We start from the raw sequence: 119,759 nt of genomic DNA on the forward strand, positions 1-119,759 counted from the left end.
GCATGCCATTTATTTCCACTCACCAGTGTAGGCACTGATCCAGGACGTTTTTTAAACTGCTCACCAACACACCAAATGCCTGGAACAGGCTATGCTACAGGTGGCATGGGAAGAGTGTGGGTGGAAAGTTAGGTGGTGGGAACTGTGAGAAAATTAACCGGGAAATGTTTTGCTTATTAAATTGTGTAAAATTATGCAATAGATAAAGCACGTAGAGAAGGGAATCCCTTGGAGATGGTAAGGAACTGGGAGGAAAAGATCTGGGAAGTGCCAGTACCTGCTGCAGTGAAAATACATGAAAAATGTTGTAAATTTTCATACAAAGTTAAAGTTGCAACAAAACAGCGAGACAAATATTTGCACAAAGAGAGGTCAAGTTTCAGTCGTATTTTCAATAATTTTTCCAAACTTTTAAGTACATGTTTTGCTTGGGAGGTAAAAGTTGTAAAGTTTATCAAACCAAAATGAAGCTTTAGTTTCCGGATTTGTGAATACTGTAAAATTACACTAAATAAGCCCCCCTCCAATCTTTGTTGAAAAGTCCTTTCGAAAAAAACCCTCCCGAAAATAGAAAGCCAAGAAAACCTTAATAAAGAACTAAAAATTATTCGTTATATACAAGTTCTGACCCCAGTTATTAACCTGAAATCATACCCTCCCTCCCTACTACTGCTACCCTCGCTTTCGTACAAAGAAAAAAGAACGCCTGATCGCAGGTTAGTTAGACGTCAAATGCGGTATTTTTATGTGGTATTTCCTGGTTTTAAAATAATTCTGGAAAATCCTGTGGAAAATCATTGCGTAATTTAATTTGCGTGCTGCATACCCACACCTCCACTCCGCCCACCCAAACAACCAATCACAATGCGTTTGGTAATCGACCAAAATCGCTCCAGGAGCTCGCGGAAAATCTGCAAAAAGCAAGATGGCGTCGCGTTTTACGAAATTCGGTTCGATCTGCGTTACCTCTTTCCGTTTTTCTGCTTTTTCAAGCACAACAAGTAAACATCTAAAGCCTCAGCTTTTGGTAAGGTTTCCATATGCATGTTTTCAGCTTTATATCGTAGTTGTAATGCGCTACAATTCGAACATTCGGTAAATCCATTATGGGGCTGCTAATTAAAAATTGTTTCGAATGTAATAATTTCTGGGGATTTAGTTTTTTCCAGTGAAAGTGGCTCAGACTTCTTTTGTAATTGCGAGGGATTAATTGTAGTACTTTTGCCCTGCCTTTATACGTAGATCTAACCTCTAGATTTTTATCAAATTTAAAACCGGCCACCATAAAATCAATATTAATGGCATATAACAGAGCTACCATGGGGTGCTATTTAACATTAATTTGCTCTGTGTGAGTGCTAGTTTTTGGCGAATTTAGATAACACAAAGAAGTACTAAGCTATGAAATAACACGAGTGTTGGTCATAGCAACGGGATGAGTAATTAGAGAAACTTATCTTTTAAAGCCGGCTTCATATGCTAGCCAAGTATTTTTAACTTGTTTGTTTGTGTTAATCTGTAGATTCGTAGTCTGTCGACAGATTCTGATATTAAGGTATGTAATATGACTAAAAAAAGTATTTTAATGCCCCTGATCTCAATTCCTAACTACATGAGAATTTTATTTGGTTTGACAGTGTATAATAATTGGCAAGATTTCATATAACCCATACCGGTACTTGCATGCATTAAGTTTTATGGGGTTACAGGAAATTTTTCCCATACGGCTTTATGGCAATGTTCCTGAATTTACAGTAGAATACTGTAATTAGGAATTTTTTGCTCGTTTCAAGCAAGATGGCAGAAGTGATGCTAGTCGTTAAATAAAGAAGTCATTGAATAAATGTCTTTTCTAACTTGTGACCTTTCTTATTTTCTTTTGATTTTCCTGCCATTCAACCATTGTTAAACATGTTTTATATGTGCACACACACACACACACTGAGGATTAACAAAAAGAAGAAACATGTTTTAAAGTTCTTCTCATGTACTTTTGTGGACACAAACTGTGTTTGATCTTGAAGATTAGGGATAGGGGGGGGGGAGGGAGGGAAGGTAGATCAGTGTCATAATACCAAAAAAATCATATCCCTACTCACTGTACAGAATATTATAAAATATATTAATTTTGTTGTTGTTGTCTTAAGTATGACAGACTTGTTGTTGAACCAATCAAGACGCCAAAGCCCAAACCAGATGTCAATTCGTTAGTCTTTGGTGCAGAATTCACAGATCACATGCTCAGCGTTGAATGGTCTGCTGACAGTGGCTGGGCTGATCCCAAAATTGCACCGTATCAAAATTTGTCACTCGCTCCATCATGCTCAACATTTCATTATGCACTGGAGGTATGTAAGGGGTTCTTAATTAGTAGCAATAAGGAAAATGATCACTGGTCAATTAAGTAGTGCAAGAGATTGTAAATAGCAGTTAGTAATAACAATGATGATGACGACGATGGAGGTGAAGAAGACAATGACGATGATCATGATCATAGTGATGATGATGATGATGATGATGATGATGATGATGATGATGCTGGCTGATCAATGATAACTTATCAGTTCAGCGCGCGGTGCTAGAGATCATTATTAAATAACTGTTAATAATGATGATGATGATGACGATTGCAATGATGAAAACAATGACGATCATGATGATAACAGGTGATGATGATGATGATGATGTTGGCTTTTAAGTTTGAGATTAAGGTTTAAAATATATTTTTATGTTGATAGTGTTTTGAAGGGTTGAAAGCCTACAGAGGAGATGACAACAAAATCAGATTGTTCAGACCCATGGAGAACATGAGAAGAATAAACAGATCAGCTGACAGAGCATGCCTTCCTGTAAGTTAACAAAAATTATGTGACTTTTATTCCAATTTTTTTCAATTTTCAAATTATCAGCAAATCAGATAGGATGAAAGTAACTTCATGTAATATGTAGTGCAGTTTATAGTTTACTACACATATTCCTTTAAAACAGTAAATGTTGTATATTGTTTCTTCTTAATCAATCTTGTTTAAATCCAGAGCCTGTGTTCCAATGACCAGCGGTTGGGAAACTCAACGGCTCTGGGCAAATTCAAAACCGGAACCTGGAAATCCTGGTTCCGGTGCAATTGTGCCCATGCACCGGAGATTGTGGATGAAATGAACAAGTTTTCAACAGCCAATCAGATTTGGCCGTGTTTTTCGGCAGGCTTTCAGACTAGCCCAGGGGTCCTGATCCCTAGCCCAGACCAGAAGGATCGTGGCCTCTGGGGACGAGATTGCTTCTAGCTTTAATTAAGTTGTTGTTAAATGTACTGAAAGTTGTACCTGACTCTCGATCACAGGGTTTTGATGCAGAAGAATTTCTCAAGTGCTTAAAACACCTTATTAGCATTGAAAGAGAGTGGGTTCCGTACTCTAACAAGTGTTCACTGTACATCAGACCAACACTTATTGGAACACAGGTAAGACCAACAGTCATGGCTAGCATTTCTATCGACTATGCTGTTTAGTCTACCAGCTCAACCTAAACCTGCAAATAATTTTATTAAGAGTTTGTAAGTAATATATCAGACACAAGAGTCTGTGTTTCATTTAGGATGTCCAAACACCGAGAGAAGAGGGTTAAAAATATGACTCGCAGCAAAGTATTTTTGACCAAATTTGAGGATAAAAATTGCAGTGTTTATTTAAGTAAAGAAAATCCATGGGAGAGGACATTTGGTTTGAGTTATTGAAATGTTCGTGAAATCAAGGTTCTACCGTATTAAGTGTTTTTATTTATTAATAACAAACTTTGTTTTGTTGCTCTTTTTCCTTCAGCCCACCCTCGGAGTAAACAAGTCTTCTACTGCCCTCCTGTACGTGATTTTGTCTCCTGTCGGACCGTACTTTAAGACTGGTACCTTCAGCCCTGTTGCTCTCCTGGCTGATCCTTCCTTTGTCAGAGCCTGGCCTGGAGGCTGTGGGGACTCAAAGATGGGAGGGTATGTAAAAGCCTGTTTACACAGGCAATTTTTAAAGTGATCTTTGGCGTACTTTCCAATGCAACTTTTGTCACACTCAGTCTGGAGCTTGTGATGTAAATTGCTCAAACTAGCAGTGATTTCAGTGCGATTTGTCGATGTGATATTGCAGAAGTTTCTGAACGTGTTGAAAACCTCTGCGATATCATGGCAACAAAACATGCTCAAATGGCTGCTAGTTTAGCCTGGTGATACATTGATAAGTGTTGGTTAGTGTTGCATGGTGGTTGATCAAGACACTAGCCAGGTTTCTTGAATAGACAATGATGACAACCTAAACAATAGTTACAATTCCTAGCTATCAAACCCTGTGTGGTTGACTCATGGCTTCTGGCATGTTGCAACAAGGCAGATCGTATGAATGCCTATTGTGAAGCTGTCAGTGATAATTTCCAATACAAGTACAGAAGGCCAATTACTAATTGTTTTTCATGTACGAAATTCACAGAAACTATGGTCCTACTATTCTTGCCCAGAGACATGCTGAAATGCAAGGCTTGCAACAAGTTTTGTGGTTATTTGGTGAAGAAAGGCAGGTAGGAGGATATGTAAGAACTATCCAAACTTAAAAGAACTTTGATATGATTGGAAGGCAGAAATTATTTGACACTTGGCTACCAAAGCCCCCAACACTAATCATTTTATAAGTGTTCACAATTTTGTTTGCAATAATGACAAAAAATTCAATTAAATCATTTGGCAATTATTTCATAAAACTTAACATCTTCTCATTTGTTGAAAAAGATGATGGTAATGGCAAGAATTACCGTATTTATTCGATTAAGCGCCCAACCTCTAATAAGCGCCCAGCCTCGAATAAGCGCCCAGCCCCCACCCCACAAAGAGCTGAAGTGCACAAGAGGAGTATTGAATATTGAAATTGACTACCGTAAACACCCGCGTATAAGCCGCACCCGCAGATAAGCCGCACCCTGAGTTTAACAACTCAAATGTTGGAAAAAAAGTTTTTCGAAAGTAAATCAAAGAAAATCCAAAGTCGAGTCAAAAATCCAAAGTTGAGTTCAATAGTGGCCCTGTATTCTGTAGTTATGCCAGGAAGTCTTCTTCATCGAACCTAAACTCAATGAACATTGAAACATAAAATACTTCAGTCTTACCCACAATTTGAGCTCTTTAATATAATGAAAACCAACTTTGACATATTATGGGTGACCTTTTTCTAGCATTTGTTGACAGGTATTTCTTCATTCAACGCAGTTTTTCCATAGATTTTTGTGTGACAACAACAAGAACTTGCGTTTGCAGAACGTTCGTAGCTTAGTAACCAGGCATTTGATCGGACGCGAAATATGGGACTAGGGCGAGAACGTAAAGCAAAACAAGATGGCGATGGAGGCGTTCGGGTTTCGTGGCTATCATATTGACAAATTAAAGAGATTTGGGAGCCATCTATTGGAGATAAACTTGTTGGATAAAGAGAGTTTCGTAATCAATTCGACAAATTTTTCATCAAAGTGCAAAATGAGAAAGAAACAATTGGCCATCTTACTCGTGAATACTCGTGATATTTTTTTCGCTCGTAAAAGTATCAATATTACTGTTAAAGTTATAGGCCATTGTCGACACTGCAAACAGTATAGGAGCTGTCAAACTTGCAAAAGCAATGACCGGTACTCTTTTGTAGTTTTATGTGTTTTTAATTTACATAATTTTCCATAAATTAGCATCAGTTAACGAAAATTTACGGCACCTTTTCCGAATGTTCCCACAGATAAGCCGCACCCCCGCTTTCGAGCGAAAATTTTTGGAAAAAAGGTGCGGCTTATCTGCAGGGTTTTTACGGTAAGTACTACTAAGAGATTTCCCCCATGACCAAGTTTTCTAAGTATTTTACAGTATCTTTCAATGAACAGTTAAAATTCTGTTTTAGTACATCTTCACGTTTTGTTATTATTTATTGTTTTGTTACAAAAATAAACTTACTATTTGCTGAAAATAGTGAAAATTTAATAAGCGCCCAGCCTCGAATAAGCGCCCAACTCGAATAAACGCCCACCCTCAATGTCCAACAATTTAATAAGCGCCCAGGGCGCTTAATTGAATAAATACGGTAACTGTGCTGAGTTCCCTGTAATCAGAATAGATAGGGAATTAAATCGTTATTGGTTCCATCTTTACACTCCAGTCCTATCCCCCACCCTGATACTGGAACTAAGAGTTGTTCCATTGTTTGTTCTTGGTCATAATTTACCATTTTGAATAAAAAAGGTAATCTTTTTGTTTCCCATTTTTGAACTTTTTCGTTGCAGATCACAGAAGTTGGAACCATGAATATATTTATGTTTTGGATTAATAAGAATGGAGGTTGGTGTTAGATTGAAAACACTGAGATTTGATAGGAAGGCTTTATATGAGCTGTGCTGAGTAAACTGGACTATGTCTTCCCAATGACCAACTTACACCTATTTTTAGTGTTATGTGCATAGCGGCTTTCTATCCACGTCCATCTTTCAACATGCTAAACAAACAACACGGATCAAAATCAGCCAATCATAGCCCACTAGTATGACCTTAATTTGTGGGCTCATTTCATGAAATAAACACCGGTATACATCAGTTTGGCTCGTTTCAAACAGCACATCGAAAGACGATGTTGAAAGGTGGAGGTAAAAAGATAGCTATGCACGTAATACTGAAAGCGGTTGTAGCTTTGACCTTCTCTAATCTTTTTATCCAACAAGTGAACACAAATAATCAGGTGTTGAATTCAGTTTTCTTTTTCTAAAGTGTAGGCATTGTCTTTTTTCCTTAGAAAAGGAGCTGGTTACTCCACCCCTCAATGGTTTGATTCTTCCGGGAATTACGCGAAAATCTTTGTTGGAGCTAGCGAAAAGCTGGGTGAGTTATTCTCAGGATTAACGTTACTTTAACTACCAATTTTTAAATATAACATATTTAAATATTAATAATTATTTATTGCTTTCTTCCCTCTAGGGAGAATTCAAAGTGACAGAAAAGGAGTTCACTATGGATGATGTAATTGAAGCCTCACAAGAAAACAGGGTATAAAACTACAACTTCAAACTATCAAGACTTGTTTCCTAAATACCATAAAATTCTGCAAGCCCCCTCCTAATAAGCCCCCTTGGTTATAGGCACATCTACCTGGAAACAAAAAAATACATCTGGTTATAAGCCCCCGACCCACAGATATAAGCCTCCCTCTGCTGGATGACAGTATTGAACAGGGCTATAGGTTGCTTTTTCATGACTTTTTAGCTTAAAAACGTATTTCAATCAACACTGCCGTGGCTTGTTTTTTTATTCTGCTTATGATGACTAAATTATTCCCCCTGCATACTGTAAAATTCCGGTTAAAAGCCCCCCCCCCCCACTTATAACCCCCCCTGGTTATACGCCCAACTAGCTGGAACCAAAAAAGTACATCTGATTATAAGCCCCCCCGGATATAAGTCCCCCTCTACCAGATGACAAGTTGCTTTATTATGCGTTTAACTTAAAAACGTATTTTGATCAACACTCTGGTGGCTCGTTTTGAAACGTTTTTTTTATTCCACTTATAAAACCTTCCCGGATACAAGCCCCTCTGCTTATAAGCCCACCGAAAACCCCTTACAAAGTTGTATAAGCCGAGGGCTTATAACCGGAATTTTATATATTGTATAAGCCCTGAAAAACCCTTATAAATTTGTATAAGCCCGGGGCTTATAACAGAATTTTACAGTATTTTATAATAGTGAGATATACTTTGAAGATGTGGTTGAAACTGGCAATGTAAAAATGTTTCTTTTTTTCACGTTTTTGCTGAGGTAAGTATTAGACACCGATGAAGTTTTATTAAATTATTTTCTGGTTTTAATCTTAACAGATAAAGGAAATGTTTGGAGCGGGTACTGCTTGTGTAGTGTGTCCAGTGAACAGAATTCTTTATGAAGGACAGGTAAGAAAATGTTTCTCTCTGGCAGGGAAAAGCTAAAACCCAAACCCAAACCTACTCATGAATGAAAATTGCATTTTGCGTTTCGACATTCTTTTCGTCTGCAAAGGTGTATTATATTTAGTCTTCTTAGCAGCCGTTATTTGTTACACAACACTTGGATCAAAGAGGTCTAGGTGTATAAAGGTATTTACCACCCTAAAGGGTATGGATTTAAGCTGATTTGATCAAAGAATCTGCCATTTTGGTCTGAAATTTGTTATATGGTTTTGCCTTAAAACCTGGGAGACCAAATTTTGTAGGTGGCCACCAAAAAGTCCAAGGAGACTATCACCCCCCCCCCCCCCGGGGTTTGTTAGTCATATTTCCTTTGGCAGCCTATGTTATGTTTTATTGCGATAGCAGTTTCTTAAGAATCAGTTTTTTTTTTTGTTTAGAACATCATGATTCCTACCATGGAGAACTTGGAGATCACAAAGAGATTTTATGAGGAACTAACTGCAATCCAGGTATGTAGTATATCTAAAATGGAGCTTTGGCTTTAGCGAAGTGCTAGCCTGCGTGGGAGGCATCGAAAAGGGGGGGGGGGGAGGAAAAGTAAGAGGGGACTCCCTTCTTCCTTGTGCGTTTTTTCCTCCCCCTCCCCTTTTTACGACTGCCGCGCAGGCTAGTGAATTGCAAAAAAAATGCGCATTTTCTACAAGAGTTCAATTCTTGTCTAGGTATTTCCTACTGTTTGGAATCATCAATCTGAGTGCCGTGAAAAAGCTATATTGTGAAGAAAAATAGCCATAAAATAATGATGTAATAAAAAAAAATGTTAACAAGGGACAGAAATGATGGAAGAAATGTAAAAAAAGGAAAAAAAAACACTCACGGGGGAGGTGACTCAAGGAAACAGGTGAGGAGAATAAAGAAACTCATCAACCATGTGATGTTGTCTTGATGTGACACCAAATTCTCATAACTAACATTAAAAGAAATATGTGGTAATCAGTAGGAGAATTAGAGCAGTTTTCAACTGAGTGTCGTAAAACCAAAAACAAGTAATTACTCTGGCCAATCACAAAAGACAAAGACAATCCAGTGAACCAATCAGAATTCGAAGCAAATACATGTAGCTGGCAGAAATCGCGGGAAAACGTGCGCGAGCGAGTCACGATTGGTTTTGATTTTACTTCTGATTGGCTGAGAAAGTGGCGCGAGATTTTTAAGCCAATCACTAAGCGTAGTAATGAAAAACCAAAGCAAACGCAATTTACTTTCGACACTCAAGTGAAAACCGCTCTATCAGCCACGTTTATGTGGTATGATCAGTAGGAGAATTAACAAATCGAGCATTAACTAAACTTTCTCTTGAGTTAAACCATTGTCTGTGTTTTCTTTCAGTATGGTCGTACTCCGTCTCCTTGGAGCGAAATAGTTGAATGAACGAGGAAGTTACGCAGGCAACAATACTATTAGGCCTTTTGATACCGAAATGCAATTCAATTGTAACAATAAGTAGTCTTAAAACTCTTTGATTTACAAGTATTTGTAAGTTTAGGTCGCTGCTAAATAAACGATTTTTGATTGCATACTAGCGATGTCCGGACTTTAGCTGCGATAGGTTGAACTGGATTGCGTCCCCTATATGCAAGTAAAATCGTTCTTTCAGCGATAGAAAGGAATATGAAAACAAGTCTTTCGCAGACTTCACGTATAAATTACTCAAGATGTATCTTTTCTAGATTTCTTTTAAACACCACGTTTTATTCATTTTAACTCCAGTCGGCTAGGTATTTAATTTTGCAAAATTTTGTTTGGTTCAAGTTATCTTTTTGCTTAAAGCAGACATAAGAAGTGTTGTTTGTGAACAATGTTGCTTCGTCGAAACAGTGTCAAAATGTTTTAACGGTTTTGCCGTTTTTCACAGCCGGACTATGGAAATGCAGTAACTGTTCTAAGTTATTTTGGAGGTCGTGTTTAGTGTAGGACAACGGCTGGTCCATATTCGTTTAATCTATTCTGTCTCAGTGAAATCTGGGGTACATTTTGAGATGCTGTAGACTTTAGGTAGAAATGAAAAATAGATTTAAGGTTTTAAGCGGAACAAGGAAGTTGTTATTTCTGCTTTCTATTGTAATCGCATTTTCATGCCATATGTGCAACGTTATTTATCTAGAAACTATTGTACTGTAATAAACTGTGGGTAGTTTTATCTGGACGTCCGCTTTGTTATGATTTAACGTTTACGAGCAGATAAGTCGAAGTGAAAAGGCTTTTTGCCCGGGTTGCTCTTGCTGTGGACAATCCACCTTTCTCGCTTGCAAATTAGTATAGTGCGCGGTGGGACATGTCCAACAAAAGAAACACGCTACACTGGTGTAAGTTGCCTTTTTTTGGAAAGCTTCATTTACCATCAAGTTTGACGGATTTCAAAGGGCAAAGTGTTGCCGTCCCCTCACCAGCAAGAATTCTTCATTCCTCAAAGGCAAGAGTGGATTTCAACGGGAATTTCAGCACTTTGTCCCCCTTCCCTTCCCTCCTTTCCTCTTTCCCTCCCCTCCCCCGAGTCATTTAGTAAATAAACCCCTTTCTGGCTTGCTGGTATATTGGAGGATAATGCCCGAGGCTGAAAGATTGTCGAAAAATGAACAGTTGGTCGAGAAGCGAAGCTTCGAGGGCAACTGTGAAATTTTCCGATTAATTTTTACAACGCGCTTTATCGCCATTAAATTAAAGGAAAAACTACGTAATAAACCCCGGCGCAACTGTGGTTGAAACAAATGTAAGTTGATTGGTTTACGTAATTTTTTGTTCTTAATTTCATTAAAAGTTAGAATTGAATAAGGTGACTTCATTCGTTTGTTTTATGCTTGCCTACAAAATCGGGCGTCGGTTATCAAGTCGGACGCGGGATATTCGCTGATAGCCGTTGTCCGATTTTGTACCACGTGATGCGTTTTGTCCAGTGAACGCGCGCAAAAATTAATAGGTGGATTATAATTGGTTATGTCCCATAAGAATTACACGATACGTAACACGCTTAAACGATAATAAAGTGTTACATCACAAGTCAGAGGTAAGCGTTTCATTTCCCGGGCAACACTGATTCACTTTTATTTTCTCCTAAAATATCAGTGTAAAACGGCGTGAAAGTTAATTTTAGAGAATTTATAAACTGATGACCAAGCCAGGAATTGGCTTGATATGAAGCGAATTCTCCTAACTAATACTACAAGGAATATATGGAGATCCGTTACAAGAATTTGTATGTTGACATATGGGTAACAGTGTTCAAAACTGTGTTCCTAAAACCACTGATATTCATACAAAGATTCACTTGCACTGTAAGGAGAAACGTTTGCCGTGGTTAATATTTCCTGGGGAGGCGCGGTGTTCATGGGATTTATCGGCTGTGAAACAAGCGCGCGATTTTCACCGTTACTGTTGGCGTGAACGTTGTTCTGTAGTTGTTGTTGCTGCTGCGTGCTGCTGTTGTTGTTGTTGTTGTTGTAATATTTGCTGAATTCCTTCACCCCGTTGCCTTAGTTCTAATTGTTGAGTAAGCATTTGCTGTTGCTGATCATGATACAGCATCAAATGCTGCTGCGGAAAATATTGCGAGTTTAGCGTTTGCTGCACAAGAAGCGCTTGCTGTTCCAGTTGAGCTTGTTGCGCTTGTGTTTGAAGCCAGTGTTCTTGGTTAAAGAAAATATCTGGTTGTGTTTGCGTGGAGTTGGGTTGTTCCACTTTCATCGGTGAATAACTTTGTTCGTCTACTTCGTTGGTTATCTGTTGATTTTCTTCTGAAATCACGGCGGATGAAGGACTTTGGACACCAATTTCCTGAAGTCGCTTGGAGCAAATGGCTGCACTTTCGGTTGTGGGTTTTAAAGCTTGCGAACCCGAGCAAACCCGACGCATTTCTTCAAACTTTTTAAGCATCTCTCTGGTCGTGTTACATTCGTTCTCGATGTCGTTTGAAGATCTTTCCTTCTCGAGTCGCTCTATCAAGTCACGGATCTCTCCTTGAATCTTAATCTGCTTTTGAATAACGTTGAGTTCTTCAGTCTGTTTGTGAATCGCGTTTATAACTTGAACGTACTTTTCTTGCAGAAACTGATGAAGAGATTGCTGCGCACCCGTTAAGCCCACAGGTAAATTAAGGCTCTTTAGAAACTGAAAACTTTCTTGAAAATCAATTGGCTGACTATCAACCAGATCAGTTGTGTGCGGAATCATTGATGTGGAACTGCTCTGGGTTTCCACAGATCCAGGAGTCCGATCCATCGACGAGTCTGGTGTTAGGCTTCGAATGGTACTTTCAAAAGTCGTCCTTCGGGATTGAATCTTTTCTCCAATTTCCGCTGGCAAATTTGACCTCGAGCTATTAGAAGAATCGGATTTTCCATCTATTCCCTTGTTTGAACCATTTCTAATCTGCGTAAAGCTTTCTTTGTCCCGCGTCAAAATTTCTGCCTGTTTTGCGCAAACTTCAACGAAAGATACAACCCATGATAAACAAGTCACCGCTACAGGCTTTGAGTCCCAATCGCTGTAAGATAGATGATAACGAGACCGAAGCCAAATCCATGACTGCCCTTTTGTAAGATGACGATAATAACAAGTTGTTATTCTTCCGGTTAAAAGCAAAATTTTATGGTACTCCACCAAATTGTCCAGATCTTCGACATGGCAGAATTCGTACAGCGAATTTCCAATTAATTCCGAAGAGAAAAACCCAAGAACACCGGCAACCCGTTTGTCCAGATAATCGTATTTCGCTTCCATATTTAACGTCGCCGTGAATTTCGTTTGTGGACCATCGGCTTTGAGAAGGATCTTCTCAACCGGAACGCTGTTCAAAGGCCTGGCTAGCATAATTATGCATTTGGAATCTTCGAGGTTTTCGTTATTATCCCTCAATAAATTTCTTAATATTGTTCCAAAGCAGCAGATTGTTTCAAAATCGTTGCCCTGACTGTATGGGCCGCGTCGAAATTCGCAACAAAACGGTTGAAAGCGTTGAGCAAGGTTTTTACCAGACGGATCAATTATTGTATCGTCTTTCAAAACCGAGAGCATTCTCTGGAAAATAAAATGGTCCTGCGTGTGGATGAATTCAAACACGTTACGCTGTAAAATGTGACCAGGTAAATGCCCTAGAGTAGAGTGCGCATTGTCCGAAATATAAACAACCCTTCCAGTTTGGTCCAAAGCGAATATTAACATATTCTGAGATTCCAGATAGACGAAGTCCAACTCATCATCGGTGACGAACGCAGGTTTCACATTTCTAAACAATTCATTCTTAACCTTCTCAGCTGCTAACTTTTCCTGTTCAAGAAAATATTCACCGCTGAGTTTCAGAATAGAGCTCTTTTCCTTTTTTTTCTTTGAGTCACATCTCTCCGCCAAAAGGACCGCAAGCTCGTCGATAAGTCCATTAAATCTGTTACGCCGTCTCTTTTCGAATTGATTACGATCGTTCCGCTTGCTTTCAGATTCTTCGTTGTCTTTCATGCGTTGGAAAAGCTGGATTTTTTTCTGCTGTAATCTTGCTTCTTTGGACATCACAGGGCAAACAAACCCAATTACAGAAAAGTAGAAAGCAAATCAAGCTGTTTTAAATTGCATTCGGTATGTTTATGGTGCGGCAGTAACGTGATTGGTTAATGGTTTAACATTTGTTTTCGCAGGTCACGTACGACCATTGTCCAAAGTAAGCACCTGGTTTACTGAAAACTGGTCAAAAAACAATGCTGCACTAACTCACTCTAGCTTGTTAAAATACGAAGTGTTAGAGGTGAACAGTTTACAAGAACAAAAAGTACAATTTTACAAGTTATCTGACAAAAAAATTGTCGCGACAAAATTTGGCAAATTGTGCAATTCACAGCACGTGACGCCCCCCCCCCCCCGAAAGAAGCAGTATAAATAGAAACATGCTTGTCCTGATACTTGTCTGAAGTGTCCGAGTCAGCCGCCTCTTAGACGGCTTTTTTTTAGACGAAAACATACCCCCACCCTAGACTTGCTTACAAGTCGAGCTCACAGAGCGCGAGGGTCTACTACCGCCAAACCGGAAATGAAAAAGCGAACGACTTTTAGAAAGTCTAACCCCCACCCCCGCGCGTACATTTGCGATTGATCCAAACTGTATAAAAAGATAAATTTAGAAAATGGCTTGAACACGAGGACTCTATGGTAAAGACTTGGTCATTTTACATGCTGATATTTGCGGATCTGCAAAGGTTTTTTTTTTTTTTACAAAATCCTTTGAAAATTCCAGGAGGATATTTGGGAGAGGGTGGCAGTAGTGAGAGCCTCGCCTCCCCCTTGCGGTTTTTGTTTTTTTTTTCTCCTTATATGCCTTGTGTCCTTGTTTCTTGATAACTGTCACTTCACGAAAGAGTAAAACCAGAACCAGGAGGAAAAAAAGTAAAAAATATTTGAAATGTCATAGAAGATTAGGAGATACAGTTATCTACTTGTTAGACTCTGAGGTCTGTGCGGCATTCCGTACTCGAGTTATCTATCAAACCGTTCTGAAACGCCCCACAAAAAATTTATAGAACTCAATGCAGTATGAGGGGGGGGGGGGGGGGGGGGGGAGAAAAGGGGAGCAAAGTGGGAAAAGCAAGTGACAATAGAAAGCAAGGGACCGCGGACGAAAATGCTGCTAGTGTACGTAGGAGCTGGCGACAGCTCCCGGGGGGGGGGGAGGCACTCAAAAAAGTTTTATACGGGGAGGCTCCGCCCCAAGCTCTTACCCCTTACCCTTTTATATACCATTTTCACAGAAATTGTACCCCTTTCGTATACCTTTTACTGAAAAAGGTACCCCTTTCGTATACCTAAAAGACTTGGCATAAACTTAGAACAGGACGTTTTCTTGTCATTTTCATGTTGCGCTTTATAAATTAAAATAATACAGTCATAAAGTGCGTCTGTTCGAAATATTTTAATTCAAGGCCCTTTTAAAAACCTAAATGACGGATTTACATACCCTTTCATATACCTAAACTTCTGAAATCCCTACCCTTTTATATACTTGAAGCCTGAAAAAGGTATCCCTTTCGGGCGGAGCCTCCCGTATAGGCCATTATATGGAGTAGCCCCCCCCGGGCGACAGCTCTAATCAGCCAAAAATAAAAATACAGAGACAAGATAAGCAAGGCTGACACTACGTTTTTTCATTTATTCGTAGTGTCAGCCTTGCTTATATATCTTGTCTCTGGAAAAAGAAGGGCGGGAAGCGGGATTCCTAAGGTGGCGGAAACCGGGAGAAAAAGAGTAAAATTTGCGCAACATTTCGTTCTCTTTCGCAATGGATATGGGATAAAGAAGAGAGAACCGCAACGGAAAGGGGAGGGAGGTTAGAGTGAAAGGACGGGGAGGTTCAGATACAAACCCCCCTGTCTCCTTCCACCAATTTTTTGCGCCGCGCGCAAAGGGGTACCAACATGGCGGTCGGAAATCGATGAAAACATCTTGTGTGATCATGTGAAGTGTCAAGCGTCTTCTCAGGATCACTGATACTTCGACTAGGAAAACATATAATTCACACCCCATCCCTTTCGTACCCACTTCCTCCCCTCCTGCCTCCCGACCCTCCCTGCCCCTCTTCGCGGACGCCAGGGCAAGCGTTTTTACGCACGCGCAAACTCGCCAATTTCCAAAATGGCGGACAGAGTGCGCTTGATAGCTCTTGGGTCGAGAATGATTTCAGCTCAGACATGAATGCATGTTTGCGGAGATTTGCGGATCTGCAAAGTTTACTTTTAGCCGTAGAAAACTTCTTTCTGCGAGAGTATGCGCGGGATTACTCGTAACACGAATTTTTGCAAACTTGTGTATTTGAAATGTCGCACTTTTTGCCATTGGACAGGTGAGGTCAGTCGTGTGTTTATTTCATTCATCTTTCTTTTTTGATTAATTCTAAGGTTGGAGTAAATAATGAATTTGTAGTCCATTGCTACCTTACTCTCAAGAAACATTTTGCTGCAACTCTTAGCATCATACAACAAAATTAAAATATACACCCTGAACGGATATGGCCAATGGGGTTGGGTTGGGTGATCTTTTTGCAATTGCCTAAAGTCCTAGTAAATGGGGAGGTCAGTCATTTGATTAGAATTTTTTAAATTCCAAATGGATATGGATTAGTTATCTGAAGAAGTAGAAACTGGGGTATTTACATCTGAACAATGAATGGGATCTCCCCCTACCCCCCCCCCCCGAAACCTGACACTATTTCCAGGGTGCATCCGCATGCATGCCATACTGAATATACGCCAAGTTTTTTTTATAGGTCTAGGCCCTTTATCATTCATACCTAAAATAAGTCATCTGTACGCTAGTTAAAAGGTGCCGACTACAATCGCATGCCAGTACGCCGCGCAAGTTCCAAATCCACACCAAAGATCTTCAGCGTAACGTATGCAGAATGCAGCCTGGCACTATTCAGACACAGCATACCCCAGTTTCTCCTTCTTTAGATTACTAACCCATATCCATTTGGAAAATTAAAAAAAGGTGATGTATTTTACAACCAAGGAGCTCTCAAGTAATGTATCAGTCATATCCAAGGCACTCTTTGACTGATGCATAATCATATTTGATGCAATTTATTTTGGTTTTTGTTAGGTTTCAGTGTATAGGTCATTATCACACAATCCTTTTGAAAACTTAGCGTTTGAAGACTGGTTAGTATGTTTTATATTGTGTTGGTTTAATTATAACTAACTGCATGTGGTTACAGGACAACTAAAATATAATGTATCAGTCAATTTCAAAAGTGCCCATCCCCACATTACCCCCCTGACATATCCCAGGTGGTTGATTTGAGTTTTGCTCTGTATAGCAGGGAATTTGATGTAAAACTTTACCTACCAGGTCGGGCAATTGAGTATCGAAGAAACAAGAGACATCAGTCTCAATCTAATGATTTTATAATACATTCATATTTTACTACAAATGTTCATGGTACTCGCCTCATTCCACAGTTCCACCTTCCCCTCCATTCAACAAACCCTATTCTGGATTCATTGCCAGGAGAGAATTTTCATATTATTTTTTTTTGTAAAAAAAGTCAAATGCCTGGGGTTTGCCTCCAATGGGTAGTTTTGGAATTGACTGATCCATAACTTACGGCGGTACCTTATTTCAAGATTTTGGAAGAGTGATATTTGGGTGTAATGCTAGAGATTTTTTAACACTTATTTTATAAGCCACTATTTTATTGAAATTGTCATTGTCAATTCTTAGCATTTTTCCCATAATATTTTTTCCTGTTGCAGGATATATCTTAATGCTGACTTAACAAACAAAAGAATTCTTTTCTTGTGGAGAAATGAACCCACAGTAAGTTTTTTTCCTTTAAAAAACCATGTCATCATGGTCATGTCTAATTTATATACTGATTTCTATTTTTTAAATTCTGGTATCTGCAAGTGTTTTTGCAGTCAAACTGTTAGGCCATGCTACCTTTATAATACTAACCCATGTAGCAAGCAAATATGCCACAACATGAATGAAGAGTTTTCTACATTTTTGTTGTGTGAAAATTGGGACAAGGGTACTCTATCCCCTCATTTGCCCTCCCCCCAATTTTTGCAGGCCCAAAATGCGGAAATGCTTGCTACGCAGACTTATATGATACATTATTTAATACAACATCTAAGTTAAAAAAACTCTTTTAATTATTATAATCTTTTGTTTTTCAGATTGTTATAGGAAGACATCAGGTTTGATGCTAACTCTCTGCCGATTTGTAATTGTTTTCTGCCAATTTGTAAAGGTGATTATAGTAATAATCTTGATAGACGTAACCTCTTGCTTTCAGAATCCATGGGCTGAATGCAGTTTAAAGAAACTTCAGCAATACAATGTGCATTTGGCAAGAAGAAAAAGTGGAGGTGGAACAGTTTATCATGTAAGAAATTTTAATTAGTTGATTTTTGGCTTCAGTTTTCCTTTAATACTTTGCAGGCTCTAAAATGTGCCGACAGCTGGTGAATTTGCCTCATATAGCATATTTGCTACTTAGCTCACCATGAATTTTCTCTAGGACCTCCAAGCAGGCAATTTAAAGCCATTCTTATCTTCTTCTATAATGCTGCCTACAAACATTTGAAAACTTAGCAGCCTGTACAAGTTTACATGTTAGTTTTGGAGTACTTGAGACATGATCTTTTGAATTGTTGGCTTCAGCTGTAATCTTTTGCTAATGAATGAACTAGAAATATTTTATAGTATCAAAACATTATCAGACCAGTAACTTTAAAAAAAAATGTTATTTTTTTCTTTCCTATCTTCAGGATTTAGGCAATGTCAATTTATCATTCTTTACTCCTCGTAAATTGTACAATCGGAAAGAAAACTTAGCCCTTATCGTGAAAGTGTTGCGAGAAAGATGGAAACTGAATGTTGAAGCTTCTCCTAGAGATGACATACTTGTTGATGGAAAATTCAAAATATCCTTTTTACTTTAAAGTTACTAGTAAGTTACATTCAGGAAAATTTCCCATTTTTGACCACAGCCTTTGGCTTAAGGGAATAATTTAAAATTTTAGGTTAATTAAAAATAGTCTAATAACACTTGTACGTTGTTTATGTTTGAGTTACATAATTCCTTGACCAAGTAGTTACATCTCGGGTACTTCTTCTAAGCTTGGTCAACTTATAGCATTTCACCACTGTACGTTACTCTTGGATGCTGACAAAGATTTACTCAAATTTCTTCTTCATCCTTCTTATGTAAGTTATATTATTATACACAGCCAAACCTACTTTTTATTTGCCTTCATTGAATGTTGTAAAAATAAAATGTTAGTGTGGGAGATGTGGTGGTCTAATGATTAGCGAGCTGGCCCAAGACTCCAGATTGAGCAGTCCGGGCTCGAGCTCTGGCTGTTCACTTTGTTGTGTTCTGGGCAAGTCTCTTGACTCACATGATGATTCCTCTATGCACCCAGGTGTATAAATGGGTACCGGCAAATTTAATGCTTGGGCTAACCCTGCGATGGACTAGCATCCCATCCAGGGAAAAGTCGAAAACTCATAGTCACTTAATGCTATGGAAGCTTGGATAAGCTCCTGCCTGTTGAGCACACTTTGCGTGAATGCAGACTTTACCTCCAATGCACCGTACCTTCCCTCCAATTGTTAAGCCCCTAATAAAGTGACACTTTCTGTTCTGTAACATATTCTTTGGTTGTTATTTCTTTTTATAGACTGACATTTCCAGTAGAGCAACACAAAGTGTGAAATCAGATGTTATGAACTTGTGCAGTAAAGATCCGTCACTAAACTTTGATGTTATCAAAGAAGCTATAGCTGAGATGTTTTGTCAAATTTATGCTCCTGGAAAGGACATTAAGGTGAGGGACATTGATCCATCAAGAGAGGACCATTTCCCTGGAATAACAGCTACGAAGGAGGAACTTCAGGTATGTTTCCAAGTCACCATATTTTGTTGGATGGATTAAATGAGCCCCACCAGTCCTCAAACCTAAACAGAAAGTGTGTTGTCTAGTAGGCTAGCCTAAAGGCCAAGCCAGGGTTCGTACGCGTCTTGAAAACCCCTGAATTTCAGGAGTTCGATTTCAAGGCCTTGAAAGTACTTGGAATTGGTTTTTGGTCCTGGAAAGTCGTTGGTTTTTTTATTGAGCATCAAAAGGCTTCAAGACAATGAGAACATTGCGAAAATAAGCAATTTTTTTATTTTTTCAGCAAGCACATCAATGGCATAACAGACCGGAAATTGTTGATTTGGGGAAAATTTCACGAAAAAAAGTCCTTGAAATTTCCAAGAAGGGTCCTAAAAAGTCCTTGAATTTTTGGCCTGAAAAAGTTACGAACCCTGCCAACCCTTTTCCAAATAATCTGTTGGGAGTGGCAGTACACATTTAGTCAAATAAACTGGAGTGTATTGTTAAAACTACTGATTGCATGGTCGCTGAAGATTAACATGTTTTTCTTGCTTTACTGCTGTAACCTGATACCGGTATATAAAATAAATGTGTTTTCATGTTCTTTGTTCTAGGAATGGAAGTGGATTTATGGAAAAACACCAAGATTTACTGTCACCTTTTCAACAACCTTTTCATCCAAAAATATTGTAAGTCAAATGAGCAACCTTCACTTTCTGTCAAGATTTCTGAAGTGTTATTATGATTACTTAAATAAAAAACTCATTAATAATTCATAAAGAAAATACAAAAGAAATTAATGTTTAAGGAGTGTCTTTATATCTGATAAAGACACGGCTAAACTTTACGTCCAATTTTCTAGGCCAAAATAACCCCAAATCTAAATATATAAGTGCAAGAATGAATTGATCTTCATCAGAAGATTTTTAAGCCGTTCAATAAATTCGCACTTCGTGTTTTATCAAGTTTAAAACACTCGGCTGCACCTCGTGTTTTAAACTTGATAAAACACTGCTGCTCATTTATTAAACATTACTTAAAAATTTGGCCCCAGTTGTTCAAAGGGTGGATAACGCTATCCACCGGATAAATCACTATCCAGTGGAAAGCGTAATATGTTTGTCAACACTTACCCACTGGATAGTGATTTATCCGGTGGATAGCGTTATCCACCCTTTGAACAACCGGCCCCTGTTTCACTGTGATTTATAACATTTAGCTATTATATATATTTTTTATATAATAATATTTAGTGTTTTTACTCAGTGAGAGGAGTGCTGGACTCCAGATCAAGCGGTCCGGGCTCGAGCCCTAGCTGGGGCAGTGTTGTGTTCTTAGGCAAGGCTCTTTTTGAGATCTCATTGTACCTCTCTCCACCCAAGTGTATTAATGGTTACTGGCAAATTAACTGCTGAGGGTAACCCTGTGATGGATTAGCCTCTCATCCAAGGGGGAGTAGAAATTACTCCTAGCTGCCTTATCCTACAGAAACTGGGATAAGTTCCAGCCTGATGAGCCACTTGCCTCGACAGCGGCCTTTTCTTTTACCCTTACGCAGTGGATTTTTGACACTCCTCTTAGAAATAAATTATTAAAGTTTGTGAATTTTTTTTTTTTTTCAGTCTGTACGTGTCACTTCTTATCATGGTCTGATAGAAAACGTCGATATCCAGTGTGAAGATGAGTCAATGCGTACCGTCTTAGCAGATCTTGTCAGTGGGTTAACAGGTGAACTAGACTGTTATTCACATGCTTTACAGCAAGGCGCCTAAAAGTGTGACCACCTTTAATTAATTCACATTCTTTCGTGCAACCACCATCCAATCAGAAGTCAACTGGAACCTGTCCTTGGCTTCTGATTGGATGGTGGTTGCATGAAAGAATGTGGTCACACTTTTGGGCGCCTTGCTTTAACAGTCTTTAAAGATTGTACTTAACTGCCCTCAAAAATATGAGTTTCATCTTACCATGACAGTTCCTGTTTGGCTTTGTCCCAGTCCTTAGCTAAGTGTTTGACAGTTTTAGGCAGAATTAACAGACAATGCTTTATGTTTTACTTTTGGTTGCCACAATAACAAAGTGATGACTGTAAAAATTTGATGCCATTGGCGTCTGTTTTACTGTAAAGACATATTGAACTTGAACTTTGAGGCTTAAAAAAATTCAGCAGAATATTTACAAATATATTTTTGGATCTCTTCTGTGTTTCACTATCAGTGATAACTCATCACAAATTGTAGTCGATCAATGTTTTGTTACACAAGATAGTAGTCCTGAAGAAAGTTAATCAAATAAAATTATTTCACATCTGGGTTATGACTTACTGATTGAATTTCAAAATTGGTAAAAATAAACAACCAATTAAACACATCTGCTATTTCTTGTTTATCCAGGTGTGAGATTTGACTCTGGTGATATTGAAGTAGCTTTGGTGGCTCATGTGAACTCCGCATCACTCACAGCTCTAGATAGGCAGCTTTGTTATCAGTTTATACAATGGATTGTGAGTGTTATGTAAATCAGAAATAAAATCAAGTAAGTCTGATTACAATAATTATTACAAAAATACTGTGTACTTCTTTGCACGACAAGTTGATAACTGGCCAGCTGTCTGGGACTCACTGACACAGTTGAATGGCAGGGCTAGTCTAGTTCATAATTCCCTTTTTCAATGCAACTCAGCCACTAGCCTGTTTCTCAGGTAATTTGGGTTGCTCGCGATTACACACTCACCCACTTGCAGGGTTTTCAATAAGATTTGGAGTACTTAGGTTGCTTGTGTGGCACACATCAGAGATAATTATAAGAAGCTGAGAGCATCTCCCCTTGAATTTTAGCTGGCAATTCAAAACAGACTACATGCCGGAACACTGGCAGGTGCAAGGTCTTATTAAAAGCCCTGCACTTGTCCACGCTGCCGGGGGGGGGGGGGGGAAAAGAAAAGCTATGACCAAGTCTGTTGAGGCACTATTTGCCCACTGTCAGGCAGGGAAGGGATTATCATCATTGATCTTTATGCTGCAAGCATTTCAGTTTAACGAGAACCAGTGTATTGTACAGTGGAACCTCGATATAACAAAGGGCCAAGGGACTGGCAAAATTTGTTCGCTATATAATGAGATTTCGTTATATCGAGGTACTTTCTCATACATTTTACTATTACTGGGGCGAAGAATATTGTTCGTTATATCGAGGACTTCGCTATATAGAGGTTCGTTTAAAATCGAAGTTCCACTGTTAGTATTAGGCATTACACGTGCGTACCCTTATTAAGGAAATTGTCAAGGAAACTTTACAAAAATTGGGGTGTTAACTGCAATGGACAAGAAGAAAACTTTTAAACTTGATGACCTTGTGTTTTTTTATTCATTTTTTTACAGTCAAGCTGTTGACTAAAATAGTAACATGACAACTAGTAGTTGACATCACCTGATGTCGACATCTGCCATAAAATCATAGATTTTATTAATAATGTTTTACAAACTAATAATATAAAAATTATTTTAGCAAAGAGATAATTAGTCACAAAACGAACAAAGCTCTCAACCTTGCCTTTATGTAAGATGCAAATTTGGTTTCACCTAGTTTCTTAAAAGCATAAATTGTATTTACACATTAGCAAAAAATATACAACAATTTACTTCATTTGAAAAAATCAAACATTGCTGCTAAACCAACATTTTGTCCAGGAAAAAGTGGGAATTAGCCAAGTAATGTCATGCTATATGAAGAAAAACCTTGTAAAATAACAATATTTGTAATAACAGACTGTAACATGTACCAAAGGGTTAAGTTGCTGGGTGATTTTTCTTTGACAGTGTAAAGAAATAATTATTATTAGTAACTACAATTGAAACTAATTCCTTTTGGGACAAAAATAATTGGTTTTCCTATAATGCAAGTGAAAGGTAATTAAAATAATTATTGATAGGGCCAGAAGATGAACGTCATCTCATCAGTTTGTGGCATATTGTTGTGACCAGAGTTGGCTGTTATTGCCATCTTGGTCTTTCAGTGAATGATCTTGAATGTGCAGCCTTTCCCCTTTTCGGCCTGAAAGATTAACAGAAATAACATTATGTGTTATCGCACCCCATTAAAATGTCTGAGTTGGAAACATGTAGCAATACTAACTGTTACTAAAAGCTCAGCAAAGCGAGGAAACATGTTTCCATAATTAATTCCTCGTTTTGCCATGCTTCCATGCCAGGAGGAAACACGAAATGTTTAGACTTTTCCTTGTCCACACTAACTGCCTCAGAGGATGCAGGGGGGAAAGGTGTCCATTGTGCATAAATGATATAAGAGACAAAAATCTTGTTCACTTACATTTTAATCAAATCTTTGTTTTTGGTAAGTTCTGATAAATGGCTCTATAAGTTGGGTACAAAATTATAGTAAAAATATTTTGGTTAGACAGTTTAATGTGTGCTGTGTTTTTTTGTTCATGAGTTTTGAACATCTAAAGGAAGATAACTTAAATTTGCAGATAGAAATCAAACTTTAAAGACGCGCGAAAACAGCTTGAAGTTTAGCCTCAATTTTTCAAGTTGCGATCCATTTCCATCCTAGCTATCCACAGCTAGAGGCTTGTTAACAGTTTCAGTGCTTCAATAATAGCAATATATTGTTAAAAAAATGGACCATTATTTCTAGGTTTCCTATGACACAAATATGAGTTTTGGCTGTTCAAAAATTAATAAAATCTGACAAAGCCTCTAATCATTCATGAAAACTCTACAAAAGTGACAGTTTTCAAAAGATAGAAAATTTTTTATGTAAATTTGGCACACTTCGGATCATTGTTGTTACTTGTACTTACGATGTGCGTGGAGCAAAGTTTCTACTTGTCCCTATACTGTTGTTACTCATTGCTCTTCTCAATCCATTGACGTGTTTCTTGACTTTCTTTGAATGTAACTTGTCAAGGCCTAAAACACTGGCAGACCTTGATGGCACTTGGAGTGATTGCACATTTTCTTTTGTAGCACTGCAAACTCTAAGTAAGCAAAGAATTTTTCATTACTTTGAAAACTACAGTGGAACATGGTCACAGACATCCCTGTACAGCACATATCTAATGGTCCCAAGGGAGTCCATTTATCGGAGATTCCAGGTTAATGTCATTTTACAGTTGAGAATTTTCAACTTACCTTTTCGGCATCATGTCCTTGCTTTTCTTGTGACTGTTTGATTTATCTGTAGTTTACAATGAAATAGCATATTACAGTACTGTAAGTTTTTGTATGCAATAACGTACTACCAGAATTGTTTCCCTTCTTCAGTGATATATTGCATTTTTTCACTCGATTTCTTAAACTCGTGATTTCTTGAGTTCACCTATTTTTGTTTTCCTTGGAGGTTTGAGAAACCAGGATTCTGCTGTAGTTACTAACCATCATAAGATAGAAACCAGCCACTTTCATTTCCATATTTATATGTTATTAACAAAAACCATCATTGGCAAATAATTGACAGGCCACAGCCATTAACTAAACGCCAAGAGTCACACTCTGCAAAATTATAATGTACTGTGGAAATCCGAATGGAATACACTAAGAATGACTTTTGTGTGTTGAAGTCACAATATGCGAAGTTTTTTTAAACTTTACAAATTCTGGCTTCTGCACAGAAAATCAACTCAGACTTACCTTTATCAAAAAGTTTGCTTTGACTAAGCACCGATGGTAACTGATCTTTCAGCACATTTTGTTTATTAACTGGCAATTCTCTGAGCGGTGTTGACAGAGGATCTCTAGAAGGAGGCGGCCTTAACTGTAAACAACAACAAAACTTGATATAATTGCTATCATTTATATCTCATAGATAAAGTGTGCACTGTGATTGGTCAGTTTTAACAGTCTAAATTTTTTAGGTGTTGCTACAATATACAGTAGAATCCCGATTCTTCAAACCCTTGGTTTCTTCAGTTAATTGGTTTTCCTTAAATAGTAGTTCTGTAATTTAACCCCTGCCCCCCCCCCCCCAATTTTTCAACTGAGGAGAATGTGCTGCCTTTGTAATTGCATCTGCAAATGGTTAGACATTCTAGTCTTCTTGGAAAAAGGATGATAAACCGTAGGTCCCGTGTATCTTCAGTCTTATCACAGGGGATGTTAAAGAACCCACACACTATTCGCAAAGAGTAGGGCACGAAGCTCCCGGTGTTGTGGTCTGGCCTTGTGTAGTAAATTACAGTATGTGTACAGCGCATTTGAACATATATATATGAAAAATGCGCTATATAAATTCATTATCATTATCATTTTCATTTCTCAAGGAAGTTTTTGTATCCCCTGGAGTTTTGAGAAATCAGGATTCTATTGTAGCCTGCTTTTGAAGTGTTTGACTTAATAAGGTTTTCATTTCCCCAGAGTGAATGGTCAGTACTCTACTACTGTTAGATAGGTCCAGGATTTTTTTTATATACTGTCAGTTGATTTACAGCTCGTGCATTTTAGGTATGGACCTTATAATAAAATAGGTATTCACGATGAAAGTACATGCCATGTTATTCAAGGCCAGTCTGCTAACAACAGAACAACTTTTGGCAGCCACTAAAAGAGCATCAAGTTCATTCAACATAATTTTATTCATAAATCACAAAAATAAATACTCTGTTTAATACTTACCTGATCTGATGAGTTTTTATGTTGGTCTTTATCAGTTGGAGATTCTCCAAGAACCTGTATTCCTGATAGATTAAAGTCAATTGATTCTCTCATGGGCGTGGCATTACGCAGTGTGTTCTGAGTCTTCTGTGGAGGGGACAGTTCCCCCTTAACAGGAGTATCAGTCCAGCAAACTTTAGGATGAGGAGTTGACTTTCTTGGAAAACATTTTGATTGCTCATTTAAATTGTTCTGGCAATGAAACATTGCAGGAGATGAAAAATTGTTGTTATCTGGCGCTTTAAATGAAGATGGTACTCGTAAAGGTGTTGCCATGTTTCGGTTTTGTTGAGCACTGGTGGTTTCTCTTGGTATCACGGGTTTTTGTTGTTTGCACTGTTCTTGTAATGAACGTGATACTTTAGCTGGTGATGACATGGCTTCAAATTCTTTAGTCAAAGAAATGCAGGGATTTGCAAAGACTGGATCCTCTGTTGTCGCCGAGTGAGTGAAAGCCCTGTTGACTTGTTTGCTTCTTGTAGTGCTCATACAAGGTATCATATCACTGTTGGCAACAGGTGTGTTAAATTGCCGCTTTCTGATTGGTGTTCGTAGAAGTGGTGTTCCTTTGATAATAAAAACAATTATTGATTTGTGTCTCAAATGATTCTAATTACTAAATAAAATTTTTCAACTGATAACATTTGAATTTTTCTACTAACAGTGGCTTACTAACTCTGAAACTATTCACTGTACTCATTAAAACTTTTTTTTCTTAAAAACAGCATTTCTTTCACAGCAGCTTCTTGAGGGGTTTTTCTGTTTGGAGGAAGGTCAGAGGTTCCCTGTTACCCTGTTCCCGGGCTCCTTTCCAAGCACCTTAGTGGGGGCAGTTCCCGCTCATGGTTGCCATGGATACTGTGCCTGAATTGCTCAGGCCCCTGGCCAACCTGTAAGGCACCAGTTCCCAAGCTCTTATATATTGGTGAAAAAATTAATTAATAATTAATTAATTTTGTGAACTTACCTATGCTTGTGGCCTGGAAGCTTATAAAGGTTGATTTATCGCTACTGCTTTGATCTTTTGTGCTCTGGTCTGCCCAGGTCACTTCACGCCCACTTTCCACTGTTTCAATAACATTGTCATATTCCTCTGTTAACTCTTGAGTAGCAAGGCCGACACCCTTCAGGAGGAAAAACTGTTTCTGCACCATGCCAAGTAACTTTTCCACCAATCTGAAAACAAAGTTGATAGGGAACCATCAAGTTTTATCACCTCCACATATAACAAAAATTATATGATAAATTATTTTATTACAAAGGGAAGCTTGTGGTTTGCATTCTGGACTGCTGCCCAGGCTCGAGCCCTGGCCAGGGTTGTTGCGTTGTGTTCTTGGACAAGACACTTTATAGCTGACAGTGCCTCTCTCCATCCAGGTGTATAAATGGGAAACAGCAAATTTAATGCTTAGGGGTAACCCTGTGATGACTAACATCCCGTCCAGGGGGAGTTAGAAATACTTCTAGTCACTTCATGCTTCTGAAACAGGGATAAGGTCTGGCCTGATGAGCCACCAGAACCGAATGCAAACTTTACCTACTTTACCACACTCTTCACAGATGATTTTTAGTGGGCTATTTTAAGCATAATTAATTGTTCCTCAGTTCCAAACGATCCCAGTTGGTGAGGAGTATTGTTTGAAGTTACTCCATACCATACATAAACATGATTCTGCAGTTTCTCACCTTTCTGTGTTCTGTGCGTCTTTTTCCTGTGCATGGACATGCCTCTTATACAGCTGACAATTTCTTCTCAGCTCCATGTTTTCCAGCTGTAGCTGCACCACTGTTTGACATTGCTCCAGCTGAGCTTTCGCATCCAGGTCAGTTTCAAGAAGTTGCATTTCTGATTGAATTCTCTCCATCCACTTGTTGTTCTTGGCAATTTGTTCCTCAAAGTCTGTCTTTTTTGAAGCTAGATATTTTTGTTTGGTTTTTGTGTTGCTTGTACACAACTGGGTTTTAGATAGTGCCTGCCAATTGACAAAAGGATAATATACAAATGACTGTCAGTTCCCAAAGGTTACCACCCTTTTGAACACACAAGCTCAAGTGATTCCTGTTAAACACAGGACGTAAAACAGTAAAAAAAGAGTTTCATTTAAAATTAATGATACCTGCTCAAGTTTCTCTCCTTCAACACACACAAACTGCACTCTTTTTAGGGAACGCTCCTGGAACAAAATTTAACATTTTTAGTGGCCATGATTAAATCCCATTGATGTTGAATGTAAAAGTTGAAGTCTAAGAACAGTTGTTGTACCTTTCTGTAAAGTTTGACTTGAAGATCTCTCTCAGCAGCTTCTATGTCAATAATGTTTCTTCGCACCACCATCCTCTCTTTCATAACACTTCTCAGACTTGAACTTAATCTGATAAATATTTAATAAATTGATAATAGTTGTGATTAACATATCATGAACTACTGTCAGTAACAGTCGTGGCAGACACGTTTCCAAGGGGATCAGCGGCAACTGAGGTGAAGTAGATTGCATAGCCTTAGAAAAGAAAAGATTTTGCACTTATTTGCACATTGCAGTTACGAATCAAAATTGGTGTACAGTTATATGCCAAAACAATCAGTTACAACCAAGCTCTCACTGGTGTCTGTTACTAGGAGTGTCAGCTACTAGGATACTTGCTGTAACATGGGTTTTACGTGTAGGTAATATCTAAATAAGGTTCTTTGTTGTTCAACAGTATTTGTGTTAATTTAATACTTCTGTCAATATTTATTTGTTACCTTTGTATCTCTTCTGTCTGTGCACTTGAACCAGCAGACTTCTTTGGCATATTAGCTGGTCCTGATTCATATCCAAAAAGTTTCTTTTTAAGCTCTGAGATCTGAAACAAATAATTATCATTTAAAAGATGAGTCTAATTAGGCCCCGATTAGCCACATGTGGGGGAAGAATTGCTTAGTTTATACATAAACTTAAGGTAATAAAATTTCCAAGTTCGTAGCGATCTTCAAAAATTTCATACATACTTCGGAAACTACTTGTGCAAAGTTTTGTGAAACACACTGTAAGCCCTCCCTCCCGACCAAAGTTACCAGCAACAAAGTACCAGATGAGTATCTTATCTTTATCTCATTATATTGATAGGTAATGTGAGACTGATTTGCCAGCAGTGTTGTCTACATGTTGTCAACTGAATTGATAGAGGGATGACATGTTGTACAGATTTATAAGGGCCTTTTCATCATCCTGCATGCTTTAAAATGTGCCAGCCCTTGTCTAAGGAACTTCAAGGTTACAGTCGACTTGCAATTGTTGAAAGTTGACTGAGTAACCTTCCAGTTCCTTAGACATTTTGCAATTCCAGGAATTTATTTCTTTGTCAAGGGGTGCAAACATGAGTCAAATCAAAACTTGAAGAGAGACTAGGAATTTATGGAATCTGGATTGGACTGAAGATAAATGATAGGCCATGATGTGGAATAGGAGTCTGTATTACAAGAAGCCCATAGGATGTACATTGTACTAACTTTGTAGTCAAATTCTTTTTTAAACTTACTTCAAGTGGGCTTTCTTAAGACAAGAATTGTGTTACCTCAATCCGTAGCTCCTCTACGATCTTAGCATAGCGACTGACGTGCATGTCCACAGAGAGTTCATTTTTAACAACCTTGCATGTGATGTTCATTGCACGATCCGCATATTTTAAGGTGTTGTAGGTATCTTCATAACTCAGACCTGATGGGCTAATAAAATAATAGAAGTTTACTGACATTTCGGCAATACGACTAAAATGTCGGTAAACTTCTACCAAAATTTCTAGTGTCAAAAACAATTTTAATTAATATGTTATTTCAGAGTTCAAGATGCTATGCAGTTATTGCCAATGTTAATAAAATAATGCCCCAACATGTGATTATTGATCTCAATAAGTGTAAATAATATAATTTTTGTTTCTGTAGCTTTACACAGGTATTCTTGGTTTTCATGTTACGTCATAAAATTCTGAAATCAAAATTCACTAGCCCTAGTAAATTTTCGTTGTCATTAGGCGAAAGATAAACTAAAAATATATATTTTTGCAAATTTCCAGATCGAAAGCGCCTTTTGTTTTTAAAACAGAGCATTTTGAATATTTGAGTTCTCCGTCGTATGCGACATCAAGCTGAGTGCCGTTACAAGGCTGTTTTGTTTGAAAAAACGCCTTTCCTCTCCATTTTCATCCTCGGAGACCCAGGGGCAGTTAGTTGCGGCGACGGGCAGCTTATCGGGACAACGAGAATTTCGGGCGATAGTTTACAACATAGAGCGTAACAGCCCCTGGGCACTTTGTCTTACCGAACCAGTTCCAGAAGCGTTTGAACTCTTTCCTCCTGATTGGCCACAAAAATATTTTTGTGGCCAATCAGCGACGAGGACCGGCCAGGAGACTCTGATGTCTTCTTACACGAAGTTGTTTTCCTCATAGACTCGTCGTCGTTGTTAAGTCCGTCCGTCTCAGATAAAAAAGCAAAACAAAAACAAAACAACGAGGCCTGGGAATATGTTAAATGTAGCATAGCGCAAGGAAACCAAAAGTTTTTAAAGCTATACGCGAGCACCTCTTGTTTATAAGTTTTGTTTTTGTTATTTAAATATCCAACAAATTAAACAAAAACCCTTTGTTTTAACTGTCAAGCTGGCAACAAAATAACAATAGGTGACGACAGTGATATCTTCGCTAACGCGTGGCCCGTGCAGCGAAGTACCCAGACCGTGGCAAGTTCCAGAAGTCGGGCAATGACCGAGAAAAATAATAAGAATTGTTGTTTACTCGAATAACTATTAAAAAGCGCGCAACTAACAGTGTAGAACTGGCAGTCATCTAAGGCTTATTTTTTCTGAGACTCTCCATGTAATAGCATCCGATTGATGGGCAGAGCATCTACGACGAGTCTATGAGGAAAACAACTTCGTGTAAGAAGACATCAGAGTCTCCTGGCCGGTCCTCGTCGCTGATTGGCCACAAAAATATTTTTGTGGCCAATCAGGAGGAAAGAGTTCAAACGCTTCTGGAACTGGTTCGGTAAGACAAAGTGCCCAGGGGCTGTTACGCTCTATGTTGTAAACTATCGCCCGAAAATCCCGTTGTCCCGATAAGCTGCCCGTCGCCCCAACTAACTGCCCCTGGGTCTCCGAGGATGCTCCATTTTGTGCAGACTGAACATTTCAGATATAATAAGTGGTGTTTATGTGAAGGATAGCCGCTGTTGTAAACAGAATTGAGTTCCAGATGGTTTCTCTGACATGGCGGCGGCCATTACTGTGTCCCTCGGAAGGACACAGTTATGGCGTCTCCATACTAAGCTTTATAAATTTGCGTGGAAAGGTTCGGAAAATAACTCGCGAACGGTACAGCGCACAGACCCGAAACTTGAAGAAATTGAATCTATTTATCATCTTTAATATTTGAAATTCATAGCTTCTGTAGTTGAATGGTTTCAAATTTATTTTTTGATTGCGTGACAGTGAAAACCAGCAATTGTCATAGTGTATGCTTTCCCTGAATGAGATGCTAGTGAATCCATTGCACGTTTACCCCTAGGTTGTCCTGAAAATTTCTCAGTACCCATTTATACTTCTGGGTGAAGTGAGGCACTGTGAGCAAGTCTCTTGTCCAAGAACACAATGCCAGGGTCAATAGAAGGATAATGATAATGATAATCAATTTATATAGCGCATTTTTCATATGTAATGTTCAAATGCGCTGTACACATACTGTAATTTACTACACAAAGGCCAGACCACAACACCGGGAACTTCGTGCCCTACTCTTTGCAAATAGTGTGTGGGTTCTTTAACGTCCCCTGTTATAGGACTGAGGATACAGGAGACGGGACCTACGGTTTATCGTCCTTTTCCGAGAAGACTAGAATGTCTAACCATTTGCAGATGTAATTACAAAGGCAGCACATTCTCCTCAGTTATTTTAAGACCCTGAGTGTTGGTCTGGTCGGCCGATAAAGACAATGCTTCCTTCTTCCTTTGTGTGAAACACTATGATAATCATGGATGTTGATAAATGTAAAGTGAAATGGCAACTTGGATAAAGTGAAAGTAAATGAAGAAGCGTTCTCAAGTTGAATACTCGGAAATATATATATATTTTTTTCCTCCCGTTGGGGGAACTCAAAAAAAAAAAATCTTTTTCCGAGTATTCAACTTGAGAACGCTTCTTCATTTACTTTCACTTTGTCCAAGTTGCCATTTCACTTTACATTTATCCACATTTCTCATTTAGACATATTTGAGCCTGCAGTTGGCAGGACATGTGTCACACATAAGAACCTAGTATATGACCTCGCTCACCACGAGTCTCCCATAGCTCAGTGGTTAGAGCGTCCAACCGGTATTCTGGAAGGTCATGGGTTCGACTCCCGTCGGGGGAACTCAAAAAAAAAATCTTTTTCCGAGTATTCAACTTGAGAACGCTTCTTCATTTACTTTCAATCATGGATGTTGACTATTATAAGCAACAGTAAAAACCTGCAATCCCCTCATTACATATAGCTTTCGGCATTGTTGAATATGCTTTTACGCCTCTGTAGGAAAACCTTTTTTAAAAAAACTCATGTTTTCAATCTTACCTGACTGCAGCAATCATAACAGTTCTGCAGTTTCCTCCGAGAGAATCTTTTAGCAGTCTTGTTAATTTGCTGTCTCTGTAAGGAATGTGCCCCGCTTTGTTCTATAGAATGAAAAATTCTGAATAAGTAGGTTGAATTTTTAATCCATTTAACTTCCTTGTCACAACAAACAGCCCCTTGGCCCCAGTTATCTAAGGATGAAATAATCTTCAACTTTTATATGACAAACATCCAGTATTATTCGAATCCTTGAGATAAACAAGTTGTTGTTCCTCGCCTTGGTTAATTCTTGACATTTTCCATGTTTTTTTTCTTTTCTTTGTTACAGATTTAAAGAAAAGAGGTCATAAGACTTAGAATGATGGAGCTGTTTATCTCAGAAAAATGTTTTAAGAGAAGAAAATTCTTACAATGAGAACAACAGAAAATGTAGGAAAACATTGATTAAATGAGAAATTTGATAGCTAAACGGTGTCTGTCGTTTATTTTAAAATAACGTAGGTAAACCTTTCCCTACATGTACCATAGTTTATCTGGGCCTAATTCCAGACTCAACCCAAATTATCTCTTACAAGAAAATTGTAAGACACAGGATCCAATTATTAAAAGTAGAATTTTCTCATGAGAGATGACTTGTGACAAGTCAGGCCTTATTCACTAATTACCTCCTTATCAGCAAGTGCGTTAATGCAGTTTCCAAGAGCAAGTAAGGATTTGTTAATATTGGCTCCCTCTCTGAATCGTGCGCCTCTGTTTGATGTTACTATGGCTCGCTCTGATCCTGCCAAATCAATCAGGGACATCTTGCCCATTGTGAAGTTTGTTTGTAACCCCGCTGTCCTGTCCTTTTGTCGAACAAACACCTAATAATAAAAGTTCAGTGAGAATTTTTTCAGATGTGAGCATTAGTCCATATTAAATCAGCATCTAGTGGTTTCTCATGCCCAGCTAACTGTAGCTCTATTGGGAGTATTTCCACTCCATATATTCATTCATTCGTTTGTGTGGAATGCTTGTCCTCTGCAGATTATTAACCATCCACCATTTTGTCAAGTTGTTCAACAATTTGTAGCCTGTGAATGCAGACGGATTTCTAGCCGTTTAACACTGCTGAAGAATTTATACCAAAAAATACTGTATAACATATGCTGTATATTATGAACGAAATTTTTCAGTGATGTGAAGCAACAGCCAGAAATCTGTTGGCATTTGAAGGCTAAACAATTTGCTGCGACCACCCATTTATACACCTGGGTGGAGAGAGGCACTGTGAGAATAAAGTGTCTTGCCTAAGAACTAGGCATAAACAGATTGTGCTTGGCAACTTTTGAGCAACAAATTGATATAAAATCGATCCAAACCATAAAAGGTCCTTTCGTTTCGAAGAATTTTTATTACCTTTTTTTAATTTTTAATTTTTATTTTTAATTTTTTTTTTTATCTAATATTGAATTTATGTTGAGTTTAAAGAGTATATTAATTACAAGAAAGTATTTGTATTTCTCATATAACAATGGCTTTTTGGCCTCTTTTAATGACTGTAAGAATATTTAATGAAAATATTTAAATGGAAACAAACAAACAAACACGTTTTGAGTATTTATCTAAAAACAAAACGACTCTAGACTCTAGAGAGCAAGCAACTTTTCTAAAGTTTGGTGGCAACTTTTTGATATTTGAGCAACTTTAGAGCAACTTTTGGGTATATTGTGAGGCAACTTTTCCTGAATTTACTTAGCAAGGCCACTTTACACCCCACTGAGTGGTCAAGAGGGTGTACTTTTCATTCTCGTCCCCAGAGCCGCTTGTCCCTCTTAGCCGGCTGAGCCTGGCACATGAGGAACAAGTGGCTCTGGGGAGAAGAATGGTGAACTTTTCCAATATGTCACACTTGAACCATCTTACAGACTGAATATTCAGTTACCTGAAAAACAGCATGAGATCTTGATGACTGGGCATTTGCATCGGTGGGATGTTGAGTGCGATTGTTGTTTCCAAACTCCAGCATTCCTAGCAGCTCCTCAGCAGAAGTAGGCTGTGACAAAAAAGTACAGAATATTAGTCATGCTACAATGAGTGTCCACAAAAGGGAAAGTGTTCACTTTATGATGTTAAAGGAGTTCCAATTGTAAATTGAAGTTAAGATATTTTGCATAAGGGAAAGTGTTCACTTTATGATGTTAGAGGAGTTCCAATTATAAATTGAAGTTAAGATATTTCCTCAGCTAATTGTGGAACCTTGGTCATTTAAGCTTCATTATGGCCTCTAAGTTTTTTTTGGAAAATGATCAAGGAAATGTTACTCAGCAATCAGCAGTGAGGCCCTGCCAGGGTAAATTCAGACAAGCGACGTGGCCCAAAAAGTAGCGACAGCACATAAAATAAAATTGTGACAAATGACAACCCTTATACAACAGCGACAGGGAACATTTTTAAATTTAGACAATTGACACGAGACCCCCCCCTCCCCCTGGCAGGGCTTCAGCAGTCCTGCCAGATATCGTACCTTGTGCAGGGTAAGGCCACTGACACACACTCCCCTTTGTGGATCTTCACGAACAGCAAGTGGCTGGCCAGGCATCAGTAGGTCTCGGATTGTTTCATTATAAACCTGCGGAAAAATTGGTTAATGTGTCAGATTGCTGGAAGGGTAGTTCCCCTTACACTCAACTCTCTCTTAACAGACACCTCTATAATATGGACACCAGGCCTGGTTGTTCAAAGGGTGGATAATGCTATCCACCGGATAAATCACTATCCAGTGGATAAGTCTTAACAAAACATACTATCCTCCTTTTGAAAATCTAGGCCTGGAGTTACTCGCTAGCAGCATAGGCCTCAGTTTTCTCAATCATATTACCATAAACTCTCTATAAGCGGGACACATCCACAAGACGGACAGTTGGAGACGGTCCCAACAGTGTCTGTTTTAGGGAGAGTTGATTGTAGCAGAAACCACTCCTAAGTGGACACTTATTGTGGTGTCAAGAGTGTCTGCTTATAGCAGCTTATAGGAAGTTCAACTGCAACGACCAGTAAAGTCTAATTTCTCAGACAGTTGACCATGAATAAAAAGGTCTTAGGAGTAAACAATCGATGATAACATTTTGAGCAGCCTAACAAAGCTGGAAGCAGGCTATCTGTTCCAAGCTGCTGTTAGTAAAGATATGTGTAGGATTTGAGTTGTTAATAAGCTTAATTAAATTTGTAGACGCTATTTCCTGCTAGATGTTGGTCAATATAGTACTCGACCGCAAATTATTCAGCTTTAGTTCCTTGCTTTAAGCTTCAGGTTATAGCTTAGAGCTGCATATGTAGAATTCACTAAGTTTTTATGCTGTGTTCTAACCTCAAGGTAAGAGACGGCCACATCAGAGATCTTCTCATCTTTACAAGCGTTGATTCTGCTATACAGTTCCATCATCGTTAAAAACATAACTCCTGGATTAGATTGATCTCCTAACATTGTGAATGTTTTCCCAGCCCCTGTCGCTCCATAGGCGAACACAGTACAGTTATATCCGCCAAGAACTCCGTCCACAATAGTCTTGGTCGTGTGCTCGAAGACATCACGATTGCTTGACTCGTGATCGAACACTCGATCAAACATGAACCTCAAGTCCCTTGCTCTTCGTGTCAGAAATTGTGGTTGTTTCCGACGTCGATTGCCCGACAAATAGTCAAGCGAATCGTCTTTCGGATCAAAAACCAGCATACGTTCGTCCATAACACGAACAGAAGTCGAAGATTGTTTGACAATTTCCATGTCGTTTGCCGGCCTCACTCGCACAACAACTTTCATATTGCTGTTTTTATCTTTCCCGCCATTCGCTTGCGATCGTCTTGCAGACGAAGAACGTCTCCTCGAAAGACCTTTGTCTGAGGTTTCAACCATTTTTCTTGTTTTCTATTGAAAACGCGAATTCCAGACTCTTATGTTGTTTTCCATTGATCGGCTTTCTGCAAAGTGCAAAGCGTCCATGCGACAACGCATTTGAATTTCGAACGTTAACCACAAGCTCTTCGCTGATTGGTCAGAACTATTCCAACGCCCTTTGTTACTAGGGAGGGGAGGGGACAGGCAGTTTGTCAAAAACTTCCGTTCCAGTGAAGGAACTTTTGTTCTTTTCAGAATTCGTTTCCTAATTCACGAAATGAAAATTTTACTGATTTGTTACAAAACCCCCCAACTAGCACTTTGTATTTCTTGCATCTTAAAACAAAGCTCGAGCCAAAAGAACGCCTGCGTCGAAGGCTAGCTATTTCCATGTATTTTGGTTTTTGTTAGCTTTACGAAAGGCCTGACATATAAAAGGGTAAGGGTTTAGACCTCGGCACAGAATCCCGCTTAATATTTTTCGAGCACCCCTCAAAATCTTACATTTGGTTGCGCTTTTCCAAATCAGGTACATGTAATGGTTTATCAAAACGAAACGAAAATAAAAACCTACCAATTGCGCTCACTGTCAATGTTCCTGTCCAGTTCGTCTTTTCAGCCAGGTGCACCCTTGTATCCGTTAGTCCTTCACTTTCCTTTGGGTTACAGAAGTCAACTGACTTAACTGGGCGCCGCCCCTCCGCATACCGAGTGCGCGGTGATTTTCACCACTGGCTAACACTTAGAAAATTAAGGAACTGCTCGTAGTGTACTGGAGACTTTAGGAAGATAGTATTTTAACGAAAAATGATCCGAATTAAAGCTAATTATTTACGATTTCCTACAGAAACGTCAACGAGAGTAAATTCATCAACTCATGTTCTGGGAGAGGAAGGCAGCCCACAGAGACTGCGTATGACACACGGTAGTGAAAGCCAAATGGAAGCTACAGTGCAGAATTTTCTCTCAACCAGGGCAATTACTAACATTGGAACATGGAACATTCGGACCATGTTCGAGAAGGCCTAAAACAACATGGAGAAGGATCAACTGAGGCTGAAGTACAACAGACTGGGATGAGTTGGAACCAACTTGAAAAACGTGGCCAAGGACAGGGGAAGATGGAGATCTCTGGTGGACGACCTATATTCCACAGGAACTTAAGAGTGTATCCATAAGAGGAACAGGCAACAGGTGATACAGCTCATATCACCGATTTCGCCCAAACTTAGCATAAATGTTGGGTATGGTGAGCTATTTACTGTGACAAAACATCAGCTCAAAATATTTTATTCCCTTCAAGTTATGGCACCTTTTGCAAAAATGGCCATTTTTCACTAATTTATGCATATTTAATTAGCTGACTTTGATTGACCAGTTCCACAAGAAAAAAAGACTTCTGAAAATAAAATTCACTGCACTATATTCTGTGGTTATTAGGCTTTAAGTACAATAATTCACTTTAACCGTCTGATTTGATTTCTTCTCCTCAAATGGTCTTTTGGAAGGTACACATTTCGTACTGTTGGAAATAGCCTTTAACTAGTGCCCAATATCTCCCATGAGCAACAACTTATATACATTATTCTTACATGGGTAATGAAGTCCATCATTAAACTTCACAAAAATGCCACAAAATGTCTGGGGACTTCAATATTCTATTAGTATTGAGGAACTAAACACACGTGACTTAACGATTTCTTGCTATTTCATCAAAATTCACCGAAACACAGAAGTCATTTATTTGCCTCAATTTGGCACAAAATCGGTACGAAATAGCTAATCAAGCATAAATTTATAGATAACAACCAAAATATTGGCGAAGATTGGCAGTTAGGGCATTTTTCGGAGCGTTTTCAGAGCCATATAATTCGGCAATGTTGTGATAGTAAATGTAAAAATAGCAGCGAAAGATTTTCTTCAAAAGCTCGCTCAATTCAACATTTAGGCACATCAAAGTTAAGAAACAAGAAAGTAATACTACATACATGCCACTTATCGACACACAGATGCTTTCTTTTAAAGAATTTGTTCTTCCTCGCTGCACTTCGATCCTTCGATCGATCTCAATTGACATGTACTGTTGCTTTGAGGCGCGATGAACTTAGCCAATACATCGTGGTTCATTCTTCGTGAAAGGTGTAAACAGGTTGTCAATAAAGTCATTCAAAGAGCTGTTTAAAGTTCACGGAAGGACACTTGTCTCAGCCAGTTTGAATGAAATAAATTTAACTGGAAAATAAACAGCCGCCATGTTGTATTTGTACCTTTGAGCCTGCCGTTTCAGTCAGCGGTAAAGCCGTACACTTGGGCAAGTACGTAGTGTAGTCATCATATAGTTGTTTGACTAAATCCTATATAGGGATATTCATAGAGGGGATACATAGCCTATCCCTACACAGCTATACACGCCTATACATAGCCCAACACAGCTCTACACAGCTATACACACGCGTGTTCATTTGCTTTTCCTTCGCAAATGTTTGTTTTTGTTGAAATAAGTAGCAGATGGTGTTATCTACCCTCTGAACAACCGGGGCTTGATCTTAGCCTTATAAGTAGTGTGCGTTTGTGAGAATTTTTTTCAACTTCTCCATTGAATTTTCTTGATAAATAGTTGAAGAGAAATACACTGGATGCAGTGTAATGTATGCGATGCAATCAGAGCAAGTTTTTCCATCTTATTTCAGGTTAAAACTAGTATGTTTATTGTTTTTTTTTTTTGTTGTTTCTGTCTTTTTTGGGAGGTGGGGGTGGGGGTGAATATGGACATTCGAAGAAATGGCGGTCAGGTTGTCAGCCTGGCCTGTGTACATCTATTCTTTCTGTTCAAATCGTCTATATTATATTACACTTTGGCAGCTAGGAGACTGAATTTGTACCCACTCTCTTTTTCGGGATCCCACAAAGTTCTCCATCTGTCCATTTACCGATAAACGTCATTACTGCAGTTTTATTAATTTGTTTTAGAAAAGGGCTTTTATGGGGACAAATTTTTCCTCCTGAATGCCCACATTGCAAGTGACGAATTGCGGCTTCAAATGATAATTTTCTTCATCACCGACTCAATTTAAGTGGCTATGTGAGTTACAAAGACGCGAATGCAGACTTTTGTAGAGAGCTAAAACCCCGCATTAAAACTAAACAAATTTATTGCAAGACTAGGACTACGCAAGACGGCAAAACTTATTAGCTAATGTTTCAACCAGCACAGGTAGTCTTCTGTCTTCTTCGAGGTCAACGCGAGGGAAACCCGTTTTATTCTTTGTTGTTTTCTCTCTCTACATTCACACCTTTATATGTACATATATGTATATATTTGCTGCGCCATATAGACTGCGTCGCTAAAGGCATTTCGTACGTGAATACTTTGTTCAGTTCAGCACAGACGCTCCCCCAACTAAAGCACTTGCGCAAGAACCGATTACAAAACCTGCCTCGCTATCCACCGTATAGTGATTTATCCCGTGGTAAACGTTATTCTCCAATTTTGCTGAGTTATTCATTTTTTTCCCATTTATGCCCCGGGGGTAGGGGAATTTGGTCAAAAAATGTAATCGTTATGCGCGGTATTAATCACTATTTCCGCCAGGGGAGGGGAATTTGAACAAGCAATAAAAAAATACAAATGTCTGGAAAGTAACTGGGAGACGTTGTCATTCTGATTTGTTTAACTGTGTAGCGTCTTTTATGCTAAAAATAATTGTTTATGTTCCAAAATGACGCTAAATGGCGGTATAAAACTGCTCCGACGTTTCGGCAATACTGCCTTCTTCAGGGTGCCACCCCCCAAACGCAGTATTGCCGAGACGTCGGAGCAGTTTTATACCGCCATTTAGCGTCATTTTGGAACATAAACAATTATTTTGATTTGGTTGCCGTACATGCCGACCCTTGAACAGAAAAATCAAGAACTCTGTTTCGGTGAAAGTCAAATGGAACAGTATTTTTTCTGGAAAATCTCTTCGGAGATTTACGGAACGTCAGAAATTTTCTTACCATTTGTAAGGTTTCCCAGTTCTAGTCTCCCATCCTTCAGGTCTCCCACCAACGGAAAGAAATAACAGGAAACTGAGCTACAAATGGTAAGCGACATCTATTTCGGTTAGTTTGCTAATTTTGGAAAGAAGCCTTTCCATTTTTCAGTGGTCATTCCAACCGGTTCTCTCCAACAAATGGTAAGCACCCTAGAGTTCGTTCAGCATCACATTGCGGTAAACACGTCAAGCTGTAGCGGAGGAAATTGTTTTCCCTACAACAATTTGAAAATATTCTCATTTTCGTTTCATCACAAACGCATCCAACGAACACCCGCGGAGGAAAAGCAAATGATCGCGCGTGTGGTCACGCGTGATGGACGCGTGATGCCCAGTGAACGGCCGTACCGCTGACTGAAACGGCAGGCTCAAAGGTAGAAATTCAACATGGCGGCTGTTTATTTTCCAGTTAAATTTATTTCATGCAAGCTGGCTGAGACAAGTGTCCTTTCGTGAACTTTGAACAGCTCTTTGAATGACTTTATTGACAACCTGTTTACACCTTTCACGAAGGATGAACCACGATAGATTGACTATTAAAGTTCAGCGCGCCTCAAAGCAACAGTACATGTCAATTGAGATCGATCGAAGAATCGAAGTGCAGCGAGGAAGAACAAATTCTTCAAAAGAAAGCATCTGTGTGTCGATAAGTGGCATGTATGTAGTATTACTTTCTTGTTTCTTTACTTTGATGTGCCTAAATGTTGAATTGAGCGAGCTTGTGAAGAAAATCTTTCGCTGCTATTTTTACATTTACTATCACAACATTGCCGAATTATATGGCTCTGAAAACGCTCCGAAAAATGTCCTAACAGCCTTTTCTTTGCCAATATTTAGATTGTTATCTACAGATTAATGCTTGATTAGCTATTTCGTACCGATTTTATGCCAAATTGAGGCAAATAAATGGCTTCTGTGTTTCGGTGAATTTTGATGAAATAGCAAGAAATCGTTAAGTCACGTGTGTTTAGTTCCTCAATACTAATAGAATATTGAAGTCCCCAGACATTTTGTGGCATTTTTGTGAAGTTTAATGATGGACTTCATTACCCATGTAAGAATACTGTATATAAGTTGTTGCTCATGGGAGATATTGGGCACTAGTTAAAGGCTATTTCCAACAGTACGAAATGTGTACCTTCCAAAAGACCGTTTGAGGAGAAGAAATCAAATCAGACGGTTAAAGTGAATTATTGTACTTAAAGCCTAATAACCACAGAATATAGTGCAGTGAATTTTATTTTCAGAAGTCTTTTTTTCTTGTGGAACTGGTCAATCAAAGTCAGCTAATTAAATATGCATAAATTAGTGAAAAATGGCCATTTTTGCAAAAGGTGCCATAACTTGAAGGGAATAAAATATTTTGAGTTGATGTTTTGCCACAGTAAATAGCTCACCATACCCAACATTTATGCTAAGTTTGGGCGAAATCGGTGATATAAGCTGTATCACCTGTTGCATGGTTCTGCCCTGTTCTCTCACGGGCACACTCTTAAGGGTTTAAGCCAAGTAAGTCATTTACGATTCCTGAAAACTTCTACGAGCTGAACGTCGCCTAGTTCTTTTCCTTTCTGTCATTATTTTTGGGTCTCATATCTTCTTGAACAAGTTTGGGCGGATTGTCAGCTGTTTCCCACCCTAGTCTAGGGGTTATGTCTTTCGGGTTTTTTTTGGGCGGAATTGGCGGGACGGCTTTTAAAAACCAAGGGGGGCCAAAAGGGGGGGCGGAAGAGCCCCCAAAATTGCGAGCCGCGAGGGGCCCCCTAGTCTACTAATATATTATACTTTATTATAATCAGAAAACACTTGTGTAATAACGAAACTCTTTTATTATGCAGACCGCTGTTTCATAGTCCTTTTCACTCAATAATACATTTCTGCAAATATATATTTTTATGTATTAAAAATATGTAAAATATACTTTATTTACAATTTGTGAAAGTACGTGAATTTTTTAGGGAAGATTTTTTTTTACAATAAAACACGCTCTATTATCGACAACAGTTGGTTTTCTTACTTCTCAACCAATCAAAGGGCGGACAACCGCACGTGTAACCGGGGGGGGAGGAGGCCCCCCCCCCCGGTGTAACTTACTGCATGTGACTAAATGGATTTCCCGCGCTTTCAAGCAACTTGGTTTTTAATTGTGGAGGGGATATATCCTCTCTGATGAGCAGTGTAAACCAACATAAAGACACTACAAAGATGTCAATTAATTTTTTTTGGAGAGGGGGCGGGGAGGCAACGATGTAGCAGAGGGCTCTCATCAAGTGACGGGGTTGATACGGCAACTTTCTGGGATTTGTGCCTTGCTATCGCTTGGGTTCGATGTCCAGCCGCTGAGACCAGACCACCGATGACCCCCGACAATTTGCTTGCGGAGTCCCCTCCCCCCGCCAAATACAGAGTTGAGCGGGTGTATACTTTAGGTGTTTCTATTAAAATATATAAAAAAAAAAATTTCATTTGGCGAACACAAAGTCAAAGTGTTTTTGATTTGCGAAACCCTTTTTTCCACTCGCTACATAGTTGGCTTCTTGAAACTTCTCTAGTAATTGTTCAACTCCGTCTTGTTTGGTCTCATCGTCCTCTTCATTAGGCTGTGATTTCAGTGATCCTAGCCGTTGAAGTTGGACAGTTCCTTTCACTCCGCGCCTCTTCGGAGACATTTTTCCTGCGTGTAGCTTTCGCCTTGCAAAGAAATGACTGTCACTAACAAAAGATGGCATTGATGAACCGTAATCCTGAACTCTGACTTCACCAAAGTCAAGCAAGGAGTCTGTTTTCTGAAGTCTTTCCATTAACGATGTATATATAGAGTCTCTCTTGGGGATCTGTTTTCGTGGGGTGATGACTAGCTCTACTGGAGCTGAATCTGTCTGAGCTGAATCAGTTTCCGGCAATTCCTGCAAAATCATGAAAAAATAATTGATTAGTCTTCTACTAAAAGCATGGCAGGGGGGCGGGCCGAAACCAGTACAACATGTCATAACATTTGACATTTGTTATTTCCTTTGCCTTTTATCTTTTTTCCGAGCAGTACAATGTATAAGAAGAAAAAAGGCAAATACCTTAACCTTGTGTTGCCTTGAACCTAAAAGAAAACATCATACGAGTTAATCTTAAAAAAAAACTATTATTACATGATGAATTGAATGAAGCATTTAGGACTCACAGGTTACATGGACTTAGAACGTAAGGGGTTGTGTAACTAGTCTGAATTAGCAGACACCTCTATTTCCGTGCTCATTTCACCCTCCGCTGTAGAAGCGTCTGAGAATCGACCGAAAAAATTCCTTACTGATGACGTAGCCGAGATCCGTAGGCAACTACCAATCAGAAACGCTATCTTGTTCTAGATAGATAATCTTTATTTAAAAACACGGTCAAATTCATCAGCTAACACAACATACAGGACAACTCGGTTTATTTTTATTCGGTTTATTATTATTCTTATTTTTTTTTATATTTATTATTATTTTTTTTTATTTTTATTATTTTTTTTTATTTTTATTATATTTTTATATTTTTTTTTTTTTCTCCTTTTTTTTTTTTTTTTTTTTTTTTTTTTTTTTTTTTTTTTTTTTTTTTTTTTTAATTTCCCCTTTCTTCTTTTTCTTTTTTTTTTTTTTTTTTTTTTTTTTTAAATAAATTTTTATTAAAATTAAAAAAAAAAAAATATAATTTCTTTTTTTTTTTGGGGGGGGAGAAAAATTTTGGGGTTTTTTTCCTTTATATAATTTTTTTTTTTTTTAACATAGCGCTATGTCATCAGTAGGATTTTTTTTTTTTTGGGGGGGGGGGGAGGGGGGTTGGGGGTAGAATCTTCAACGTTTTTCAACTGAACTTGTAGTCTGATAGTCGTAAGCTTTCTCCGGCCCATCTTCCTTTCTTTTTGCATTTTCAACTGCATGCCATGATTTCTTTGTTCGAGATCAGTGCACTTTTCACAAAATTTTACTCACCTTCATTTTCTGGGCTTTCAACAGGGTCTTGAAAATATTTCAGCTTTTTATAATAGGTGGCGTACTTTTCCTTCATGTGTTTGTCAGTTCTTTGTTTCAATCTTTGAGACTGCAAGAGAAATATATGTGACTGGTCTGATAACAAGTGGGGGTCATCATACACTCAATGTTATAAAATGGCATGTAAATTAATAAAATATGAAATAATTTACGACTATTTACCTGTGTCTCAATATCCCATTGTAAATTCTGTGACATCACATGTGAATTGTATAGGTCCTGAAATTAATAAAATCCACAGGAAAATTAAGGAGGCTCACAACGTTTTCCAGCACTTTCCAGCTCTTATACTTTGATGGGTCAGTACTACAAATCTTTATCAGTTGCTGCTTCAATTATGATATCAAGCAAATGTCTAATTATTGCTGAACAAGTTGTGGTTTCACTTGTCAACATAGCAACAGTATAATCTGTCAAAAGCACCCTCAATTTTCACTTAAAGTTGCTTAACTCAAAAACAAGCTCGGTGACCATTTTTTTTATTATTGAAAAATGATTAGCATGTTAAGAATTAAAAGAATTTCTACAGGGCAGTTTCAGGTTTCCTGGGTGGATAAAGGCAATGTTAAAGTAAAGTGCTTGCATGAATACAATACAATGACTTTTTTACACGAAGACTTGAAGAAACCAGAAGCCAAATGCCGCTAGACATTAAGTCACTGCACCTCCCAGGGTAATCATTAAAAACACCTTTGTGTCATTTAAAAATGTTCACTATATCATTATATTACCCGTGGTGTAACAAGAATTCTCTGACGTCCAAGTTTTGAAGTTCTTGATAACTTTGCTGATGTGGTTCCATCAAATTCTCGGTAAAACTTTGAAGATCCTGCTGACGAGGCACTAAACCTTGTTTGTTGAGATTCTGTGTATTGTTCCTCTTGTTGCAAAGACTCTTCATCTGTAAATGATAAGTAATGATAAATTAATAATACACAACTTGGTCAAAGTATAATTTCAAACTTATCAATTTTTTGGTCTGGTCTGAAGTAAAGTCTGCATCAAGCCAGGTGGCCCATACAGCCGGAGCTTATCCCGGTTTCTTTAGCATTAAGTGACTAGGAGTATTGCTACCCTCCCCTGGATGGGATGCTAGTCCATCGCAGGGTTACCCCCCCAGCAGTAAATTTGCCAGTGCCCATTTATACACCTGGGTGGAGAGAGGCACTGTGAGAGTAGTATCTTGCCCAAGAACACCACACAGTGCCACAGCCAGGGCGTGAACCAGGGGCGTTCGACTTGGAGTCACGCTATTTATAACCATTAGGCCACCGCGCCTTCCACCAGGTCTGAAGTAGGGTTGCAAAAATCCCATATTTTGGTCGGTCAGTTCCAAGAATTTGGTTGTATATCATTATTCAATATCCACTATTATAAAATCCTTACTCTCAACTGTTTCCTCCTGTTGTTGAGACTCCTGAAATTGAAAGATAATTTAATTAATATAACTATACACATGTCAGCTTACACATTACTTTGCAGCTATGGTAATGAACAATCAGAACTTGAAAATTCTTGACTAGGCTCTGATTACTTACAAACTGAACAGGTTGTCTTGTCAGTGGCTTTAGTTTTCTACTGATGTCATTCAGGTCAATAAAGGCAGTCCTGTTGGAAGCTCCTGTATAGCCACATCTGGCATGCATCACCTGAAAAAGACAATAATATATTTTGGCATCATAGGCATGCAATGTGTGCAAAGGGCCGTGTAGCTGCCACTTATGAGGGTAGTAAGGGGGGAGGGGGGTCTAGGTTACATTTCACAAAAAAAGTGTCCATTTCACGTTTCACGCAAAGTCAAATAGCAATTTCATGAAAATAACTATCAAGATTTAATATTTTAATAAATAAACATCTTACATGTTCATAATAAATGTACCTTTTTATTTGAATGACCCAAATGATCGCAAAGCTCTAAGGACCTCTCTTGCTGTCTACTGACCTAATAAAGAAAATACAGTGTGTGTTGAAATATTTTTAAATAATTTCACTTCAACCCAGGTTCAAACAAACAAATCAAAAATTACTAAAAATACGGCAGAATCCTAATTTCTTGATTCAGAAATTGGTTAAAAAAAATTGTTTGTCCACTCGAGGGAAGGAAAATCACTTTTGGTTTGAATTTGGGAGGTTGGAGAATTTGAGGGTTCAAGAAAATCAGGATTCCACAGTTGTAAGTGTGGTTCAAAGACTGTGTATGTAACTGTTGCATGTGACAATTAAAATGAAAGCTACTAAGCAGTGATGTGGTACTGTCTGTTTTTCACAAAATAATCCATTCCCCTCCCATGGAAGGCTTTTGGTTTGAATCCCCCATCCCTCTGGAAGTTCCAGTTAAGCCCACACCTTCCTTTAAAACTTTGGCTTTGGGACCCCCCCCCCCCACCCCCTTAAAATTTCCATTGACCTTCCATGGGGTGGGCATGGATATTTTCTGAAACTGCAAATTTGGAAAAATTGGGAGAAAACTGAAGTGCACCAGACTCAGAATTCCTGCCATTAAAGGGACATGGTCAGCATTGTCACGATATTTTAAGTTTATTTTTCTGATTACTTCCAAATTGAAGGAAACCTCAAAATAATAGTTGTGTAATGTAGGAAAACAACAAAGGGGTAAACAAAACGCAAAAATAACCAAGGATGGTTTTATCTGACAAAGATTAAGACGGATTACGAACGACAAACTTGAAAAAACTTGCCAGTTTTTTTCAAAATGAGTTGTCCGTGACTGCGCTCCTTTAATGTCCCAAAAATAATAAATAAAAATCTTACTAATTCTATTCTTGGATTACTATCAACAAAATAATCCTGATGCAGCATCCTCCATGATGGGAGATCCCTCTGATGGCCTGAGCTTGCTCTTGTTGATCCTTGCTAAAATCCAATCAAATAATACAAATATTTATAAATAAAAATACTTGACAAGTTGTTCATTTTAAACTCAAGTACACAGTAACCAATCATAATTTGGGGCAAAGCATAACAAAATTTACATGTAATACATTTACAGGACAAGAGGAATTCAATGCCACAGTTATGTAAATAATGTTATCAGGAACTTTTGCTGCTTGGAATTTAAGATTGTATCAGGTAAGTGGTAAAAGAATCAGGAACTTTAGGAATTTGGAGATGGTACTCACATTAATTTTTTGGGGATCATCAAACACGGTACATACACACAAACAGCTAAAACTTATTCTTAAAAACTTAACCTGCAGATATCACTGACATTAATAGACATTATCCACGGCCTCTGTTGTGTCCACAATCACTGTAATGCTATCTCACCTCATACAAGTTGTCCAAATGGCGAATCTTTTTCTCATCCTCAGTACAAAGGACTGCTTGAAAATCACAAAGCTGCAAAAAATAATGTTAACACTGGTAAACAACTGAAAACTCTTCATCCATAGAACTTTGTTGCAAGTTTTATTACAGAGCATTAAAAATCTATTAACTAAACTGACCTTGTAGAGATTATTTCTATCTACACCAGTGACCTGCGGAAGAGGCTGTACATGAACATCTGTGTCCCGCTCACATCTACAATACAGAAATAAGGTTAAAGGAATATGTCTTTCATCCTCGGGATCAAAAACAGTACCGCATCCAAAATGTAAATGACCTCAAATAAGTCAGTGACCAATATCTCAATTTATTCTTCTTCAATGTAAATACAAAGTAAACCATGCATGCAGGTTTGGAGAAGGTGTGGTTCCAGAAAATCTCCATTATCCCCCACCCCCCACCACCAGAAGAGATTGGAAATTCCTGGGGGTGGGAGGTGTCTTAAAGGCCAAAAACTATAAGGAAATGCATGGGGCTTAATTGGATATTTCCAGAGGGGTATATAGAGGGAGGGGGGAGGGTCTTAGGAAAAATCCCTTCTGTGGGGGAGGTATGAAACTGAAAATGTTTGCACGATATTTAACAGGAAAATTTTCAAATTTTTTCCCAACTTGTACTATACATATAAGAACTGGAGATAGCTGATTACAGCTCTTAAAGTAAATAAACAATAACTGAATAAATACATGATACATATACAAGGACTTACAAAAGCAAGAGATCTAAGAATTCATAAAGCATCAGACGATCAGGTACTTGTCTTCTCATGTGTTTTATCTACAAAACAAAATCGTAAAAACAAAGCTATTATTAAAGAAGATAGGCATGCAGTGAATGCAGGAGTAAAGCAGTAAAAAAATTGTTTAGCATTTATTTAGAAATATATCACTGCTCCTGTTATTCATGAAATCATTATGAATGATTAATCTACACTCACATGTTGCTTGAGCTTCACAGGTGAAACAGCTCTTCCACAGATCTGAAATGAAATGGTTAGTGTATGGTCATCCTTTTCTTTCTGTAGTTAGTTCCCAGTCCTATTCGGTTCTATTGATTGGTCAGTTGCATGCAACAGAAGAACAGAACTGGTTGAATGTCTCATGGCATAAAGCAATGCTTAAAAATTTGGAAAATGCTGTGAAGAACCAAAGACCTGCTTACATAAGGCCTGGGGATGGCTTCATCCTCTTTTCAGCACATCTGTTATTTCAATGATGTGCATGCCATGTAGATGAATAAGAAAGATCCATTTTGGCACTGTGGAGCTTTGACTCAAATTATAGAAAATAACAACCCACCTTTAATGTTCTGAGTAAAATGTGTTCATCGATCACAAGACCCAGCATATCCTCATGCTCATACAACTGAAAAGCCACACGAACGTCTCTTAATTCCTGAAAACTGAATAAAAAAGAAAAAACTGATCGATTTATGAACTTTGTATGTCCTTTCACAACACCTTGATACACGTAAGCATCTCTTTATACATGTCATATTTAACAAAAATTCCACGAGCGCGCGTTGGATATGAGATGGTGCGCCTCATTGGCTGTAACGATCTCATATCCAACAAGCGTGAGTGGAATAATTGTTTTATTAAAAACGCCCAAATTGGAATCGCAATATTTGAGCTCCCCAGTTGTTTTCGTTGACGTGTATCGGCTACCATATTTGTGGTCAATGGTATATGAGCTCATATACCATTGGCTGTTAACCAATCAAAATGCAGGAATTGCAATATTCCATTGCTGGTTTTTAATAATAACATGAATAACAATCGATGCAGTTTTAAATTTTCTACCGTCGCTTGCACGAACAAGTGCCACCGAAACATGATCAAATAGGGTATTAAACGGCATGATTGGTCATCAAACGTTTGAAGTTTGGCAGACAGTAACGGCATCTTTTGCGCTGAAAGTTCAACCCATTCTGCTTTCAAAATGGTGGGAAGATTGGAGAAAGAGACTTCTTCAGAAAATATGAACCTGATCTGTGTCAATACGCATTAGCATGTTCACTTGACTCACTGTAAAGTTTTGCACATACACTGTGTTTATTTTGAGCATTTTGAGAGTGAAAGTTCCTATTACGGCCTGCTAAACTTCAAATGTTTGACGACTAATCATGCCAAATTCAATACCCCATTGGATCTTGTTGCAGCGGCAAATGTTCATGCTTACCGGTAGATTCAAGCGACGATAACTTACATTTTGATGAGAAAGGCTCAGTATCACATTTACCTTAAATATCTGTTAGAGAGCATGTCCAAGGCTTTCTCCATGACTCTTGAATTGTAAAGAGCGTCATGCATGTTGTATGTACGATGGGTATCGCCATGTAAACACTTGATGTCCAACATGTGTGCAAGTGACTATTACATGTACAAACAGTGAGTAAATAAACAGTAAAATGGAAACAAACATGAATCAAGGGAGAGTACTGAACTAAAACTTTATTTACCCTCGGTATTATGAGCCGTGTTAGGGCTCTAGCAAGTATATGCTAATGAAACCGAGCATTTCACAGAATACAACACAATGCACAAAGATAGACCACAACACCGGGAACTCCGTGCCCTACTCTTTTCGATAAGTGTCTTTTGAGTTGAAAAGAATACATCATAAATGACCCAGCCTGGGCTGGAACCCCATAATCTCTAGGGTCCATGATGACCCTGACGGACAACTGGCTTCAAGGCATTTTTGTGTTATAATGTCTGGGGTAAATTTGGGTTTCTGGATTGTCAGTCCCTAATTACAAGATTTTTTTCGTTATATTGTCATCATCATCATCTTTCCTTATCACGCCACTGGACGCATAAGATCTCCATAAGGCCTCATTATATTGTGGTTCTGTTCTATTCATTTTACTGTCAATAGGTTTGGCCAAGCTGAAGAATATTATTGGTAATATCCATCAAAGGTGCTTGCTATATCTGGGTTCCCCTGTTTGACCTGTACCCCCTCCCTCCCACCCCCGATAAGGGAGATACTCCCTTATTTGGCCTTAATATGGTATACAATTTCACTGTATTTAACTTATAATCTAGAGTCAAACATGCAGTGTTATCTTGATTTCATACCATATCAGATTATTTTCAAAAATTAAATTCCTTACAGGTTACTAAATCCCTACAAGGAACGTACATGTACATACCTTCGTACTCAGGCCGTTAGATTTTTCCTTCTGAAATTCTTGGGGAACATTCTTTTGAAAAAGATCCTTACGGAACTAATAGAACATTTACAAAAATTAGGCAACCGGCGGAACTTGCTATAGTGTGTATAACACAAATATTTTTTTTTTGTTTTCATTAAACAAAATGGCGGTCGACCACAAAAACAAATGATAAGCAATAAATTTAAAAAGAAAAAGTAACCCTTTTGCTGTTTTATATGTAAAATAAGACATATCTAAGCACTGATCTACACCGAAATTTATCCAAAAAATCCAGAGGGTGGAACTTGAGAAATTCACAAATAACCGGCTTATGAACAAAGGAAACACGAAAAGCACAACTAATTATTTTGTTCAGCTGTCCATGGGGCATGTGTAATTACAGGTTGTCAACTTTGTTTAATATCAGTGAAGAGCACTTACCCCCAAGGCTTTAGCAAGGCAGCTATTTCGTTTCCCAAGACAAAAATACGAAAAAACAATGTTAGTTTTGAGTAATTAACAAGATCGAAGGCAGCTAATTTAGCTCATTAGACAGAACGCGCATTCGAGAATTAGGTGAGCTAAAATAGCAGCAAATTGACAGCGAAACACCGAAGAAAAAACACCAAAACCTACCGTAATTCTTCCCAAGTGTAAAAGTCTCTCTTCCTCGGATACTTTAAATGCATTTTGTTGAGAAAATTTACTTAAACGCGCTGAGAAAAGCACAACACATCACAGTAAGAAGTCATTGCGGCTCGGATCGAATGGCGCCTAAACACCATGACAACAAGGCCTCGCGGGAATTAGCAATCTGCCAATCATGTGTCCCCTGAGAAAATTTAGGATTGGATCGGACAAAGGAGTGCGGACTTGAAATTCAGTTATTTGTAAGCCATTGTTTCTCTTTTTTTATTCTGCCATAGAAAATTGATTTTTTTTTAGGCTGAATAAATTTTCTTTGATCACAGGTAAACTACATCCAAGAATCTACAATCTCTGCTTGACATTGACTTGTGTTAGAAAAAACCGTTCATAAAACTTGAAAGACGTTTCCACCAAACAACTTCGACCTTTATCGGTTTTTAAAAAAGCCAACTAATCGAGCGCTGTATAAACTTTGGGTAAACGTTGTTTCTAACGTTAACACAAATCAGTGTCAAGCAGAGATTGTAGATTCTTAGTACTGATGTCGATCCCTGACTGCAATTTAAGCATTTTTCGTTTACATCGAATTTACACTCCGTTGATAGTAGCCCGCCAGCATAACCCTTTTTTTATCCTCTTTTCCGGACGGTGCAAAGTAAAGAGTAAAGTTGGTCATGAGGAAGTGAAGGAAAACCCCTTGTTAAGTCAGAAATAAAGGCGTAGGACATATTATACTACCTCGGACTTATAGCTCGGGCTAGGATCTCGCTTTTTATGAAAATATCCATCCATTCTTTCGCAAGTTCGTTTGTTTGTTCGTTCGTTCACTTTTTCACTTTTATTCATTTACATCGTTAAATCCTAAATTTCAATTCAATCCGCATTACATCCCTTTTTTCAAGATAGTTGCTGTGAGTCTAAATAAATAATCTTATATCTTTACAAGCTTACTATCTCTATGAAATAGGACAACGCCGTATAGAATAGTTTTAAAGTGCCCCTGTGATCAAATTTTTGATTTTGATTTTTTTACATTTTCGTGAACAATTAGAATTTTTTACTCACCTTGCCAAATTTCAATCTATTACGGGTTGAATTTATAATAACAATCAGGATAGAAAATTGCACGAAAAACAAGTCCAAAGTTTTTGTTGCTTTTCGCGTGATTTTCAACACTTATTGTTATTATAATTTCAACCCGTGAGGTATTTTTGAGCCTTTGACGTCATTTTCTCAAAGCCTTGGAACAAGGCTGATTAATGGCGGCCGTAAATTCTCGGAGATAAATGTTAAAATAAAACGACTTCTGATGTTCGTAATGGATTGAAAATTGGCAGGATGAGTAAGAAAGTCTAATTGCACACGAAAATGTAAAAAAAATGAAAATCAAAAATTTGATCACAGGGGCACTTTAAAGGCCCCTTGGTGCAATGTAAAAAGTCCGAGGGACTTTGTACTCTTTTTTAAAAGTGATACTTAACATTAATTTTACGCGTTCAATTTACAACTTGCATTTTTAACGGAAGTAATGTTTATTTAGAGTCTACAGCTTCTTTCAGCGAAGTAGTCCTTCATCCAAGCAGTCAAAACTGAATCAGATCTGTTTTCTTAGCCTGAAAAGTAAACGAAAGATATATGTTAGCCACTGAAGTTATACTCTTTTGACTAAAATAACAAGCAATTGTAATTTTGAGAGATTTTTAAGAGCAGCTTGCCACCCTCTCCTTTTTCCATCGGTTGTACAACCCGAATGTTAATTTCCTTTAACCACAATTAATGTCAATTAGAGGCCAGGTAATAAATTAAATAAACCCCTTACTGGCTTGAGGGTAAGAGTTCATTTCATGTTCAAGAGTTCAATTTTCGAACAATCTTCAGCTTCGGGCACATGCAGTTATTCCAGTAGAACATTAACTAACATTTGCCTAAAGGGGTTTATTCACTATATTTTTGGTGGGGAAAGTTATCATAACAGAAAGTCCCTCTTTTTCGAGTCAGTCGGGTCTTTGTGAATAAGAGGTACGGTGTTTGTTAGAAATATGAAATATTTACTACTTACAAAAGTTGCATGTAAATCTGCAGAGATTTTCCATGAGTGGTTTATCATTATCACACGCATCTAGCATAATAATATAATAATAACACGCGTACGCATCTCCTTCATCCACGCATGGTGCTTCAATAAACACAAAAGAAAAACAAAATATGGCAGGATTAGTTATCTTAGGGTTACTATTGTTAGCGGCTACTAATTTTAACGATTTTAGCGAATTGAGTAGAAATCTCTAAATTGGGAATTGTTCGCTAAAATTTGTCTCGGTCAAATGTAATATACATCCCACCCGAAAAGCAAACTAAATTAAGCATAGTCGACTTGAAAATTCTTTTAAGCTGGTACTCAGCTTTGTTCTATCTGACAATGCAATGATCGTTGAATTTTAATTAAATGAGTTTGTTCTTTTACTGAACATTTATTTCCATCTTAACTAATGTTTATTAAAAACTGGTTTACACAATATCACTAACTTTTTAAATTTTTCGGAGAATTGCTTAATTATATAGAGACTCAATCTTGCTCAGAAAAAATCGCTAAAAATAATAGCCGCTAAAATAGTAGTATTTAGAACATGAGAAAAAAGCTCAGGGCTAGTTTTTAAAGCGCATCGCAAACAAAAATTTATCGCTAAGTGTTGCGGGAAAAAATTGTTTCCGAGAAGCAAGAAGTGTTTCTGGAAAAAGACTTTGCTTTCACAGACAAATTCTTGTTTTCCTGATCGAGCAACCCAAGAAGAATTTTGGTTAACGGGGACTCAGAATTTTTCTTTGTCCCATGCCCGAGTCATGTTGAACACTTCATCTTCATTATTTATTACCGAGCTTAAAAAATTAACCATCTTTATTATTTACTACAAACTTGATGAATTCGACATTGCTGATCCTAGCAGTATGCAGGACCGTGTCACTTATCAACCTAGTAAAATGGCCCAGCTCACAACGAGTCTCTCGTAGCTCAGTTGGTTAGAGCGCCCAACCGGTATCTGGGAGGCCATGGGTTCGATTCCCGTCGGGGACTCAGAATTTTTCTTTGTCCCATGCTCGAGTCATGTTGAACACTTCATCTTCATGATTTATATTTTCCTTATCATCAATAATATATTTTCCTTGTTTGCGGATCCTAAAGCGGAAGTTTAAAATTACCAAGATCAACTGCTGAGAAAACCGTACTTAGTCTAATACTTTAGTTTTCCAAAACTTTGCAAAATATTTCGCTTCAAGAATTATAAAAGTGAAGAATTAATACCTTCTGAACCTTGACTGGTTTCTTCTTCCGAGTCCCTCTGCGTTTCAATAGGAGATTGTGCCTTTGTCAGCCTCGAAGGAAACCCCATAGAAAATCTTGCACAAGAAACGAAAATTATGGCCAGCAGCACTAAAAACAATATCGGAGTTTTCATCTTTGATGGCTGGACGACTGTTTAGTTCAGCTCGCTCAACCTGTGGGCTGTAATGTGTGCAACTGAATTAGTACGATTTGAAGGGCTTCTTAGCTTAAAGAACTTCTTAAACTTAAAGGGACTGTGTCACGGATTTTAGCCAAATTTAGAGACGGAAAATGGCCATCAAGTTCGGTGAAATATAAAAATAACAGCTTAAAACAGTAAAGGGACATTTCCATAACACAGCATGCGAAAAATGCAAAATATGAAGCTAGGGATGGCCAAAAGTGAAGAAGATTGAAACGGATTGCGATATAAGTTTTTGAAATGCTGTTGGGCTGAACATTTTTCAAAGTTAATCTTGTTTGCTTGTAAGTTTAAATATTGTAACGCCCGGGAGACGCATTTGGATGTAATGAAGCTATGGTTTTGTCATTTGGACCCACAGATGTAATTTCTTTGCAAACGTGAAGTCTCATAGCGAGAATTTAAAAAAACGTAATAAAATAAACTTAACTCGGCCGTGACACAGTCCTTTAAGGCTGGTTTTCACCGGGTAAAGCACAATCACAAGAATTTGCATGATAAGCACATAAAAGGGCCGAACACACTTCTGTCTCCAAGAAAACACAAGAAAAACGCGCTAGAGCGTGTTCGTTCTTACGTGCTTTATGTCATGCTAATTCTTGTGCTTTACTGCTTACTGCATTTACATGTAAATGATGAGCTATACTGTGGCAATATTTTGTAATAACAGAGAGATCAACCTGGATTAGTTTGAGATTATTCAAAGAACCATCTTACCACCGAGCTACAAATTTACTTTAGTCGTTGGAGCGTGCTGAGTTGTCCGTGCTGCCATCAAAACTTTTATGTCACTTTTGTCTGTTTTGTTTGACTTCGTTTGTAAGATCGTTGAAAGAAAACAAAATTTAAATGTGATGAGCTTCGTGGTGCTACAACATGATTGGTCCGTTTACAAAGACTGCAATTCTTTTGTTTCGAAAATGTTCTGCAATTGACTTTGAAACAACTGTTATTTGCTGTAGAACAGGTTTCTTCATTTTATCTGGCCCCTCGTGGGAGCCTTATAAGCCGGCACATACTGACGGAAATAGGACAAATCCGGCCGATCAACAAGCGGCTGATTTTTCCACAGATAAAGATGACTTATAAATTCATACTGGAAAAGGTTTTTTCAACCAGTTTTCAATAATGATAACATCGGTAGTTGACAAGCAAGCATGTGCAGATTTTTTTACCGCTGCACGTTTGTACGCCGTTCACTAAGCAAACCGACAAAATATTGATGTAACTAATTGTTACTTATTTTCGCGGGTCTTTATTTTCGCGATCACGAAATTAAAGACCCGTGAACACATATTTTAAGCGTTTTAACGTATTTTTTGGGGAGGGGGGAGACGAAACTAATTAAATCCGGCCGGCCGGCCGGCCTGCATACACCCCCTGCCCCTGTCGTTACAATTGAAATAAATCTGACAAAACATTAGTTGCCTAACGCTTTCTTTCGCCTCCCACATTTTCTACACTTTACGTTCTCCACAAGCTCTTTGTTTGCCACCGTCAGACTTGACTTGGTTGGATGTGCTGTGAGATTTTCAGTTCCGGTACGTGTTAATCCGGAAACACTTACTTGTATTTTTACTGTGGAACGGGAAGTTGAAACTCGAAATGGATACTGTTAAAATGTTGTGACGTATTTATAAAATTTGTTTCATTTTGCAACAATGCACGAAATTTTCATTCTCACGATATTTTGGCTTAGGGCCTAAGTGTCTAGATCTATGTTGTTAACGGAATACTCCTTGCATATAAACTGGAGTCAAATAAAAAATCCTCTTATAATACTAAATGAAAACACTAAGAGACCATATGGAATACAGATAGTACTGACAGACATTATACTTTAGGCTAAACTTGATTTAGGCAGAATTCAAAGACAGAAAAATGCTGAGTGTGTAATGCAACATATAAATTACTCCTTGTCAGTGTTGAAATTTCGGCAGCAAATAAATGTCATTAATATTTTTAGTTTACAACAGCAGTAATAATAAAAGATGAAAGTCCTTATAAATCATTTAACATGAGAAATTTACTTGCATTCCACTTGGATTTTGGGATAAACAGTCAGAAAACATGGTATTTGCTTCGCGCAAAACTAAAACACTTTTCAAAGTCATAGAAAACATCCAGCATATGTAGATTCAAGATGGGTTGATGGTCCGAGGTATCATTTCTACGATCGGGTCAAAACGTCAAAATACGCATTCTGTTTGATATATAAAGAGCACTTACCTCTTGTTACATGCAATACTTGTTGGAACTTTGTGCGTTCACAGATCGGAGAACTATTGTATGACCTTTCCTGAAGTGAGTTCGATTAACTATAGATAGCTACTGTCCCACTGTGCAGCCGGAAGATAAGACCTTAGGACGCCCTTTGCAAGCCTCCCGGCCCAGTATCGCGCGGCCATTTTCTTGGCCCCGAAAAGCGTTGCTGCGCGAATCAAAATTTTCACCTTTTTGAAGTGGTGCTGAGCTATTCGAGGGTAGCGTTTTGATGGGGTAGGGATTAGTCAAAAAGCACCACTTGAATAAAACAAAACTACTATTTTTTTCTAGTAAAAACAGACAATTTTCAGTTTAATTGTCCACTGTCTCTTTTCCGATCAGCGAATCAAAATCGAGTACTGAGCTGTATCGTGGTTGAATGCCCCGCCTTTCCACGCCTTTCCCCCAATATAAATAATAAAGCAACTGCCTATCTTTCACCGAGCTACTGAGCAAATGCGATCTTTTTTTCATCTTTTGCTGAACAGTGAAGTGACAAACAAGTTTTGAGAGGAAAACTCTTTCTCCTGCCGGTAATGCTAGACACGAAATATATATACAAACCCACCTTTCAGCAAAATGCAGTTTGCTTGCCTTATCCTCGAGATTTTTTTAATGTAGCACGGATCGCCGAGGTGAAAATTACTGAAAACAAAATCGGCTATTTATTCCTTTTGAGTGTTGTGCTGTCGGAAATTGTGGTAGTGGCGAGTACTTTATGCCTGAACTGACTACTTAATTACAGCCAGGATTACAGGAAACAGTCGAGGTTTTTGAAAGGCTGGTATTTCCCGACCGCAAATGTTCGCGATTTTGCATAATTGCTCGAAGCTGCAAATTTTCACAATTTTATGCGCAATACGGATCACAGTTTCCAAGCGAGAAAGGTAAGTTGAAAACAAAACAAAATAGCAAACTGTATTTCAAAATGGTTTTATTATGGTGTTTTAGTTGCTATTAAAATTGTTCATCGGCCGACAAAGATCTAATAAATTAGGTGGTCAGTTCAGGACATTTAGATGAGATGCACCACAGGGGGTGAGGAATTGAACACCGTCAGTGGGATAAAAGAGTACAATAAAATTAAACAACTTTTTTTTAAATATAAATCTTGCTTGACATTTATTGTCATTGTAGAAATAAATTTTATTAGCGCTTCCTTGTTGTCGCAGTCTGTCTTTTTTCTTTTCATCAAGAAACATCAGTTCATGAGAATTTCCTGTAATAAGGTAGTCATTCTCAGTTTTGAGTTCCTTTTAGTGGGAGGAGCAGGCAATTTAATTTTAATTTTAAAAACGACTCTAGACCCGTTTAGCGATCAATAAATCTCTTGAATGAATCATAATGTTGGACATCCATTGAATGAGAAAGTTATAAGTGTCATATTTTTGTGATTACCATTGCAATTCACCTTTTTCCGTTTAAGATCTTGAAAGTAAAGCTTTCCTTTCTTGTGTTGTCTATTAAAACCCATTCGCCTATGCTAACTGAAGGCCGTTTTTTCGGTCGCTTTTCAAGCAATCCAAAAACCCTTCGCACACGACGAAAAACTATGCTTTGGGATGTTTTTGTAAAGTTTTGGGTGAGTTTGGGAAAAGAGAATTTTTCACAAAGGTTTAGTAATATTGAGAGAAATAAGAAATATTGAAGATTTAATGTAGTTTTAAAATTAGAATTAAAATTAGACACCAAATTAGTCCTCTGGGGGTCAACTGTCTGGTGGTGTTCCAAAAATAATTATCCTTCTTCTACGCCTTCTTTTAAAATCTCATTCAAATCAGGTAGAGCCCCACTTTAAATCGAAATCAGCTGTTTTCAAGTTTAATTATAAAATAATAATACCTTTTATCGCGCTTCACTCTAATTCCAAATTGATATCAGTGTGCTGACGTGCTTTTATTTTCCGCGCAGAAAATAAAAGATCAAAAGGTGTTCAACCCACTTGTTCAACTCTAATTTGATCTGCATTAGTCTGAATTTGGACGAGAGGACGGCTGGCATTTCAGACTATGAAAAACACAAATCAAGAAAAAAAAAACTGTGTAGCGCATGTATGACAAAAGTTAAACTAAAATATTTTTAATGCGCTGAAATAAAAGCAAAGTCAATGTTCATTCCGTTTGGATGTTTGGGTGCAGAGTCTATGTTTTTACCCAGTCTTTACTCCACTCAAAAATCAGGGACTATGGGAGAATGGGGCGAGTGACCGAACGTAAACTGAATTTGCATAAATTTGAATGTAAACATAAATTTTCAACAACAGGTAAAAAGTACCAGCTGGAAAGCTGAGTTGTCATCACGTGTGAAACGAAAAAGAACTAGCGACAATCGAGCGTAATTATGTACTTTTCCTTTAGCTGTACTCGACCGGACGTTTGTGAAGAAAAAGATCTATCCACAAAATAATTTCTACAGTTCAAAAGACGGTGCGTGACGATTCTTCTCAAGAAGCAAATCAATCAACAAATTTTATCCTATTGTTTGGTGAGAATTTAACTAATAACATGACCTTAGGTGACCAACAAAATATCGACGAAACATCGCATCTGGTGGTGAACGCTTCTTCGGAAGACATCGATCGAATGGCGGTCAGCAACATTAAAGTTTACAAGCGAAGATGGTATATTTTAATCGTTTTCACGCTCCTAAACACGACAGGGAATATTCTGTGGAATACATGGCCGCCAATCCAAGAGACATGTCAACTGGTTTTCGGCTGGGATAAAACTAACGTGTTGATTATCGGTGCTTTACAAGCGCTCGGATCCATCATTAGTATAGTGCCCTCTGCATGGCTTTTGGACACGAAAGGTGAGCGATTTTAAAAACATATTTATTTTAATTTATTTCGATTGTAAGAGAAATGACAGACAGAAGCGTCTAATATAAAGCGACCGATATTTTTTGATCGATAAAGAACGCGATACTAATGTTCGCTGTTTATAGGGTATCTTATGTTACACCGCTACAAAAGAGTCAAATCCAAAACTTTCTTAGCCGACTTTTAAACCGCTTAAAACTTGTCGAATTGAAAGTCATGCTACGGTTTTTCACTGCCTTATCGTCAAAACAAACAAGAAATCATGCATCGACTCACGAAAGCGCTTGAGCGATCGAGTTTGAAGATCTAGGCGGAAGGAATTGCCGGATATTAAGGGCACAGAGAAGGAGTGGTGTATAGTGGTACTATTGTAGCTTTTGGTTCACTGTTTGTCGCACTTTTCCCGAATTACGCTTGACTTTATTTCAGCGTCGATCGCGACATACGTACTCGCGACTGATTGTGAATCTCAAATGTACGGGACAGTTCAACATTGTTTACACGAAGACCGATATGAATTGCGTGTTGCGAGGTTCTCGGTTTCCGGCTAAATAGCCTTCGTTGCAACCGGTTAGAAGGCGAGACCTTGGAAATGGATTGTTACTTCACAATTGCAAATTATCGGGGAAAAAACTCAAGGGTATTGAGTGTTCCCGAATTCACTTACTTAACGCATATAAACAACTGAACGCTCTAAAGTGTACTTGAAACTTGAAACTGTTGATGTTTATTTTTCAGGTCTAAGATTTGCAGTGTTATGCTCCATATCACTTCAGACGTTCGCTGTCGTCTTGGAGCTCATCCCGTCCCCTCCCCATGTGAGGACTGCACAGATTACGTTTGCCGAGTTCCTGATTTCAGTGGCTGTTCCCGCCGTACAAAACGCGGGAGTGCTTGTGCTCTCTGCAACATGGTTCCCGGCACACGAGCGGATGACCGCCACGGCTATCGCCACACTCGCTTCGTACCTCGGCTCTGCGTTCAGCTATGTCGTTGGACCAAACCTTGTACCAGATGTAGATTATGGCAACTTAACTCATTATCAAGCAGGACATAAAATTGATATTGTTAAACTGAGGAATATCACCACTCCAGAACAAATGAAATTTCTTTTGACAAGAATAAATGACTACTTGTTCATCGAGGCTGTTCTAGTCGGAGTACTGTTCTTCGCGGTATTGATTTATTTTCCCGCCAAACCGCCCAGCCCGCCAAGCTTGTCGTCTGCGGCCGGGCGCTTGGATTTTGTTTCTGGCGCCAAAACTCTGCTGAAAAACCGGTCATTCTGGTTATTGCTGCTAATCTTCAGTCTTAGCAACGGAGTGAACTGGGGCTGGTCTAGTGTCCAGGACCTTATCTTCTCTGGAGTTGGAATTGACCAGAAGACCGCTGGCTGGCTAGGATTTTGGGCTAACGTTGCTTCCCTTCTGGGCATTTCTTTTTCTTGGTAAGTTTTATAGACAGCGAACTTCTATGTATGAGATCGTTACATAACGTAAATTCCGGTTATAAGCCCCCCTGGTTATACAGCCATCTACCTAGAAACAAAAACATACATCCGGTTATAAGCCCCCCCCCCCCCCGGATATAAGCCCCCCTCTGCTGGATGACAATACTGTACAGGGCTAAATGTTGCTTTATTTAACACTGCTGTGGCTCGTTTCGAAACGTTTTTTTTTATTCCACTTATAAGCCCCTCCGTTTATAATCCCACCCAAAGCCCCCTAGAAAGTTGTATAAGCCCAGGGTTTATAATCGGAATTTTACAGTATATTATAATGTAGTCCAATACTCGCTAGGAGAAAGTTAGACATCTGAGAACTAAGGGCCCGGGACAAATATCCTAGGGAAAATTTTCAGGTATATCCCCAGGGAACGACTGGCAAGTGTTTGTTCGCATGAAGAATCGGGCAACTCTTAAATCCGCAATAAGCATAATTTCAACGCTCAAATAAACTAACAAACACTATTTTCTCTTCATAGGTACGCCGATCGCATTCAAAGTTTCACCAAGCCAATCTTAATCTTCCTGTTTGTCACCACAGCCTGCGCGCAAACAGTCCTCTCACTAGCGTGCGAACAAATCATACCTTTAACAAAACCTGTCTTCTTTGCCTCGGGCGTATCTCAAGTTGTACTGTTCTGTGGAACTGTACCCCTCATCATGGAACTCGCTGCGGAGTGCGCATATCCGGTGGCGGAAGGAATCACTTCCGGTGTAATGGTCTTATCGGTTTACGTCATCAATCTTGTGTTCTTCATCGCCTTCATGTTTCCTCAAGCGAGCCCGCGATGGATGAACTGGTTACTAGTCTCCTCGACTGTGGTTTGTACTCCGCTTGTAGCGGTCTACACCGAGAGGTACAAACGACTGGACGTGGACGAATCCAAACAAAGTTGATGTCTGTGATAGTTTTTCTTAGAAATTTTCTTCTAAAGGCCGTGGTGGAATTAAAAATTTCACCTCAATAGAGTGATCTGTGCAGATTAATGGAAGTTGTTAATAAAGGACGGAGCACGCTACATCTGCAAAAGAGTCATAAGACCTCATAATGGCTCCTGGCTACATTGAATTAGTAATTGTCTGCGCAAGGTGTTGGACTTGGAATAGATAAACGCGGACCGTAGTAAACACTCACTTTTTTCGATGCGGCGCGTCCCTAGAGCGTCTTCAAAGGAGAGAGGGTGTGAAAATGACTCAGAGGAACAAGGCCTTTGAAACTTGATTTGGGGGTGGGAAGAATCAGGCTAGATAAATCTTATATACCGGCTAAAGAAAAGAGGGTAATTTTTTAACCTAAACGATTTGCCATCCTTGAATGAAAATAAAATGATGTCATTTCATGTGATCACTTGTGCTGTTCTTTCTTTGGTGGGACCTCGTTTGTTGTTTTACAACCAGGGTTTCTGTTACATCACATTGCTATCTCTTGTCCAGTGACTAGTGAGTGACGCAGTCGATTGGCTCTTGTTTCTAAGTCTTCCTTAGTCTCCCTGTTTTGCAGGAATTCTTACACTCGCGATTAGCTTGTTTTAGGCATTCGGGGAGTTGCGGAGCAGCGTGAAAAACAGGATTAGCGCGAAGAACGGCAAGTGAAAAAATGGCAAAGGGTGTGCAATCACCGTTTTTCGCGCTCCAAATTCTCTAGACTGTCCACAGCCCTCTATTTTTTCGTTTTTTTCGATCGACGAGCGCGCGGTGAGAACGGCAAGAGAACTGGACGCCAGCGCAAAACGGAAGAAGCGCTCGCTTCGTTTGCTTTTTTGCGTTGAAAAATCGAGAGGCTGTGGACAGTCTACTAATTCTCGTTATGCTTGTATTCTTATACTTGATGCTCAAAATACCGTTTCAACGTAATGCTCGAAATGCTCAGAGTTTGTTTGGCCTGTGCAAAATTGGTAGGTCTGTGCTCGTTAGGAGACTCCCGGACTAAAGTTTTTTAGGGTGTTAATGGTTAAAAGTCTAAAGAACAGCAACGTCACACACTTTCATTCCTCCAAGGATACAAGGAACAGTCGAATGGATGTAATAATGTCCCCTGCGGTAAATGCGTCATTACTTTTCCAGTATTGTGTCACTATTACAGCATAATGCTCGGACTCTTTTACCTCACTGTTATGCTCAAAACGTTTCCAACATTTTGTCGCTGGACGGAATGTCCTGGGCACGAGAGCAGGTGTATTTACAATAATACAAATAATCACAAATGCTAATGTTCCATTGGTAAAGCTGTCATCAACTCAAAACACCGTTTCCCGGAGAATCCTGTGATTCTACAAATATCTATTTATCTTTTTATCGCCGGTATATCTTGCAGCTCAATCTTCTTTATGGTAAACCATCACACGAATAGAACATTTAATACTGTTTTTGATGCGGAAAGTTTACCTTAAAAAGTAGAGATAACGGTGCAACTATGGGAACTGTTTAATTTCGATTTTCAAAACACACCAAGCGGTACAGCAGCTTTGGAAAATATATTAGAGCAGAAACAAACGGTGAGTAAATAATTGAGTTATTTTTAAAGAAAAAAAAATGTGTTGAATAGAAAACTGTCGATCGACAAAAACCCGATTGGTATTTAAATGCTAAGAAGATTTTTAATTCTGAGGGGAAAGCATACAAATCCCGATTTATTCAGATGTAATATACTCGGCACTACATATGTTTACATTATTTAATTATGGATGAAAACTTACGAGAAATGCGAATCGCTAAATTTTAAATTTTTAAAGCAGCGCACACAAACCTTACAGATACATTGTTCAAACTGCTTGACAGAGAATTGTTTTAGCTTGATTGAGGATAGACAAGATCGACACATTTATGACAGTTTCAAGAAGCAAAATGCGATTTGTAGCAAAAAAAAAACAGAAAACAAAATAAGATTTTTTCAGTAATCAGATGTGATATAAGGCGCCGATATCTTCATTGATTTGTGTGCCTTTCAGTGCAACGTGATGACTAGATTTTAAGACCTTTGTGCCACTTTCTTAAATCTGTACTGGCTAGCTATGATGAATGCATCAAATTTGGAGAGAGCGCATTTTCCCCTATAGGTGGAGTATACAAAATAAACGCGTACAAGAAAATGCGTCCTTCATTAGATCGACCTTCTCTGAAAAAATGGGTTTTGCAGTCTTGTCTAGTCAGTTAGGAAGGACGAGACTACATTTCAAAAACTCGGCTAACACAGAACTTATTATCTGCGAATTACGGAAATTATACAGTTATCTCGCTTTCTTGTTTTTGCAAGCACTTAGCAACCGCAGATTTTACACTTGTAACACCTTTTTCAACTCGTTTGCACTTTTTGAACAAAAGAAATCTTGGTAACCGGTGTCATACAATATCACTGTCGTACTGACCCTATATGCGCTTTTGAAGAGGCCAACATACTAACTGTATGTTTACAGAACAGGCCTTTCAGTGAAATCTTTATTATCTGAAGCAAGAAGTGCTTAACTTCAACAAAAATTTAGGAAGGCTATACTAGTCAGTATGATTTAATATTGTTTCTCTTTTTAGTATAAAATTTTGTTGTATATATTTACGTTTAAATAGGAACAAAAGGTGTCAAGCACTCATGCCTCGGACTGATCTGAATGACTGCACCAGCAATGAAATTCAATGCAAAGGAAAGGAAGCACAACTCATAAACCGCACTTGGTCGAGATGTAGTGAAAGACGCGTGCCTTCATCACACAAGAACAAAGCTAGTGAAGGTAATCTAATTCAACTTGCTTCAGCAAATATATAAGATGAGATATACCGGGTATAAGGTTCTTCTTCAGTCTAATCACAGCAGTTGAGTTGATGTTTTAGTGATACGCGATCCCCATAAGCCAGTGGCGGATCAAGAGGAGGTTCCCGGGGCTCCCTCCTTCGGCCTGAAAAGGGCCTAACTTCTCCTACATCCCGACGTTTTTCTTAGTTGGTCGGTAAACTATTTTACTTTCTTTTTGGTTTCAATTGACAGTTATTTTTGAAGAAAAGAAACCGCCGGAGCACGAATCACCGAGAGCATCGTGGGGTCTTTGCAGAATATCCAACTCTGGGTATGCCTATAGCTGTACTGATGTGACCTTCCCTCTTGGTTTCACGAGCGACGAATGTCAGATGCTAGCCACTCGTCAGCGGGCTACGAACTATCTTTTTCACATGTATACCGACAGTGGACGCCCTGTACAGTCAGCGCTGAGATCGAAGAGTTCTGGCTCCTCTTCCTGGCGAGTCAAAAACCCCAGTGAAAAAGACCCAATCAAAATGACGGCTCCTTTTTGGAGAAAGGAAGACAGTTTAAAGTTGTTGAATAAGCGTGTCTGCTCTTCTGCTGTGCCTAGAAGAAAGGAAAAGGGAAACAAAATCACTGCACCTCGGAGAGAAAGCCTGGCAAAAGAAACTGAGGCTTCTATCGACGATTCGCCTGCTAAGATAATGATTCGAAGCTTGAATAAAGATTTGTCGCCGTCCGCGCGATTAGAACGCTATTTGATAAACTTGCAACGGGCGGGAGTTTTAACGAGTGCAAGTAAAGAAAAAAGACAAACCTCCCAGGTTGAATTAGACAGAGGAATTACACAAACCGGTCGAGAAGTTAGTTTGAGATCAAAGTTTCTACCTCATCCTCCAGTTTACTTATTTGAAAGAGCAGTAAAAGACTCTCCTTTTAATAATAAACACAAATAAAAAATATTTAGCTGGTGTTGAAATTGGATTGTATGTTGTTACTAGCCCGAAAAGGCGGTGCAGTTTTCAAATGACCTTCTTTATAGAGATTAGTTCCTGAACAAACTCGTGCTGAAAATTCTAACCAATCAGTGTACAGATGTTAGCTTCCCAGCCAATCAGATGCAAATTAAAGCCATAACAAAATCACATGACTTTTCCCGCCCTTGTCAACCCGCCTCCCTTCCCCTTGCATATCGTATTTTAGACTTTTGATTGTAAGAGACCGCGTGCATTTGAATTGAGTCACGACCCTGTGGCTTAGAAAACTCGATGATGAAATGTTGTATGTCTTGGAAAACCTTGGTCAAAAAATGTCAAAATAGTCCTTGACTCCTTGCAATAGGCTTGATTTCCGCCGCTCCCTCTAGTCCACCTCCGGGGGAATGAAAACCTGCGATCAGGCTTTCTTTTTTGGCGGCGAAGGAAAGGAGAAAAAAAAAGGATTGTATCAGGCGTTCATTTTTCCGTTGACCCTTCCGCCGCGAGTAAAATAACGCCTGATCGCAGATTAGGGGATTGAGTGCGGCCTGTACGGGCTCATTTTCCCGAACTGCGGAAATCAAACTGCGGAAATCGAACCCCCCTGTGACCCCTGTGTCCTCCTCTGTGCTGAGAGCAAAATGAGGAGCTTCTCTTGTGGAAAGTGTGGAGAGTGGAATTTTCCTAGTCTCAAAATGAGGCTTTCGAAAAGGGAATTTTATCTGTCCTGATCTGAGGAGATCGTAACTAAACATGACATGACATGAAGTTCGTGACCCTCAAGGTTCGAGCCGCCCAAAATAGTGCGAGCAGAGAATATATTTTAAAAACAGGTTCTGCCGGTTAAAAGGTCGTTATACGTGTTTCAGATGTTCAACGTCAGTTTACACAGAAGTGAACAAAGTCAGATTTTTTTTGGACTTCAGCATTGTGTGCTTTACAATGAACTATCCAGGAGGCTGCATGGCTCCAATCCTACATTTAGACTTTTTTGGGGGTATGTTTCATACCGTTTCATAAAAGTACGGGTTTGGAATCGTTTGCGTGCGGCGGTCTCCTGTATTTGGCTGCACCAGGGAGTCCCACCTTACCCCTCCCCTCACTGGGCCCCTGGGGATAGACACTCGACTAAACCAAGACTGACAAAACCGCGCAATAATACTTTCACGACGAAGAGTTCTTGAAAGATCTCATTCTATTGCACAAATGCAGCTGAGCAACTAAATTAGACAAGCTCTGTGCATATGCCTTGCGAGAACCGGATGATGGTCACGTTCGCATCCACCCCCCACACACCCTCCCACGAGGCGATCACATGACGTTCCAAGAAAATCAGTGGAAAAATTTCCGCGCGATCGAAAGCCGGTTTAGTTGAAGGTTTTCGCACTCTGGCGCTGTTGAATTGTCCTGTTTGACGGTGAATGCTTACTGGAGTTTGAGTTTCAACAAGAGGAAAGGCGAGCAGTGTCTGGCTGAGATCAAAACGCAGCTTAGAAGGGCGTTTAGGACTTTAATTTCGCTGGGCTCTCACTACCCCAAAAATTATCCGTGGCGTTGCTGAAACCTTCCAAACATTAAACCGGTAAAGCTTTGCTTTTTATCAAGAGAACTGTAAAGTCTTTAGAGACAGAGAACTTTCGGAAGTTCCTGAGTACTCAGAGGACGTATTTTTAAAACCACTATGAAGAAAAATCAGTCGTTCCAAGAGAGAGCTGCCTTGCTTCGTTCCGAAGACCGTCGATATAAATCGCTCGGCTCCGTTCACCAAAACAAATGCAAGGTTTACAAGCGACGTTGGTACATTCTGGCTGTTTTCTCGGTCGTTGCTGCGTTAAATAATTTAATTTGGAATACTTGGGGACCGATACAGGGAACTTCACAAGTCGTTTATGGCTGGGACAGTACGACCATTACACTTCTTGCTGACTGGGGCCCGATATCGTTCGTGGTTGCTGTGGTGCCGATGTGTTGGTTGATGGATATGAAAGGTAAATGTTATTGCAAGTATTTTAATTTTTGTATCAGTGGTAGTTAATTTTCCACTTTCGTTTTGTTGCTTGATTTAAAATGTCGTGGCGTGCAAGATATTTCGACAGATAAGCTTGAAAATTAATTAATTAAAATTTAGACAAGATCAGGTTTGGCAAGCTAAAGATTAGAAGGTTCGAATTTCAATTCCTGGAGAAAATTTTTGAACTGCGTGTGAAATGAAGCACGGATCGGGATGGATGATATTCACAGTTATCAAAAATAAGTGCAGTAGATTTTTCAAGTAAAAATTTGATTGAAAGTTTTGTGCTAGGTACTTACACACAGGGGGGTGAGGGTGGGGTTATACAGTGGGTGATGGGGAGTGATTCCCTATTAAATAGAAATCCCCCCTCCGCCCCCCAAAAAGCTAGAAACTTTCTTGCCATGGTACTAGAGATCAGTGGAATGTTATCTGGTACTTGGCGGTGGGTACAGCTATTACGCAGGTAAGCAAAGGGGACAGGGTACGTAATCTTCAATGGCCAAGAATAATTTCTGTCCAGGGGTGGCAATACTCCTAGTGGTTTCATGTAACAGAAACAAGGGTTAGGTGTCAGCATCAATGAGTGCCTTTAACTCCTTGAATTGGGAAAAATGGCAATTATTAAACATGCTGATTGTAGTCTTAGTCCTGGGCTAGCTTTACAAACAGTACATCTATACAGATGAAACCTGATTTCTCAAACTTCCAAGGGAGATGAAAGTTGGTTTGAGAAATGGGGAGGTTTGAAAAAAGCGGGGTAAAATTACAGGAAAGTACTATCCAAAGCAAACAAAAATTGGTTCGGAAAATTGGGAGCTTCAAGAAACTGAGGATTCAAGTTGATTCTACTGTACAAGATTTTTTGCTTTCAATTGTTTTTTATAGGCTTGAGAGTAGCTGTCCTAGTTGCTGTTTTCTGCGAGTTTATTGGATCTGGTCTGCGCTGTATACCAATAAGTGATAAGCACATGAATGTTGAAACTGGGCTCATCCATCTTGGACAGTTTATAACTGGAATTGGAGGGCCGATCGCCATGGCGGCAGCTCCAATGGTTTCCGCAGCGTGGTTTCCACCCGAGCAGCGTACGACAGCCACTGCAATTTCTTCCTTAGCTTGTTACAGTGGGACGGCATTGTCATTTGTGATTGGACCACTTATAGTTCCAGATGTGGAAGAGTATGCTAAACATGCTAAACTTAATATCACCAAGGTTGATGGCGAAATCCCTTATATAAAACTACGAGAACACTTTAATCATACACAGATAGACTTCTTCAAGAATAAAATAATGAATCTTATGTACCTTGAATTGGGCATCACCGCCGTTACAATGCTCTTTGTCATCATTCATTTTCCTGAGAAGCCCAAACTGCCGCCAAGTGTCACTGCTGCTATTGGACGTTTGGAGTTCAAAGTTGGTGCCAAGAGCTTACTGAAGAATGCACAGTTTTGGCTGCTGGTTTTTATTTATGGCATAGGAACTGGAGTATATGGTGGCTGGTGTTCCATTTTGGATCTGAATCTTTCCCAGTTCCATATTGATCAGAAGACTGCTGGTTGGCTTGGGTTTGGTGCTGTTGTTGCTGGATCAGTCTCTGGAATTTCATTGTCAATGTAAGTACTCTTATCAAAATTATTAAATGCTATAGATGTTTTGGTGGTTGGTGGGTTTTTTTTTTCCGTGGTTAAATATAGACACTTTCCATAATCAGACACTTCCCTTAAGGTTCTGACAATCTTATGGTTGGGTCCCTTCTTTTTCTAAATGAAAAAATTTATTTGGCGAGTGTACAGCTTTCAGCTGACATCTTTCTAAAACACATGTTCCAAGTTTCAACTGTTTTGTATACTGATGATTCAGTTCAGCGCACTTCATCAGTTAGCATACCTCTCATCAAATAAGTGTCCCCAATTGCAAGTGTTTTATGCAATAAGCACGCTAATCTAATAATTAGCCCTTATGCAAACTTGTAAATACCCCCATTCCAGTAATTTCACATGCATCTTCCAACATTAGTGTTCAGTGTACTGGGCTTATTTGAAATCCAGTTCAGAATGATTTGTTTAGTTAGTTATACGAAGAGTGATTAGTGATTTTAAAGGCACATATCCCTTGAGCTACCAAATTTTAACAAGCGTCCAGGCATCATTGTTCCTTATCCCGCCTGTGGGAGCAAAGGGTGTCCTGGAAGCACCCAGGCACTAGGCATGTATGTGAAATTACATAACTGCTAACTTTAAGATCATTGTTTGTGTTTTAGATTTGCAGACCACTTCACTCGTTATATGAAGCTGATTGTCATAGCACTCCTGACCGGAGCCACAGCGTCACTGACAATATTCACTCTGATGTGTGCTGGCATTATCTCATACTCAAAAATTGTTCTCTTTATCACAAGTATCTTGGGAGGATTATTTGTGAATGGAACCATCCCACTATTCTTTGAATTAGCGGTGGAATCTACCTACCCTGTTGCTGAGGGAATCACGTCAGGATTCCTCACATTCTCTAATAATTTCCTGCAAATAATTTTCTACATCTTCCCAATGATACCAAACTTTGGTCTGAAGTGGATCAACTGGTGCACATTTGTGACCACAGCTCTGTGTATTCCTCTCTTGATGCTTTGGCAGCAAAGGCGTTACCGCTCTGATGTTGACGCAAAAGACAGCTATGTTCCTGCGCCGCATAACAAAGAATTGAGCACTGAAGTCAATTATGGCAGTGAAAGTGTATCTAATAGTGTAAATGGTTTTCTTCCAAGTAACTCAATACAGACAAATTCGTATGGCACAAATAGTTATCCTTCCATTGCATAATAAGTAGTGTAAGTTTTTCAGGGTTGTATAATTCAAAAGGAGTGTAGCAACAAAATTAATGTCTTAAAGCCAGATCAAATAAGAACAAGGGTTGGTAAGGTATGTTGCAGAAGGGTTGGTGAGACTTGACGGATAAGAGTCATCATCATCATCATTGTCATCATCATCATCATCATCATCATCATCATCATCATAAACTTTATTGAAGTGTCAAAATCCTCTGGTAGGTGCAGTGAGGCCCATTAGCTAATTGGGTACACTGTTACTTCTAAAGTTGAAGACAAGTTTTCTTGAGCTTATATTACTCAAAGAATTTGAGGGTAAGCAAGTGTTGACAACATTTACCAGGCAAACACAAGAAAATTCTTGTCAGCTGCCCTAAAAATCCAAACAGGTTGGTTTAAATCCAACTAAAGTACATCGTTAAGAGTTAGTGGTCAGACAAGAGCATGACTTCCTGCTCTTGTTGACTCTTGTACTTGTTTAATCTGGCTTTCATAGCTACCATAGTAGAGTTGGCTGGATTGAAGTATAAGTATCAAAATCCAGCTAACTTTGAATCTAATTTCTGTAGTTTGAGCATTAGATTTTGTTGGGCAGAACAGTTCTAAGGCAGTAAGGATGGAGAACTATGAAGAAAATTACTGCTCGTCCTTGGTGTAAGAACCTGTGAAACACACCAGTGAGGAAAAAAAAGAACAACCACGACAAACAAGAATTCTGAAACAATACAGAGCAGGAAAACAAGTAGCTCCAAAGCCAATTTTTTTTTTACAGGTTCTTACACCAAGGTAAACCCAAAATTTACAACATGGCCAAACTTTTTGAAGTTTGGCTCTGAATCCTTTGAAATCTGAATTTTGTTGCAAAATCTTAAATTCAAGGAATCTTTTGTGACACTTGGTGCTTAACTATTGAAAATGACAAGATAAGTTGCATGAAATGTTGCACCATGTAATAGATTTTTCAGTTATTATTATCGAGTTCACAAAATAACATAGACCTTTATTGAGAACAGGATTAGTTTTCTAGTATTCATCAACAATCAGTATTTAGGAATCATTTATTTTCAGGTGTATTTATTGCAATTTTTGTGTCGGAATTTTTCTTGAAGAAAATTATTTGAAATGTTGACTGTGAGCAGTTGCTCGTTAGATCATTCTGTAGATCATTGTAATGCTAGGCCTGATCTAAGTGAACAAGGGCACTAAGAGAAAGGAAATCAAACAGCAAGAAGACTTATGTCTCTCCTAATTCCAGCCTTCTCCAAAATGACACCTTTCCCTTTCAATGGCCACCCTTTCTTGCCTTGGTGACATTTCTTGATGTTCTAGGAAAGAGTTGCCCACAGTCAATTACCGGGGGTAAATCTGGTAATTAACAAGAGGATTGTCTCTTCTGACCATGGGGTTAAAGGGTTAATGGTATTAATTTATGTTTTATTATTTGTTTAACACATGCAGTTGCACTTCGTTAATACAGACACTCAAAATAGAGATCCCAATGTCCTCACAAAATTGGGGGGGGGAACGTTTGACAATGAGTTATCCCTATTATGGAGGTGTCAGCAAGGACACATGTATAACACTTAAAATATTTTTATTTTTTTTTTATTATCAGAAAAAATTTAACAAGGCAGTCAATTATATTTCCTAATATATTATTTCATTTTCTTCATATTTGTTAAATTATTGTAGTAATGGGATTTGTAAATTAAACAGAAATCATTCACTTATTTTCTTGTATAAAAAGCGACATGAGTGATAAAATAAATTATGTGTTTCAGAGATTTTCAGATGTTGTTCTTGTTAATAAAAACTAAATAAAAGTCTCAAGGGTAGTGTGCTGTTCTTATCTGTAAGTAACCTGCTCAGGCCCCCGCCACAAAAAAAGAACGCCTGATCACAGGTTATCTGTGTAGTTTCTGCAATTACCCGTACCTGATTTTATTTGTTCAAGTATTGTAACTGGTGGTTAAACAATTTTATTTTATACAATTTCTATGTATGCAGGTGGCCACTTCTGGAAAGTACTTGTTCATCAAATTAGGACTTGCACCTTGCCGCCCCCCATAATGCCCTTGGGTTGTGGGAGGTTTGTTGATTTTCATTAAAAGAATACCAGAAATGAATTGAACGTCAATCAGAAGTAGCTGCCTCACTATCTTCAACACAAAGCCCATAACAATTTTAAGCCCGGACCAAAAGAAGGTGAGAGTTCAAACTCTCGCTCTCGTTTGGCATGGAACTCTCATGTACTCTCATTGACTCTCAAGTCGAACATGCTCAAATTTTTCGTAAGATGGAGTTGATCACTGAGTTTGACAGACTCTATCTTGTTTGGTCGAGTTGATTATAGTCGATGAGAGTTGATGGAAACTCATATGAGATTCAACTGTCATCAACCCTCATCCCCGGCCCTCATCCTCGTTTAGCCTGGGCTTTAGTGGGAGGAAAGCGAGGTCGTGTGACTCGCAGCCTTTTCCCTTCTTTTCTTTTTCACTTTTCCATTCTATTGAATGCAAATATTATTGTGACAAATGTCATTTTTCTACCTTCCAAAGGACGCTTCTAGAAAACTCCCTCTTACACTAAGGAGGGAGCACGGGGCGGACTCTAAAGCCGTTTACAAAAGAGGTTTATGACTTCCCCCTCACCGCAAGCATAGTTAGTAGATGGAAGTCAGAGATTTTGACAGTTTACGATGTGAGACATTTCGTGCGTTTTACAAAGAGCCTTATGAGATCATCATTTCCCAAGCGAGTAGGTGATTGGTGCGCGTTGGTCACGTGCTCCCCTGGAGTCGGCCATTTCAAATGTTCGTTGGAACTTGCAGCGAAAGTAATCGTTGAAAAATTGTATTTTGCAGCACATTTGTAAAAAAGTACGAGCTGCTTTTGTACATAAAATAGGACGTTTGAAAAACATAGGCTAAACCATGGCAGATGATGCCGATATTACGAAGCTGCCGCTAGAAGATCGTCTTTGCCACAAGGTTAGTAATTTCGCGCCGCGGAGTTTCAACAATATTTTGGAAATGACAAGAAATATTCAGCTCATGCAAAAATTATATTTTTACAATCTAGGTGTGGAAAGCGAGGTTAAGCGGTTACGAAGAGTTGGTAAAACTTTATAAAAAGATAGACGATGAGAGTAGCAATGAGTTTAATAAGTACTTGGGATTGCTGAAGAAATTTGTGATCGATAACAACGCTGTTGCACAAGACAAGGGTCTTGAAGCCGTATTAGCCTTCTTAGAGGCTGCTTCGCCTTCGATTTCTGGAAGGTTAGTGATCTTTGTTTTGCCCGTTTATTGTTACTTTCCAGTCTTAAAAATAATTTTTGAGGCGGTGCTGTTTCAAGAACTGTACACGTTATGTAAACGACAAATTATAACGCATTTGAATGGGTTCTGAATTGGGTAAATAAGATGATATCGGACTTGGAAGATATTTCCTTGGCTCAAATTTGAAAGTAAAAGTTCAGCCGTAATTTAGGTCACTCTCTGTAGGATAGATGATTCAAAAATGATTTGCTATCGTTATTCTGGCTAAATAAGATGTATTATTAATAATTATCAATGTGAATTAAAGTTGAAAATAATAATTAATATGAATCTAGACATGACAACCACTCGAACGTTCACAGTTGGGTTCAGGAAGGTGTCTTTTTTTCGTTGAGCAATTTTTATATATGAAAGTATAAGACTCTCAAGCCAATTTTTTCAATTTAAATTTATTTCAATTTTTTTTTTTATTTTTTTATTTTTTTTTTTTTTTTACTCCCCCCTTCCCCCCTTCCCATTTTTTTTAACCTTTCATTCGAGTTAAAGATTAGGTTTATGACATTTCACTTTTAATTTGATGATTATAATATTTGCTATATGATTATCAGTAAGGTAAATGCTTTCATTACAACAAGACAGTGTAGTTCCAGTATACAGTATAGTCAGAATTCCCCATCCAAAAGCTCCTTTCTCCTTCTCTTTTCTTCGGGCACAATCTTATTGAAACCCCAGAAAGAGTTCCTCTGTATGTGATTTAAATAAGAGATATTTGATTGTTTTTGGCTTCAATTGAAAAGGGGGAAAAAGGGGGGGGAGGGAAACATTGAGATTTGAGAGAAACAAAATTAACTGTTTCCCACAGGACCAGTCATTTATTGATTTGTTATATAGCACAATAATTAAGACAAGATGCAATGTGTAAAAAAATCAGCTTGTACTCTTGACCCTCAAAGATTTTACAATGTTACCTGCTCAGAGACTTTTGTGGGAAACAGTGCTATTGTAAGATGTCATGTAAACTCAAAGAGGCCAATGAGAGCACATTCTGTTGGGAAAGAAAATACCAGCTATATAAAAATACACTATATTAACTGCTTTACATTGGTAATACATTTCAGGGTTGCTGGGGATATCATAGCTGGAGTAGTGACCAAGTGTTTAAATGCCAGACCCAAGACCAAAGAAAAGGGAATTGACATTATTTTGATGTATATTGAGGTCGAGAAACAAGATGTCGTCCAGGTAAGTCATAAGAAAAGGACATATCACAGCTCAGTAGGTCTGATATCAAACTAATAAATACAGTCAACTCTCGTTATGGTGGGCACGCTTGGGACGTTGTTTAGTGTTCATTATAGCAAAAGTCCGTAATAGCGGGAGTCATTTCCAGTCAAACCTCTTTTGCCGGGGATCTGCATTCTGTCCATAATAGCGAGTGTCCGCAATAGCGGGTTGTCCGCAAGGCGAGAGTTGACTGTAGGACAGCATGCTACTTTTTGTATAAAAAATTGGAGAATTTCACTACATGTTAAAAAGAAAACAGTTCATTTTTTTGGGATATGCTTGGTTCAGTTATTTAGGTGTGCAGTTGTTTAGGTGTCCAAGTGAAAAAAAACAAACAGCCTGACCATGAAAACTCAAGAAAGATAATTTTAAGTCTGGGGAACAGTACTGTGATAAATATTAATACAATCAAGTCTTCCATATGCAGACACCTTGGAACTGAAAAAATTGTCCACTTAGAAGAGGTGTATGCTTATAGGAAGTAAAAATTTAGTGTTTGTACTATATGTGGCTGGGACCCTGACTACCGTAACTGTCTACCTATATGAGGTTCTGTCTATGGGGATGTCTAACACTGGAGGTGTGATTGTATCTCATAGTGTTTTGTTACTTTTTCCAATTTCAGGAGGAAGTTCTAAAAGGACTTGAGAACAAACAGCCTAAAATTGTTGCTGCTTGTACTAATGTGCTAAATAAAGCCATCAGGCAAGTGTTACTGCCATCAGCAATACTTTTGTGTGTAGTAAAGGTTTCTACAGTATGTGTTTTCAAGTAGAGTTGCTCATATTGCTTCACCAAATATTTGAAAAACTGTAGTTTATAGTGAAGCGTTTTATACTTAATCCTTTGTTTTTTCAACAGTGAATTTGGTGGCAAAGTCTTTAGTTTAAAGCCCATTGTCAAAGTTCTGCCCAAACTGTTTGATCACAGTGATAAAAATGTCAGGGAAGAGGTAAGTTGACAGTCACCTAATATCAACATACAGATTCTCCTTACTGTTCTTTATACATTTCTCTTGTACTGGTATGGAGAATTTGATTACGTATAAACCAAACAATTTCCTCTCAGACTGGCAATCTGTTAATTTTTCTCATTTCTTGTATGCAAGGGGTATCAACACCCATCTTTTGACGTGCTAAACAAATAAGACAGGTCGGAATCCGCCAATCACAGCTCAGTAGCATGACCTTTTGAACTTGTGGGCTTCTTTGCATGAAACCAACACCGTTATGCATCCATTTTGAGTCTCTCATTTTAAACAGCACATCAAAAGAAGATGTCGAAAGATGGATGTAGAAATATTTTTATGCACATAACACTGCAAACTGGTGTTAATTTCCATGTGTTTTCAGTAAATTCAAAAATATTATCAGTATAATCAGTTGATTCAACAGCCACCCACTCTCCTCAAGAAAAACTTTGAGAAGAATGGGTAGCTGTACACAGGCTTAGCTTCATCATCATCATCATCATCATCATCATCATCATCACTTATTGTTTCTCGATTATGATTGGAACAACCATTTATAATAGACACTACACAGATCTCTGTAGAGTTTTGTCATCAGTGCGGAATTTTTTGGCAAGACTTTCAGGAGGATAGCAAAGGGTTTATGCGTGACATGTGAAAAAGGAAAAAATTAGACTACGATGCATGAAAATAGCTTGTAAGAAAGACGCGCAATTCGGGAATGTTACTGTTTCAAGTACAGGTGTCGGGTGACAGTGAATTTGACTAAGATTTGTGCATGAAACAGGATCACGCTCCCCCCTTTTCTACCGTCTTTCAGACGTCTATGTTATGGGCAGGGAAAGTAAACGAGTGAGTGCTGAAAAACGTTTCTCTGTTTTTGTGGACTGTGTACAATATCATTTTCAAATTGATGGTCCCACAAATTGTAATCTTTCATTGGATGTGATTAATGTTTGCAGGCCAAAGCCCTTGCTATTGAAATATACAAGTGGATAAGAGATATCATCAGAACTCAGCTACAAAATATCAAGCCTGTTCAGGTTTGTATTATAATAATATTTTAATTTATTGTTAGTAATGCATTTCAAGAGCACAGTCATTTCCCCCTTCCATAGGCAACATGCAATTGAACATACCAAAAAAAGAAGTTTCAGTAGAAATGTGTCATCTAAAGTTCCCTTTTGCCTTGAAATGGGTAGGACTGAGGTAAATAATTAACAATTATCCTGGTGGTTTTTGGCGGGGCGGGGGATGTTTTTTTTTTTTTTTTTTTTTTCTTTTTTTTTTTTTTTATTGGGGCGGGCCGCGCGGAATAATTTCTATTAACTGTTAGAAATATATTTCACAAATCAAAATCACTGTTTTTATTACTTTTAATGCCAGGATCAACCCATTGATCAATTTATTATAATATTTAAGTAAATTACTTTACATCTTTTAAAATTTAATAATTAAAATTAAACTATTGAGTAATAGACTAATAATTACAACAAAATTAATTAAAAAGACAATAAGTCTTACATTTGATCTACACATGGTCACATTTTTAAATGTACATGTTACCAAATTTTTATTAGTTTTTTCCAGTTTTACTGGGAAATGTTAGTTTGGAGTTGATTGCTGGCTTGACAAATAAACCATGTAATAAATAATTAACTGGCTGTAGGGAAAAATTGTGTTATCTTGGACCAAAGTTGGACATGATCCTATAAACCACAGATTTTGTAATCCAGCTGTTCAACTTTAATTATATGCAATATTTTGTGAATAAGATTTAGTGTTTAATTTAAGGGTGTAGTGGACAAGACTAACAAATTGTTAGAAAATAATTTCTTCAAAATGTCAACAAATTTGAAAATTGTTTGGATTTAGTTAAAAACTTAAGGTTTTTGAACCCTGTCATATGGAGATTATAATTGGCAGTGTGCTTTTCAGGGCTTTTGTGAAAGGAACAAAAAACCCATCGTACAATGCTAAAGTGCAAAAGAATGAGATCTTGGTAAATTTGCGCAATTCTTTATCTTCTGAAAAACGCCACAATTCACCAGGTACCCCAGTAGAGAGGCTTTCTCTCAACACTACGGTAATGTTGATATAGTGATCATTATTTGTTGTTGTTGTTCTTGATATTATTGAAAGCAATATAATGTTGAATTTTTATTATGTCAATTATTACCTTTTGTTTACATGTGTCTCTGCAAGCCCCCTTACAGTCCATACTGCTTTAGTCCACTGTACCAAAAAAAAGATGGTGACTGGTACATTTACCTAAAATATAATTCCTAGCATGTGAAAACACTAAAAACACTCAAGACATAAAAACACACAGAAAAGCTCTAAAAACTTCAAACCCTACATAAGCAAGGTTGTTAGTCTATTGGCTGGGTTAGGTTCGCAAGGTATTGTGGTAAAATGTACAGCCACCATCTTTTTCCTATACAGTGGATTGCTTTGCCTGGTTCCTGGGACCCTAGTGCTTTCTGTTATAAATATCACTGCAGGGTACAGGTTAATTTCCCTCTTCTATTGTTTTATACAATTTTATTTTTTTACAGTTGAAGGAGTTAGATGAAGAATGGGGGAAGCTTCCACCAGCACCGCCTGCACCCATCAGATTCACAAGAAGTCAGCAGCAGAAGATGGCAGAGCAAGGAGCTGCTGCCCCTGCTGCTGCTACTGGTGGAGATGAATCAGCAACCGACGGAGGTTTGGTGTTGTTTTTTGTATATAAATTTAAACTGCAGCTTGGAGTCTTCCACATTTCGATTTGCAAGCAGACTTACATGCATCTATCACCCTTTGTTTATGCCTAAGGGATCATACAATGTATGTCCTTCTCTATATTCCTGGCCCTATCTTGTCCTCTAGGCAAATTAACTCCAAGGCATGCTTAGTGTCTTGGCTCAGTCTTAGTGGGCCTACTTCTCTTTTTGTAGGATTTAGCTTGAGCTGATTGATCATGAACCATCTGAAAATTTTTTAAAGTCACTGGCATTTGTTTTGTAGGTGTTGCTATGCCAGAACAGGAAGCTATTGACCCATATGAACTAATAGAAGCTGTTGAGATTCTTTCTAAACTTCCTAAGGACTTCTATGAAAACCTGGTAAGTAATGATTCAGGGGATTTAAACACAGGATGATTACTCATGGTTGCTAGTTACATATAGCATCCAGGAGTGTTGTTCCCTACTACCCTTGGATGGAATGCTAGTTCAACACAGGCTCCACCTTACAGGGCTGCAAATACTTTTTTCCACTTGATAGGACATATGTCCTACTAAGACACCATCTTGTTCGGACAAAACAAATTATTGTGGTCGGACTGATTTTATTCATCGCTGCCATAAATTGATTTACCATCAAAACATTGTCTGGACATCATGTCGGACCACACTTGGGATTTTGTCGGACATTGGCAAATTTTGGTTGGCCAATGTCCAATGATCTGACCGTTATTTGCAGCCCTGACCTTAGAAGCCTGTTCCAGGCTCTCGGTTTGTGGGGAAAAGGGAAAAAATGTCACCATGCCTCCCAGGGTGGTGATTTGCATAAAACAATGAGTGGAGACAAAATTAACTGCTCAGTTTAATTTTAATATTTCATTTTATAATAAAAATGTTTAGGAAAACAAGAAATGGCAGATAAGGAAGGAAGCATTAGAAGCACTTGAAAAGCTGGTGTCTAATCCTAAACTGGAAGGAGGGCAGTATGGAGAATTACTGGGAGCATTAAAGAAAGTAAGCATTTAAGCCTGGTTCTCATTTGTAATGCAAGATATCAGGGTTTTCATTAAGAATTGTATTAGCAGGAGAATAGTGTAAAGTAACGGGAGAATAATTTTTAAAGGTCCTGCATCTTAATAAGAAAATAAGTTAGGTAGAGGCCTTTAAAATTTCGTAGCCGGAGAATGCTAGTAGTAGAAGGAGAATCTCCCATCTCCGACCTAAAAGGCATATATTGTTTTATCATTTAAGTGCAGGTGCAAGAGTCTATACAAACACTGAGAAGTGCAAGCATTTATAAAGAGAAAATAATTTTTTTCCTTGAGTTTGTGTTGCATTTCTCAGTGTTTTTATTTAACTTTTGTGTCACTGTGTACTAATGCTTATAATGTTATGTACAGGGTGTATGGTTTTTTTTTTTTTTTTTTTTTTTTTTTTTTTTTTTTATTTTTCTTAATGTAGTTAAAACCAAGCCCAAATTATTCACCCTAAAGCTAGGGTTTGCCGACTTATGGAATTACATTTTGTGGTCCTAAAAATCAATGACACTCTCTTTTCATATATTTCAGCACCAAAATAGTGACTGTTAAATATTGTTCTTCATTTAGAGGTGACTCATTCTTGTTATGTCAGCTTGCAAGGAAGGAATATTGCCTAAATTTTATTTGATTAACATAGTTGCCTGATTTGTTTTCAGATCATTTCCAAGGATGCAAATGTAATGGTTGTAGCCCTGGCTGCGAAGTGTGTTGGCTTTTTAGCGACAGGACTGCGCAAGAAGTTTACACAGTATTCCTCCATGATAACATCTCCTCTCTTGGAGAAATTTAAAGAAAAGAAAACAAATGTCGTGGCTGCTTTAAGAGAAGCTATTGATGCTGTTTTCCTCACAGTAAGAAATCGTTTCGAGTACATATTTTTTGGGATTTAATATGTTCATAATGTTGTCAGCATTTTTCTCCCCTCCCCTCCCCTCTGACCTTTTTACATGTAGCACCGATAAGCCTTTTGACAAAAAAAAAAAAACAGGACTGATTTAAAATAATTTTGAGGTAGTCTACGTTGTAATTTATTACAACCTGTGGTTTATTACAACCCTCCTTTCTTTTTTTCAAATCAGACAAACTTTTCTGCAATGCAAGAAGACCTTTTAGCAACTCTAGAACACAAGAATCCTTCTGTGAAAGAGGAAACTATTCGATTTCTGGTTCGTTGCTTTAGCAAGAGCACACCAGCGGCACTTCCCAAGACTTTTCTCAAGCCAGTTTGTAGCAGTCTTCTGAAGGTGAGAGCTTGTATTGCATAAAATATTACATACAGACAGTAGTTGGAATAGGCTACTCAGAGAAAGGGCAGCAGGGCTGCAAATAACAGTCGGTCATCGGACATTGGCTGACCAAAATTTGCTAATGTCCGACGAAATTCCAAGTGTGGTTGGACAGGGAATTTTTTTATCGTAAATCATATTACGGCGACAATAAAAAAAGATTTGTCTTCACCACAATTTCGTTTTGTCCGACCAAGATGATGTCTTAGTAATAGTAGGACATTTGTCCTTTTAAGTAAAAAAAAATTATTTGCAGCCCTGGGGCAGTGACTGCTTATTGTAAACTGGTTTGACCAACACATGCAAAAAAGGAGGAAAGGCCCACCATTAAGCTTCAATCTTGTGACTGTTGTACCTGTAAGGGCTATTTTTGATCATTTTATTCCTAAGAAATGTCAATATCTCATTGTACCTACCTTTATCATTGCCTTGTCAATCCTACAGATGATTCAGAAAAATAACCAATAGTTGTTATTGCAGTTCTCAGCAGTTTGACTTACAAATGAGGCAAAAGGGTCGTTCTGTATTGTGTTGATCTATGTATTGACCCTTTCCTCTCATTCGCTTCTTAACAAAAGACTATACTATTGCAGGCTCAAATGCAATAACAGCTATTAGTAGAAACTCAGCTGTGTTGTATTGGAAATCCGCGAATCTGATTGGTTCTCCCACTGTTTTCTATTCGCCGATAGAAAACAGTCGCGTGCGCGTAGCACTTAAAGCGGTAAATTTTCCTGATTTTTGTCTTTAAAGTGCACAAAATTGTAGGTTTTGGACTGCAATCCTTTTGAGTTTCTACTTAAACAATTAGACTACTCGCCCTCGTTTCCTATGAGCAACAGTCAACTCGGCTGCGCCTCGTTGACTATTTGCTCATAGAAAACTCGGGCTCGTAGCCTAATTGTTAATTAGGAGATATTGTCTTGATATACCAACAAATTCTCCTTGGCTTCGAAGCTAGTCTTGGAAGAAATGTATGGCAATCTTCTAGGAGAATTATTATTTTGAGACTGCAACAATTAAGTATCATTAAGAAATGTTGTGAATAATGTCATGATCAATATATTTTCTGTTGTAGAGGATGGATGATACTGTTGGTCCTGTAAGAGATGCCACAGCTGAAGCATTAGGTACACTGTTGAAAGTTATGGGTGAGAGACCTTTAAACCCGTACATTGAACAACTTGATAAAATCAAGATGGACAAGGTAGGTCACATTGTTTTGTTTAATTTGTACATGTACCTATAGTGCTATTATCCAACTCTGCTTTGTGGGGTACAAATAACATGGGAAAATGAGTACAGTCAAATGTCTCATGATATTAATTTTGTACTTCACTACCACAGCAGTGTGCTAGAAAGCATTTTCCACTTATTTCATTTCACTCAGGGAGTGGAAAATCATAAACTTTAGGCATTTTCTTAGAAATGTTTTGTTTACTGTTTAACTCATTCCTGTCGCGTCTAGCCAGCTAGTTAACAAGGAGCTGACTGCCAAATCACAAGGATTTATGATTCACCGACAATCCAGGATCACCATCATTTGTCTGATTGCCCAGACCTCCACAATTATCTTTATTTAGTATATAAACCCTCACAATATTTTTTAGTTTTTATTATTTTAACCAAAATACCTGTTTTGTTTTAAAGGTAAAAGAATGTGCCGAGAAGGCTGAAGTGAGTGCCATTCCTACTGGTGCAGCTGCTAAACCAGCTGCCAGTGCAGGGACAACTAGCACTGATGGCGGTAAAAAGGAGACAGCACCACCAAAGAAACCAGCTCAGAAAAAACCTGCTGGTAAAGCACCTGATGCAGCCAAACCTGCATCAGCTTCCTCCAGCTCAGGGGTGAGTACACCATTCTTGCATTTTAAAACTGTTATTTTTTCAAGTGCAGCAAAGAGGTAGCAAACATGATGGAAATCATCAGCCAGGGCTTATTGTCCTGATGAAACTCCAAACTCTCAGAAATAACACCATATCAGTTGCATGGCAATTAGTAAGGAGAAAAATGATTGATGTCACTGACATTCCATACTGATAACAATCATCATCATCATTATCGAATGTTTACCTAGCCCAGTAGGATGACCCTTCAGTACATACATACATACATACATACATACTGTACAGTTATCAACTTGGTCCTGCTGAGGAGTCTCTTTAGAGATCTGTGTAGTCTCTCTGTTTGGGTCAAATTTCAATAGATTTTCTTAAGAGATCTCTGTTTAGGATTAAGACTAATGACAATCTGCAATATAATTTCTAGCCTCCAAAGAAGAAGCCAGCAGCAGCAGGTGGAGGAAAAGCAGTGAAAGGAAAAAAGAAAGCATCTACGACGACTGCTCATGACAGCGAGGAACCAACTGAAGCAGAGATGTCGGTAAGAAATATAGTACAACATTTTGTTACCTCCATGAGGCGTCAGTGAAAAAATATCTTGTCATAACTTCATCAGTCACAATATAATAGAATCTGATTGTCTTTTAATACACTGGAGGCAAATTATGTTCATCTTAGCAAGGCTCTAAGAAAAGTGCTCTGAGAAAAATTACAAGGAGCCCAAAGGTTCCAAACTATGAGATCCAGGGTGCCCAGCATAAAGCTTATATGAAAGGAATAAGATAATCTGGTCGTCCAAAGACAAAAGTTTGTCACCTGAGGCACCCGGGCACCCTTAGAGCACAGCCCTAGACATAATCTACTTTTGAATCAGTTTTTGGCTAATCTGTTAAATACTGGGTGGAGAGTATTTACTCAAAACTAAGGTTTGATTTCAAAATTATTCCATCCAGCCAGAAGATGTAGATGCTAAAGCAGCAGAGATGATCTCAGAAGCTGTGTTAAATCAACTAGTGCACGCCAATTGGAAGGAGAGACTGGCTGGTATTGAAGCCCTGACTGAGGTGAGGTTTGCATTACCGTGCTACATGGTATGCCACTGGCAGATACAGAGGTGCTCAAATTGGGATGGGGGAGTTCGGTGAAATATTTTTTTTTTTGTTTTAGTGGGGGGGGGGGGGGGGGGAGGCAGGAGTTGAAAGTGTACCCTTTCTTGTTCCAGTAAGAGGGGGGGGGGGGGGGTCCTAATGGGTTCCTCCCCTAGATCTGCTACTGTAAAATGCTGCAGACAAAGACATTTTTTTTTTGCCTGATAATTCAGAGAAAGGAGATTATAAAGACAATGGTTGCAAATTCAGGATTCACAATAATTATTTGCTTCTTCATCGCTTGGAAGATAAATTATTTACTTCTCTTCCAAGCGTAGGCATACTGTATGAAGGCTCCACCAGTTGCAAATTGAAGTAAAGGAACCAAGGGTTAAAATCGTTTTTTAGTTTGGAGAACTTCAACTGATTGGACATTTGATTGTTTTATCTTTTGATTGAACTTCAGAGTTCAATCAAATGATGTGCATGTTGATGTACATTTTGTTGTGTTTTGATGGCAGCTTGTTAAAGGTATGGATCCAAACAGCACTCCATCTCAAGTCCTGATCAGAGTTCTTGCTAAAAAACCTGGCTGGAAAGACACAAACTTTCAGGTAAATATCAACTTAACACTTTGTTCTATTATAAAGTACGCAGAGCAGTGATTAGAGCACGAAACAAGTGTAGAGAAAAACACATAAGCCATTGTTGTGTTACTAGACAAGCTTTTCTGTTCTCACAGTCTATTTTTCCCAGTATTCCAGATGAGAGAGGGCTCTTAGGTCAAAAACCCGACAAAGTCAGCTACCTGTACCTATCCCGACAGATTGGTTTGGTTGGAGTAGTGTCAATTGGACCCCTTGGAATTACTTTTTGACACTTTACCTTAAAAACTTATCTGAAACTCTGTGACCTGGATGTTGGCATATTGTAATGTAGGGGCAACCTGAAACATGTGTTGGGTTGGGGAGGAGGGGGGGCTGGGGGGGGGGGGGTTAAACCGGTAATGGAGTAGCATTCCATCTAGGGAGAGTAGATATGTTACGGAAACCTGCCAGTATGAGCAGAGCTCCAAGAGCTGTTGTTGTTTTAAATTTGCTCAGCGGTGTCAAGCAAGAAACAGTTAATCTTTTATGTTTTTTGTATTCGCAGGTTCTGAAGGCAAAGTTTGCTTTGTGTCAGTATATAGCACAAAATGTGAAGACGTTTTCTAAACGCAGTGCTTTCTATGCTCTTGATGGGTTGGTGGACAAGATTGGCGATATAAAGGTGACTTGATGTAGCTAGTTTAGTATTATTTGGTTGTCCTGCTCACAATGCCCGATTCCCTCTATAGCGCGCGCCTGCAGGGAATCATGGTAGTTGTATTCATCAAACCATGCGCGAGACTCAGCAACGATGCACATTGCGGAGTCTCACGCATGGTTTGATGAATACAACTACCGTGATTCCCTGCAGGCGCGCGCGATAGAGGGAATCGGCTATTGTGTTCTCTCTGTAAGCCAGCAAATCTTCTAGTAGTTCAACAATGGTTTGTTAGGCGATACTACTCGTACATGTACATGTACATACCTGGCAAATTGATATTTTATTGAACAAAAATGTAAAATTAATATCTACATCTACATCTACATCTACATTTAATATATCGGTAAAAAGCCCATACGGATATCACACCAACGTCTAAAAAGTAAAAATACAATATGTACATATATAATAACTGAAAAAATTCTAAATTAATTTCTAAAATTCTAAAAATCTAAAAATTCTAAAATTATATGGGTAAACCACTAAATTAATAAAAATGCTCGCGCAGTCCAGACTGGAAAGACGTAAGAGAGTCGGACTCAACAATCGCCGCAGGGAGTGCCTTCCACTCTCTTATGGTCCTCGGAAAATACGAGTAAAAATACGCGTTTTTCGTCGCTCTATATTGACAACCATTCACACTGTCTTTCACTTAAATATAGAAACTGTTAACTATACTGATCAGTCAGAATTGTTATGTTTTTGTTTGATATCTGTAAGAATTATCTATCCTCTATTTTACACTCTATTTTATATTTTATTTTATCAGTTAAAAGACGTAAGCAAAGAGGCAATTACTACTTTTGCTGAAGTGATATCACTTAACTACATAAGCTTGAAGGTGAGCGAGTAAATCCTTTCAACAAATTAATGGTTAGTGCGTTCAATACGTTGCAGGCCAGGGTGAGTTAGGAAAATATTAACTTTGATCAACTGTTGTGATTATAGGTTTCAAAACATGCTGGCTCACAGAAAAATCCTAAAGTTCTTGCTGAATCCCTTAACTGGCTCTCTGATGCAGTCAAAGCATTTGGTTTCAAGTAAGTTTACAGTGTAAATATGGAAACTTTGTTAATATGGACACATGCATATAGTGTGTACTTTGGTCTCTATGGTGTTTGTGTACAGTGCCAGTAAGGCTTTTAGCCAGGATTTAAAAAGTGGGATCCCAAATTTCTATAAGGCCTGACTTTGTCCCCATAGGTGGGCCTGAGGAGCATGCAAAGTGTTTTTCTGCAGTTATGAGAGGTATCTCAAGAATTCCAAATTTGCTAAAAAAAAACACTGTATACAGTTTTTCATATACCGTATTTACCTGTGTATAAGTCAACCTTTTTTCACCTAAAAGTCGGTCCAAAAAATCGCCCTTGACTTATACATGGGTAAAATTTTCGACCCAAGCACCAGTTAAATAAATTCTGCACAATTAGCATAACAATTGTTTTTATATGACAACAAACATCAAATAAACAACAGTACAGGTTACAATATCCTTTCACTTTGCTATCTGTGTTGTTAAATTGGCAGTTGAAGTCGAAATTCATTACGATTTATCTGCTTAATATAAACCTGAATGTTGAAGAGACTCACTGGCACAAGGTTTGAATAAAGAGCTGACATTTTCCACTAATAAAGTTGTAAATCCACTCGAGAAAAACATCTTTGTGCATGATTTTTCTCGCTTCGAACTTAGCTACTTAGTAACCTGGCATGATGCAAGCACGTGTAGCTACCTGTTACCAGTACCTCACCGATTTTGTAGCTTGGTTACCAAGTTCCCCAAGCAAGCTTGACACTTAAGGCCTGGCTGAACTAGGAAACATTGTTGCGGAAACATTGTTGTGGACGCAAATGTTTCCCAGTTTAGCCATGCGGGAAACATATGTTTCGAAAACAAATTTTGCTTAACGGAAACAAAAAATGTTTCTGCCTCAAGTCAAAAACATTTTTACTTCCCGGACACAAATTTTGCTCCCGAAACATATGTTGCCCAGTTTAGCCACCCTGGAAACAATGTTGATTAGTTCATGCGCATGCGTGACAGTTTGTTCCCGGAACATTGTTTCCTAGTTTAGCCACATGGGCAGCAAAACATTTTCCTTGCTCCCCGCTAATTTAGCCACCTAGGAAGCATGACAAGGAACAATGTTTCGGCAACAATGTTTCCTAGTTTAGCCAGGCCTTTAGTTTATCAAGTGGTTTCAAAGATTTCTGATGTTTTTTTGTGTTTTGCTTGTTTTCTAAATCCACAACTATCTCTCTGCAATTAGAAAGGTTCGTTTGAAACTAGTGTGTTTGATTTTATAAGCCTGTTTCAAACATTATGGACAAAATGGCTGCATAGATAATAAACTTCACATTGAAACTTGCTGTGATGTTTTCATTAAGTATCTCTTCCTGAAAGGAAATTCTAAGAAACCCCAGGTTAGTTTTCCAAGAAAATTCTTACCCAGAAATGAAAGAAATCTTAGTTTCTGGCCTCAAAAATAGGGGGTCGACTTATACATGGGATCGACTAATACACGGGTAAATACGGTATATATATTCTCTGAAAAGTGGTCATCCATAGGACTCCTAGACTCCCACCTGGCTAAAAGCCTGATGTCTGACTGTGTAAACAAAGTTTGATGGAATTGTACAGATAAAATGCCACAAGTGGAAATTTTATTCAAACAATTTCTGTGTTTACAATCCTTGTGCAGGGTCACTCGGAGCAGGAGGGTTATAAGAGAGTTGGTACTTATCACTGCATTTGCTTTTTGTTTTAAAGAATTGATCTCAAGCCTCACATAAATTATATCAAGGAAGCGTTAACAAATACCAACCCAGTAAGTAAACAGTACACCTGGAGAAACATATAAATTATGTCAGTCAGTGGTCTTGAATATATTTTTAATGTACAAAACATTTTCAGGCTGTCCGTACTGCTGCCATCGCATTGCTTGGAACCTTGCACATGTATGTGGGAGCAACTCTCAGGGTATTCTTTGAAGAAGAGAAGCCTGCACTTTTGCAACAGATTGACGCTGAGTTTGAGAAGGTAAACTTGTTGGAATTGTTTCTCATTAAAGGGACACTACCACTTCACTTCAAAAATTTAAGAGCCTAAAGGCATATAGAAACCTACAAATAGTGCTCACGTTTTGTTAAAAATTACTATGCCAGTGTACTGCAGCTATAAACAAGTGATATTATTTTGATGCCATCAGGAACTTTAGATCTCAACTTGAAAAAGTCAGCCTGATTTTTTCAAGCTCTGCCCTTGTGGCCTGGAAAAACAGCTTCATACTTACAACGGCTCCCCTCTTCCTTCAACAACAGTTTACTTTATATCTTCATCTTAAGTTTTAGGCGCATTTCGTGTGTGAGCGTGTGTACTTCCCCAATTTTAGTACTTTTTACTTAAAAGCAGAAGAATCTCGGTGGCAGTGTCCCTTTAATTTTTGCTGAAGGTTTTTTTCTTGGTAACTCGGGTACACAACCTTGTTCTAACACAATTGACAATTGCCTTTTGCAGGTGAAGGGTGAGAAGCCTCCAGCACCCACACTAGGCCTGTCTCCTAAGGGAGCTGATGATGAGGAGGGAGGGGAGGATGAGGAAGATGGTGGGGGAGGGGGAGAGGGTGCTGCTGCACCAACTGTCAATTTAGCTGACCTTGTTCCCAGGAATGATATAAGGTAAGTTACAGTTCTTTAATGCATAAGAAGAAATTTTCTGCATTTTCTGGCCGTGGTTCTTGTTTTGATTTTCTCAGGCTAGCATGATAGTTAACAATCTCGTACCTCGAGTCTTTGTTCCTTACTGCGCAAGCTCTGACGAGTGACTCGTCAAAGTTCCGTTACAGGATCCAATTTGATTGACTTTAAAAACAATAAAAATGGCTGAAAGTAAAACAGCAAAAAGTTTGTTGGTCATCCTTTTGAAAGCTAGGCATGCACAATTCAACTGGAGGTCTGATATTTTTGGACTTCCAATCAGAACTTTCCGTGGTCGCTTGTTTCCTGTCCACTGGTCAAGGGGAACAAATACCCTGCATATAATGATGGACAGATAATAAAAAGCCTAACAATGTCCCAAAAATTAAATAAAAAAATCATAACACAGCCATACTCATGTCAGTATAAATGTTTTTTTTTTTCAGTGATCAGATAAAACCAGCACTGATTACAGAGCTTGGAGACAAAAATTGGAAAGTTAGAGGAGAAGCTCTTCAAAAGGTAATAGTTTCTACTACATGGAGAATGTTGGAATATTTTGTTAACTAACAATTTATAATTATATTGTTATCTTTTGCTCTAGGTGATAGATATACTATCTGCTGCAAAGTTTATCACACCAGAGTTAGGAGAGCTGCCGCCAGCATTGAAGGCTCGCTTGGGAGACTCCAACAAGAATCTGGTAAGTTTTGGATGCTGTGGCTAGCCGCAAGAGGACAGACGGTCAGTTGAAGATACTAATAACAATTTTGTTTTCTAGGTGACCATCACTCTTAATATTTGCACAACACTAGCAACTGCCATGGGTCCGCAAATCAACAGACACCTAAAGATTTTAGGTGCTGGGATATTCAGTACATTAGCAGATGCTAAGGTAAGGATGAAATAAATTTATTGACATTTTAACTGTTTTCCCCGGCTAAGACTGTACAACATGACATTTTATTTCTATTTTTTTCTTTGTTCTAGAACACTGTCCGAGCTGCTGGGATCACAGCTCTGAATGCCTGGCATAAAGAAATAGGATTAGCACCTTTTATTGAAGGCGAGGTCATCTTCGGAGCTCTAAGCACTGAGAACCCTAATCTAAGAACAGAGGTAATATTGTGCAGTGTTTATTATCATGGCCATTTTGGCTCGTTGTTTTGTGGCTGAGGTGTAATGAGCCGCAATAAGATAAGCCAAAGTTTTTCTATTGCACTTAATAATGTAGTGAGAATGGTTTTAGTATCTGTCTGATGCATGGGCTACTAGTGTGTGCAGTCACCTAGGATCACCTTGCAAGCAGTGGATGTGAGCTGGTAAAGCTGGGGAAAGCATGTTTTTATCTAGCTCCCAAATCCCCCGCCCCATCCTTGCTTGATCTGTTGATTGATCACTTGCCTAGCCGCTAAACTATTATCCGACATTCTGACATTCTACCTATGTCTGATAGTAAATAGTTTTCATTCACTGTTTTGTGTTTCTATTTTGCAGGTGCTTGGCTGGCTAGAGGAGAAGTTACCTGCAGAGAAGAACCTTCCTCCCAGCTTAGTTGCCATAGTTGCACCTCTGTATTCTTGTTTGGAGGATCGCAGTGGTGATGTCAGGAAGAAGGCTCAAGCTGTTGTACCTGTTATGATGCAGCATGTTGGCTGGGACGCCATGAGTAAACAGGCTAATAAACTTAAGGTGAAGATTTTGGGTCATCTGTTCAGGGCAGCACCTTGGATTTTTTGTCTGCGGGGGCAAACTCCGCACACCTTCACAGGGGTCTCACGTATACAGACAGGGTTTCTATTTGGACGTTTTGTTTTCACCCCTACACAGAAGGTTTTTAGTTTTCCTGGCGGGGGCAAATCCCCCCCCCCCCCCCCTGCCGCCCGCTATGTACGGCCCTGCTGTTGTGTTATCATTGTATGGATAGGTTTAAACACGAGAGCATCAGTAGTTCTGTTTGTCAAGAGTGATAATCTACTGCCAGTTGTTCGAAGGATGGATAACGCTATCCAACAGATATGTCGCTATCCAGTGTTAAGTGTCACTTGACAAAACTTATTACGTTAGTTTCAAGTTTGAATTTGGCACTGCACTTTGTTAAGAGCTCTTTGTGCAGTTTTTTGAACTTTGTTCCTTTTTAGAAGCCTTGTGTTTCAAATTAGCCAATATATTAATCCATTTCCATCCTCACCATCGTTAGTCATCCTCGCTTCCTAATGGGTTCCTGTCATTTGTCGAGTACTGTTCTACAAAATTAAACTATTATTGTCGGGTGTCCTATGATGAAGCTATGTTTTAGAGCTTAATTGTTAAAATAATTGACGTTGTCCCTGTAAATTACAGCCTGCCTCAAAATCCAGTGTAATGCCTATTCTGGAGAAGGCAAGAGGATCTCTGCCTGAGCCGTCAAAAGGTCCAAGCAAATTAGCTGCTGCCAAACCAGCCAGCAGCAAGGCGCAGGCAGAATCATCGGCAGCGTCTGGAGGAAGTGCAGCATCTTCATCTTCATCTACTGCTTCATCTGGCGGTAATACTACCAAGAGAACTAAACCAGGAAGCAAACCAGCGGAATCTAAGGCAAGTAGAGTATACGAAGTTTCACCCCAGCTCAGTCATATAAAATCCCGAATTCTCAATAACTAGAACCGAAAGTCGTCTTCCTTGGTTAGTCGAATACGCAATTTTATCCCCGATTTTTTCAACCTCCGATTCCCCGAAACAATATTCGTTTCCGTTGGAGGTGCGAGAAATCGGCATTTCGCTGTACTCTATTTCAACACATCTAAAGATCGTTTTGGATCTCCCTGCAGAGCGACAGCCCCTTATCACTTGGAAAGAGAGTCTGTGCGCGGACCAAATGTTCCTTAACTAAAATTCATCACATGAGCAGTCACCATTCATCTAGCTATCGTATGTTTGATTTTTTGCACTGGAGTTATATTTTCATGTGGATTTGAAACACTGATGTCAACCTACTAGTTCTTCTACTAGTTCTCCTAGCTCTCACACATTTCGAATAGTACTAGTTGAGAGAAATTTATTTTCTATTGTATTTGTAATGAACTAGTTTGTTTTTAATTTTGCAGTCATCAAAGAAGTCTGCAGCAGATGCGGAAATTGAAGGACCCCCTCTGTTGAAACATAATGGCAAAGATGGCCGGTTTAAAGATGAAAAAGACCTTAAGGTAAGAACGTTTCATGGCGAAATTTTTGTGCGTAATTAAACTCTTGTGTCCTCCACGGAAAAGGGTTTTCCATGTCTCAAACCGTGCTGTTTGTGATAAGAACCTTTGCTTTTTATCTATTTTTCAGGTGTTAAAATGGAATTTCACTACTCCCAGAGCGGAGTTTGTTGAGCAACTCAAGGAGCAGATGAGACCGTGTTTTGGAAAAGCGCTGCACACAAATTTGTTTCACGCTGATTTCAAGTATCATATCATTGCAATAAGCACAATGCAACAGGTATTGTAAGATGAAAAAGACCTTAAGAGACAGTACTGACATACTTTAATCATTTTCTCAAACATACATTATAAAAGCCGGCTATGGTGTGTATTAAGTGAATATAAGCTGATTTTTGAAATTTAGCAATTATATATCAGCAAAACTTTTTACTGGACGCGATTTTGTCCAAAAAGTGGGGTACAGTTAAACGCCAGTAACATTAAAAATAATTTTTCACCAGTGAAATCAAATTAAATCATATCATTACTGAATGATAGGCGAAAAGTTTTTCCAAAGTTTCATAGCCATTGCGTCAAAGTCGAAAATGTTATGACGCAAAGTTTGAATATGGACGAGTGCGCCTGGAATAACTACGGAGCCACCTTAACTTTTCCTCGTTTTGTTTACAGTGTGTTGTGCCGCCGTCAGACGCACCTTACCAGATAGAAGCGGTCCAGTCGTTAGATTTGATCCTCAAGTGGGTCACGTTACGTTTCTTCGATACCAACACTACAGTACTGATCAAATGTCTGGAGCTTATGGACGCTATATTCGTCATGTTAGCACAGGCGGATTATCAAATGCTGGAGTTTGAAGCCTCGAGTTTTATTCCTTATCTTGTTCAAAAGGTAAATGAAATTGAGAGTTTTGTTGTTTTGGTTGATATACGCAACAGGGGTGGGGGTGGGGTGGGTGAAGTGGCCTAATGGTTAGAAGGGGAGATAACGTCTGGATTGAGAGGCCCGGTCTCGAACCCAAGTCTCGGTGGTTGCGTTGGTGGATATTGGCAAATAGCTTTGACAACCTGGTTAAATACTGGGATTAGGAGGGGGGGGGGGGGGGGGGTATGGGCTCCTATCTTTTTCAGGGGTCGGGTTCATGTAGCATGTAGCACAAAACACCTTGATGCTAGAACAGTTTTTGTAACTCAAAGCGATTTATACGAATTTCATTCTTCATTCAAGTTATATTTCCTGCGTTAACAAGCTCAAACTTGTCAAATGAGTTTCCACATTCCTTTCGAAAATAAAACGCTACTTAACTGCTAATATAGTAATTATTTTCATCAAAAGGTGGGTGATCCCAAGGATGTTGTGAGAAAGATGATTCGCAATCTGTTCAAGCTGTTGACAAAGATCTACCCTGCAAGCAAGCTGTTTAATTATGTCATGGAAGGAATCACGTCCAAGAACAAGAATACAAGAATGGGTGCGTTTATGATTTTTTAGTGGTATACTCGATAAAGCACGCGCGTGACGTAAGCCGCGTGCTTTATGGAGCTATAATGTATGCGGCTTACGTCACGTTCTTACAAATTCATGCGTTCTTATATAACTCAACAATGCACTCAGGTGCATTTTTTATTTATTTTTTAATGAAAGAACATAATTTAAAATTAACTTAATCATTTTTGCTGTAGAATGCCTTGAAGAGCTGGGTTCTCTGATCCAAGTGTACGGTATGAACGTGTGCCAGCCGACCCCGCCCAAGGCTCTGGCGGCCATTGCTGCTCAGATAGGTGACAAAGATAATGGAGTCAGAAACGCTGCATTGAATGCTGTGGTGGAAGCTTATTTCCTTGTTGGAGAAAAAACGTGCTACAAGTACTGCTCACGGGTGAGTGAGTTGTGCCTCACACTGACGAGAGCAGGGGTGGATACGGCATTTTATGGCCCGCAAAAAGCGTTGTCCAGCTCAGTGCAGATCAGTTATCAGCGTAGTGCTAGTTATGTTGTTAAGGTTAATAAATCCGAAAGGCGGTGGACAAAAAAAATTGAACAAAATTTAAGAAAAAATATTAATGTTATTTCCGAGACACTGATTATTTTTTAGAACTTTCAACATAGCTAATCAAGGCCATGCAATATAACACTTATTGACCAACTGGGAGGGCCAGATGGGAATATCTTTCCATGATTGTCAGTCATTCTGTGCAGACCTCACTTGGCTCATTCCCAGCGCGTAATTTTGTACCTGCCTCCGATTGGAGTTAAATTTTTGACTTATCTCGTTCTCTTCCACAGCTATCCGACAAAGACCTTGCTTATTTAGAAGAACGCATAAAACGATCGTCAAAGAACCGTCCGAATACTGCTCCTTCAGCTGAAAATACAACAAAGAGCAGTGTCAGTGCTCGCGGAGGAAGCGACTCATCAGCTAATGGAACCAAGAAAAAGGAGGACAAAAGACCAGCTGGCAGGGCACAGGTTGCAAGGTAACTAAATTACCCGTTTGAAGGAATAACTATACCTATTCACGGTCGAAATTTCTTAAATATATCAAATGATTGCATGAAAGCTGAAATCTGCCAGTTTTTGCGCCGTTAGTTTTTTTCTGAGAAGTTTGGAATTATCACATTATCGATAGGAAAAAAACAAAATCACTTTATTGTGTCAGAGTATTTAGCACTGTTGTGCTAATTGTGGACACTGTAAATAAGCACACGAATATTGTAAATAGAATGGAAACTTGTTAAAAACCCAAACTGACAGGAGGCTGACCAGTTGGCTGTTTACAAAGCGTAGAGGAGTTGAATTCGGGACGACCGAACACAAATCCATTCAGTGGAAGGGCTTGAACCCGGGACCCCAGTGCCCTAACCACTAGGCCTCGCGGTCGCCGCCTCCACAAACTTAAGCCACAAACACTTAAGCCTGCTAAGGGGTCCTTTCCTTTCCGAGAGCGCATTAAAGCTAAAATCTTGGGGCGCCTTTTGCTTCAAACTCGGCTCTTTCGCTCTCAGAATGAAAATGACTACCACATAAGACCAGAGGCGCTTTGTACTGTAGAAGTTACCTTATTATAGGAATATAACGAAGTATTTTAACAACGCAAACAAAATTTACGCGTAACAAAATTAACGCGAATTTAAGAAAAGTTCTGGTTAAATGCTTATAGTAAACGTGTTTACATCAATAAAATTAACGCGAATTTTTGAAATTCGCGTTAATAACACGTATCGTTAATTTCCTATTTTGTTTTGTATGCAGGCCGGTCACAGCACCTGCACAAAGACAGAATGATATTCACCGGGAGTTCAGTCTTGATATCGATGGTATTGAAGGAGATGACCATCATCATGAAGTAGCTGTACCGACACTGGAGACTAATGAAGCTTTAGATGACTTGATCAGTGCACCTGTTCACAAACCCTACACCAAGTGAGTGGGTTTACTTTGTATAGAACTTTCACCCGTATCTCCCTCAGCATACAAATTCTTCTTACTGTTTCCATGCATTTGTATTGTGCTAGGAGAAGAATTTGATGATATATGAATATCTGGACAGTTCATACATTTCTCCAATTTGTTTCCTACATTGCGGTTGCGTGACGACCTAACTAACGGCTACCAATCGAAAAAGAGTAAAATGCCTTTGGAAGAATCTAAGGCGATATATTTTTAAGAAGATCATTTTCTTCATTCTTGTAATAATGTGAAGGCATAAAATCAACTGGCAACCCGAAATTTTTACGATGTCGGGAGCCTCTTCAAACTTCTGAGAATTCGGAAAAGCGAACCTGGCGTTTTCAAGTTTGTCTACATTGCAATCCATTTCCATCCTCGCCATCGTCATTCTCACATCCTATAGCCTGTTCCAGGCTCTCGGTTCTTATGGGAAAGCGAATTAAGTGGGTGAGCGCGGAAAAAATGAGGCGCCTTCGTCCCTCCTCGTTTTTTTCCTCGCTCGCCCGCGCTTTTCGCTTTCTCCTACACTTCCTAATGAGTTCCTGTCATTTGTCAAGTACTGTTTTACAAAATTTAACCATTATTTTGTTTTTTTCTTTCTACGTGCTAGTTATGTTTTTGATACCTTGTTTAATGGTTTTGACTGTTGTTTTATTCTCAGAAACCCGGCCTCTCCTCATATGGGCGTTTTCAGTCGGACAAATCCGACGGCGGCTTTCAACTACGTCATCTCTCAAATAGCCAGTGGTGATGTCACGGCTAGTACCCAGGCCTTAGCACAGTTTGAAAAAGTAATAAGGAATAAGAACCACAAGGAAGTCAGTAAACACATTGACCAGTTTCTGAATGCCGCATCCCTCCAGCTAAACATGATCCTAACTACACACATTCCCAACATTGAATCCAGCGAGCAGCCAGAAGCCACAGTGCTGCGGCTCATCAACTGTCTGACTGACACCATGCTAGCTGTGTTCTCCAGCTCGCCCCTGGCTCGTTCTGTATCACGCAGCTCTCTGAAGCAGCTCATGCAGGTGCTTATAACGGTGCTGTCAGATGATCGGCTGGCGGGGCTGGAGGATGGACCGCAGATACTGAGAGCTATTAACATTCTGATGGTCAAGGTGATAGAGATGTCCGATCAGACTTTTGTTTTAGGGTGAGTGAAGTGCTTTGTTGTTTGCAAATCAAGTGTGTCCATGGGGTAATCCGCCATCCCTTCCATCGTTAGTGATCCTAACTTGTTAAAAGGGACAGTGTCAAGAGGTTTTTTTATTTTTTTGTGTGTGTAAACTATACTAGAACTACGAGGGCACACTTTCTGATCAACAAAACAACCTTTGAAAAATACAAGAAAGACATCAATTCATTCTCCAAGATGAAATAAACCGTAATCAATGGTTTTTGTGTAATTTTCTTCCAAGTAACACTATCAAACTTAAAACGGCGGCGCGACGTTTTCAAGTGTTAGGCCACTTTCTTCTTAAAGGTACCGTGTCACGGATTTTAGCCAAACTTAGGCATAGGAAACAGTGAAGGAATATTTAAATAACACACGAAATGCAAAAGAAGTAACGGATGGCCAAAAGTGTCGAAGATTGAAACGGATTGCGATGTGGTCATGGTCCGGCGGAACAGTTTTTAAAGTTAATCCTGTCTGCTTGTAACTTTAATTTATGACGCCCGGGAGACACATTTGGCTGCCATGAAGCTATGGTTTTGTTGTTTAGTATCAAAGAATTAATTTCTTTGCAATCATTTAGTTTCATAGCGAATATTTGGATTTTGGCAAAATCTAATAACATAAGATTATCTTAGCCGTGACATAGTCCCTTTAAGTAGCCACACCACATTCTAACAATTTTTCATCACTAGTACAGTACTTTGTAGCAAGGGCAGGCCGCTATTAGTGGATTTCCAGTTTATACCAACAGTGAACACCTTCATTGGATTTTCAAGTAGCACCAAATCTTGGTGGCACTGCCCCTTTAATGGGTTCTCGTCATTACTCCGGCTGGAGGCCAGGAGTAGTAAAATGGGCTTGATTTCTTTGTAGTCACAAATCTGCAAAATTGCGCAATCGAGTGACGTAATCCCGTTGTGCTTTGCGTACCATCTGCTTGACCTCGACAGGGAAATAAGTCGCCATTGCAAATGAAATCCTTGATGCGGAGTCTTTTGTGCCACGGAACGGATTACAAACTTTCAAGGTCTTGTTTGTTATGCTAAACACATAAACTTCTCTCTCTGGGGCAAGTACAGATTGCTAAAACCTTGGTAGTGTTAAGAAATCCATCTTTCTTTCGGGGCCGCGAAGACTGTGTCGCGACGCAGTGTGTTTTGAATACAAATCATGGACTTGATCAAGGACTTTCTGCGGCATCTCGAGACTTCAGAAAGCAAATGTTATGTATATTATTGCTTTGAATTTTAGATGGCATTTTTAGAAGGATCAGTAAAAGTAGTCAAGTAAAAAATTATAATGCAAAAGCCGTCCGCTGCAGTACAAGAAATGCTTTTGCGTGAATAAATTTAATTAAGCGTGCAAGAGTTGTTTCACGAGTTTTAAAATTGACGCTTTTGAGACCTTTTGAATACATTTCTATGCTTCATCTTCTATGAAAATTAATCTGAAATAACGTTTCTTTCAAGTTTGTTTCATTCGTCCATCTTTAGTTCGGTATTTTAGGTTTTGAAGGGTTATCGATCTTTGTTTCGAGACAGACGCGGTGTTATCTGATCATCTTTCAACGGCGACCAGACTTTGGTTTTGTGTTTTATAAAAGATTTAAAAAATTACTCCAGTACTCCAGAAAAATGCAAACAAGTAGTTTCATTAATAGTTAAGTAAATGAAGAAAGTATTACAATTCAGTTTTTGGAAGGAACCATGTAGTTTCAGAGTTGTGTAAACAATATTCTAGTCTCCTTCGCAGCCGCTATCTGGTGGTCACGCAACGCTTCCGTGATTCATAAATAACTCCCGAAAAACGCTTTTCTGCACCAAGAAGTACCACATTGAGATGGTTTCATATTTTGACAAGTCTTCATTAGTGAGTCCTTACTACAGCGGAACGAAATCCCGGTTTAAGACGTTTAACGATTCCCCGATATAACGATATGGTTTCGCCAGTCCCTTGATACATCGTTTACATATCGGGGTTCCACAGTATTGTCTAAGTTTACTGGTCATTTTGTTTATTTGTTTGCATTTAAGTCTTCACACTGTAAAACCACGTCTATATTCCTAGTTATATCTAGGCAGCTTTTCTTTATTCTTTATAGGGAAGATAAATATGTTCGATAAATGTCCAACAAGTTAAACAAAAGAACTCTTTGTTTCACTAGCCAATAGGTCTCTGGTTGGCACATTAATAACAATAGGTGTATTTTATGTTTTATTTTAGCCTCTTATACCCGGGAGTTCCGATACGTACCCAATCCCCTCCCTAATCCTCCACCCCTATGTCACTTCCAGGGCCGGAGTGAACGCTCTGCTAGCGTCTTGTTTATCTACAAAACCACACCATCTTTGTTGAGGTTTCTTGAATCGAGTTATGCGTTTGAGTTTGTTGAAAGATGAGATGAGTGAGTTAACTGGGGTGAGCGGGGCACGGGTTTCATTCTGCACCAAACTCTTGCAACACTGTGAAGTTGACTATTGTTTTGGTTAACAAGACCTGTAATAATATAAACTTTCAGGTCCTTGATCAAACTCCTACAAGACTGTCTTAAGCTTCTTCAAGAGAGCGCTGGTACCTCGCTCAGCTCGCCAAAGTTTCTTGACCTCGTTATGAAGGTAAGTTTTCTCTTTTTCATACCGAACCCGTTCCCACAATGCTGCTGTTATTGTTGGACTTTGGTAAACAAAATGCTTTTTTCGTCCTATCAGTGTCTTTGGAAGGTTGTTCGTAATTTACCGAAAACAATATCAGATGTGAAAGTGGATCAGATTCTTCTGGACGTACACACATTCCTGTTGACTCACCCGGATCAGATGTGGAAAAACCGCGCTGATGATACACCACTGAGGACGATTAAGACTGTACTGTATACGCTAGGGAAGCTTAAAAAACAAGAGGTCAGTTAGAACGATAGATATCTAATTCAGGGTTGCCACAGGTCAGGGGAAAATAAAATTCTTCAAGGTCGGAAAAGTCAGGGAATTTTATTTTAAGTCAGGGAAAGTTGGTATACTGAAGGAAAGTCGGAAATTGAATTATATCACCGCTGAAGGCTGGAAAAAATACTTCAGGTCAATGTGATCTTAGCGATGTTTTTCTTTTGGAAATGGAGGCCGGAGGCTGCAACTATATCTGACATTTTGTATTTTTTGGTAAGGGAATTTTAATTTTTATCAGTGACAAATCAGGGAAAAGTTAGGGAATTTTAAAAATTGATGTCTGTGGCAACCATGTCTGTAGCCAACCATTTAGTTCGTTAGACCTTTCAACATAAAAACGATGTTTTTCTTTCCATCTGATTTTAATAGGATTTATGGGTTGGGTGGGTCTTCTTTTGTTCTCTTATTTTTGGGAGGTAGGTGGGGGAGGGGAGAGTTTCGTTGTGCTTGCAGTGACTGTTTTTTTTTTTTTTTTTTTTCATTGTAGATTTTAGGGTGCCTGGGGTTAATAGATGATCCAGACAGTAGCGAGGTGGCAGCTTACCTCAGGAAAATCCTCAAGACTGGTGGCCGCCGAGAGAATCACTTGAACGGAAGTGACTCAACCACGCCACGCAAGTCCTCTGTTCCAGACCTATTGATGGGTGTGGATGTAAGTAGCCTTGAGAAAGAAAGAACAAACGTAACGTAATACAGTATGCACTGGTTTGTCCGTCTTACAAAGAGAAATGATTAAAAAACAGCCTGAGGTTTGCGTCGGGAAATTTAACAAAGCGTTGACTAGCGATGGCAGCCATAAGAGATAAAGGAATAATTCTATATGTGTATGAACAAAGTCGACCAATTTTCTTTACAAATTGAATTGCAAGGTATTTTAAGATATCTTTAGGGTATTTTGGGTATCCTCTGCAGAATTGTGATCTTTTCTTTTTGTTGCAATTTTGAAACACATAATAAATTGTCACTGAAACACTACAGAGAAGGGTTCATCCTTGGAATTTCCTTGTAAGATTTTGAGGGAATCAAAAGAACTGAACTGCTTTCATTCTTTTACTGTTTCTTTTCTTTTTTGCAGGGCGGGCACAAGCTCCAAACAAAAGAAAAGATAAACGACAAGCTAGCTGAGATATTCGCCAAGATAGGCTCAAAGGAAAATACCAGAGCGGTAAGGGTTACGGTTAATAAGAGAGTTATGAAAACTATAAACTTCACACTACCTCGCCTTTCTGGGATAGTATCTATCCCGAATGTCACTTCCAGAGCATTCCGGTCATGACGGAAAACCACCGACCGAACGAACCTCGCCTTTCTGGGATAGTATCTATCCCGGATGTCACTTCTAGAACATTCCGGTCATGACGGAAAACGACCGACCGACCGAACGACCGACCGACCGACCGACCGAACGAACGAACGAACGAACGAACGAACGAACGAACGAACGAACGAACGAACGAACGAACGAACGAACGAACGAACGAACGAACGAACGAACGAACGAACGAACGAACGAACGAACGAACGAACGAACGAACGAACGAACGAACGAACGAACGAACGAACGAACGAACGAACGAACGAACGAACGAACGAACGAACGAACGAACGAACGAACGAACGAACGAACGAACGAACAAAAAATGATGGTCGAAGTTTTTAGGTATAAAACTTTTTGTGAACACTACCTAGCTCTGTTGTAGGGGCAAAAAAGGCAAATACTTTAGGAGTAGGTTCTGATCTTCTCGGGACCAACATCTGATTTCATCAAGTTTTTGATCAAAGAAACTTTTCTTTAGTATCATACTTATGAAACTTTTGCTCTCTTAATTTATGTTGACCTTTTTTTGGTTTTCTTGTTTCAGGGCTTAGCTGAACTTTACGACTTTAAACAAAAATATCCTGAGGCGGACATTGATCCATTTCTAAAACGAACGTCCGAGTTCTTCCAGAGTTACATCGAGAGAGGATTAAAAAATATCGAGATGGAGAGAAAAGGAAGAAAAATATCAGGTACTGTGCAATAAAAGTTTTGTAGACTAACTGGTCCGTATACAACATGCCAAACCGCGGACGTGTGTTAATTGTCAGGATTGTACACTGGGAAGGGTAGATAGTTGCACACAAGACATTTTTGGTGATAAATAAAAGATCCCGTATAATTACCGACAAGTTGTGTAATTCAGTCTGATTATTTTGTTATTAATTTTTTTTGCAGAAAATGCTCCTGCGTCTGCATTATCGACGTCAACAGGCCGTTCAACGAATTCAACAGAAGACGAAAATACTGGTAAGAAAAGACTTTGATTTTTCTTTCAAACGTTGAAGAGTTTCACGTCTATCCGAAACACAAAATCCGTCTTGTAGCTGAGGTTTCTAACAGAATTTCAAACGAATCCGTACCAGAGTCCAAAACTCAAGCCTCGCGTCTTCAATTTTGTCATTTTGTAATCCATTTCCATCCTCCTCGCCATCGTTAGTCATCGTCGCTTTCTGACAAGTTCCTGTTATTTCAGTTGTCACCTACTGTTCTACAAAGTTATTGCGTCATTGTCGGTTTACCTGTGTTGAAGCTAGGTTTTTTTTCAGCTTCTCCTGATAAAAGATTTTTTTCTTTTCTTATCCACAGATGATGCTGACTCGTACAGAGACAGACTGAAAGTGCTAAGAATGAGGGCTGGACTTGACAACGGCGCCAACACGGAATCAAAGGTTTGTTTAACACTTCTACAGTGTACAGCATTCCGTCATGTTTATGGATGTAACTGACAGTAAACGTCTTTTGTCAATATTTAGAAAAGACAAACATCTGATCAGCGTGTTCCAGAGTACGGAGATCCTCCCCTGGACGAACCGGCGGCACTGACAGCAGAGGACAAAGGACCTTCCTATACGAACATCGTAAGTAAATCAGTGCGATTTCAAAGTTTCTTCCTGGCCTGAGTACGTAAGCAGACGTTTAAGAGACGCGTTAAAGACTCGGTCCAAAAATTCCATACTGATGACGTAGCTATGTTGAGATCCGTGTAGCGTCTCTGATTGGTTGTTTCTCGGGTTTGAATTTTCGCGCGCAAGTAACAACCAATCAGAGACACTACACGGATCTATGTAAAGTTACGTCATCAGTATGGAATTTTTCATAAATTTCGGGACGAATAGAGTGGGGGTGGGGGCAAATTTTGCTCGCGACGAGAAGAGCCTGTTCTAATTAGCAATCAGGGCCGGTTGCAAGTTAATGCGAGCTTGAAATTTCTGTTCCTTTCTCCTTTGCAGCCTTCAGTGGTTTCACAGTCGACGGATACCACAGATTCGATATCAGCGGATCCAGATAGTATATTGGACATCAAGAAAAGACTTGAACGCATAAAGAACAATTCAAGAAACTGACAAGCTCATGTTCTAAATGAACAACTGGCAAACGAAATCTAGCGTTTTGGTCGCCGGTTATAAATAAACAAATTCATGTTTCGTTGGTTCCGAAGTGCCTTAAAAGCACGTACATGGTATGTTTGGTGTTACGCGCAAATAAACAAGAGCAAGCTACGAAAAGGAGTTTAAGCTGGGAAAAAATTAGAATATAGATTCCTTTACCTCACAGACACTGGTTATGTGCATTATGTGGGCTTCTCCAGCGAACAGCATTGGACTTCAGCTGTATAGTTCTTTATAAATGTTTGAAATCTTTTTGTTGGCTTCCCGTTCTGCTGAACAGCCAATCAGAAGCCAAGTGTTTTGGAGGCGGAGAGTCTCCAACATAGTCACGTGCCTATAGACTGCACGCGCGATTGTTAGCTCCTTGATTGACTGAAAAGTTTGGAAAACTAACAAAAAGATGTCAAAAAGGTGCAAACAACTTATCGAAAAGTTAAGCGTTTGGCCATGACACGGTGGATGGATACAGTGATGACCAAAGTGACAGTCGAAACAGGCTTCTCTGGAAGATAGGGTTCCGACCGTAAAAATATTCTTAATTAAATCTCTCGTTGTGTTGAGGCCTGTGTTACGTCCCTGAGTAGTTTTTTCAACGTAGTGATAGTCTGCGTAGCTAGCGGGATTCGCGACCGAGTGGGAGTGCTTTGTTAACGGCAGAGACGAGCTGCGAAGCCGCGAGGGAGTTTGGGAAGAGTCGAGTTGATCGCGGCTTCGCCCGCGATTTTTTCTCGCGCCGCGCTTATCCCGCAAGCTTAGAAACGCAGTGAGAGATGAAGAAATTCGAATTCTTTGTGTAACACGGCTCAATTGAACAAGAGGTTATGGTTTATATTTGTATAGTACGCTAATAAGTCGCTTCTTTTTGTAACAGTGATTTATTTTCATACATTGTGTTGCTCGTTGCTCAGACGCAATACGAAATAGCGATAAAAACGTTATATTGAGATAAGTATGAGTTATATTGAGAGAAGTAGAGATATTAATAAAACTGCTAACTGGACACTCAATCCTGCGCTTTGCTCCGCTAAAAATCTAAAGGGACACTTCTTCCAAAAATATCGCAAGAAAGTTGTTTTTGAGGTGTTGCCATTTTTCACTTTTAACGGAATGACCAAGAAATCATTGTACAATTTGCACATTGCTGATCCGCCATTTTGGTTGTTACCCTGCCTCTAAAGGTGTTACTTGGAAAATTTTGCGTAAATGGTACAAGGTTCCTGTCCATTTTATTCATGACAAAACTGTGCGTGACACTTTCTATGTCACGCGCGGTCACGGATGTAGTGTCACTCATAGAAATGATGAGACATATTTTTGATTCAGTGAGTTGAGATTAGAGAAGTGTGGCTATTGTTTATAAAAGAAAAATGTAGTGTACAGTATAAAAGCATGCTTGTACATATTGAAATTAAAAACACGTTTAAGGGTACTTGTGTTGCTCATGTTTTAGTTTATTTTAGCCGCCGAATCCATGCATCTATTTGTAATCTGGAATATTTTTGTGGCATAAAACATCTATTAAAAACCTTACAGCGGGTCATTGCTTCTTTGAGTTAATGAAGAAACATAGGAACATACATACCTTATTGTTACTTATTTTCGCGGGACTTGATTTTCTCGATTTTCAAATTATCGCGAAATTAAAGACTCGCGAAAATTTATTCTTAACGTTTCTGACGTATTTTTAATTGTTTTAATTGTGACAACGGGTTTTGCGTCTGCGACACGGGATTTGTTGCTCAAAACTCTTTAACGGGGAACGGGCGATGAGAGGCCTTTCTTCGGCTGAAACTGTCGACTAAATTGGACTGAACAAACTGAACTGGGGATAGCTCAGAGCAACCACGCTTGCTGCGAGAGAGGAACTTGTCACGGGTTCCAAAGTACCGAGGGATCTGCTACACTGGAATCAGGACACAAGAACTTGGACTTCACAGGTTTATTCTTCGTCTCGGCGTAAATCCTCTTTGTAACTCCACGAGATGTAAATCGATTTTACAATGATAACGGCACTCTATATATACTAACGCTAAGCCTGATTGCATCATACAAAGTACAATTGAAAGAAAGCTGAGCAAAGTCAACTTACAACACAAAAGCAAAGCGAATAAGTTCAGCTGGCGAGTTTGTAGACTAAAGTACAGCTAAATAAAATTCAATTAGAAGTATTTTAAGTTAAAAACAAGATTGAATAGAGTCGGCTCATTTGAAATCGTAAACTATCCAAACTTAATTATGAACAAAAGCTGAAACAAAAAGATACATCTGTCGAATGTATATTCAACCTCGAAAGCTGCCCAAATTCCAATTATATTCGGTAATGGACAAAACGAAAATTGAAATTAACTCCTTTTATATTTTTCTCTTGAATACAACCCTAGTTTAAACAGCGACAACTTACACGCGCGATTATTTACTTAAAGTACAAAAGTAGTTTACTTAAGCATATAAATCGCTGTTTGCCTACAAAACTCATATTTGCACAGTTTCCCGAAGAATGTAACTCTAGAAGTGCAAAGGTCCTATTTTATGATAATTTCCCTAAACATTGATTAATTTCTCCTGACATTCCTCCCACCTTTACATCAAGACCTCCTGGTCGAGCAAAAGCAAAAGGCACCTAGAACTCAAATTTACTATGACTGTGATACTAGCCTTTAAACGCTCTAAAAAAATTCCTAATTATGTATCATCACACTTTCCCTTAACTTTTAAATCTCTGATATCAACTTCTTTACATTACGTTTATCTTCGCTAAGACACTGTTTTCTTGATGCTACTTAAACACCTTCATTACTTAAAATGTCAACATTTTCCTTTAAAGTTCCTTGTCTGTATGACTCAATACTGTGGTACCGTCAGTCATCATTTCCAAGTTGTGCTCTAATGACATAAAAGACGTCTTTCTTTTCATCTTCGGGTAATTCTTGGTCAACGGTTAAAGCTGATTTCCAGTCCGTACTGCGCAGACTCGGGGTTTGTTTTCGTTTTTGTTTTGAATTCGTTGAAACGTTACACTTCGTTGACAGCATACATGAGGGTTTTTAGTCCGCCATTACAGTTCGCTTCGTTCAAGAATTTCCGATGAGCTGAAACGTCGGTTTGAAATAGGGTCAAGGTTCTTCTACTTGTTATTATTTGTTATGCAAGGATATCTGCCGTTAATAATGAAGAAACAGGTAAGTTTGTCACGTAATTTTTAGTTTTGCTTTGTTTGTGAGGCTCACATAAACATTGCAGCCGAGATTGCGCAGTACGGACTGTAATTCATCTTTAACGGGCTCTCCTGATTATTTAAATCTGTTTCCTTGAACGGTTCAGCTGACGTCAATACTTTCATTCTCTGCAGCTTGCTTTCATGTAGATCAATTTCCGAATCTGGGTCCTTGCTTCTACGATTCACTTGACTGTCTTGATCATGAGTACAGAATACACGACCATCTTGAATTTTATTATCTGGGGCTTTTTGGACGAAGAACTTTGGAATTTTCTGAACAACGGGCTTGGCATTGACTTTCGTGCACGGCGTGCATGAAGCTGTGAGTAGGTACAGTACCACGAGCATCAAAAGTAGGATCCGGAGTGGCTGCTGAAATCCTATCTCTTTGTTCTTTTGACTTCGATGGGCCAATTTGCAGTTAGGCTGGATACTCTTCTGGGAAGGTGTAGGAACAACTGGAGTGGCTACGGCCGTCTTTTCTTTCAACTTCTTCTGTCGGGCAAGGAAGGTTCCCATAACTGGTACTGTCGTCGTACTGGTATGTTTTCCAGGATGTGTTGCTGTTGAAAAGCATATAGTACTGTCTACCAGATTAATCAGGGCTCCGTTCTTTTGGAGGAAATCACGCCCAAGTATTGCATCGTAGGCGAGACTCTGCATAACATGAAACTCACAGAAATACTCATGTCCATTTAACTGTAAAGGAACGGTAATCTTGCCCAGTACCGGTACGGTATCTCCATTGAATGTCTGCACTGACGATAAGGAATCATCACTCAACTTAGGCGGAAACTGACCATAAATCTTCGTAAAGAACTGTTCGTCAATGGCTGATACACATGCTCCAGTGTCCACGAGTAATTGAACGGCTTGACCTGCTATTTTACCTGCCGTGGTTAGGTCACTGGATGTAAGGTTAACATCTTTTCCACGTAACAAAAGGACATTGCTTGGCTGAACTGATGACTTCGTTTCTCGGCGAGTTCTTTTGTGTGACTGTCCTTGCTTCGGCATAAGTTGACTTTGCTGCTCATTGGTTACTGCCGACTTCACTTTCTGATTTATACCTGGGATATTCACATCTGCTTCTTGGCTGTTCGTTTTTTCTTGCTTAGGTAGGGCGGCAATCACCTGATCTGAGGAGTTTTCTTCTCCTTCAAAAGTGAGGCTGTAAGTGCGCACTGGGTGGCGGGACGTTTGCGCTTCTGATCTCGGGCTCTCTGGCTTGTGATGGTAGTCTTGAACGTGACGGGCGTACTGCGCGTCTAGTGCGAGTAAACTTGCTGAGCTCTGAAGTTCCTGCTGCGGATTTCCCTCTTGATTATAATCTGCACGGTAGTCTTGTCTCTCTCCTTTATTCTGGTATGGGTCTTCTGGCCGGTAATAATAGTAACAATTGTACTGAATATGGCCAACGCGTCCACACTTATAACACACTGGATTAGACTGTCTGTTGCGTAATCTGCTGTCTGCTAGCTCTGGGCGACTGATTTGGTTTCTGTGGACAAGGCTGTTTATTCGGTTGTCAACTCGTCGGTAAAGATTTTCTAATTCGCTTCTGAAAGTGTTCTCCATACGGCGAATTTCTTCGGTAAACTCTGGTGCCCCACTTCTGTTGGTTTCAGAAAACGCGGCTATGCTATTTTTATTACCATATGGCTCCGTTTCGGTAAGGACTGGCCTTCTGGCGTAAACTTCACGGCCTAGTTCCTTTATCATATCCTTTAATTGATGTATTTCGTCTCTAATTCCGCTCGCGTTGCCGGTATTTCTGGTTAAGGTATCATTAAGAGCGGCGACTGCTGCTGGCCGGTTTGTTGGAACTCTGGATATGCTTACATCTGTGGAATTCCCAATAACCCGTGGATCGAGATCTTGCTTTATGCTAAGAAGGCTTTCTTGAAGTTCTTTCATCTCTTTGCGAAGAATACGGGACTCTTGATTTTCTGCGGAGTAGGCTGCTATGGCCGTATCTTGGGTTTGCCTTGTAGCTGTGTTTTCAGCCCTTTTTACCAGTTCACCAAGCTTCGACAAGAGCGATTGTGTCTGCTGTTCTCCTTCTGGCTTTATTTTTGATCCATTGATCAGGGTGTCAAGTCTAGTCAAAATATCGTCTTCATCCTTGGTCGCCTTCTGGGTTAATAGTTTAGCGAGAAGTTGGTCAGTCATAGTACCAGAGGTCGTAGGTTGAGGAACTCGCGAAATGGACTCTGCAAATCGGGTGGCCTTCTCAGCTTCTGCAAATGTGGTCGGTTTGTTCATATAAACTAGTTGGCGAATCTCAGGGCGCAGTCCTTGTAGGAAATAAGACATCTTCTCTTTATTCGTCAGGTCGAGTCTGTTAAATTTGGAACAGATGTCATTCAGATAATGATCCAGTGTTTCGTTAGGTGCTTGACGGCGATTCAATAGATATTCGCGCTGGCCATACCCAAGGTCCATGCTAGAATAGTGTTCTATCATGATTTGTTTTACCTGCTCAAAGGTAGTCTTCTCTCCTGCGTTTAGGTTGCGGTAGAAATCTTTAGCAGGTCCAGCCAAGTGTAGTACCAATTCTGTAAGCGCACCCTCGCTCTTGAGTGCGATGCGTCTTCGTTTCAAACGATTTTCGAAAACGTCGAACCATTCTACTACATCGTCTCCTTCTTGGCCACGGAACGATTGAATCTTTATGGTTTCTGGGACGACTATAGATGTCTGTTGTTGCTGTCCAATCCTTTGCAAGGTTTCGGTCAAGGTTTGGATTAGATGTGGATCCATATTTACTTCTATATCTTGATTCTGATTTTCTTCTCGGTTTCTTTCTTCTGGATAACGGGAGTGGTCTTCACGGAATTCAGAACCGTCTTCTTGCTTGTATTTATCTCCCTTGTCTTCGGAAAATTCTCGCTCGCTGTCCGTTTCTGTGTATCCGAATTCGTCACTGGAAACAGAATCGATACGAGCTCCTTTTTGTTTTGTTTTGGTTTTCTGTAGTTTTCGTGTTCTGTCACTCGCTGATGAGCGCTCGGGGTTATCGGGTTGCTTTGGTCAGCGAAGCTTGTTTCTGGGCGTTTTTCTTCGTTGTGTTCGCGGATCTCCTCGACTTCTAAAGCGACAGGCGGCCTGCTTCGGAGTCGTCTAGAGTCGATCGGCGAGAAATCTTCTAATGAACTGCTTGCGCTGCCTTCACGCGAAACGCAAGAAAATCGCTGAACTGGAGTATTCGGTTGAACAATGAACTGTCCTTCGTTAGGCGGGTCCAGGCTGATATCCAATGCTTCTCGATCGGTTCTGTTGGATGGACCTGGACTGGAAAATGCTGTGGATCTCTGGCGGGAGCTCTCAGGCTGTGATTCACTGCGATAGACTTCGGGTGTGGAACTTAAGAGGTCACCGTAGCTTAAAGCGAACGGCAGTTCCTTTGAAAGTTCACAATTCTCTTCTTCGGATAAATCGCACTGAACGCTTGTGTTGACCTTAGGAACTCCGGGTCGTTTATATACGTATAATTGCTTAGGTCTACTTCGTAAATTGTATCTATGTAATTTCTTCGAAATGACTTTCTTAACGGACTTCATAAATTAGAAATAAAACTTCGCTGACTCACGTACTTGGGCGACTCTGTCTTTGTTTACTCGGCGCTCCAAGGGATTTACATCTCGTGTGTTCCAACCATTGAACTTGTTGGGGATTCTTCGTTCTTGCTTGTCCTCAGATATTCCAGATGCAGCTACACTGATTCTCCTAACACTGTGACAACGGGTTTTGCATCTGCGACACGGGATTTGTTGCTCAAAACTCTTTAACGGGGAACGGGCGATGAGAGGCCTTTCTTCGGCTGAAACTGTCGACTAAATTGGACTGAACAAACTGAACTGGGGATAGCTCAGAGCAACCACGCTTGCTGCGAGAGAGGAACTTGTCACGGGTTCCAAAGTACCGAGGGATCTGCTACACTGGAATCAGGACACAAGAACTTGGACTTCACAGGTTTATTCTTCGTCTCGGCGTAAATCCTCTTTGTAACTCCACGAGATGTAAATCGATTTTACAATGATAACGGCACTCTATATATACTAACGCTAAGCCTGATTGCATCATACAAAGTACAATTGAAAGAAAGCTGAGCAAAGTCAACTTACAACACAAAAGCAAAGCGAATAAGTTCAGCTGGCGAGTTTGTAGACTAAAGTACAGCTAAATAAAATTCAATTAGAAGTATTTTAAGTTAAAAACAAGATTGAATAGAGTCGGCTCATTTGAAATCGTAAACTATCCAAACTTAATTATGAACAAAAGCTGAAACAAAAAGATACATCTGTCGAATGTATATTCAACCTCGAAAGCTGCCCAAATTCCAATTATATTCGGTAATGGACAAAACGAAAATTGAAATTAACTCCTTTTATATTTTTCTCTTGAATACAACCCTAGTTTAAACAGCGACAACTTACACGCGCGATTATTTACTTAAAGTACAAAAGTAGTTTACTTAAGCATATAAATCGCTGTTTGCCTACAAAACTCATATTTGCACAGTTTCCCGAAGAATGTAACTCTAGAAGTGCAAAGGTCCTATTTTATGATAATTTCCCTAAACATTGATTAATTTCTCCTGACATAATGGTTTTTTTGGTCTATCGCGAAAATTAAGTCCCGCGAAATATGCACGTTTCATTTTCGCGAAATTTTAAAGGTTTCCGCGAAAATAAGTAACAATAAGGTACCATGAGCTCTGAAAGTGGTCGCGGTCGCCTTCGAGCGATTTATGGAAAAGTTACAATCGATAGCAGTTGTTGAGACACTCGCTGAAAAATGATTATAGCCATTAATATGGCTAATTTATAAATATGAATATACAACCATAGTACAACAAATTGAGGTAACACCATGGCAAAACCATCTCGCATCCAGGCGTCGCTTTCGGGTTCAACGCAAAAAATTTCGGAGGCGCAAGGGAACATGGTTGAGCCCCCGATACTTTGCGCTCGGCCAAAAAAAAAAAACAGTAAGCGGCTGGGTACGAGGCAGTAGATTTCAGGGCTGGGGGTTCCATATGTTTCAAAATCGCGCAAACCTGCGTAACTGTCACAAGTCGTGGTCATAAAGCAACGAAGGACTCCATGTCTATTTTGTCCGACCCAGAGTATAGAGTCTGCCATGGCAGTGGATGGGCGTGCCATTGAATAATCGAATTCCAACAAAATCTTTCTCACTCATTTATTATTCATATTGTTATTAGCCTACCAGATTGCCCCATTCTGGTCAGGTGGATGAGTTTAGAAACCCAAAGAAAAAAGAGTTGAAAATCACACGTGTTTCAAAACGATTTTAAACCCTTGTACAAAATGTTTCTTAATCTGCATATTTATAAAGCAACACAACAACAACGTGTTCAAAATGGCTTTTCATGCAGACAATAAATTTCGTCATCTAACATTTCATTTCATTACGAAACTTACATTGTGTACATCTCTTATTTGTTTGTGAATCGAACAGTTATTCAAGACCCCAAAATAAAAAAAAATGAATAAAATGAATGCTTTCTCGTTGGCTGCAATCTCTTCTTTTAAGAGGTTTACTTTCTTTGAAGAAGCCACGTGGTTCCAACGTTAGCACTTTTAACGTCCCCACTCCTTGCCGTTCCAAATAACTATTCAAAGTGGCTATGAGCCACTAAACTCGGAAAAGTTATTATGAAACAAGAATCGAAAACAACAAACTGACAAGGAGAGATTTGCTATAACAAATGTTAGTTTAGTTTCATTGTCATCTAGCTGCTCATCGAGAGCAGGCCGAAAGGGCAAGTGATAGAGTTCCCATCGGTTGCAAATTGTTCTCTTTCTTTTTATTTTTCCTTTTTGTTTTTTGAAGGTTAGGCAAAATAATAATATCATTAGAAAAATTAAGTTTTGGTCTATTTCAAGAAAACTGACATTAATACAATATTTCGGCTGGTAGTTAAGCATGCATGTACCGTATTTTTTCGGCTAGAAGCCGAGACCCTAGACTTTTAGTTTTTGGAACCAGTTAGACTCTGACAAAAAATAAACCCAAATCACTCGGTTGTAAGCCGAGACCTGATTTTCCCTTCAAACTATAAAACAATCCACGTGCAGCGAATCAACATATTCGTTAAATCACAACTATGTAATTGAAAAACAACAAATCACTGATAAAGAATGAATTTATTAATAGAACCGTACACAAGCGTGACAAAACATTCACCTGAGTTCAGAATCCCATCTCAAACAATCACGCATTCTTCCGAAAAGCAGTTATCGATCATCATGCCAAAAGCTACTGGTTTTTAAACAACTAAACCTTCAAATTGAAAGTTGTCGCCGAGGTAGAGACAGTTCAGAACAACTGCAAAATCGCCAGAGAATACGGGGTGTTTGATGATGATTTAGTGAATCTTCAGATGCTAGCGAAAAGATCAAGCAGATCAAGCGGGTGAACTTTAAATGTCATCAAAACGAAACATGTGCTGTTACCAGTATTTGTCGAGTATCCTCAATCTAATCAAACTATTGTGAAGTGGTTTTTTTAGCAGAGAACGTGAGAGAAGTCGTGGTATTTTAAGTTCTCCCTTTTGAACAAAAATATTACATGCAGCCGATTTCTGTCAGATCGTGTTACAATGTTTACCAAGCGCGTGGGAACGAACGCTTCTGATTGGCCAGTTTCTGGTGTCGCGACAACAAGTCAAATAGATCGATTCCTTCTTGACCCTCCTTCTCTTGAAAAGTCACGTTAGCAGTGATTCTGCTAGACTACGAGCAGTCCCTATTTTTTCGCCGAGTCCGTCGAGTTTGAAGCGAAATTTTTTTTCGAACTCTGCGAAAAATAGGGACTGCTCGTAGTCTATGATTCTGCAAATTAACTAAACTTAAAGAAAGGAACAGAAGGAAAGGAACAGAAACAGTCTCAGGCAGAAATAATTTATTGTAGAAGAGATTGCGACGAAAAAAATTGGGTCTCGGCTTATTTCCGAGAGTTTCGGTTTTTTTGTCGGAGTCTAACTGTTTCTAAAAACCAAACGTTTAGAGTCTCGGCTTAAAGCTGAATAAATACGGTATTTCAAGAAAACTGGCATTAATACAATATTTCGGCTGGTAATTAGGCATGTTAATATTATTCAACTTAACTAGAAATGTAGGTTATCAGAGGACAGGTCTAATTCTCTAGAGGCCGTAAAACACTTGCACGTATTGCGTGCCTATGTTTACAGGAATCGCGTGAAGGATGGAAGGAGTGAATTCACTTCGCCCACTACCACTCTTTTCCGAGTTAAAAATGAAGCTGCCCGTTTGTTTAGGTAGAGAGTACACTTTGGTACCGGGCCCTTTCTATGCAAAGCCCTCCCTCTCTTTTGTCTTTTCTTGTTTAAATCTATTAGCCAAGGCGAAGCAAAGTACTTGACAAAGCGTTCGTTTCGATCAAACATCCAACGAAGTGGGATAACAGTACAATCAATACATTTATATTACAGAAAGTTGCGAAAACCTATTTAACAAGTGGATGTCAGATAGCCTTGACAAAGCCAACATTTGGATAACCTAGCAATTAGGTGACATGATCGAGTTCCATTGTAAAAATATAACAAACAAAAACAAAACTGTGTGAATAGGCACTGCTAATTAATATAAAAATGTTCTAATTTTATTTGTTGGAGAAGTAATTTCAAAAACTCGTGCTTCAGGTATCCAAACGCTCGAAAACAATAAATCCACACGGCCTGCGGCCTCGTGGTTGCAATTTTTCTCGCGTTTCGAAACCTGATGAAACTCTCGCACTCGTTTTTGAAACAGTACATGAAAAATGTAAGGCTACGAACACTCTGTTCCAATTCATTTCTGCAGGCTAGATTGTTAATTCGTGAAGGTTTTTGAGCCTTTCCGACGAAATTGAAAAACGGAAAAAGTGTTCGATATTTTATTTTCCGTGTATAAAAAAACGGAAATCTGAATTCTGCCATTCTGTCTGACGGGAGTAAATCGTATCCGTTTTTCAGTTTCGTCCGAAAGTGATTGTCCCTTGAGTACACGCATTAATTCTGCTGCAAAATGCGTCATTACTGTAGGAAAATAAAATAGTTTCACGGCGTTTTAGTTTATTCTCACTCGCTTAGCACAGTTACAGCAAAGCCTTTCACACAAGCGTTAAGATGGTGTCGAATATCCTTTGGTTTGCTGTATTAGGCACACTGCTCGCATTTTCAGACTCTAGGAAGTTATGCCCCAGAATTTTCTTCCAAAACATTAACGAGCTGACAACGCCCTCCAAAATCATCGAAAGCGTCTATGTAAAAGAGAACAACTACCACAACGATTTCCCTGTGTACCGCCAAGAGAATGGTAACATGCTATTTTATCACACCATCAACGAGAAAGGCGAACAGTTTTTGGTTTTTGGACTCGATCTAAAACACTACTTTGGCGTAGCAGCTAGAGTTTATAAAGATTCCTCATCTTGGCTGAGCTCCGGGATTTTAGACAGGAATGATGTGTTTGATGGACTAGTTTACCAGTGGCAATACTACGACAGAAGTGATCGGCAAAACTCTTATATCTCAACCGCTCCTTCACCAGCGATCAAAGCTGTGTGCGTGGATGAAGATTTCAGAGAATGTAACTCGGACAGAATTCATCTCAATGAGAACTTCGACGATGAAAACGGAAACTTTTTTAACGATCGCAGTAAAGATCATTTTTATCGCATACAAGGTTTGTTCCGTAATCTCCGTCCAGTTTATGCGCACAGCGCAAAGTCATGGTACCTGGAGTACGCGGATGGGTACTGGGTGGTGACTAGCTCATTAATAACGAGTTCCTCAGAAGATGCTTTTATGAGGGTTAAGGATTTGGCCCTGAGACCTGAGTACATTACCAAGACTTGGTCGGTGCGTTACCACGGATGGCGTGACACGCCCACCCTCACAATCCTGTGTAGGGGCGTGACATCAATGACGAACACTTGTCAATCAAAACCGTGTGACAGCAAGGCTACTTGTGTTTACACTTCCGGTAACGAAACGCTTTGTCTCTGCTCTTCCGGCTACACTGGAACGAAATGCTCCGTCAACAAACAGTGTCCCACACCACACCCCACAGTCGGCACCGAGCTGAGATTTGCTTACTTCGGGACACGACCTGGGGATCTTGGCATATCATTCTGCAGCGGGTCATATCCGTCTATGAGGTATTATCTCTGTGTAGATAACAGCAGTCACAGTTCCTACTGGAGCGGACAAGGCGTGGCTTGCACAAAACAAGTCCCGGCAGCAACTTTACAACAACGACAACAGCGACAACAATTTAATGAGGTATTTCCATTTCTAGACATGCGTACATGTATAAATAGGTAATAAAACCTTGTTCAACCTTAAAATGTGGCATTTTTCCCCGGGGGGGGGGGTACTCAAAAAAGTTTTATACGGGGGAGGCTCCGCCCCAAGTTCTAACCCCTTACCCTTTTATATACCATTTTGACAGAAATTGTAACCCTTTTATATACCTTTAACTGAAAAAAGGTACCCCTTTCATATATCTAAGAGACATGGCGTGGACTTAAAATAGGACGTTTTCTTGTCATTTTTATGTAGCGCTTAATAAATTCAAATAATACGGCTATAATTGCGTCTGTTCGAAATATTTTAATTAAAGGCCCTTTTAAATAGCCAAATGACAGATTTCCATACCCTTTCATATACTTAAACTCGTGAAATCCCAACCCTTTTATATACCTGAAGCCTGAAAAAGGTACCCCTTTCGGGCGGAGCCTCCCCGTATAGGCCATTATAGGGAGTACCCCCCCCCCCGGGCATTTTTCTTGTACAATCCCCACTTTACAATAAGTAAACGCTGAGAAACAAGAATCAAATCCCGCCATGTTGGTTTTAAAACAATAAAAGCTTTATTTTGTTCACGAGGCTCATCAGATCGGTGGTCTTGTTTAACCCCTCTACCTCTAAACTGGCTGGGTCCTTGTACACTTGTTTTGATCTTTTTCATTATCTGTGTTGGTGAAATATTGATTTTATTCATTCCGTCAAAAAGGTAACTCAAGGGCCCTGGTACCAAATTGGAACCCAGGCCGCGCCCCGAGCTGAACCTATCAACTTTGACGACAACCCAGCTATACTTCCTGCAATGCTAATTGGGACTATTTTTGTACAAATATGTTTGCCGTTTATTCTCTGGAAGTGTTTTTCCTGCATTTACTTGTGTAAAGAATTCTGGGCGGAAAAAGACGACCAGAGGAGAATAGAACAAGTCGGCGAGGAACTGGGGGGTCGACTACAGAGGGTTGCTGCAGCCGGAAGTCAAGAAGAACTCGATCAAGAAGTTCAAGAATACCAGGAAGCCCTCCAAGAATACCAAAAGGAAACCGAAGAGAAGGAACTGAGCCGTAAGCGAGGAAGAACCAGTTTATGCAGGCTTATTTCCTTGCACATGTATGTCTCATTCTGGCTGTGGGTTATTTACCTGGTTGGCTGCGAGGCGTCTGTGTGTACCAAGTACGGCCGGATCTTTCACTTCTTGAGATTCGTCGCTTTTGTAATGCTTGGTGTTTCACCTGTGATCGTTCTCTTGGAAAGCATGTTCAGCCGTGAGCTGGACTACCTTAAAAATATCATGCAAGACGAGACGGTTTGGGAATATATACAAAGAATGCACCAAGTCCCACCAAGAATCAACATGATTGTAACATGCTACCATTACGAAACACGCACACGTGTTGTGCATTACACGGACGCCAACGGAAACCAGCAAACCCGCACGGAAACTTACCAAGAGATGGTAGTGACGTGTGTGGATTATGGCGAGTTCTCGTTTGGTTCATGGGTTGATGTTTCCAAGAGCCCTGAAATACCAGTTTTGAATACCGCGGGTGTAACTCGGGTCAAGATCCACCCTAGCATCATTCTCGGTGACCAAAAAGGTTGGATGACTATAAGAGGCAAGTGGCAAAAATGTTGGAGAGAAATCGTTTCCGAGATGAATTCACTGAATACTCCTCCAGTGAAGTGATTCCCGGGCTGGAGAAGCGGATCTCTGGGTATGCAGACTTAAGCGTGAAGCCTTTTTGGATTCGGCCCCTGTTCTTCTGGATCGCCACCTTGTTGCAGATGACTTGGCCGTACCGCTGGTTGTTCAGAGCCAAGACAGCTAAGGAATACTACGTCTTGAAGAAAAAGATGTACAAGAGTTCAATACCGCCAAGGGAGGTAGACTTGATGGATCCGATTGCTGTCATTGTGGATGTTGCTTCGTCTTTCGTGATCTCCGGTGCTCCAGATAATGTTTGCCCTGGTTATTCATTGCCGGAAATGAATATTACAGGTATAGGTAGCCCCACGTATCTTTGCTTCTCAATTCAGTTTTTATCAATACAGTGGAACCCCGATATAACGATCCTCGATATAACGATATTCCTGATATAACGATGAATATTCTATGTCCCGGCAAAAGTTAGAGTAAAATGTATGGGACGGAACCCCGATATAACAACGATCTTCTATATAACGATATTCCCGATATAACGATGAGAATTTAGCGGACTGAACGTAAAATCCTCCCGATATAACGATATTATCAGTACACAGTCACATTTTACTTGCAAAATATCGAATTTAATGCAATAGCATTACGGTAATCGAGTCATCTCTAACGTTTCTAAAAACAGCTTTGTACGATAATAAACGAAAATGATACTGTGTTCTAAGCCTTCTTATCAAAATTATTCTCTTTATCTTCCAGGCTCTAATATGCAGTAAAAAGTGCTTGTTAGGTTTACCCCGATATAACGATATTTTCGGTTATTTACGGCCATATCGTTATATCGGGAGTTTCGATATAACGATTCTTCGATATAACGATATTATTTTACTGCTCCCTTGGCATATCGTTATATCGGGGTTCCACTGTATTTTTTGGAAATTCTCCAATTGTCAATCAATGTATTGCAGAAAATTCTTTGTTTTAAACATCTAAGTTTGGGGCTCAAAGCCATTCCTTCGAACCCTACAGTAATAAAATTGTCTTCAACCACGGAGTCCCAGGGGTCTCCCATATGAACGGAGACTGATATGGGCGTGGCTTAAGCTTTTCTGATCCCCAAAGAGATACCATTTTTCGTGTCTGATAGCTGCTGATCGGTATGTAGATCGCCAGCACAGTGTGACTGCGTTTTTTATTTCTTTACGTGCAACCCTAAACGAGACCTCAGTGGCCAAAAAGTATGCATTCTGTTCTGAGCAGCCAAACTGAGACCAAAATTCGTAATTCACTTTCCTAAGCTAGACGACGAGCATTCCCGTCCCTTTCATATGGGAGTCCCCCCCCCCCCCGCCCCCTTCCTGGGAACCTTGCCAATTCCTCTCCAAATAGGCTGCGGTTTATTCTTTTTTTACCTTCTCTTGATGTCCTTGATGATGTGACTCACAGACGAACGGATTACAAATCGTTAAATGATTTTTA

The 119,759-nt window shown here is 39.1% G+C and overlaps 10 protein-coding genes, 1 long non-coding RNA gene and 1 pseudogene across 19 annotated transcripts in view; 7 read left to right on the forward strand and 5 right to left on the reverse strand.

Moving 5' to 3' along the window:
- Positions 1-896: 896 nt before the first annotated feature.
- Positions 897-10,146, forward strand: LOC144633776 (branched-chain-amino-acid aminotransferase-like). Its single transcript, XM_078492645.1, has 13 exons — positions 897-1,027; positions 1,523-1,555; positions 2,148-2,348; positions 2,739-2,849; positions 3,341-3,460; positions 3,819-3,982; positions 4,470-4,557; positions 6,292-6,346; positions 6,795-6,880; positions 6,977-7,045; positions 7,872-7,943; positions 8,378-8,449; positions 9,330-10,146. The coding sequence occupies exons 1-13, from the start codon at positions 926-928 to the stop codon at positions 9,369-9,371; spliced, it is 1,215 nt and encodes a 404-aa protein (XP_078348771.1). The 5' UTR covers positions 897-925; the 3' UTR covers positions 9,372-10,146.
- Positions 10,147-11,233: 1,087 nt separating this feature from the next.
- On the reverse strand, positions 11,234-13,499 carry LOC144632353 (circadian locomoter output cycles protein kaput-like). Its single transcript, XM_078490980.1, has 2 exons — positions 11,470-13,499; positions 11,234-11,369 (listed from the first exon to the last, which is right to left on the reverse strand). Exons 1-2 carry the CDS (start codon positions 13,497-13,499, stop codon positions 11,234-11,236), a joined length of 2,166 nt encoding a protein of 721 aa, XP_078347106.1.
- A 2,093-nt stretch (positions 13,500-15,592) lies between these two features.
- Positions 15,593-33,086, forward strand: LOC144633778 (lipoyl amidotransferase LIPT1, mitochondrial-like). Of its 2 annotated transcripts, XM_078492647.1 has the most exons (12): positions 15,593-15,821; positions 16,575-16,633; positions 17,228-17,291; positions 17,654-17,674; positions 17,773-17,862; positions 18,248-18,403; positions 18,579-18,686; positions 19,163-19,378; positions 19,975-20,049; positions 20,983-21,088; positions 21,754-21,895; positions 32,946-33,086. In XM_078492647.1, exons 1-11 carry the CDS (start codon positions 15,741-15,743, stop codon positions 21,876-21,878), a joined length of 1,101 nt encoding a protein of 366 aa, XP_078348773.1. In that variant the 5' UTR covers positions 15,593-15,740; the 3' UTR covers positions 21,879-21,895; positions 32,946-33,086. The 2 variants fall into 2 exon arrangements, with proteins under 2 accessions (XP_078348773.1, XP_078348774.1); XM_078492648.1 differs by lacking the exon at positions 16,575-16,633 and having other exon boundaries at positions 15,618-15,816.
- LOC144633761 (kinesin-like protein KIF18A) lies at positions 22,693-36,596 on the reverse strand. Of its 2 annotated transcripts, XM_078492630.1 has the most exons (17): positions 35,967-36,596; positions 35,124-35,228; positions 34,542-34,652; positions 33,283-33,480; positions 32,618-32,718; positions 29,587-29,737; positions 28,775-28,875; positions 28,295-28,403; positions 28,149-28,205; positions 27,718-28,004; positions 26,999-27,207; positions 25,993-26,597; positions 25,012-25,135; positions 24,514-24,559; positions 24,183-24,359; positions 23,690-23,733; positions 22,693-23,413 (listed from the first exon to the last, which is right to left on the reverse strand). In XM_078492630.1, exons 1-16 carry the CDS (start codon positions 36,510-36,512, stop codon positions 23,697-23,699), a joined length of 2,964 nt encoding a protein of 987 aa, XP_078348756.1. In that variant the 5' UTR covers positions 36,513-36,596; the 3' UTR covers positions 22,693-23,413; positions 23,690-23,696. The 2 variants fall into 2 exon arrangements, with proteins under 2 accessions (XP_078348756.1, XP_078348755.1); XM_078492629.1 differs by lacking the exon at positions 23,690-23,733.
- Positions 36,597-42,991: 6,395 nt separating this feature from the next.
- Positions 42,992-52,708, reverse strand: LOC144633767 (uncharacterized). The gene is made up of 18 exons (XM_078492634.1): positions 51,700-52,708; positions 51,505-51,526; positions 51,061-51,135; positions 50,145-50,275; positions 49,203-49,305; positions 48,842-48,883; positions 48,614-48,681; positions 48,024-48,099; positions 47,845-47,916; positions 47,329-47,430; positions 46,436-46,498; positions 46,095-46,205; positions 45,943-45,973; positions 45,288-45,457; positions 44,719-44,775; positions 44,497-44,605; positions 43,603-43,625; positions 42,992-43,437 (listed from the first exon to the last, which is right to left on the reverse strand). Exons 1-18 carry the CDS (start codon positions 51,750-51,752, stop codon positions 42,994-42,996), a joined length of 1,752 nt encoding a protein of 583 aa, XP_078348760.1. The 5' UTR covers positions 51,753-52,708; the 3' UTR covers positions 42,992-42,993.
- A 395-nt stretch (positions 52,709-53,103) lies between these two features.
- On the reverse strand, positions 53,104-58,172 carry LOC144633802 (uncharacterized). Of its 3 annotated transcripts, none has more exons than XR_013567102.1 (4): positions 58,069-58,172; positions 55,013-55,213; positions 53,771-53,887; positions 53,104-53,324 (listed from the first exon to the last, which is right to left on the reverse strand). It is a non-coding gene; the product is annotated as an uncharacterized LOC144633802 (long non-coding RNA). The 3 variants fall into 3 exon arrangements; XR_013567103.1 differs by lacking the exon at positions 58,069-58,172 and adding an exon at positions 57,465-57,612; XR_013567104.1 differs by lacking the exon at positions 58,069-58,172 and adding an exon at positions 55,953-56,045.
- Positions 58,173-59,738: 1,566 nt separating this feature from the next.
- LOC144632897 (solute carrier family 49 member 4 homolog) lies at positions 59,739-63,170 on the forward strand. The gene is made up of 3 exons (XM_078491655.1): positions 59,739-60,311; positions 61,060-61,768; positions 62,305-63,170. Exons 1-3 carry the CDS (start codon positions 60,005-60,007, stop codon positions 62,720-62,722), a joined length of 1,434 nt encoding a protein of 477 aa, XP_078347781.1. The 5' UTR covers positions 59,739-60,004; the 3' UTR covers positions 62,723-63,170.
- An 898-nt stretch (positions 63,171-64,068) lies between these two features.
- Positions 64,069-66,534, forward strand: LOC144632739 (uncharacterized). 3 transcript variants are annotated; one of them, XM_078491455.1, is made up of 3 exons: positions 64,069-64,320; positions 65,387-65,547; positions 65,802-66,534. In XM_078491455.1, the coding sequence occupies exons 2-3, from the start codon at positions 65,409-65,411 to the stop codon at positions 66,509-66,511; spliced, it is 849 nt and encodes a 282-aa protein (XP_078347581.1). In that variant the 5' UTR covers positions 64,069-64,320; positions 65,387-65,408; the 3' UTR covers positions 66,512-66,534. The 3 variants fall into 3 exon arrangements, with proteins under 3 accessions (XP_078347581.1, XP_078347583.1, XP_078347582.1); XM_078491457.1 differs by having other exon boundaries at positions 65,814-66,534; XM_078491456.1 differs by lacking the exon at positions 64,069-64,320 and having other exon boundaries at positions 64,907-65,547.
- A 1,343-nt stretch (positions 66,535-67,877) lies between these two features.
- LOC144632530 (solute carrier family 49 member 4 homolog) lies at positions 67,878-71,878 on the forward strand. Its single transcript, XM_078491198.1, has 3 exons — positions 67,878-68,520; positions 69,432-70,161; positions 70,809-71,878. Exons 1-3 carry the CDS (start codon positions 68,214-68,216, stop codon positions 71,365-71,367), a joined length of 1,596 nt encoding a protein of 531 aa, XP_078347324.1. The 5' UTR covers positions 67,878-68,213; the 3' UTR covers positions 71,368-71,878.
- Positions 71,879-74,171: 2,293 nt separating this feature from the next.
- Positions 74,172-105,609, forward strand: LOC144633753 (cytoskeleton-associated protein 5-like). Of its 2 annotated transcripts, none has more exons than XM_078492619.1 (45): positions 74,172-74,361; positions 74,453-74,652; positions 75,771-75,894; positions 76,562-76,641; positions 76,798-76,888; positions 77,869-77,949; positions 79,465-79,615; positions 79,916-80,013; positions 80,533-80,646; positions 81,329-81,523; positions 81,752-81,916; positions 83,037-83,165; positions 83,609-83,806; positions 84,228-84,341; positions 84,754-84,864; positions 85,410-85,502; positions 86,041-86,157; positions 86,966-87,037; positions 87,145-87,236; positions 88,967-89,024; positions 89,111-89,236; positions 89,714-89,874; positions 90,339-90,414; positions 90,497-90,595; positions 90,674-90,787; positions 90,883-91,011; positions 91,390-91,584; positions 92,236-92,478; positions 92,988-93,077; positions 93,205-93,354; positions 93,747-93,965; positions 94,410-94,545; positions 94,757-94,953; positions 95,361-95,551; positions 96,327-96,497; positions 97,186-97,680; positions 100,223-100,319; positions 100,413-100,601; positions 101,131-101,295; positions 101,719-101,808; positions 102,506-102,653; positions 102,859-102,930; positions 103,270-103,352; positions 103,437-103,541; positions 103,914-105,609. In XM_078492619.1, exons 1-45 carry the CDS (start codon positions 74,305-74,307, stop codon positions 104,025-104,027), a joined length of 6,195 nt encoding a protein of 2,064 aa, XP_078348745.1. In that variant the 5' UTR covers positions 74,172-74,304; the 3' UTR covers positions 104,028-105,609. The 2 variants fall into 2 exon arrangements, with proteins under 2 accessions (XP_078348745.1, XP_078348744.1); XM_078492618.1 differs by having other exon boundaries at positions 92,236-92,469; positions 92,979-93,077.
- Positions 105,610-105,785: 176 nt separating this feature from the next.
- LOC144632043 (uncharacterized) lies at positions 105,786-110,052 on the reverse strand. The gene is made up of 2 exons (XM_078490650.1): positions 107,334-110,052; positions 105,786-106,998 (listed from the first exon to the last, which is right to left on the reverse strand). The coding sequence occupies exons 1-2, from the start codon at positions 110,050-110,052 to the stop codon at positions 106,931-106,933; spliced, it is 2,787 nt and encodes a 928-aa protein (XP_078346776.1). The 3' UTR covers positions 105,786-106,930.
- A 5,360-nt stretch (positions 110,053-115,412) lies between these two features.
- LOC144633762 (uncharacterized) overlaps positions 115,413-119,759 on the forward strand; it is a 5,248-nt pseudogene continuing 901 nt past the window's right edge. Inside the window, exons 1-2 of the transcript XR_013567097.1 lie at positions 115,413-116,602; positions 117,336-118,622. The product of XR_013567097.1 is annotated as an uncharacterized LOC144633762 (transcript). The remainder of the gene's footprint in view (positions 116,603-117,335; positions 118,623-119,759) is intronic.

The sequence above is a fragment of the Oculina patagonica genome, chromosome 12 (assembly GCF_052425735.1).
Source record: "Oculina patagonica isolate OP01 chromosome 12, crgOcupat, whole genome shotgun sequence".
NCBI classification, from domain to species: domain Eukaryota; kingdom Metazoa; phylum Cnidaria; class Anthozoa; order Scleractinia; family Oculinidae; genus Oculina; species Oculina patagonica.

Bases quoted from the DNA above. Each gene is read 5' to 3' on its own strand.
- LOC144633776 (XM_078492645.1), top strand. From the start codon at position 926: ATGGCGTCGCGTTTTACGAAATTCGGTTCGATCTGCGTTACCTCTTTC. The intron at 1,556-2,147 runs GTATGTAATATG...TGTTGTCTTAAG, and splicing joins CGACAGATTCTGATATTAAG to TATGACAGACTTGTTGTTGA. The intron at 6,881-6,976 runs GTGAGTTATTCT...TCTTCCCTCTAG, and splicing joins TGGAGCTAGCGAAAAGCTGG to GGAGAATTCAAAGTGACAGA.
- LOC144632353 (XM_078490980.1), bottom strand. From the start codon at position 13,499: ATGTCCAAAGAAGCAAGATTACAGCAGAAAAAAATCCAGCTTTTCCAA. The intron at 11,370-11,469 runs GCAACGGGGTGA...TCACGCCAACAG, and splicing joins ACTCAACAATTAGAACTAAG to TAACGGTGAAAATCGCGCGC.
- LOC144633778 (XM_078492647.1), top strand. From the start codon at position 15,741: ATGCGCGGGATTACTCGTAACACGAATTTTTGCAAACTTGTGTATTTG. The intron at 17,675-17,772 runs GTTTGATGCTAA...TCTTGCTTTCAG, and splicing joins TTGTTATAGGAAGACATCAG to AATCCATGGGCTGAATGCAG. The intron at 20,050-20,982 runs GTAAGTCAAATG...TTTTTTTTTCAG, and splicing joins CCTTTTCATCCAAAAATATT to TCTGTACGTGTCACTTCTTA.
- LOC144633761 (XM_078492629.1), bottom strand. From the start codon at position 36,512: ATGGTTGAAACCTCAGACAAAGGTCTTTCGAGGAGACGTTCTTCGTCT. The intron at 28,876-29,586 runs GTAACACAATTC...TATTTGTTTCAG, and splicing joins TAGAGGAGCTACGGATTGAG to ATCTCAGAGCTTAAAAAGAA. The intron at 24,360-24,513 runs GTAAGTTGAAAA...TTGCTTACTTAG, and splicing joins AAGGACATGATGCCGAAAAG to AGTTTGCAGTGCTACAAAAG.
- LOC144633767 (XM_078492634.1), bottom strand. From the start codon at position 51,752: ATGCATTTAAAGTATCCGAGGAAGAGAGACTTTTACACTTGGGAAGAA. The intron at 45,974-46,094 runs GTAAGTAATCAG...TTTCAATTTCAG, and splicing joins CAAGACAACCTGTTCAGTTT to GAGTCTCAACAACAGGAGGA. The intron at 43,438-43,602 runs GTATTTGCCTTT...ATGATTTTGCAG, and splicing joins CAAGGCAACACAAGGTTAAG to GAATTGCCGGAAACTGATTC.
- LOC144632897 (XM_078491655.1), top strand. From the start codon at position 60,005: ATGACCTTAGGTGACCAACAAAATATCGACGAAACATCGCATCTGGTG. The intron at 60,312-61,059 runs GTGAGCGATTTT...TTTATTTTTCAG, and splicing joins ATGGCTTTTGGACACGAAAG to GTCTAAGATTTGCAGTGTTA. The intron at 61,769-62,304 runs GTAAGTTTTATA...TTCTCTTCATAG, and splicing joins CTGGGCATTTCTTTTTCTTG to GTACGCCGATCGCATTCAAA.
- LOC144632739 (XM_078491455.1), top strand. From the start codon at position 65,409: ATGCCTCGGACTGATCTGAATGACTGCACCAGCAATGAAATTCAATGC. The intron at 65,548-65,801 runs GTAATCTAATTC...TTCAATTGACAG, and splicing joins CAAGAACAAAGCTAGTGAAG to TTATTTTTGAAGAAAAGAAA.
- LOC144632530 (XM_078491198.1), top strand. From the start codon at position 68,214: ATGAAGAAAAATCAGTCGTTCCAAGAGAGAGCTGCCTTGCTTCGTTCC. The intron at 68,521-69,431 runs GTAAATGTTATT...TGTTTTTTATAG, and splicing joins TTGGTTGATGGATATGAAAG to GCTTGAGAGTAGCTGTCCTA. The intron at 70,162-70,808 runs GTAAGTACTCTT...TTTGTGTTTTAG, and splicing joins TCTGGAATTTCATTGTCAAT to ATTTGCAGACCACTTCACTC.
- LOC144633753 (XM_078492619.1), top strand. From the start codon at position 74,305: ATGGCAGATGATGCCGATATTACGAAGCTGCCGCTAGAAGATCGTCTT. The intron at 95,552-96,326 runs GTAACTAAATTA...TTTTGTATGCAG, and splicing joins GGCAGGGCACAGGTTGCAAG to GCCGGTCACAGCACCTGCAC. The intron at 100,602-101,130 runs GTCAGTTAGAAC...TTTTCATTGTAG, and splicing joins GGAAGCTTAAAAAACAAGAG to ATTTTAGGGTGCCTGGGGTT.
- LOC144632043 (XM_078490650.1), bottom strand. From the start codon at position 110,052: ATGGATCCACATCTAATCCAAACCTTGACCGAAACCTTGCAAAGGATT. The intron at 106,999-107,333 runs GTCCGTACTGCG...CCGTTGACCAAG, and splicing joins CCCGTTAAAGATGAATTACA to AATTACCCGAAGATGAAAAG.